The sequence below is a fragment of the Dendropsophus ebraccatus genome, chromosome 2 (genome assembly GCF_027789765.1).
Source record: "Dendropsophus ebraccatus isolate aDenEbr1 chromosome 2, aDenEbr1.pat, whole genome shotgun sequence".
Taxonomy (NCBI): domain Eukaryota; kingdom Metazoa; phylum Chordata; class Amphibia; order Anura; family Hylidae; genus Dendropsophus; species Dendropsophus ebraccatus.
The window spans coordinates 175,254,670-175,398,848 of NC_091455.1; the positions used below are offsets into that span (position 1 = coordinate 175,254,670).

General features: G+C 43.6%; 1 protein-coding gene and 1 long non-coding RNA gene across 5 annotated transcripts; one reads left to right on the top strand and one right to left on the bottom strand.

The window, feature by feature from the left end:
- Window positions 1–24,767: 24,767 nt before the first annotated feature.
- On the bottom strand, window positions 24,768–103,369 carry PALS2 (protein associated with LIN7 2, MAGUK p55 family member). Of its 4 annotated transcripts, none has more exons than XM_069958778.1 (12): window positions 103,351–103,369; window positions 74,506–74,606; window positions 59,936–60,088; window positions 58,869–59,018; window positions 52,808–53,035; window positions 52,293–52,424; window positions 49,091–49,190; window positions 45,167–45,235; window positions 41,752–41,913; window positions 39,750–39,952; window positions 36,996–37,124; window positions 24,768–29,435 (listed from the first exon to the last, which is right to left on the bottom strand). In XM_069958778.1, the coding sequence occupies exons 2-12, from the start codon at window positions 74,602–74,604 to the stop codon at window positions 29,259–29,261; spliced, it is 1,602 nt and encodes a 533-aa protein (XP_069814879.1). In that variant the 5' UTR covers window positions 74,605–74,606; window positions 103,351–103,369; the 3' UTR covers window positions 24,768–29,258. The 4 variants fall into 4 exon arrangements, with proteins under 4 accessions (XP_069814879.1, XP_069814877.1, XP_069814880.1 ...); XM_069958776.1 differs by having other exon boundaries at window positions 74,488–74,606; XM_069958779.1 differs by lacking the exon at window positions 103,351–103,369 and adding an exon at window positions 102,960–103,319 and having other exon boundaries at window positions 74,488–74,606.
- LOC138783722 (uncharacterized) lies at window positions 102,956–117,147 on the top strand. The gene is made up of 3 exons (XR_011361738.1): window positions 102,956–103,066; window positions 116,654–116,701; window positions 117,097–117,147. It is a non-coding gene; the product is annotated as an uncharacterized lncRNA (long non-coding RNA).
- Window positions 117,148–144,179: the final 27,032 nt, after the last annotated feature.

Genomic DNA, 144,179 nt, shown 5'->3' on the forward strand with positions numbered 1-144,179 from the left:
TGTATGACTCCGAGCGCTTCCTGTTGAGTACGAAGATGGCGCTCCGGTTTGCGTTCCACTGTGGTTGCGCGTCTACTTCCGGTTGCGTATGACGTCACCACGCGCTGCGTGCGCGACCGCCGGCATAAAGCCCTGTTACTTCCGGCATTCGGCGCCATTGTGTGCCTGAGGCAGCCGGATTCTGGTGTGATTAAGGTGACAGTACTCTGGGGGAGCACAGATTAGAAGGTTTGTACAAGTTACTTACACATTGTTTGTTTAATTATAGATGTCAAGCCATTCCAGCAATAAACGTAGGGGGAAATCCCGGCACAGGTTGTGCTCTGGCTGTGAACAACCCCTCCCTGATGAGCATTCAGGAGATGTCTGTGAGCCATGCATTCAGCAGCTAAGAAGATCATCTTCAGGCCGCAGTCACAGATCTGTACAAAACCCAGTAGATGTGCCTAATCTATGCATAAGTTGCCTGCAGAGGCTTCCAGCAGGCCATAACACTAATATGTGTCCTCAGTGTACACCTCAAGAAGAGCCGCAGTCCCTAATGGGAGAATTAAAGACTCTAATATCTTTGATGCGCACCCAAATGTCTGGGGCCAATCCTCTTCCTTCTACTTCTGCTGCTCCTGCTCTTCCACCTCCGTCTAAGAGAGCTAAGCATCACCATAAACATACCATATCTTCCTCAGAATCCGGTGAATGTGATGAGTCAGACTCGGATGACGAGATTTCTGAAGACTATTATCTCTTTAAAAAAGAGAATATAGAAAAACTTATTAGAGTGGTGAAAAAGAGTGTGGAATCTGAGAAGGAAGAATCAGTCGCTCAGGATAAGCAAAGTTTGTATTATTTTCCCAAAAAGAAATCTTGTGTTCTACCTGTCCATCAGATACTTACCTCCATAATGGAGAAGGAATGGAAAAGACCAGACAAACGTCTGGATTTGGGGTCTAGATTCAAGACAGTATACAGACTTGACCCATCTAAATCTGAAACGTGGGAATCACCATCTAAAGTAGATCATGCTATTGCCAAGTTGTCCAGAAAAACCTTTTATCCTGGCGATGAGACTGTCCTTCTCAAGGACCCAATGGACAAAAAAGCTGAGGCACTGCTTAAAAGGTCGTATTCTAACCTGGCTTCTCTAAATAAAGCGGCTTTATCCACAGTACCGATTGCGAGAGCTCTAAGACTTTGGCTCAGTCACTTGACAGCTGATATTGAAGATGGGGTACACCGAGAGGAACTACTGGAACAAGTGTCAACCATCAAAATGGCGGCTGACTTTATATGTGACTTCCCTGTAGATGTGGTGAGAGTGACCTCAAAGAATATGGCAGTAAATAACTCTACAAGAAGAGCTATATGGTTAAAACCATGGAAGGGTGATACTGCTTCAAAGCTGAATTTTTGTTCCATTCCTTATGAACCTGGAAGACTCATCGGTTCTGAGTTCGATAAAGCTCTAGAAGAGAACAAGAAGGATAAGTCTATGTCCATGCCTCAGACCTACGGAGGTAGATCCTACAGAACTTTTCGTTCACAAAGAGGACGAGGGAGTTTTCGTTCCCGTACAGGACAAGATAGATCAAACAGATCTTACAAGACAAGATACCAAGACAAAAATAAGAAAAAGCAAGGTGAATCCTCCAATGCAAAGTCGGAATTCTGACGCCAGGCCCTCTCTTCCGGTAGGAGCAAGACTCCTGGAATTTCTACCAGAATGGAAAAGTGTCACAGGAGACAGATGGGTCCTATCCATCATCGCCAACGGTTATGTTCTTCACTTTGCAAGACCTGCTCCAGACAGATTTATCATAAATCATGCGGAAGATTACAGAGTCAGCTTACTGGTCAGAGAATTTCTCCAAAAAGGAGCTTTAGAACCTGTACCACCGGAAGAGAGAGGCTTCGGTATATACTCAAGACTCTTTCCAGTACCCAAGCCAGAAAGAAAGTGGCGATTAATAATAGATCTCCGTTATCTAAATCAATTTCTAAAAAAAGACAAATTCAAGATGGACACCATCAAAACTGTTGTAGGTCTCATTCGCCAAGGCGACGTGATGGCATCTCTCGATTTAAAGGATGCATATCTACACATCCCAATACATATGGACTCCAGACAGTTTCTAAGAGTTGCATACAAAGTGAAGGGAGAAATTCATCACATGCAGTTCAAGGCCCTGCCATTCGGCCTTTCACCAGCCCCTCGCATATTCACCAAAGTGGCAGTTGTCTTAGTGGCCGTCCTGAGACTTCAAGGGATACGTCTGGTAGCCTACCTGGACGACTGGTTGTTGATAGCAGAATCACCAGAAATTCTGCAGAGTCATCTTCAAAAAACCATGGACTTACTTACCAAAGTGGGATTTATAATAAACCTTCAAAAATCAGATCTCTCTCCAACCACACGTATTCAGTTTCTAGGCTTCATTGTGGACTCCGTTCAGATGAAACTATTTCTACCAGAAGAGAAGATTTTGAAGCTACAGAGCGAAGTCCGTCACCTGATTCAGGTTCCCATTGTAACAATTCGTACTGCCATGAAAGTGTTGGGTCACCTGACATCGGCCATAGAGGCTGTACCATGGGCCAAAGCCCACATCAGAGCTCTCCAGTCAGACATACTCAATACCTGGAACAAGGACTTACGAACCCTGTCTTATCCTCTGAAGGTGTCACCTTACACACGCAAGAGTCTCTATTGGTGGTTGCTGAGCAAGAACTTGCGACAGGGAAAGACTTTTCGTTACCAAGAACCAGTGGTCATAGTGACAGATGCATCACAATCAGGCTGGGGAGCTCACATGGCGGAGAGATGGATTCAGGGTTCCTGGTCTTCAACCCTGAAATCAGGTTCTTCCAATCTCAAGGAACTGACAGCCATCCTGCTAGCCCTACGTCACTTCGAAGACTATCTCAGAGGGAAGCCGGTGTTAGGGCCCTATTCCACCGGACGATTATCGTTCAGATTATCGTTAAATCGTTCGAATCTAAACGATAATCGTTCGGTTGAAATGCAGTAACGATTAACGACCGAACGAGAAATCGTTGATCGCTTTATAAGACCTGGACCTATTTTTATCGTTGCTCGTTCGCAAAACGTTCGCAAATCGTTCGCATTGAATAAGACATCGTTCGGTCGTTCGCAATAGATACGAACGCAATAGCGAATAAATACGGAATCCTCTCATCCCCAGGGTTATAGCGAAGCTCAGGAAGGACAGACCACGAGCAATCCTGATAACACCATTCTGGCCCCGGAGAGCCTGGTTGCCGGGATTACTGGAGATGTCGAGGAACACGTATTGGAAGCTGCCTCCCCACCGAGATCTACTATTACAGAGGGGGTTTTACCATCTTCACCTACACAAACTACATCTGACGGTATGGTACTTGAATCCAACAGACTAAAGAATCAAGGTATCTCTGAAACTGTGATTAAAACACTTATGGCAGCAAGAAGACCATCTACAAACGCTACATATTGTAAATTGTGGAAAGTCTTCTCGAACTGGCTAAAACTGCAGCAAGACCAGACTGTTAATGTTTCTAATATTCTCCAGTTCCTTCAAAATGGCTTTGATAAAGGCCTTAAAACTAACACGTTGCGCTGCCATATGACTGCTATCAACGCCTTTACAGAAGGAAAATTTGTGAACCAACCCTTAATAACGAGATTCTTTAAAGCTCTTGGAAACCTAAGGCCTACAAGAAGGACTCCTGTCGCAACCTGGGACCTATGCCTGGTCCTTAGATCTTTAATGTCTCCACCGTTTGAGCCCTTACAAGAGACAGATGTAAAATGGCTGTCATACAAAGTCCTGTTTCTAGTGGCCATCACATCTGCTAAAAGGCTTGGTGAGCTGCAAGCTCTTTCTTCACAGGAACCTTTTCTAAAATTTGTCCCAGAAGGAGTCAGTCTAAGGACAGTACCATCCTTCCTACCGAAAATAGCTTCTGATTCCAATATCAATAGAGAGACTTTTCTTCCAGTCTTCCATCCAGATCCTGGAAATGAAGAAGAACAAAATCTACATACCTTGGATGTTAAAAGAGCACTCCTCCTCTACACTTCCAGAGTAGCTTCATTCCGTATAGATGAAAATCTGTTCCTACAGTTTTCAGGTCAAAATAAGGGAAAAAAGGCGTCGAAAGACACTCTAGCCAGATGGATAAAGATGTTAATTCTGGAGGTCTACAAGATGGAAGGGAAGTCACCTCCTTTGGGAATAAGAGCACACTCTACCCGTTCCACTGCCACTACATGGGCAGAAAGAGCTCAGGTTCCCTTGCATGAGATTTGTAATGCCGCTTCTTGGTCATCCAGATCTACATTTTCCAAGCATTACCGACTTGACATACACACTCAGAATTCAGCCTTTGGTACAGGGGTATTAAGTGCAGCTGAGCAAAATTAACCCCCACCCTGTTGTTTCTGTATGATTCTATGTAAATCCCTTCTGTGCTGCCTGAAACGATGAGGAAAGTTAAAATTTGTACCTGTAATTTTTCTTTCCTCGAGTTGAAGGCAGCACACTTACCCACCCAATAAATGTTAAATTTGCATCAGTTTAGTCTATTCATTACACAGTGCATTATGGGTTTTGGGGGATACTTATGCCTGCTAACACTAATTGCTAATTAATTGAGTGTTCTAGGTGGGCGGTCCTGGGAAGGGGACCATAGGATGGAATATCCCTTCTGTGCTGCCTTTAACTCGAGGAAAGAAAAATTACAGGTACAAATTTTAACTATCTATCTCCTATCTATCTATCTCTCTATCTCCTATCTATCTATCTCTCTCTCTATCTCCTATCTATCTCTCTATCTCCTCTCTATCTGTCTATACATACACACACACACATATAGATAGATAGATAGATAGATAGATAGATAGATAGATAGATAAAGCAAACAATATAGGCAGCACACTAAACGAACTGTGGAGGCCAGCAGTTCAATACCAAGTCAGCTAGTAAAAGAAACTCTGCAGCACTCTGATGGTAATACAAACGTGGATCTAGTCCATATAACAATGTGCAGCAAACTTCACAAGTAATATAAAATGTTTCGTCATCTCCTACGCCATTTTCAAGTGGCACTTGAAAATGGTGTAGGAGACGCCAAAACGTTGTGTATTACTTGTAAAGTTTGCTGCACATTGTTATATGTAATAAATCCACGTTTGTATTACCATCAGAAAATGGGGCTTTTAAAAGGGACGTGTCATAATTATCGTTCAATTTATCGTTACCGCGGCTACATGTACGATAAATCGCGATATTGATTTAGGCCATTAAGTGAAAGGTTCACACAAATCCTAGGTGGCTAATAAACCCAAGTTATTGGAGCAATTAGAAAATGAGGGAAACTTATGGAGTGATGCTTGTTTTGTTTGGATAATTTTTCATTGAAATTGTAAGACGGCGTGCCAGAATGTTTTATGTCTTACAGAATCTACAACTGATGAATGCTTTTCTTCATACTAAATGTGCGACTATCCCGGGTGCTTATTTTAAAGGGTATTCCTAGTTAAAAGTACTCATACACTATTCACAAGAATAGGGGCCCAATTACATCCCTTGATATTTTACGGAATATTGGAGCTCACTTGCCCCTCGTTCCCTGCTTGCTGCACAGAGCTATTACATGCACAGACAGCAAGCAGGGAGCAGTGGAAGGGGCCTTAGATTGTTTGGACGGCCCATCGAAGTCAGCGGTGGTCTTCTGACGCTGCTCCTATAACATGGAATGGGGCGCTGCAGACCATCGCTGATGTTTTAGCATGTGGAAAGACCACGATCTGCCAACCTAATGCACGTCGGCTGATCTTTGTCTTTCAACATGTGTATTACACTGAATCATTATTGTCCTGAACTGTCAGTAATCAGCCAAGTGAGGTCAATAATCATTCAGTGTAATAGGGCCTTAAAGCGAACCAATCTCTCAGATTTTCCAGATAACGCTTCTAGCGCTAGGGATGACATGATACCAGAATTTTGAGTTCGATATCGATACCATATTTTTTATTTCGATATTCAATACCATTTTGATACTTCAAGTATGAAAAAAAGCCTAAAATACTAATCTAATGACCCCCCCACACACCCAGGCCGCGGATATGATGTGCACTACAACTCCCATCATACCTCCTTGTGCACTACAACTCCCAGCATACCTCCTTGTACACAAGGAGGTATGCTGGGAGTTGTAGTGCACAATGAGGTATGCTGGGAGTTTTAGTGCACAAGGAAATATGCTGGGAGTTGCAGTTGTGCAGTAGCAGCCTCCTAACACAACTCCCAGCATACCTCCTTGTGCACTACAACTCCCAGCATACCTCCTTGTGCACTACAACTCCCAGCATACCTCCTTGTGCACTACAACTCCCAGCATACCTCCTTGTGCACTACAACTCCCAGCATACCTCCTTGTGCACTACAACTCCCAGCATAACTTCTTGTGCACTACATCTCCCAGCATACCTCCTTGTACACAGCTACCTAACTACCATGTAGAGTGGGGCTACAGTGTAGGGGAATATTGTGTGGAAAATAACACCTACCCCCCCCCCCAAATAAGCCCTAGCCTTATATAGTTTTTTCTGTTATGTGGGAGGAACATAAAAGATTAAAAAATGAAAACTTGGTATAAAAATATATATTTATTAATAAATGATTAAATTGCAAAAGTCCTCGGCTAGCGATGGTCTGCTAAACTGGGGTCTTCTCTCTGGATGAGTCTTCATGAGAGTCTCAGCTGTTAGGGCTCGTTCACACTACAGAATCAGCATGGAATCCTTCCTTCTATCTATTTGAATGGGAGGGCTCGCGCGCCTTCTGCTTTGGCTGTCCAGGCATGATGGGACTTGTAGTTTTGCAACAGCTGGAATGCCTGAGTTTGACCCCTGTGTTTATAGATGGCCTTTTCTCTGGATGAGCGTTGAGGAGCCTCAGATGTTATAGCTGGTCTCCTCTCTGTTGGAGTCTTCAGGAGCCTCAGATGTTATAGAAGTTATTGGGAAACTGCAAAGAAATTAGAGAAATAAATAAATGAGTGAGAAAATGAACATTTTGTATGTGCACAATTGTGTAACAGTCAGAGATTAGAGTGTTGTAACTGTCAGGCTCTTACCTCTAGCTGAGTCCCAATAGATGTTACTTGTAGACTGATCCTCCATCTCCACATCCGCAGCCATCAGTCTACTTCCATGTCCTCCACGGCCGAAAGTTGATGTGTCGAAGAGGAAAGCTTTCTCCTCTTCGACACATCCACCATCTCCACGTCATCTGGGAATTGGCGCCCTCCAACCTCCATTGGCTCAGAGATCCTCTTATATGCCCGCTTCAGTATGCGAACTGGTCTTGCTGGAGGGGCGGGGTGGGATGGGGCAGGGTGTGGTGGTGGGGCGGGGTGGGATGGGGCAGGGTGTGGTGGTGGGGCGGGGTGGGATGAGGCAGGGTGTGGTGGTGGGGCGGGGTGGGATGGGGCAGGGTGTGGTGGTGGGGCGGGATAGGATTGGGCGGGGTTTGGTGGTGGGGCGGGGTTTCGTGGCTGGGCCTGTCGAGATCTGTTTCTCTTCCTCGTCATCCTGAGACTCCAACACTCCTACTCCAAGAACTGCTAGCCTAGACTAACACTGATGTCAGGGTGCAGCTTGGTTTTATTGTCACAACCAGGTTCTATTGTGACATCATCCTCATACGTGTCATGATGACATCACAAGCAGTGGGTGTGGCCAGAGCACATAGAGATGAATAGTATGTGCACCTGCTTCTACAATATAACATTACAGGATTTGTTCTCTGCTTCACTTTTAGTCCCCATAGTAATTAATAGTAATAAACAGTATTCTCTGCCTGGGGCTTTATTTAGGGTGATAATTTATTTTAGAAATACACTCCCTCCCCAGGTTGGATGCAAGTTCTCCTTGTAGTTGACATTATGCTTTATGGTATATGCTGAGTGTTGTCCTAACCTGCTGGGTCCATCATGAATGAGCTCCCAATATATCTGCTAGATGGCTCCTATGTTATGGATAGTAGATGCCACTCACAACCTCCGCAGCGTATATTTACATGGAAGCTACAAAATACTGTTAAAGTCTAACTGTCATTTATAACAATAACAATGGCCGTTGTTACAGATTGCAAAAACGGCAGTTGTTTATTGCCACTGCTGCATTACATTACATTAGATTGCATGGAATCACAGCCACAGGGGGTGATTTATCAAACATAGTGTAAAGTGAAACTGGCTCAGTCGCCCCTAGCAACCAATCAGATTCCACCTTTCATTCCTCACAGACTCTTTTGGAAAATGAAAGGTGGAATCTGATTGGTTGCTAGGGGCAACTGAGCCAGTTTCACTTTACACCATGTTTGATAAATCTCCCCCTAAGTCTTTTATTCCTGTGCGCAAGACAAGCCGAGAGCCGGGAAGTAGCCATGACTAGTCACGTCCCTCTGCCGGTCAGCGTGATTGGGCGTGATTGACAGGAAAGGAGGCTTCTAACTGGCCTCTTTTGTCTAGTCTAGTTCCTGGCTCTTTGCAAGCCTTGCATGTTGGAATAAAAGACTTATGGTGGTTTTACACGGACATTGTATCGTTCGAATTTGCCTGATAACGGTCGAATTCGAACGATAATCGTACGTGTAAACGCAACGAACGATCAAGCGACGAGCGAGAAATCGTTCATTTTGATCTTTCAACAAATTCTCAAATCGTCGTTGATCGTTCGCAAAAAATTCGCAGATTGTTCAGTGTAAACATTCTTTCAACGATTTCCCCTGTGTGTGAGATATGGTGCGTTTACACAAGCAGATTTATCTGACCAATTTTGGAAGCCAAAGTCAGGAATGGACTTGAAAAGACAGGGAATCTCAGTCTTTCCTTTATGACCTGCACCCTGTTTATAGTCTGTTCCTGGCTTTGGCTTCAGAAATCTGTCAGATAAATCTCTCTGTGTAAACACACCAATAGGCTTAAGCGTTCGCGAAACGAATATTCCGTACGATGTATCGTTCCGTGTAAACGCTGATCGTTATAAAAAAAAGATCGTTCATTCAAAATCGTTAATCGTGCGATTGGGCGAATTATCGCTCCGTGTAAAACCACCATTAGGGCCCTATTCCACCGGACGATAATCGTTTGCATAATCGTTAACGATTAACTATCTCAAACGACCGCTATTGCGAAAGACCTGAAAACGTTCACTCATTTCCATGGAATGATAAGCGTTATTTATGATCGTAATTGCGATAGTTTTTTCTTCGCTATTCATTCGCTATTGCGTTCGTATCTATTGCGAACGACTGAACGATGTCTTATTCAATGCGAACGATTCGCAAACGTTTTGCGAACGAGCAACAATAAAAATAGGTCCAGGTCTTATAAAGCGATCAACGATTTCTCGTTCAGTCGTTAATCGTTAACTACGGGTAATATGTGAACATGTATCAAAACTCGCTGTGGTTTTTACCTGCAGATGTCATGCAGGGAAATCTGCAGCATATATGACATGTGTAAATATACCCTAAAAAAACTTAATTTATGTAATTTTTTATCCTAAACAGTTTTATCCCCAGCAAATATACTGATCGAATTCATGCCAAATGGACTATCTTAGTGGTTGGTAAAATCTATAGTCACACCCATACCTATTTTAAAGGAATTTTTCAATCAACTGGTGCCAGAGATTTGTAATTTACTTTTATTAAAAAAATCTCAAGTCTTCCAGTACCAGCTGCTGAATGTCCTGCAGGAAGTAATATTCTTTCCAGTCTGGAGAGCAGGGAGTTTTTTTTTTTATGGGGATTTGCTCCTGCTCTGCACAGTTCCTGACATGGACAGAGGTGGCAGCAGAGAGCACTGTGTCAGCCTGGAGAGAATACACCACTTCCTGCAGGACATACAGCAGATGATAAGTACTGGAAGATGTGAGATTTATTTAATAGAAGTAAATTACAAATCTCTGGCACTTTCGGGTACCAGTTGATTTGAAAGCATTCTTCTTTCGTGAACTACCCCTTTAATGACATATACAATGAGTTTTTCCCAGTCATGATGTGAACCTAGTCCAGAATAGAAGCTGTGTGCTTGGCTGCTTTGCAGTCTATTAAAACAACAAACAATAAATATATAGCCCACATATGCTGTAAAATGTGAGCTAAATTCTGTTCTGGTTCCTGAAACTAAAGTTGAGTTCTCTTTTCTGAAATTAAACCTACATGTTAGAATCTTATGCATACGTTACAGTATGCATCATTGTGTATGTAACAATTTTTTTTTCCAAGTACAGGTGACAAATATTATGTGCACGCCATTGAACGTTGCATTTAAAAAAAATTTTTTCCCTCTTTGGGGACCTCTGTATAAATGCTACTTATATGAGTTCCATACAGTCTACTACAGCTTGGGTTACTGCTTTTAATTTTAAATAGTGTAATGTAAAGATGTTCTGTTATTATTGTATATCCCAAATCTTACTTCCTGCCCCTATTGTTGAGATCCACTGGATAAAAAAACCCTCCTCTGTGAAGTAGTGTGGCAGTGGAACTAGGGCTGGGCGGTATACCGCAAAAATACCGATACCGTCACTGGCGTCGGTTAACCGACCTCAACTTAGCCAGGCGGGATCTGCGATATTTTTGTATTTTTTTCTGCTGCTCCTCCACCACTGACATGCCGGCGTATCTGCACACAGGGACGCAGGCATCAGAGCGGGAGGTGGAGGAGCAGCAGGGCCCAGGTGACAATGCAGCCCGCCCCGCCCCCCGCCCGTCCGAACACCCTCACCCGTCCAGTCCTAGGCCCCGTTCCGCCGCACCTGTCCATCCATGCGCCCACCCGTCAAGTCCGGTCCCGTCCGGCGTCCCTGCACACACAGCACATTGACATTGCCCTCCCCGGCACCAGTCCCGTCCGAGCCGCCCCCCCCCGGCCGGCGAGAGCTGCACATGTCAATGTGCTGTGTGTGCAGGGACGCCGGACTTGACGGGTGGGTGCATGGATGGACAGGTGCAGCGGGACGGGGCCTGGGACCGGACGGGTGGGCGCATGGATGGACAGTTGCGGCGGGACGGGGCCTGGGACCGGACGGGTGGGGAGGGTGGGGTTGAGGGCGCTCAGACGGGCACAGGGCACTCAGACGGGCGGGGGGCGGGGCGGGCCGCATTGTCACCTAGGCCCTGCTACTCCTCCACCTCCCGCTCTGATACTAGCGTCCCTGCACATGTTATTGTGCTGTGTGTGCAGTGACGCTGGCATGTCATAGCTGAAGGAGAAGCTGTACCTGTTGTCCCCTCAGTACCAGTACAGGGCTGTAACATAGGAGGAATGGATGTGCTGCAGCAGGCAGGATAAGTTATTGCTGTGTGTGGTATCCTGCCTGCTGCAGCACATCCATTCCTCCTATCTTACAGCCCTCTATTGTTACTGAGGGGACTACAGGTACCAGCATGCACCTCCCTGTGTAATACTCTCCTATCCACCTGCCATCCCTATGTGCCCCCTGTAAAGTTACACGGCCCTATTCACCCCTCCGTACAGTCATACCCCCCTATCCGCGCCCCCCCTGTTTAGTCATACACCCCTGTCCGCCCCCCTGTTTAGTCATACGCCCCTATCCGCCCCCCTATGGATAGTCATACACCCCTGTCTGCCACCCCAAGATAGTCATACACCCCTGTCAGCCCCCCCGGATAGTCATACACCCCTCTCCGCCCCCCTATGTATAGTCATACACCCCTATCTGCCCCCCCCCCTGTATAGTCATACACTCCTATCTGCCCCCCAGTATATTCATACACCCCTATCTCCCCCCCGGGGGACACAGGTATATGTGCTACAGCACCGAGTGACAGGGGCCGAGGATTCCTGTGCGAGAGAGAGAGAGCTGTGCCCGGGGGAGCAAGGAGGTGCCGACCTATACCTGACCCCCTGCAGCCACTGAGTGACTGGGGGTAGATAGATAGATAGATAGATAGATGATATGATATAGATAGATGATATAGATAGATGTTCTATCTATCTCCTATCTATCTATCTAGATGTTTTATCTATCTCCTATCTATCTATCTCCTCTCTCTATCTGTCTATGTATATCATCTATCTATCTATCTATCTATCTATCTATCTGTCTCTCTATCTCCTCTCTATCTGTCTATACATACACACACACACATATAGATAGATAGATAGATAAAGCAAACAATATAGGCAGCACACTAAACGAACTGTGGAGGCCAGCAGTTCAATACCAAGTCAGCTAGTAAAAGATACTCTGCAGCACTCTGATGGTAATACAAACGTGGATCTAGTCCATATAACAATGTGCAGCAAACTTCACAAGTAATATAAAATGTTTCGTCATCTCCTACTCCGTTTTCAAGTGGCACTTGAAAATGGTGTAGGAGACGCCAAAACGTTGTGTATTACTTGTAAAGTTTGCTGCACATTGTTATATGTAATAAATCCACGTTTGTATTACCATCAGAAAATGGGGCTTTTAAAAGGGACGTGTCATAATTATCGTTCAATTTATCGTTACCGCGGCTACATGTACGATAAATCGCGATATTGATTTAGGCCATTATCGCCCAGCCCTAGATACAGCCCATTATCTAGGCTGTATTCCTGTTTTCCAGGCAGTACTCGGGCTGTCTCCACCTTCGCCACGGAACGGGAAGGCAGCGGGAATCAAATGACGAAGGTTCAAGAAGGTTTGCGTTCGATCGAAACTGAAAATTCCCAATGTTCAATCATCTCTAATAAAGGACAGTGCAGTGTGCTCGATTTAAAAATGCAATAAGTGAATAGCATCTCCTTAGCCTACCTTGTAGATCCCAGGTCCAAAACAGCCAAATCTTGCTCTCTTATCTATTCTTGGCCTTGAGGTCATCATTGATGCAGAACATTAATGGTATTCCAATAAATGCAGTAGTGTGTTCCCCTCTTAGACGCTCTTTACAAGGCAATACTTGTTGGGATTACCAATGTAGCAGTAAGAAGAGCATACAGTGAGGTCTAGTTCTTCCTGTTCCTTCATGAAATAAATAGAATGAGTACACTGCGAGGAGATAAAATTCTGCTTAACTTAACTCTGCTATAATTCCTTGAAAAAAAAAGAAAGTTAACTTTATTTTAGAATGTTTAGTCTATTAAGTTTATACAAACTTACTTTAAAAATTAAGGAAACGTAGTTTGATACTTTTATTCTATGTTCACACATAGTAAAAATAGAACCTAAATACTGCCGTAAATTGAGTGAAAAGTGTATAAACAGGTTAAAAAAAACAGCAGTTTCTTGCAAAAGCAGGTTGTAAATAATAAAACTTCTAGTCACCTGGGGAGGAGCGACATGGTATGGCAGCAGCTTTTCTTCGTTATTAATGTGAATATGCTCATCTCTAAAGTTGAGCCCTAGGTTTCCTATTCTAGATATTGAGAATCAGTTATATAAATGCTTCCATTTATGACCCCCCCCCCCTCTCCTAGAAAATGAAAAGTTTTGATCATCTTTTAGTAGCCAGCTGGGTGTTACCACTTCAGCCATGTTCCTAGACCATCTGGTATTGTCAACATTGATTGGATAGTGTGAGACAGTGTAAGGACACGCCCCCAACTGGTTACACCCGGTTGGCTATTTAGTTGCACATATCTAGTAAGCAAAACGGGAACAGCCTAACACAAAGCTATAAGAAAAGAATATCTAGAATTTTTACTTTGTGTATTAACTAAAACAGACATGTTAGGAGAGGCCACATATTCAATATGCCCCTAACCAATCACACTTGGTGGCCCATAAACATCTCACATTTAGGGTCAGTGGGTGAAGCACCAACATTTGGTAACTATCACAGATGGAAAACTTATAATGTTGGATATAAAGAGCACTGGGATAGCACCATTTATCACTGCCATATGCATACTATTACAACCATTCTATTACATACTACATACTATTACTACCATTGCATATATCTGCAGTTGGCTTGCACTGGGGGAAAAGAAACATACACACCTAAATTCCTCTGTATTGAAAAGTATAATGCTATTTTTCATACAGCTATGGGAAATAAAGATGTGCCAAAATCCACAGCCAAACCACCACATCCTAGGTTTATTATTGAACCTAGAGTCCTGGCAAGATCCAAGATAAAAGCTACAGCAATAAAATCTGCAATATTGGAAAAATACTGCAGAAAAACAACAGAACATTTATTGTAGTATAAAGAGCTATAAATGAAAGCATCTGCACTCTCTCTGTCCTGTGTATTATAAGTAGTATAAGATTTTATATAAAGCAGTTATTACATGAATGTAAGTGACATCAGGGGAGGGATAAGAATAGAAATATTAAAGCATAAATCAACTACCAGAGTCTTTAGTGCAGGATGCTTGGGCACAGAACGTGATCTCACAAGCTTAGAACGTAATAGGATTGTGGGTTTGTACTGCGGGTTTGTACTGCTTACAGTTCTATATTGCTTCTGAATGCTTCTTAGGGCCCTATTACACAGGACGATTATCGTGCGAAAAATCGTTAGAGTTTAAACGATAATCGTTCTGTGTAATTGCAGGCAACGATCGAAAAATCGTTCGTATGTCGTTGATCGTTGATTTAGCTCTGAACCTAAAATTATCGTTAATCGTTCGCTGTAATTCCACATTCGTTCGCTCAAGTTCCGCATTTTTTCACTAGTCGTTTAGTGTAATTGCACATTGTTTTTCTGGGATCAGAAGGAGTAAACGATCATAGTAACGATTGCAGTAAAGATTGTAGTAACGATTGTAACTAACGATTATCGTTCTCTGTAATATGGTGAACGATTTCAGGTTAACGATAAAGAATCTTATTTGTGATCGTTTATCGTTAAAAATCGCTCCGTGTAATAGGACTCTTAGGGTTTGGATGTAAACTTTAAACATCACATGAACATGAAAAAGCCTCGGATGATTTCAAACATTAGAAAGTTGTATGAGCTAGTTGTAGTCAAATAGTTTGTTGTTTTTTTTTATAATAAAATCTATATGCACACTATCAAAAAGAGCATGTTTCTGACAAATGGCCCATGTAAGACTGTGTTCACACACATTGCAGTTTCATTGCAGTACTGTTTCGGTATTGCAGAGTTTTCATTGAAATGAGGCAGTACAGCGAGGAAACTGCCATGTGCGAATACTGCCGGAAAAGGCCAGTGATCAGCCTTGATGGCGGAACTGTAACAAACACGGAGTGTTCATGTGGCCCTTTATTTCATCACTGTCGGCTACATGTCCCCCTGGTTACACAGAGCAATGTGCAGCTGATAAGTGTGAGTTAAATGGCAGTACATAAGATATAAGCTAAAAAATTTGGGTTTTCTTGTTCAGGGACTGATCACTGATCCTTTTACGAGAGACAATTATCAGGAACAACGGTTTTTGCAAGCAAACTCCTGGTAGATGCAAGGTGCTGTAGAGATTTGTTGCCTCTAGATCTGAACGGCTTTATGTTATTGAAGGAACTAATCACATATTCTATACTGCACTAGAAGTATTTATGTGAGAATGCCTGGTCATTTCACTCGGTTATTGGGAGATATAGTCGGGGAGAGACTGCAGCAGCAACATGACCCCCTCCCCAGCCGCCTTCTAGCTCTGACAATGTAGCCTCAAACTTACATTGTTATAGAATTAGCTGTTACCGAGATACGGATGGGAAGTGGATCGCACTGCTGCCGCGCTCTTTTCCGGCTATATCTCCCGATCACAGAGAGAAATATGACTCTTTAAACTCAAGTATAATTCTGTAATGTCACAATGACAGATCAAAGATCCAAAAGACTCATGCCACTCTACATGAATGAAGAGGAGTGACTATAGTTTTGCACAGTAGTCCTGTCAGTGCCCTGACTATTGACCTCGAAGGAGTAAATCTACCGTTGTGTCAATTTGAATGTTAAAGTGTCACTGTCGTTATAACTTTCTAAATTTAAATCAACGGTAGATGTGATATAAAGCAAGTTTGCAATTTACATTCATTATTTTTTGTTATGCTGTAAAACAAAGCTGTACTTACCAGAAATCCAGGTCCAGTCTCCAGAAGGTAGATTTTCTGACTTGGCCTGATTGAATTGAAAAAAAAAAAAGTCTAAACACAAAGTGCTGGTCAGTGCAGAGTGTCACGGCTCAATGTGTCCATCATTCACATGACTCCCTTCTCTGTGAGCGCTCAGATGGCCTGGGAAACACATGTTTTTAGACTTTTTTTTTTTCAACCAGTCAGAACACAGGAAGTGGCGTGTTTTCCATGATAACTATAAAAAAAAAAAAAAAGTAGTAAATTGCAAACTTGCTTTATATCACATCTATTGTTGATTTAGATTTTGTAGGTTATAATGACAGTGACACTAAGTATTCATATAAAAGTACTGGAAATATTTAATTGCAGTTATTAAGCATAATGGAGCGGTTACGTTTTGCAGGGCTGTTAAACTCTGTAAACACCTCTACAGGAAACACAACTTGTCAAAACCCCTGTTCCTCCACTCTTTCTAATGATGTACGTATGCATACTATGGACCATGGTATGGACACCCCTCTTATTTACTGAGTTGGGTGTTTCTTCTTTACCCATTGAAACAGAAGTATATAAGCCAGCAAACAGCCATGCAGTGTTCTTAGATAAACATTGGTAGTATTAGTATGGGCCATATTGAAACCACTTGACTTTATATAGATTATCCAGGTTCCTCAGAATAGGCCATTATTATTAGGTTGGCTTGACTTTAGGCATCCCAGTTAATCAGTTCTTTAAACCGTATGCAGCTTCTTGACATTCATGTGAATGGGGCAGAGCTGCAGTACCCTGCACTGCTACCGACCATAGTAATGTGATGTAAAGACAACAACATATAACAAGGTTGCAAAATTTGCCAAAGCACCAAGGGCTCTTCAAAGAGCTCATTGGTATATATGGCTGATATATCAACTTACGGCCTATTTCCTGATTAAGGCACAGTATATGTGCTAGCATGCTAGATTTTTATATAATTTATACTACTTGTGTGTTGCTGGGATCAATAGAAGTTTCATAGGACTAAGTCTGTGCGCTTGTTACCTGTCAAGTGTCTTACTGACAGGAGGTAAATGTATGCGCATATACTCATCCATTTACATTTTAATCAGAAAAATAAACAATTAAATAGAAGCTCAATGTCAATTCTCATTGCTTCAATAGGTTGTCTTATTATTAGATTGTTATATATAACATTTTCAGGAATCTAAATAATTAATAAAATTTAGATAGATCCTGTATAGTAACATTTTACTCTATTCTAAAAATATTTTTTTATTTTCTCACAAGCAAATAATATTAATCCATGCAGTTACAAAGTTGCTTATACCGTACTAGACAGAACTGTTTTGTAGTTTTTTCAATTAGTTTCCTGTATCTAGAAAGTGTTGTGCTGCCCTTTACCCAGTAACTTATGTATAATATGTAAACCTCATAGCCACGCATTATACTGTAGTAGTCTACTACCACCAGCTTCTGTGTTTAAGCTACTAAAGGCTTGTATTGCATGATGGAGGTTTTAGTTTTTTGAAAAGTACGGTATTATATTCTAACCAGACACCTCTCCTCACTCCCTAGCATTTTTTTCACTCTTCGTGTCATTCCCTAGGTTCAGCCTCTCTTGCCCTCTCTGAACCTGTCAACAAAAAAACAGGAATATGAATAAGCCAATGGCTAAATAGGGCTCTTCATCATTATTCTGGGCATACCTTTATTTCCATAGTCATCTCCAGTACTGAATGATAGAAGCCTTCTTGTTGATATGTAAATTGGTCTCAAAAGCCCAGGGGGTGTTCCCCAGCATTGCACCAACCCAGGTAAGTCCAGCTGATCTCTATCTTGTAGCTGGCAGTCAAATTGGTACGGCGGGCGGGGGGGGGGGGGGTGAATAAAAGAACATGGGTTAGTTAACCCTGGCTTTAGCCATCCTGGAAAACACCCCCTGAGCTTTAGAGCCTCATTTACATATTAAGAAATAACTTCTGGACACTGGATATATCAATGCTGGAAATGTATGCCCAAATTGATGACTAGCCCTATCTATTCATGGACATGCTTACACTCCTGTTTCCCTGCTGACAGGTTCCCTGGAAAGCTAAGCATCTGTTCTGAAGGATATCCTATGATATTTACTATTTACTGGAGGAAATACTTTTTAATACTTATAGGCTCTTTCTGTGTTACAGTCTTCTTTTTGTCCTTATTGTTTATACCTTTTATTTTGCATACAAGTATTTATTTCTCCGATTTTAATTAAATGAACATAAACTTGACCATTAATCCAGACGTAACCGGGACTTGAAATTACTTTCCAATCAGTGAATTTGAAGCTGAATTGCTGTCTGTACCAGCAAGAACAAGGTCAAGTACTTGGCAATTAACTTTAGGCAAGAAAAAGAAAGTTGTTAAGAGCAACAGGAAGATAATATGTTAATTTTGGCAACAATTACAATGTACTTTTCATTGCGCAAGCATAAATTCTGTTTGTTTTGCTTCTCACATTTTATTTTTATACCTGTAATACATGCTCAGTATTATCTCTCCTCTGCGTCTTTACATTTTATTTGATAATAAGGCTTAAGTAGAGATGTGAAAATGAAGCAGATTATTCATTAGAGGAAGCTGTAAATTACTATATTTATTGGGGAATAGCCTGGGTGTGAAAGTGCTGTACACAGAAACACTGAAGGTGACAATAAAGAGGAAAATCGCGGTAGATTAAAAGGGGTTCTCCAGAATTAGAAAAAGCACAGTTGCTTTCTTGCAAAAACAGCACCACCCCTGTTGTGTGTGGTATTACAATTAAGCTTCATTCACTTCAATGGAACTGGGCTGCAAAACCCACACCCAAACTGAGGATAGGAGATCGGCTGTTTCTGAAGAAAACCATCATGGTTTTCTAAGCCTTAATAATCTTAGACAAACCCTGTTATGAAAGAGTTTTCTGCAAGACTAAAAGAATTCTACAAATAACTAGAACCTTTTAATGACAAATCAATATGGATATCTACCAAGAACCTAGAAACCTCAACTCCTGGTTGTTTAAACCCTTATATGTTACAGTCAGGGGCGTAACTACCACTGTAGCAGCCATAGCGGCTGCTATGGGGCCCACCGCATCAGGGGGCCCATCCCTGCAATACACTGGGCTTCCTGAGCTGCCATCATACTACCAAGGAAGATGCCTACAATGGGGGACACTATGTACTGGAGAGGATAGGATACTAGGGGAGATGCCTATTTTGGAGGACCCTATAAGAAATGTCCATTATTGGGGGTGCTACTGGGGGGGAGGGGAATACCAGGCATGAAAGGAGTTTCTGTGGGTCTTTCACCCCATTGGCAACCAGACAACAAGATTGCCAGGTGCTTTTGAGTTTCTATGGCAGTTGGGGGCCTAATGGAGGTCTGCCATGATAGTGTGCATACCCATCTATTCATCCAGCATGGTTGAGATGATTGCCTGTCAGGGATATGCAGACAGGTATGGTACTGTACAGATCACAGTATTAGAAATATAAAAAAAACACCACCCCAAAAAATCTTATAAATTATATTTTTTTTACATAATGATATACACACACAACATAAATTATTAACATTAAGTCACTTCCGTACCAATGCAAACTATAAAATTATGCCATGCTAATGCTGTAATAAGCAATAAAAAAATGCAAAACAAAGACCAGAATTGATTTTGTTAATCAGCCCAACAAAAAAACACAGAAGAAAGCAATCAAAAAATCATGTACAAACAATAAGCCTCATCACAGCACATCAAGAGAAAAATAAAAAAGTAATGGGTCTTGGAACATGGCAACAAATCAGACATTTAAGTGTTTGTATAGAGCCAAAGTAGAAAAACATAAAAAAAACAAACCAATGTATATACATTTGATATCTCTGTATTCGTACTGATCCAGAAAATAAAATAAAAAGCTGACTTTTGGAATGCAATGATAGAAGAATGTGGAAAATTACTTTGACGTTAAGGCCCAGAACACATGCAGGGTGAAGGGGGTTAGCTAGCTTGCTAACATATAGAAGAAGCGCAATAACACTGAAAAGGGTTGTTGTATGGTTCAGTATTAATCTACACGGTTAGATCACACACAAATATTTTTAATTGCTTTAGAAAGTACCGTATTTTCCAGCGTATAAGGGGTTTGCCTTATACGCCGGAAAATGTTTATCCCTGCCTGACCGCAGCCCCGCATCAGCGCGCCTCCCGTACCGTTCCCGGCGCAGGCATTGTGATGAACACTACCTGCTCAGTGAAGCTCGGCTGCCGGGAGAGCTTCGGGAGAATGAGAGAGGCTTCGGGAACTTCCGGCATCTCTCTCATTCTCCCAAAGCTCCCCTGGCAGCCGAACGTCTCCGAGCCTCTCCAATGAGATGTTCGGCTGCCCGGGAGAGGTTCGGTGGTCTCAGTCTTTGGCGCAGGTAGTGTACGTCACACTGCCTGTGTCGGGAACGGTACGGGAGGCGTGCTGATGCCGGGAACGGCCCCCCAGTGAGTTAACTGTTTTTTTACACTGATCGCCCAATATGGTGGTGATTTTTTAGCTCCCCCACTGTATGGGGCGACCATACCCGCCGTATAAAACGACTCACCACTTCTTAGAAGATTTTTCGGGTTAAAAAGTCATCTTATACGCCGGAAAATATGGTACTGCAACAGACTTATGGTGTTTTTATCATCACCTTCAAGAACATCTATCTTTTGTACCTAGTGCTGATGGTCATATGCTTAGCAGCTTAGTCTCATTGCCTAGATTCTCTTGTACAAAGTGTAAGATATTCCAGAAGGGGTGGGTGGCTAATAGTAAGCACCCAGTAAAGGAAAAGAATGGAAAACAACATTTAGTAGATGTGGGTTGTTAACGTTACACTTCAAGATATTAAGGAAGCTTTACGTCTATTAGTGATGTGTATCCCAAGATATACAAATATAATGTTACCTGTAAAAAAAATAATTTTTTGCTACATATGAATAGAAGATGTAAAAAAAATCCTCTAATTTAAAGGGGTATTCCCCCCAAGAGCTAAAAAAATGTAATGCTCCCAAACCTAGCTGGCCTTACTCACCAAGTCCCCCTGAGTATTTTGAGACGTCTCCCATCTTTCTAGCTGCTGCCGTTCCTGAGTTACAACTTTTTCTAAAACATGGTCTATATACAAGATAGGAAACTACATTTCCCATCATGCAATGCTTCTGCCTGATGATGGTGAAGTAGCAGAGCTGAGACAATGAAGGAGATGATGAGAGTGTAGCAGAGCTGAGTTGGCGGAGACGGTGTAGCAAAGCTGAGTTGGAAGTGACGGTGTAGTAGAGCTGAGTTGGGGATGACAGTGTAGCAGAGCTGAGTTGGAAGTGACGGTGTAGCAGAGCTGAGTTGGAAGTGACGGTGTAGTAGAGCTGAGTTGGGGATGACAGTGTAGCAGAGCTGAGTTGGAAGTGACGGTGTAGCAGAGCGGAGTTGGAAGTGACGGTGTAGCAGAGCTGAGACAATGAAGGAGATGATGAGAGTGTAGCAGAGCTGCGTTGGCGGTGACGTCGTAGCAGAGCTGAGTTGGCGGTGACGGCGGAGCAGAGCTGAGATGGGCGGACGGCGTAGCAGAGCTGAGACAACGAAGGAGATGAGAGTGTAGCAGAGCTGTGTTGGCGGTGACGTCGTAGCAGAGCTGAGTTGGCAATGACGGCGGAGCAGAGCTGAGTTGAGGGGGACGCCGGTGTAGCAGAGCTGAGTTGGCGGGGACACCGGTGTAGCAGAGCTGAGTTGGCGGGGACGCCGGTGTAGCAGAGCTGAGTTGGCGGTGATGCGGGCGATTGCGAGGGGCGGAGCTTGCCGCCGGCGCTTGCGGGGGGCGGAGCCAGTAGTGGGCGATTGGGGGGTGGAGCTTGCCGGCGGCGATTGCGGGGGGCGGAGCTTGCCGGCGGCAATTGCGGGGGCGGAGCTTGCCGGCGGCGATCGCGGGGGGGCGGAGCAGCTGGAGGTGAAAGCAGCTGGATAACAGCAAAACTGTGCAGAATCCATAATAACTGTATATTGGAAAGATGGAAAGCTACGGGTGGGCAACGTATTAATGCAAAAATAATTTGGGGGGGGAATACCCCTTTAATTTATATAATCAACACCTATAATTACACTGCAGTTTCTTGGACATTAGTGGATAGGTGCAGTGTTGTCTATGAAGCGAATCATGATATATTCTAATAAAATAAACACAATATGAAATTTGCACAGGGGAATAAAAAAAAAAAAAAACAGCCGCGCCACTTTAAATTTTCAGCTCTACTTGCTGTAACACAAATCTCTAAAAATAAGCAGTGTGGTCAATTGTAGAGACATTCCAGGGCCTTACAATACAGCCATTATACACAGCTTGTCCCTGAACAGGAATGCAATTTCAGCCTTTCCCTCTCTAAAAGGTCTCTGAAGTTTTACACATGACTGTGTGTAATAGTCTTCTTCGTAGAAATACTGTGTGCTATACAAGAATATATACTATAACTATAATACTATAACAAACTATACTGTTCCTAAGAGATTTACTAGATGTTACACATTTAAATGTACATTTTAGGAATGTTAAAAACAAAGAAGAGGAATTATATGATTACCAGAAGTGACTATTTTATGGTCATTCGCTTGTGAAAAGTTTATAGAATGTAAAATGGACGCAGAAAAATAGCACAACTTAAAGGGATTATTCCACTTATTACATAGAGAGACCCCACTCATCCCCCTGTTAGCTGTGAAGGGCTTGGTGTCACAGTAATCTGCTCATCTTTAGGGAAAAGGCATCATGGACAAATGGGCCTTATTCCATTACCAGTAACAAAGTGAGGTGTAGTGGTGCCAACGCCAAGGGGAAGATAGGTCCACCTTCTTTACAATATTTATGGACCAAAATGAGGTATACAAGACAGGTAAGAAGAGATAACAGCTCCTCTATAAATCCTGAAACCTAGCCATTTGAGACTTCGGTATGCTGTGTTTCAGTGCATTCAGTGTTGCTGTTTAGTCCCAGAGACTCTTCAGGTTTAGGATGAGATCATGTTCAGCTCAGTAATCAATCACACTGACAGCACTGTGGAGTGTTGGTGTAGCTGAGCCCAGCACAGAACAGCGAAACACAGGCCAGCAGCACTAGTGCTGCTGGTGAAGAGGTGCACAGAGGGTGGTAGTCCTACTCCCAGTGCACCAAATGGACTCATTTACATATTTTAAAAAAACAGCGCCAAGGATAAAAGGTAAGAAAATGACTTTCATCCTCAGTGGCCCGCGCAATATAGGGACATACCCTTTAAATACATTTTGGTCATTAGTCCCTAAAGGACACAGTAGATTTTGTCCTTAATGACCACACCAATTTTTATTTTTACATTTAGTTTTTTTCCTAATTTAATTCTTTTTCAAATTATTATTACACTTTTCAAGTCCCCCTAGGGGGCTTTTACATTCATTCATTACACAGCTAACACTGTTCCATGTTATGCCCTTGCATAGTACTGAGCAGTGTTATTTGCGATCTGCATATAGAGCCTGCCTGTGGGAGACTATTAGAGGATGGCAGAGCTGATTGCATGGTCAGAGACCTCTGGAAATGAAGGGAAACGATTGGGACTGACAGTTGAATACACCAATTCTGGCACTGAAGGGATTGATGGTGGACGTCCCGTCATTAATAGTGATAACCCAGCTGTTGATAGAAGCCGATCCCCACCCTCTATGAAGCGAGCACATGACATACCGGTACGTTAAAGGGTCGTTAAATAGGTTATCCAGCGCTACAAAAACATGGCTACTTTCTTTCAGAAACAGACCCACTCTTGTCTCCAACTTGGACGGAGTTTTGCTGCTCAGTTCCATTGAAGTGGATGGAGTTTAAAGGGGTAGTGCGGTGGTAAACAATTATTCACAGAATAACACACATTACAAAGTTATACAACTTTGTAATGTATGTTATGTCTGTGAATCGCCCCCTTCCCGTGTCCCACCACCCCCACACGTGTACCCGGAAGTGTGGTGCATTATACATACCTGATCCGGGTTGCGCCCGTCCGCCATCTTGTGCCAAGACGTCATCTTCGGGAGGCCGGCCGCATCACTGCAGCCGTCCCTGATGCCTGCCCCCCTCTGCCGCGTCATAACTGTGCTCAGCCGCGATTGGCTTAGCACAGTTATGCTCAGCCAATCGCGGCTGAGCATCTGATGACGCTGCAGAAGGCGGCTGGCACTAGGGACGGTTGGAGCTGTTCGGCCGTCCGTTTGAAGATGACGTCTTGGCACAAGATTGGCGGACATGCGCGACACGGATCAGGTATGTATAATGCACCACACTTCCGGGTACATGTGCGGGGGTGGTGGAACACGGGAAGGGGGCGATTCACAGACATAACATACATTACAAAGTTGCATAACTTTGTAATGTGTGTTATTCTGTGAATAATTGTTAACCGCCGCACTACCCCTTTAATTACAAACCGCACCTGAACTGAGACAACAGTTGTGTTGTCTCTCAAAGAAAGTGTTTTTTTTTTTGTAGCACTGGATAACCCCTTTAAGGGGGTAAAGTAAATAGACCCACCGATAGTGACTTCTTTCCTGTACACAGGAGAAACCTTGTTTCACAAAGCCAATGAAAACTGTAGAAGAAAAAAAAAAAAAAAAACTCGGAAGTCTCAAGTACTGAATTAGAAGTTTATTTTTATACAATGTATTCTTATTTTGAGTCATTTTGTATCAATAAAAAAAAGAAGTCACAAACGTTAAATATCTGAAAGCATACTCCAAATGCACACTTATTTATCAGCTACCAACATTTGCTCTTACGTAACCAGGTGACGTGTTCCTTTGGAGACAATATTCTTAGGAAGCTTCCTTCATTAGCATCCTGTAGTCTGCTTTGGTGTCAAAAGTCAAGACAATGAAGTATTATTTTCGGTAGAGGATAAAAAGTCTGTATAGCTAATAGAATTCGGATATTAATCACTGTATGTGATACAGCAGCACATATCTTTGTAATATTCATTAATATTCAGATGTAAACTTGTATATAAAATTGTATTTATGGACATGGGTAAAGCGGGACTTATGGGGTAATATCTTATATACATAGCATGTTCTTAATAATGTAGCTGCCTTTTTTTAATGAAATGTAATGAAAAAAAAAAAAAAAGTAAGTATCCCCTATGGGTATGGCCCATTTTTCAATTATGCAGACGTCAATGTAGAGCATATACAATTAAGTACTATTGTGGAGAGAAGCAACACCCCATAAACTGAGCACAAAAATTTTTACAGCACATTTTAGTACAATGGCAGAATTATAAAGAGTGAAACAAATGTAATAAACTGTCACAAGTTTGGTTTCATACAGACAGGATAATGAATACTGAATTAGGGTGAAAGCAAAGCTTCAGTTTATAAATGAATATGACCAAACGTACCTGTGGATGGTGAAAACAATGCGATTGGTAATAAATCTAGACATGGCTTGAAGGTTTAAGAAAAAAAAAAAACCTTGGTCCCAACCACACCAAGCTACCTGTTATCAGTAAGTGATAAAAAGTCCCCAAGACAACAGTGCAATTATTGCTTAATTCTTTTAATAAAGAACCATAATTCACTAAAGATGAATCAACTCCAAAATTTAGGGTATGGAAATCTATGATTAAAATCAAGTAATGTTTGTTACTGAAAATGGAAATTCTGATAATGAGCACCAGAAAGCTTCACACATTGTGTATACTTATGCTTCTGTATAATGGATATCAAAAATTAATTTGTGGCTTTTTTTTTTTGTCTAAGGACATACACAGAGCAGGCAAGTATTAGTACAGTTAATTGACCTTAAGGTGGCTATGGGCATGTTAAAATGAAGGTTATACTCACCAACCCTGATCCCCCACAGATGCCTTTCCAACAACACCACCTGTTCTATTCTTCTTTCTGGTTCCAAGGCAAGTTTTCCCAGCTAGGGAAAGCAACTGTTGGGGGAGGGTATAGGCAAGTATGAATGTTTAAAGGGGTTATACGGATAGGCAATACTGTATCTATATCGTTTTTATATATATATATATATATATATATATATATATATATATATATATATATATACACACACACACACACTACCGTTCAAAAGTTTGGGGTCACATTGAAATGTCCTTATTTTTGAAGGAAAAGCACTGTACTTTTCAATGAAGATAACTTTAAACTAGTCCTAACTTTAAACAAATACACTCTATACATTGCTAATGTGGTAAATGACTATTCTAGCTGCAAATGTCTGGTTTTTGGTGCAATATCTACATAGGTGTATAGAGGCCCATTTCCAGCAACTATCACTCCACTTCTTGTGCAATCATGTTCACACATCTGAAAAACAGTCTAGCTCGTTACAGAAGCTACAAAACTGACCTTCCTTTGAGCAGATTGTGTTTCTGGAGCATCACATTTGTGGGGTCAATTAAATGCTGAAAATGGCCAGAAAAAGAGAACTTTCATATGAAACGCGGCAGTCTATTCATGTTCTTAGAAATGATGGCTATTCCATGCGAGAAATTGCTAAGAAATTGAAGATTTCCTACAACGGTGTGTACTACTCCCTTCAGAGGACAGCACAAACAGGCTCTAACCAGAGTAGAAAAAGAAGTGGGAGGCCGCGTTGCACAACTAAGCAAGAAGATAAGCACATTAGAGTCTCTAGTTTGAGAAACAGACGCCTCACAGGTCCCCAACTGGCATCTTCATTAAATAGTACCCGCAAAACACCAGTGTCAACATCTACAGTGAAGAGGCGGCTGCGGGATTTTGGGCTTCAGGGCAGATTGGCAAAGGAAAAGCAGTATCTGAGACTGGCCAATAAAAGAAAAAGATTAAGATGGGCAAAAGAACACAGACATTGGACAGAGGAAGACTGGAAAAAAGTGTTGTGGACAGATGAATCCAAGTTTGAGGTGTTTGGATCACAAAGAAGAACGTTTGTGAGACGCAGAACAAATAAAAAGATGCTGGAAGAATGCCTGACGCCATCTGTTAAGCATGGTGGAGGTAATGTGATGGTCTGGGGTTGCTTTGGTCCTGGTAATGTGGGAGATTTGTACAGGGTAAAAGGGATTCTGAATAAGGAAGGCTATCACTCAATTTTGCAACGCCATGCCATACCCAGTGGACAGCGCTTGATTGGAGCCAATTTCATCCTACAACAGGACAATGACCCTAAACACACCTCCGAATTGTGCAAGAACTATTTACAGCAGAAGCAGCAGCTGGTATTCTATCATAGGTAATGGAGTGGCAAGCGCAGTCACCAGATCTGAACCCCATTGAGCTGTTGTGGGAACAGCTTAACCGTATGGTACGCCAGAAGTGCCCATCCAACCAATCCAACTTGTGGGAGCTGCTTCTAGAAGCGTGGGGTGCAATTTCTCCAGCTTACCTCAACAGATTAATAGCTAGAATGCCAAAGGTGTGCAATGCTGTAATGGCTGCAAAAGGTGGATTCCTTGACGAAAGCAAAGTTTGAGGTAAAAGCAATGTTATTTCAAATACAAATCATTATTTCTAACCTTGTCAATGTCTTGACTCTATTTTCTATTTATTTCACAACGTATGGTGGTGAATAAGTGTGACTTTTCATGGAAAACACAAAATTGTTTGGGTGACCCCAAACTTTTGAACGGTAGTGTATATACACACACACACACACACATACATATACATATATATATACACACACATATATATATATATATTATATATATATACTTACCTCTCTGCCCTCCCCTGATATCCTCTTATGTCTTAGGACTAACAGCCTGCTCAGAAAATCAATGGCCGTGGCACTGCCCTATCTCAGAGCCTGGCTGAACGCACTGTCCCACAGACTTAAGTCCATCTCTGAAGTAAAGGTGAGATCAGGGACACTAGAGAGGAGCACAGAGAGGTAAGCATAGCTTTTTTTTAATTGTTTTATATATACTTGTAATGAACTAGATACAGTTTTCCCTATCTGGATAACCCTTTTAATAACCCCTATGCCAACAACCCCTTTACAAGAAAACTTTGCAAGTCCAACAAAAAAAAAAGATGAAGCAAGTGACTGGTTTCAGTTGGGACATGATAACCCCCTATTGAAATGAACACTTTGTATATAGCAGTTATCTGTGTGTAATGCTGAGATGGCAAATACCATATGGGTTTTGAGCAATGTTAGTTAACGTTAATATTTTCTGTCATGTTGAGTCAAGAAGTCCATGTTTTACTAAATAGTATAAAAGTACCCTCTTACAGAAACCCTTTTAATACATAATACTATTCTGGCAAATGCAACAAATCAATTCTTAAGAAACAAGTAGCAACTCAAAGATGCCGGGCATCTTATGGAAACACGTGTGGCTGCATTCTCAGAAGTATTCGTTCATCTGACAATATGGCTGCCTTCACCATACGCTATGTATGGCAATAAAGGGTTATTAGGAGAGATAAAAATACCATTCTTCCCTGCAGGGTTTTGCACACACATTGCTACTAGAGATGAGCGAACTTACAGTAAGTTCGGGTTGATGTAAACCTGAACACTCAGGTTAGAGAAGATGGGTGCTTTCTTATTGTAAGTTTGCTCATCTCCAATTGCCACCCTGCATCAACATAGGGTAACTACTTCTTAGTAAAAGAATAATAGGTATTGCAGTCTGTTTGCTACAGCACATTGAAGTACCACGTTTTGACTCACATTGAGTTACGGTGCTGTTTTCTTAACAGATACAAATTTGTTTAAATCCACTTATGTATCAAACAACATTGACTTACAAAATTATTTCAAGTATCCTTTATATCACAGTGAAAATGTAAGACCAAATGTTAATGACAAACTTTTTTGGATGAAAAAGGCATATGTACCACATGAAAAAAGGAAAAAAAAAAACACAAAATGCTTCAACGCATTTCCTTCATGTATTGTGAATAGAAAGATAATCTTTAAAAAGTTATAAAAATTAAAATAAATTACATATTTAAGTACACTTTCCCTTCAAAGTGTTATATAAAAATTCAGAACAGTGTACGATCCTCGAAATCCTCACAAAGGAACAGACGACAGGCGTGTCGAAGGTCTCAGTCTTTGAGCGCTCTCTGTTTAGGGTCTTTAATATTGGTAATAAAATCTTCACTTAAGAAAACTGTCAATAAACCCAGGTAATCGGGACCCATTGTGGCTCTGCTCTTAACTTCTCCACGGCTGCTTGGAGCTTCTCAAAGGCTTTGTCCAAGTTATCATTTACAATAGTTAGATCAAAGTAATGGTTGTAAGCCCTCATAATCCGAGCACTCTCATCAACCGTCTTCTTTAGATCTGTATCCTATGTAAAGAAATGGCAAATTAGAAATTTTAAGCTACATATATCTTTCCAGAAAAACTAATGACACGATATTACCATTTTACATAAAATACTGTTTTAGGGTGCCCTCACACGTAATGGATCCGCAGCGGATTTCACGCCGGACCGGAGCCAGTAGCCTCACATACAGCCACGTCGCCGAGCAGGTAATGTATGCTCTCGGCAGCGAGCTGCGGGGGGTTAACTCACAAAATCACAGCGGGATGTCAATCCCACTACGAGTATGTGTTCTCATAGGGATGAAAGGCACTGGATCCGCAGCGGAATCTGCTGCGGATCTATTACGTGTGAAGGCGCCTTTAACAGTTAATTGCTTTATAGTTTTCAAACGTTGTTAGGGCTGTGTCTAATTGTAGCAGAATCTGAAGGCTGGAACAATCAGACTGTTACATGGAGGTAAATTATCCCATGACCGACAAATCGTCTGTCAGCGTGTAAAGTTGCCCCTTATGAATATTCATGAACATTTCAATTCAGTAAAAAAATAAAAAAATAAATAAATAGATCGGGATTACAGTTTAAGAATTCCTGGTTGGGACCCCACCATTCTCCAAAGAAAAGCTGAGAATATCCTATTAAACATAACAGAGCTTAGCTTTCCCAGAGTGGTTCGCCCATATAACAATTATGGCATGTAATACTGAATCGAAGGAGATTTCTATGAGTTCTATTCTTTTCACTGAAGGTCACTGCACACGAATAGCTAACAGATAAATGAGAATAGAGTAACCTTACTCCTGAATTCCTTTCACATTTAACATCACATGTGCACACAAGGTGACTGAAGCCAAGAACAGTGGGGGGGGGGGGGTAAGAATAAAATATGCTTAGAATGAACAAAGAGCCCTGGAAGTGATGATATGGACCCCAGTGAGCCCTGATCTCAGGCTGGGATTTACATAAAGATAATGAAGGAGCAGCCACATTCACAGATTCGGGCTGAAGGCCCTTTAACACGGGACGATTATCTGTAACTAGTGCTCATTTGGAGGATAATTGGCCCATGTAAAAGTACCAGTGATTAGCAGACAAAGCGGGAAGACGCCCCCTTGTTGGCTAATCAGATCTTTTGACTTGTGATAAAAACGATTATCGCCCACACATGCCCCTGTGTAAATATGCAATGTGCGGCTGATAAGGAACAAACTTTGGTGCAGCCCAGCCGCATGATCCATTGTGCATCGGAGTTCGGCTGCATATCAGCCAATAAAAAAGGACCCGTAGTTCTCCAAGAAGTGTGGAACAAGCTACCGGCCAAGTGCCTAGAAGAACTGACGCCATTCTGAAGGAAAAGGGGTTGTCACATTCAGTATTGATCCAATTTTGATTATATTTAGCATTTTGTCAATTGATAAAAATAAAACCATTAACACTTATTTCCATTACTGTATAATTTCCTGATTATTTGTGCTAGTCTTTCACACAAGTCACGGATCAATAAGCCATAAACACTCACATCCTGGGGAAAAATAACCTGAATAAATATTCCCCAAGGTCCAACAAAGTCTCAACTAGTTGCAGGCTACAAGGCTTCTGAAAAGGTCAATAGGTCGTCCATAGGTTAAATAATTCCATTAAAATCATAGTAAAATCAAGGGCTGAAGCATCAAGGAAACGAGTAATGGTCAAGACTTAACAGAATACATTTAGAGCAGTGAAGAGTTGGTTTATACAAATGGGATCCTAGTACATAAGAGCAAATGACATTGCCACAATGGCTCGAATCATAGCTGGCTACAGTGACTACACACTGCATGGCGTACAACACCAGATCGTGGCCTAGTACAATAGAAACATTGAAAACTAAATTCTCGGAATGTGCCCTCCATATAGATTAGGAGGATTTATGTACAGAACGGCGGTGTACACAGAAGACGGCGGCACCATGGTTCGATGACTCTGCTTAAAAAGACCCAACTGTGAAAATAAATTCAGGTGAATGAGGAAACACGTTCCAATTTTAAATGCTCCAAAAGAGACAGAAGTGACAAAAGAAAAGGCCGTACAAAACCTGCTATCAGCAGTCACCCTGCAGCACATCAATAAAACCACATGGTAGAGAATAAAAATCCGACAAGCACAGGTAAGTGTTCAGGAGAAACGCAGCAAATTACCCCACCGCCGGCTGGTCTGTCACCTGCAAACACTTACAGAGGACAGGGCAATGCTGAGGTCTACATGGACTTACTTAGCTACCTGGCAGATTCAGGAGTATTATGTATAATAAAACAGCAGATTTGGGATACAGAAAGCTATCCATGGCCATAACTAAAGAAACTAAACGTTACACTCAACAGATGTCTATAAACATAATATGGTGAAATTAAGACACAAAGGAATATTGCCAATTCTGACCAACAGCCGAAAAAAAAAAAAAAAAAGTTCTCTCAGATTGTTTTACACTACAGTGTATAGTGTAGCTTTGCTTGCCGAGTACGAAAAACCAACTATGCCAAGGACCCTTCACATTTAGGCTGCTGCACAAAGTAGTGATTTAAGGAAAAGCATTGGGAACTATTTGTGACATTTTTACTGTGTTCTAACATGCACCCATATTTGCTGCATACTTTTAAAGGAGTTACCTAGGATTAGAAAAAAAAGTGTTACCTTTTTTGCAAAAACAGCACAATCCCTTTTCTGAGGTTTCAAACACAGGCTGATCTGACAAGTTTATGACAGGCTAAATCTGACGTATCCAAAGACTGACTAGTCTACATCAACTTTTATTTAGCTTACTTCAAACCAGAATCACGTGCCATATCTAGACAGTGTTGCCTCTTACAGAAATTGTGCTACTTTTGTGGGACCTTGCATAAAAGTATCTAAATGTATGTGGGGCAAGTCAACCAACCTTCATTGCAACAAAGTACAATGAATGACATTTAACAAGTTGCGCGGGAGAACCGGGAGGCATAAGCACTAATCGTCTGATTCTGGATTCTCACATCGAGGAGGATAGGAGTTGTAATTAGTCAGTGGATAACAGGTTATGAGGGCAACCCTCTTCAGCAGATCCTTACAATATACATACACTGTGCATTTATTACTATTATCATTCATTTTTAATGCACCCTTCATTCTAAAAAGCGCTATACAAGCGAGGGGAGTTAGACAGGAACATTACAAGATCAAAAACACATTACATGAGTAAGATAAAATGGCAGAGTGGTACATGGTGAGAAAGGACCCTGCTCTATTCTCCATTTTATACACCAAACTCCAACAACGGGGACCAACAACAAAAAGGAACTGGTACGTTCCGAAATGCATTGGGTCTTTTTAATAAACAAGTTTTACATTATTCATCTGGTCACCATTAGTCGGACCTGCGCCTGGATCCCAGTTGTTGGAGTTTGGTGGTGTTTTCCTAATTATTCCCTTGGTGGAGTTCGGGAGTGGCCGCGGTTCGCAGGTTTATACTTCATGCTATTCCGAGAGTTGTGCCTCCTGTTTAGTACAACTCTATCAGCTGAGGGTTACCATATTCTATCCCTTCAGCCCTTTTAGTCCAGCTGATCCGCACCATGGAGCGATGTCCCTTGTTTTTCTATCCTATACACAGCATTGATCTGAATGGGAGATCAGTGCTGTGTATATAGACTTCTAATTAATGTGTGGGGGGAAAAAAAAAAGTGCCTTAGCGGCGGCAGCGAGTGGGGAACGAGGAATAGAGCCTTAAGAAGAATAAGTTGTGAGTTCCAGAGTGCAACAAAGAAAGGGAGAGGGGGTGGAGAAGATGTATATGGAGTTAAGAGGGGCAGCATGGCATTCTATGCACACTTTTCTGCAGTAATATGCTACGTGAACCATATGGTGTTCCCTCTCTTACTAGTAACAGTTCTATCTTGACATGTGCGTCTTTGTTTGGCACAAACTGAAAGAATTCTGGTGCACAGGCAATGGTATATCGAAGCTAAACAGCTCTCACAGCCTAAGTGTGGTTTCGAGCGAACTTGATGAACTGTTCCGGTTCAGAGAACATTGCCAAACACGAACAGTTTGGCAAGTTCACTCAACACTACTCATATTGTATGGCTTAAAGGGTTTAGCTAGCATTAGAAAACCCAAACTGTTTTCTTCCAAAAACACCACCACTGTTCTCTACAGCTGGGTGTAGTTTCGCAGCTCAATTCCACTAAAGTGAGTGGAGCCAAGTTGCAATTCCACATACAACCTGCAGACAGGTGTGGTGCTTTTTTTATTTTTATTTTTTACAAACTAGCCCTGCTTGTCTACTTCTAGATAGCTCAAAAGATGAAGAGTATCTTACTTAGGGGGAAGAAACAAACTTTTAGGAAGTACTAGACTTGGTAGTTAACCACAACCATTTTTCTGGTAGCCAACATGTGGCATAAGAGAAAAGTTTTTGAGATGTTTAGCAAGTTGCACCTTATCCAACAGCAGGCGCCACTGCGATAAATTTGGGGGCAATTTTCTCCTGTCCAGTCTAGTTTGAGCTCATCTATCTTTAGGATGGTGTTATGAAGTCTGCCCCCATATTGCTATTATAAGTGCTCTATAAAAGCCAATCATAATAAAAAATGATTTGAAGCTGTAAAATCCAATAAACCGATAATGTCCAGGCTGGCAAAGCAATGCTCAAGGCTTCCTAATTTGTGTTAAATTAGAAACCTTAATTAAGCGTTTAGTTGTTAATAAGCAGCAAATGAACAATTATAGCGGGCTGCTTGTTTAGACATCGTTGTGTGGTTTATGGTGTTTGTGCTCAATTACGATGTTTAACCATTTCCCAACAGACAATAAAATGGCCATCAGAACCAGCAAGCGGTAGAGAAGTGCGAATGGGCATTGTGAGCATCTGCACCATTTCATGGCTACTGAGCACTCACTAAAGCACATGGCTGTTTCGTATGGGGTCGTAATAAAGGTACATTGGCTCCCTAGTGTAGTTCACCAGCAAAAAATCGTATGCTCCACTGGAATGAATAGCTTATGGGGTTTAAGATTACGGTACATATGGAGTCTAACAGAGCCGGTCCATTAAATAAAGTGTACTAAAGGAGCCATCCAGGCCATACTAGTGTGCATAAGTCCTAATGGCGGCATGCCAACATTCTAATTGAGGAGACTTTCTAGTAGTGTTTCATATACGACCACTATAACAGCAGTGTGTCTGAATTCAGCACTTACTAAGATTTTAGGCTCACATGTACATTGTTTTGTTCATTTATTTTCTTTGCCATTGAAGCAGAAGAAAAAAATAATAGCCTATGTATCTGCTGTATGCTGGACACCAATGGTGCCTAACAAACCCCACCAACTTTAATGGGGTGTGTCAGGTTTCTGGTATGATGTCAGTCATTTAATCGCATAAAAAAATCCTGCATACTGCATTTGTTTGTCTGGCATCTTGGATGGACTCTGCAACAAAGCATCCAATGTGAATGTAGCCTTAGGACTGTTCACAAATTGAAGATTTGACATGGATTTCAGAGAGTCTACATAAAATCTAATGGCAGTCTCCATGCCATGCATGTCAATGGGGTATCATTGATGCTGTTAACATGTTTCAGTAACATGCTGCAAAATCTGCAGCAGGCATGAGTAGCCTATTTCTTATTTCACAATGAAACACCACAGATTGGCCGCACTGCATGACATCGGGCTAATCCTTGTATAGATCTACTGCACCTCCAAGTAGAAGGCCACATTCACACCTATGTCATTACAGCGCTGCACATATCTGTACAGTTCCCCCTGCTCCCAGCAGCATATCAGAGATGCCGTGCGGGGGACAAACTCCAGTGAATGCGGCCTATCCCCTAGATTCCATGAGCCTCCCCCCCACCTAGTCTGCAGCAGGAGCCTCCCCCCGCCTCTGCCCCTTCTGCAGCAGGACACACTGATTGTTAGACACTCCCTGAGGAGTGATGGGAACACTTAGTTACACAGGGGCTTCTGTTAAACTGCAGATATAGAAAACTGTGAAGAGATATATACTTCAGTATTAAATCATGGGGACATTACATACACCAACAGCTTCAATGTCACACTGACCGACTAATGGTGCCAAGACCTTAAACTGGTTCTAATATAAATAAATTGCTTGTGCCACTTTCCTAATTTCTGACAAATGACAGGCAAGACAGTGAGCCGGATGTCATTGTGCTCATCACAGACACACACTGCTGCGGAGATCGTTTAGCAGGAAGAACATTAGTGCTGTCTACTGTTGGCTGTATTTATGGAAGAGTCTGGCTCAGCCACTTTCTAGTATCTAATACCTGAAAAGATTCTGCCATTGAAACACCAGTTACATATAAAACATACAGATTAAGAGCAAATAAAAAACTCTCTTTGTATAGTCAAAATATACCCCCCCCCCCCCCATATATGCTATCAATTCCTTACACTTTTGAAGCTTTGCAATAACAGCTTTATTGTTACAATGGCTAAAAATCTATCCTAGTCATTTGGCTGTATGAAGGGATCCCAAAGACAACTGGGGTATGACCAATCCTGCACTCAGTAGGGTTGGTTCCCAGCCCATCACAAAGTGGCAACATAGTTTAAATCCCAAATAGGGGGGCTCTATAGAAAGAAGTCGTTGGAGTCTCGGCACCCAGACCCCTACCAATCTAAACTTCTGACATTTCAAACACTTTTTGTTTTTAAGGGAAACCAAGTAGGTTTATGCTGCTTTAAATGAAGGCAGTATAAATTAGTGACAGAAATACTAAACAGAATGGTGTACTACTTAAATTGTTGTGTTGGGCAGTGCCACTCCCTCCGCCTGCTGATTGACAGCCTATACACTGTATATTTGATGCAGTGAAATGATAGAATCAGGGATTTGATCAAATCCCGGGAAATGATGAAATGACTGCGCTGTTTCCTCATTTCCCTAGGGAATTGATCAAATCACTGACCCCTTTTCAAGGAAATGATGGAATGAACTCTATCAATCCCCCTGCGACATAGAATTTGCTTACCTCTCTGCTCCCCGTTCCGCTAGTTTCCCCTGCTACGCGCCTCCTGCTCACCCCCCCCCCCCCCGGCCTGTCCGCTCCCCATCTGCCCCTGCCTCCATACACCTGCCGGGTTGTGTGCTACTCCGCTCCCTGCCTGCCTCTGGTCCCATCTGCTCCGTGACATGCCTCTCGCTCCCCCGGCCGGTCCGCTCTGCTCCCCGTCCGCCATAGGCCTGCCGGGGAGGTGTGCCGCTCTGCTCCCCTGTCCGCCTCCAAACAGAGCTGGGCGTCATTTCCCTGAAAGGGGTCAGGCATTTGATCAAATCCCTAGGGAAATGATGGAATGTCCATTCAATCATTTCCCAGGATTTGATAAAATCCCTGGATTCTATCATTTCACAGCAACATATATACATACAGTATAGTCAACTGTCAACCAATGGGCAGAGGAAGCTGGTGCTCATGAATATCGAGGACTACTGAGCACATGCTCATAAAGGAGAGTACTATTGTGTGGCGCTCAGAGTCTTTATAATTCAGGAGGATATCACAATCAACTAATCATCAAAGTACTGATCAAAACACTTACAGTCAGAAGCTTTGTTGTAATTCCAGCATCTACAACAGCTTTATGCATGGCACGCAGTGTATCTAGCTCTGGAGCAGCAATGAATACTACATATGGCATGAACTCAGATGTCCGTAGCACTTTTAAAGCCTGTAAGAAAACAAAAGCCACGAAGATAAACATAATGCCACCACAGAACATGCAAATATTAAATAAACTGAACGCTGGTAAGTGCAGGATGCGGGGCAAAAAAACATGACATTTGGCAGATATACAGTGATCAGCCGTAACATTGTAGTCACAGACAGTGGCGACATGAATGTCAGCAGAGCAGGTGGGCGAAATTAGGCAGCAAGTGAGGGTAAAAGGAGCTTCTTCTAGTAAAACTAACAGGTCTGTGAAAGCCAGAATTCTTACTGATTGGGAGGTGAAATACTTTCATGCAATACAATTCAAATAAATAATTTTTCTGCAATACAATGTGATTTTATGGAATGTTTTATAAAGTCTGGCTCTTACAGTTGAAGTGTACCAATGTTGAAAATTACAGACCTCAATTTTTTTTAGGTGGAAAAACATGCAAATTGTAAATCAAATTTACCCACTGTAAATACTGTAGACTTCAGAAGAGAACCAGTAGAGAAAAGTGCTCGAGTCCGATCGTTCAGCATTTGAATACTGGTGGCTAAAGTTGGATGCAGCTTATAAATGTAACCATGTTTTCCAGGGAGCCCTAGGGCTGCATCCAAGTTATTCAGTCACTGGTATTCAAATGCAGAGACTTCAGAGTTCCGACTCACTCAAACATATTAGAGTTGCGCAAATCTCTAATACCTACAGTAGTTCTTTGAGTTTAAAGGGGTTGGTTATCCAGTGTTACAAAAAACATGGCCACTGTCTTCCAGAGACATCTCCACTCTAGTCTCCAGTTTGGGTGTAGGTTTTGCAACTTAGTTCCATTGAAGTGCATGGATCCTAATTGCAAACCACACCTGAACTGAAAGAGTGGGGCTGTCTCTGGAAGAAAGTGGCCATGTTTTTGTCGCGCTGCATAACCCCTTTAAGTCAATGGAATCATAAAAGAATACTTCCTAATAAGCCAAGCACTAGTGCTGGGGACTGGTATTGGCACAAGTACTGGTAAAACACAAAGCAGTCATTGTATGAGCTGCACTCACTGATTCTAGTGCTAGCTTTGCATATGAAGTAATTCACACTAAGGGTATATTCACACGGGCGGGCTCGCAGCGAGATTCTCGCTGCGAGCCCGGCAGGTCCTGTCAGTTCCCATAAACTACATACTTGCTGCGGTCTAAACGACTGCAGCGAGTATGTAATTATACCGCGCTTAACCCCTTCTACTCCCGCCGGCTGTAAGCAGCATACATTACCTGTCCTTGCTGCACTGGTCCGGCGTCCTGCTCTCCCGTCCGGCCAATTAGTGTGTTGCCCAGCCGCAGCCACTGATTGGCCGGGCGGAAGAGCAGGACGCCGGACCCGTGCAGCAAGGACAGGTAATGTATGCTGCTTACAGCCGGCGGGAGTAGAAGGGGTTAAGCGCGGTATAATTACACACTCGCTGCGGTCGTTTAGACCGCAGCAAGTATGTAGTTTATGGGAACTGACAGGACCTGCCGGGCTCGCAGCGAGAATCTCGCTGCGAGCCCGCCCGTGTGAATATACCCTAAAGGGGATTTGGATGCCTGATGATTAGCACAAATAGCATTAGAACAGTTATTCACTCGGATCACATTAAATCGGTACATTACAGAACTGTCAGACGAAAAGTACGTGTCACGTTTACCTAGAACGCGCCTGTATAGCGCGATATGCATAAATAATAACAAGTCCTTGACTTTAATTGCTTCTCTGAACACTTTGAACCGTTAGGAAGCTAAATGAGGCCCTTTGGCAGTGAAGTAAATTCAATTAACTGAAAGTCAATTTCCCGATATCACTTAGAATTAAAATAGGATGTACGGAAAACAGTAAAGAACTTCCATATTAAAATAAAATGCTTCCCGGGATCAGGAAAGTGACTAGGATTAACCCGCTCTGCCCACTCCATGTAAATGAAGACAGTTAATAGAGTTTCATGGACGTGCACACAGTATCATCAGCAATATTGAGGGCCGATCCTGTACTGGGACAAAAAAAGAAATCTCACCTCAGCTCTCATGCTAATGTGTTGGAGAATGGAGATGCTCTACATCTATCATTTGGCTGCTAGAAAACGTGGCAAGTCCGTACTGATGTCAGACGGGGCAGCTTAGAGGCTGGTAAGACGCAGTCTACATTTTCTCTGTGTGTCCATCTATACACATCATTGGTAAAAATCTAATAGAATGTTACTAGAAGTTAGCACAACTCGAGCGTGCTCAAGTCCGACCGTTTAGCATTTGAGTGCCTGTAGCTGAAGAAGTTGGATACAGCCCTAGGGAGTCGTGAAAAACGACTAGGGAGCCTATGGCTGTATCCATGTTTTCCTGGACTTCCTAGGGCTGCATCCAACATTGTCAGCCAACGGACCTGAGCATACTCGAGTTGGGCTCATCTCTAGCTGTTGCCATTGCATTACTATTATCACTAGTCTGTATAGACACAGCAGAAATCACAGACTATGCATTTTCTGCTAACCTGTTTAAAAAAAAAAATAAACGCAACACAACACCACCACCCACAAAATGGTGCAATATCTGGTCCAGCATTCAATCCAAAACCAAAAGTAGAATTACTACAATAGTAACACACTGGAAACATGAAATAAATTAATACCTGAGGATTTACATCTAGTATACAAGTCCGTCCGGCCATTACAACTTCATGAATAGAATCTATCTTGGTGCCGTACAGATTGCCTTCGTACTCTCCATGTTCCAAGTATCTGCCAGCTTTTATATCAGCCTCCATTTCGGATCGCAATACAAATCTGTATGCATGGCCGTCTTTTTCATCCTCTCTTGGCTTGCGTGAAGTGACTGTACATTATTAACACCCAAAAGAAAAAATATATACATTATTTAGATTTTCGAGATTCCAAAAACAATAAAAGGAAAATGAAATCCATAGAATTTAAGAATTTAATACTGGAAATTTTAATGAGGCAGAGTGCACAAATGCCCCCATACCCTGAAACTTCATTCAACCATACATCCCCAATGGCTCCGATGCTGCCATTGCTCTGGTGTTCCCCAGCAGACCTAGCAGTCAGATTGATGTGCAGCACAAGCACCAAGGTCAGTGATTGGCTACAGTGTCATGTGAACAATGTATGCGATGTCATTGCTGCCATTGAGTTTAAGAGCACAGCATACATATGCACATGCAGGTTCTAGGGTACTAAGAAACAAGGAGAGGAGACGGCCTAAGTAGTTTTACAACTAATCCCAACTGAAATTTAATTTTCTTTCCAACTTTCCTACAAATAAAATGTGAGAGGATACAGCCCGAACTGTATATCCAGTTATGTGAAATGTGAGGGGCGTAAAGGCCAGCATGTGGACCTCATCATTGAATCCACATATATTAAGTGGGGGTTGATGGTACATGGTGGGCTTATTTCTCAGAACACTTTCCACTATTTCATAAAGAAAGTGAGCAGCAAATATAGCTGAGAAATCTGCTTTTTGTGGAGTCATACAAGGGAGTCAATTACTGGTAGGTGGGTGAACATTAGGTATTTCTAAAACCAATAGAGTGTAAGCTGTAAAAATGTAGATGTGCTCTGGGTGTTGTATACTTAAGAATGCAGCTTTGGATCATGACAGGTTGGATTTTCTGACCCTTCCTATTTCCAGTGTATCTGTCAAAGCAAAAACCTCACCCAGATGGAAAGCAAAACACAACTGTACTTGCACTACCACCAATGGAGCCTAGTCTTTATATTGTATCCATCCATTTATAAGATCTGGCAAGCAGCCCTGTCAAAATACTGAATTTTATCAGGTTTATATTGGTGTAATTTTTATTTTCTCAAGCACATAACATTTTCCTATCCTTCTATTGACCTCGGACAAGACAACAATAACATATTACAACATTAGGCTATGTACCCACACGGTATTTGTGCTCAGTATTTTGCAACCAAAACCAGAAGTGGATTAAAAACACAGAAAGGCTATGTTCACACACTGCTGAAATTGAGTGGATTGCCATCAACTAATGGCAAATAATTACTGTTCTTTTAAAAACAACAACCGCTGCACTCCTACACCTCTTGCAGAAGGCTGATGGACTGCTGGTAGTATGAAGTGTATTCAGGGATGTTGATGGTTTATTGGGGGTGAACCAAGCTCTGAGCATAGTGAGATCCTCCCTCCAGAGGTGGCCAGCATGTCTCCTGTGCAGCTGATCACGCCGGCTGTCTGGAGAGGGAAGGCATCACTGTGCAGGAGCTAAGGGTCACCATAAGCCGAGGGCACGCAGAAATGCCCGGTGGGGAGTGCCTCTCTGGCTGCCACCCACCCGTTTAAAGCGGATGGGTCCACACACCTAAATGACCTGAATCTTCCCTGATTTTGTTCGGATACCAAACAAAACTTCAAGGGGAATTGTGGTTTAAACACTGAGGTGAAACTGAGGTATTATTGTACTTTGTGTTCAATAGCTATAATGAACGCCATATACTTTGTATAGATCACCCAAAGATGTATTTCATCCATTCATCCAAGGTTATATGATGAAAACAGAGAAAAGACAATGTACACAGATTAATAGAGTGGAAAGCCGGCTAGTAATGTGGCATTCACAGCTGTTACAGCAACGCATGATAACTTACAGGGAACAGTGGTGCCAAACTGGGTGGGATTCATGACAATCAATCGGTTTTTCAAACTTCTCCGGCCCACTCCTTGTGCTCCGATTAAGACAAGAGTCTTCCTCTGGAATGGGGGCATTCGGGCTACCTCTTCATATATCTGAATCTCATGTCGATCAAATTCTGTAAGGAGCGAAGAGTTACAAAGTTTCAAAACACAAATCTTCTGAATGTAGCAATCCTTTTCTTTTCCTACACTGTGGGAAGTGATACAGACACTGGCACCACCAGCATATAATTTATACAAAATCTTTGGGATTCAAGAAATGTAATGGAGCAGGCTGAAGAAGCCATGAAGATGGCGCACTAACAAGCAAAGAGTTGTTAAATGTTAAAAAAAAAAAAAAAAAAAAAAAAATGGGGGCACTCAACATCGTAGCTTGTGTAGCTACATAGGAGCTTGTGAGTGCCACAGCTTTTCAATATTTTTTTTCACCTCCAATGTCCCAGACTGATTGTGAATTTTCCCAATAAGCTTCAATTGGAAAGTCTGCAGGGTATCTGCCAAGTGAGAACATGCCCCAATAGAATGATTCTACTGGAAGAGAGAAACTCTAAATGGTGTTTGGCCATAATGCATATTCAACTTGAGCTGTACCATCCAAGTACTCTATATAACGGTTTTTCCTTTTTTTCTCCAAAATGGTGAACCCCTAACAATTAGGAGCCAGCCCAGCATATAGAAGTTTCCAAGTATAAATGCAGCATCAAGACTAAGCAGCAGAAATTTAGTTTACACATATTTTATCCCCCAGCTGACACCATACAGTTTCCAGGAATACTTTACATAACTTTAGGAAACACCTGCTTTAACCTATTGTGCAAATCCTTTGTTGAGCCAAAGGCAAGTACTACTGGCCATACATACTTATAACAACCGCAACATGGAACAACTAGAATTTGCTCAGGGGAACTCTCAGCCTTTCGACAGAAAATGTTATTTATGGAGTCAACATGATCATTATGTGCGAAGAAGATGTCTGCCAACAGCCCTTATCTGCTTGTAGGGATTTGCTTTCCAACCACACTAAACTGCTGCGATGAAGCCAGACGGAAATCAGATGCTTTACAGAACTACACGGCCAGGCAAATACGGCCAAAGGAAAACCTACTTAGCTGAAAGGGGATATCCCAAGATGACATCTTATCACCTATTCACAGGATAGGTGATAAGTGTCTGATTGGAGGGGGTCCGACTTCTGGGATACCCAACAGTCACAAGAATAGGAGTCCCGAGGGTCAATGTTTAAATGGAACAGGTGTCAAGCTCCATGGTACTGACAAAGATAGCCAAGTGCAGAGAACTGAATAGGGTGGCACAGAGTATACTTCACTGCCAATTCACTAAAACAGGAGAATGCAGGAAACTCCATCCTGTAATCCGTAGGGGGGAATAAATCACTCAAGAGGTTATCCTGAATTAGAAAGACATAACTGCTTTCAACAACAAATAGTGCCACACCTCTTCTCAGGTTGTTTGCAGTATTACGGCTTTGCTCTAGTCACTTTAAATTGTCACTGTGGTTTAAAAAAAATTTTTTTTTCTTTTTTTGGCAGAAATCAATAGTACAGGCGATTTTAAGAAACTTTGTAATTGGGTTTATTAGCGGAAAAAAAGGCATTTTTATCATGAAAAAGCAGTTTGAAGCTCTCCCCCTGTCTACATGGTTCTCTTATAGAGAGGGGAGGGGTTGAGGGAGATGAGGCACCAAAACAGGACAAAAAAAAAAAAAGTTAATTTACAATTACATCACCGGCTATCTCCTCTGAAGTCAGCACTGACCTCTCTGACCTTTGAATGCCAGCTTTCACACAGGTCCCGCTGTGTAATCCTTTGTTCTCTGTTGGCGACTAATCTCCCTCTCCATAGGCTACACCGGGCTCGACTGATGTAAAAAAGAGTGGGGGGCCCATGGACACCCAAAAAGACATACTTTCAGTTGTGTTCTGTCTCCTGGCTACAGTTTTGCCATGATTTACAAAAAAAAAATGCTGCTTTTTTTACTGCAATTTTGTACAAAATCAGAGCATCATGGCATTATTTATAATGTACTATGAACACCATGCTAGTGCTGCCATAGTTACAGCAGGGTGTGGGGGCCCAGGCTTGGTGAACAGCCCGGGGCCTATGGTAAAGTTAATCCGCCCCCGCTGATAATGAACAGTGAATGAGAGAGAGAGAGAGAGAGAGAGAGAGAGAGAGAGAGGAAGGAGGGGGAAGGGGGACCGGGGAAAGTCTTTTTGAATGCAAGTAATGGCATATTTGCCTAATAAACCTAACTACAAAGTTTCTTAAAATTGCCTGGACTATTGATTTCAGGGGGAAAAAAATTATATTATATATATATAAATAAAAATAACAGACACTTTAGGGGAACTAAGCTGCAATACCAGACACAAACTGAGTGGCGCTGTTTTTCTAATCTTGGATAACTTTTAGCGTTACCATAGGTGAACATTCACTTTCAAATTGCTGCTTTCCACAAGGTAATAGAAACAGAAAAGAACCCAACTTCAATTTTCTCTCTCTGTGCAGGATGTTTAATGGAAAGTGCCTATCAGATTTCTTTGTGAGACAATGAAGTTCCTTCTGCCCCCACACTACTCCCTCTGAGCTTTGAATAAAGACAAAGAGCGGCCCTTCTCTTTCTGTAGCAAGACACGATTGTGGGCATTTTTCATAGCACACTAAAATAATAAGGACAGAAAGGTCACACCGACATCTTAGCAGTGGACGGTTTACTTGTTTTTTTATTCTTGATCAGGGACATCAATGACGATCACACAGTGCAAGCAAATGCAGCAAACCCATTGCGCCCCCCCAATCCTCCTGCTCTGTAGTACCAATACATAAAATGCTGCAGTCACCAGTCATTGAGGTTAGTGAGTGCTATGCCTTTCCATCACATCGGTCTGTATCCCATTCTGACTGGCTATACATGTCACACAATGAATAAACATAATGGGAACCTGGCCTTAGTACTTGATACGACTATCACTTCTGTTGTACTTTTTTTTTTTTTTATTCCATAGTTTTTCCTTCTTTCCTCCTTTCATTATAAATCCCTTTGCTAAAAATTACAGCTAAAAAGAGAATATTGTAGTCAGTGCTGCTGGCAGCCAAAGAGAAAAGCGGTCATTATAATTTTTTATGATATTCCCAAGGCCTCATCTCACAGAAGAATTAAAATGACTATACAATCTAGATTACAAAGATGTATAGAGTAGAAAACTGTATTGCCAAGTACAATCATAACCACCCTAATGAGTATATTGTGCAAAACACAATGAGTCAGAAACTGCAGTAAAATATAATCTCTCCCTAATCTATACCCTAGCCACACTGTATGTGTGAAAACTGTACCAAAAACCCTACCTGCGTTTTTTGTAGTCAGGTACATCATCTTTTTCTTCTTCTTGCTTGTGATTGTACCACAGAATGGCCCTGGGGTGAAGGAGACAGAATAACATTAGCACAGCTTGTCCAGTTTAGTAAACCAATTGTCATATATGAAATGATCAAATTCTGAGCTAGCATCTCTCTTTGGAGGACCCGACCTAACCTGTCCTGCATTACACTGTTTCCCCTGTGGAGGTGCTGCAGGGAAACTGAAGAGTTACTGCCAGGTTTCCACACAGATTACCACTGATGGCTGGGGACCTAGCAGGAGGACTTTGCAATCAAAGGATATTTCCTTCACACATGGATTGTCCAAAGAGGCTGACCTATTCAAATCCCTTCCAGTCTAATGGTGCGTTTACACAGGCAGATTTGAAAGATTTTGGAAACCAAAGCCAGGAATGGACTCGAAAAGGGAAGAAATTTCAGTCTTTTACCTGTTCTCTGTTTATAGTCTGTCCCTGGCTTTGGCCTCAAAAATCTGCCAGATAAATCTCTGTGTAAACGCACCATAAGGGCCCTTTTACACAAACCGATAATCAGCAACGAGTTTTCCTAGAAACATTCCTTTAACCAATAATTGCCCTGTGTAAGTGTGTCAGCAATCAGCCAAAGAGCGGGAAAACAGCGGATCCTCGGCTGTGTAAACAGGAGCTGTGCAGCCGATAGCAATAGATTAAAATGGCCGATAACAAAATGGATAATAAATAAAAAAAAATTAAAAAAAAAAAAGTAAAAAATGTATTTAAGCAGCACATACTTCACTATTACTTTAAGCTTCTTGTATGTATGGCCTTGCTACAAATTATATTTCCCATGACAGCCAAAGTTATACTCTTAAATTGTAAAAAAAAGTAAAAAAAAAAAAAGAAAAGCTTGCACCTACCCTGGTATCCTAGCCATAACCATGGGGCCCAATAGTTTTTTTTGTTGTTGTTGTTGTTGTCTTTTTACAATTAGGAAAAACTTTTGTATAGCACTTACAGATTACTGTATTGTGTAATATAAGAGTCTGTTTTGTCCACTTCACTAGATAAAACAGCAACAACTGTCAGCATAGAAGCATCTGACCTTGTCCCCAGTGGGGCTCACCATATAGTTTCCCTATTTCAGAAACACACTAAAGTCAATTATATAGGAAGCTAATTAAAGGGGCATTACAGAGGGGAAAAAGTACTTACTAGCTGTTTTTAGCCTCAAAAGAAGCAGTGTAGTTTGTAGTCTGACACAGTGCTCTCTGCTGCCACTTCTGTCCATGTCAGGAAATGTCCAGAACAAGAGCCAACTCCCAGAGCAAACGCCTTTTACCCTGGATAGTTGCTGACATGGACAGAGGTGGCAGCAGAGAGCACTGTGTCAGAGCAGAAACACTAAACTGCTTCTTTCAGGACGTAAAACAGCTGGCGTTGATTTTTAAATAGAGGTAATTTGTAGAGTTGTACTTGAAATCAGGACCCCAGGATTACAAGTAAGCAGCACTAACCATGAAGCCTCCATATGGAGGGAGCACAGTACATGGACTACTGTATACAGCAGTGCTTCTCAACTCCAGTCTTCAGGTGATATAATTATTCTCAGTGCAGCAGGTATTATCGCAAGTGTTCTTTGTATGGGATCTCCTCCAAACATGACCTGTTGGTGGACCATGAGGAGTGGAATAGAGAAGAACTGGTATACAGTGCGAGATCAACAAAAGGTACTGTCCATATTGCTTATGTCCATGGGAGGACATAAGCAATAACCTGCTTTGGCTCCTCTACTTCACTGTGTGCGCAGAACGCAACACTGACACAGAGCCATTTACCCTCTGCATTTTAAGGTGGAGAGGACCAAAGAGTATATTACTATTACAATATTGTTGTTGTGAAAGGTAACCGGTTATCTTTTCGGGCCATAAATCACAATCATGTTGTTATACTATACAGTAATATACTTATGATGTCCCTTTGTTGCATAATAGGGAACCTGCATTTATAATACGTGTGCTGGATGTACAATGCTGCTTAAAAGGGGTTATCCACAGTATAAGAGGTCTTTATATATTGCTGCACTCTTGATAAACATAATAAACCTTTTATGCTGACTGCAGCTCAACTACTACTGAGCCAAAACTTGTTTCGGGAGTGACAGCCAGCTCAGCCAATCACTGGCTAAGACGGGACAACCCCACAGCTAGTGAATGGCTGAGTGGGCTGTCACTCCTAAGACGTGCAGATTATTTATATATATATATATATATATATATATATTACACACACCAACAAAACACAACAATCACTGAGTTAGACTTTGACTCACAGGGGCCACCCTGGTGTTTCCCTATTTAGGTCCTAAAGCTCGCAACAGAGTGAGGACCTGAGGGACTACGTATCAGGGTGGTTTGGTGCTCTCCCCACTAGGAGGCACCCCTTGGCAATGGGCTTCCTTCTCTGGAGAGAGGATATCTGGCTATTCCCGTGTTTTGAGACTCGTAACTGAGGCTCCACGGACCCCTTTTTTGCATATTTAAATTTTGTATGGGACAATCAATGGAGACTCGTAAATGAGTACTCCATTGGAATTTTTCACTGTTCTCCCTGAGTTCAGTGATTGTTGTGTTTTGTTGGTCTATTTATATATATATATATATATATATATATATATTTACATATAGTTACATAGTTAATACGGTTGAAAAAAGACACATGTCCATCAAGTTCAACCAAGGAGGGGATGGATACAGGGAAGGGGGAGGGGTGATAGGTTCTATACATATGCATTTATATTATTTTGCTCTAAGAACTTGTCTAGCCCTGTTTTGAAGCCATCTACTGTTGTTGCTGTGACCAGATCCTGGGGTAGACTGTTCCACAGATTCACAGTTCTCATGGTAAAGAAGGCTTGTCGCCTCCGGAGATTGAACCTTTTTTTCTCCAGGCGGAGGCAGTGCCCCCTTGTCCTTTGAGGGGGTTTTACCTGGAACATCTTTTCCCCATATTTCTTGTAGGGGCCATTTATATATTTAAATAAATTAATCATATCTCCCCTTAAACGTCTCTTCTCCAGACTAAACAAATGTAATTCTTTTCATCTCTCCTCATAACTAAGATGCTCCATTCCCCTTATTAGTTTAGTTGCCTGTCTTTGTACCCTCTCCAGCTCTAGAAAATCCTTTTTATGAATCGGGTTTCAAAACTGGACAGCATACTCCAGATGGGGCCGCACCAAAGCTTTATAAAGCGGTAATATTATATCCCTGTCCAGAGGGTCCATGGCTGTTTTAATGCATGACAATATCCTGCTGGCCTTAGAAGCAGCTGACTGACATTGTGTGCTGTTCTGTAGCATACATACATACACACACACACACACACACACACACACAGGATAACCCCTTTAGAAAGTTTTCCGGTTGTAACACAATGCTGATGAGTACTGTGCCTAGACACCTTCTTGGCTTGACTGATGTCACAAGGTTGGCTATCAATGATGTACCTCTCAATCAAGAAAAAAATTTAAATATCGGAGCATGGACACTTATGTTATACCAGACCTTTTATTAACTAGTATGACAAGGAAAGCTCAACAGTCCAGCAAGCTACTATGTAATTGAAATCTCAGCAAGGGCTGAATAGGGGCAGGGGGCTGAGTTAATTCTGTAATAATTAACTATACAGATAATGCCAGAAAAGTAAGTCGGATTTTCTTTTAGAAGGGAGTGACCTTTCATATTTAACTGCACACAGTATGAGCTTCCTTCCTGGCAGGCGCCCGCTACAAATTATACACCTTGACAGGGGTTGGCATTTTCATAATAGATGACATATAAACCCTGTGACACTATTATGTTTCATGTATAATAGCAGTATCTGCAATTTATTATGCGAATGTGCCTATTCCATTATTACAGTACACTGGTACCTGTTCCATCCCAGTCTCTCCTCACAAATGCTTTCCGCTTTTCTTCTAGAAATTGGCTGGGAATAAGTCCTGCGCTGCCGCCTTCTTTTACATGACTTGCCTGTAATAGAAAAAGTCAATAAAATATGAAGTGTCCAACACGTACAATACACCACCAATCAATACTCCGTCCTTTAGGGAGGGCAGGAATGAATAACAAAGGTTAAACCTTGTGCGAGTTCTAGATAAGGCCTATTCTCACATTATGGGAATACAGAAATCTGCAGGCGCGCCCTTCTTACAAAGTATTTATGTAACTAGCCATGCCATAGAAATCTAACAGAAGAAAAATCACTAAACCTTCTGCTCAATAAGGCTTATTTACTCTAATAAGAATGTCAGTATCACCGCTCTTCTTGTACTCGTAAAAAAAATTATGTGACCAGACTCCAAACTGGTATGGCACCTAGACCAACTCTGAATATTGTGCAGCTTCCTTTACCTAAAGCTTATCTGTCGCCAGGTTTATTCCGCCTTAAATGAGGGCAGCATAATCTTGTGCCAGAAATGCTGAACAGATTGGTGTATTACTTCCATCATTTTGTTCAGCTGTTCTCCTAATATGCAGGAGAACAGGATTCTTGCTACATCCCTACCTTTGCCCTCCAGCCACTGATTGACAGTTGACTGCGTAAAGACATCATGTATAGATAACTGCCAATCAGCAGCTGGAGGGTGGAGTTTTCTGCTTCTCATGAATATCAAGTACTGCTGGGCTCATGCACATAATGGAGAGGGCTACTTATTGTCCATGTTATTCAGGAGGATTTCTCTGGATCAGCTGCATAGAACAATGTAAGTGATACATTATTCTGTTCAGCTTTTGTTATATACAAGAGAACAATTCCATCCCGTTAAGCGCTCCAACACCTTGTCGCTGAAATTTGCATACATGTTGGGTGATTTGTACTTCAATCATTTTTTTTTATTTTTTAGTAATTGGTTATTATTAGTCACTTTAAGATCCTGTTTTTAGCCAAAAATTTGCCTCATTATTATTCGTGGTATTAACGATACCAAGCTGAGCTGCAGCAACTTACTCCATACCCTGCACACTGGCTAACCAGAACTATACAACTGTATACAATGACAGACGCCTTATGTACAAAGGCGACAACCTCTGCGGGCACTTATGGCATCACAAAGCTTCTTGCTAGGCTTTCTCCGAAACAAAGAAAAAAAAAGGAAATTTTGAACAGAACTTGACGTATTTCTTCTCTTCTACTCACAGGTGAAATGTAGAATTTAGCTGGAAAAGCTTATTATCTAAACATGTTTAATGATCGGGAAAATAATAGTAATGTGCAAAGTTACTGAAATATATAACCTGCTCTTCTAGTGTGCGAATTGTTTTTTTTTTGGGCATGACTGGAGACTTAATAAGAGCATTGTGTATTCCTGACAAGTGACATAGCACAACAGGAAGAAACAATGTGAAAACAACAGGATGAAGGGGGGAAAAAAAGTAAGTATTGACAAGAGGCAGGAGGTTGGGAAATCGCTGATAAGTGAAAAGCACATCTGCCGCTAGAAGAGCTAAGGTAACATCTTTCTTGCAAAGAGCTGTAATTGTTGTATTGATCAGAGAGGGGGAAAAAAATATCATGGCCTGTTTTGTAGAACACATGAAAGGAAACATAAGATTATAGCTAAACTTCCACTATGAATGTGTGAGGAATCATTAACCCTCAGACTTACTGCCGATAACACGTGACTCTTTACTAGAAGAGCTAGACATCATAACTATCAGACCCATAAGCGCTCTGTCATTTATAGAGACAATGGAAAATTACCTGTTTATGTGCCCGACAGGCAATTGGCCCCTGTGTAATAAGGCCAGCTGTAAAGCATTTGCCTCTTTGACGGCTGATCAATGATGTATTTTAAACCCGTGAGAGATATGTGTCGACAGCACATTGCAGCATAGATTGACGCTTGTTTAAAGGGGTATTCTGGCCATGAAATTCCTAATCTTATCTAATTCACCTTTCTAATCCCAGTCTGCAATGTACATGTATTTTCTCTATAGTGCCATTTCCTTGGTTTTGGTGCAGACTCGCCCCTCCTAGATGTGAAAAATCCTCTGGAGTCCATTCCAGAGTCTCACTGCTGATCACTCTCCCCCTCCCCTCTGAGACGAAGGATACATGACCTCTATCTCTGTCAGCCGGCTCAGCTATGCTGGCCAACAGATGACATTTGACAGATCGCGTGACCACCGTCTTTGTGGGCAAGGTTGGCAAGGTTAGCAAAAACTTTGTATAGCTAAGCCAGCCTACACAAATGAGGTCACGTTTTTTCCATCTTGAAGCAGACAGTGATCAGCAGCTATACAAAGCGTGTTGAGAAATGTAGTTTCCTGGGCGGTGCCATCTTGGAAAGGGAGCAGGATCTATAAGTTTGCAATGGACAATCGGAGCAGAGCAGCGGTAAGTGAACACAAAAGGATTTTGGAGATTTTTATTTATTTATTTTTTTGGGGGGGCGGGGGGGGGGGGGGGGGGGGGGTAGGCGAATTGCCAGAATACCTTAGAGGAGCCTATTATATAGCTCAACCATTGCGCAAAATAGGGCTGCATGACTGGTTTGTGTGTCCATTGCCTGCCACATATGCTATATTACATGAAAAGATGTGAGGTAAACAATGTTTTTTGTTTTTTTAAGCTAGCTTAAAAGATCATTCCCTGGGTGATTGATGGACCTATCACAAAAGGTTAAAAGGGCAATATTGGCCTGTTTGGCCAATAATGGCTCTCCACATAATACACCAGTGATTATCACTGTACAGTGAGGCTGCTCGGCCCCTGCAGGATACCTTGGAAATTAGGATGGATTGAATACAACATACATGATGCATGTTGAAGTACCTTCCTGCCTATAAAGCCTTAGGCCACATTTACTCAGGTGTAGTACAGACAAGCATTTGCATTCATATTACAGAGGCAAGCCCTGACCGGACAACAGATCTAATTAACTAAAATGAATAGTAATCTATGACGCGGTCAATGAGTCTCTAGACCGATGCTCTGGCCAGGGCAGGTAGGCATAATGCAGACACAAAAAAGTGTCTATGTAAGAACGATCCCTATAAGCACAAGCTAGTTCTCATCTGAAGCATACATTAATGACTATGTTATCTTTCTGTAATGTTTATGGCGCTCACCTGCCACCAGTTCGGGTCCTCCCGGTTCACAATATGCAGAATTTCTCCTTTGGAAAATTTTAATCCGGCTTCTTTGCAGGGTATCAAATTATCATTAAATGGGTTGTAATCAAAATGACACTTCACATAAACCTAAAGGAAAAACAATACATTAAAATAGAAGAAATCCATGTGACAAACAATTTATTTACTAATATTACTGAATACAAATCCAAAACTTGTCAGCAGTGCAGGGACTTCTAAAAAGGCAATGCAATGCCAGAAACGAGTGCTGATCTTGTCGATCGGTGCTCTTTTTTGGGCCTTTTATATGGCTCTGTGTCGTTCACGTATCATCTTACACATGGAAATGTGTGGCCAAACAGTTATGTTTTTAGAGCCTCTCGATCTCAGCTCATCTCGAGATCAGACACTGGACAATAAATTGGCCTGTCCGGCTGATAACTGCCCCATGTTAAAGGCTCTCTACATCTAAAACAGATCCAACATACAAGTGGGCAGCGGAGGACACCCACCTGTTGAGGTGTTACTGCATCTTTATAACTGGGAAGTATCTTTAAGGTAACACTACCACTAATACTCTTCAGTAACTCTTGAAGTTCCTTTGGGTTGTTTCCCACTTCATGACCATTCACTTCCTTAATGATGTCGCCCACATGGAGAAGACCTTGTCGATCGATCATACCACCATGGAGAATTCGAGCAATAACTAGGTTATTATTTTCTACTTTAAACGTTACACCCTGTGAAAATCAAACACAAAAACAATGGTGTATTGTAGTAGTAATAATAATAATAATAATAATAATAATAATAATAATAATAATAATAATAATAATAATAATAATAATAATAATAATAATAACGGCTTTAATACATTAAGTTTTTTTTTTTTAAATTATAAAGCTCTTGCCAACAGTGGTCACATTTTGAAGGCATTTACTATTCTACGATTGAACAATTTTATCTCCAGACCTTAGGCCCTATTCACACATCCTGTTCCTGTCCGCAATTGCGGATCCGCAATAATATAGGACCAATGTATTTCAATGGACCTATACACACATCCGTGTTGTGTACTGGGCTGCAATCCGTTCCGCAAAAAAAAAAAGGACAGACCCTAGTACGGACAGTAACTGACACATCCAATACAACTCTATGGGGTCTGTATTTTACTGAAGCAATACGAATGCAATACGGATGCAATACGGACTGAATTTGCGGATTGTATACTGACTGAAATTTGCGGATTGGAAAAATATACTGACGTGTGAATAGACCCTAAGTCTAATGGTGCTTGATCATCCATAGATCTTGCATATCTCATTTTTGTATAACAGGGATGGGGAACCTTTTGGCTCTCCAGCTGTTGCAAAACTACAATTCCCATCAAGTCTGGATAGACAAAGCTTTGGCTGTACAGGCATGATGGGAATTGTAGTTTTGCAACAGTTGGAGGGCCAAAAGGTTCCCCATCCCTGTTATACAAAAATGAGATATGCAAGATCTACAGATGATCAAGCACCATTAGACTAAGATCGATTTCACCTTCTGTGAGAATCGTCAGGGACAATTTTCTATCGCGTAGGTCTCCGCCAACGATTAGATACTGTCTCAGGTGAGTAAACATTTTGTAGCGTCACCTCTTTCTTCTGATCAGTGATGTAAGTCCATAGTGTGTTCGCTGTTGCTGCGTACGGCTGTGGCACACCCGACATACAATAGCATCTATAATCGTTACATCTATTTAACAAATATAAAGACCACTAAGGTTACCATGCAGACGCCCTGTCCGCAGCTGCACACCCTCCTCTTCCTTTAAAAGGATTTTATTTTACGCTTACCAAACTGTAACTGTACTATATCAGAGATGAATAGTAAAACAGAGAAAACAAGGACCACTTTATATACTAAAAAGCCATACTGTCAGAACGGTTCTGCACATGTATACACTAGATAGATGGATGAATAAGCCTAATTTTCCCTCAGGGCATAAGTGCATGGATGCAATCAGCTTCAATGAATAAATACAGCATTATGGGTAATTGTTCAAAGCCCCCCAACAAAAGCAGCCTGGAGCCCTTTAATAGGATCTTAGACGAAGCTCTAGCTTAAGGAGCATCCCTCAAGCAAGCCAGAAGATCAGTGCTGTAAGGGTCTTTCATTGCGTCAGGGTTGGGACATCCAAGGCTCTTTGACCCCCACAGAATGGGCTTATGGTAATATTTGTACTGCATAAGCTAAAACAAACAAAGATGTAGATTGTCCCATATGGGCTTACTGATTTGGTGAAACTGACCCTTAGGCTGGAGTCTAACAGTGTAGTTAAGAAAATGGCCACTGCTGTTTTTCAGCGAAAGCCAAGAGTGGACATGCAGGTAGGAGACATGCAAGTCCTTCCTATCCCCCCCCCCTTTAAATTCACTTCTGGTTGCAGGTATTTAAAAAACTGCATTGTGTGACACCAACCTTAAAAAGGGATTACCACAAGTACTTTCTTGCAAAAACAGCACCACTGTTCGAAAGAACTGAGCTGCAAAACCATAGCCAACATAAGGACAAGAGCGTTGATGTTTTTGGAAAAAAGCAGACTTTTTTAAGGGTACATTCCTAAGTACCGAGTTAACAGTGGATTTCGCTCTGAAATCTGCTGCGATACGCTGTACTGTCTATGGCTATACATTCTTCTTAATTTTCATTCCACTGCAAGAATGTAGCCAATGCCCACTCAACCGCCTGCTTAAAGGGGTATTCCAGGGAAAATCAATAATTTAGCAATGGAAAGGGTTAACCAAGGTTAACCCTTTCCTAATATACTTACCTGTCCGTTTTTGGCCCCCCAAGGAGATCTCCGGTCCGGTCACGTGAGCCTCCAGCCTGCCACTCCCGGATCCTCTGTCCTTCCGGTTCGGTGACGTCACCACCCGGCCGGCGTCCGCTGTCTTTCTTATTAGCAGCAGAGCACTGAACCCTGACTGGCTTGGTAGCGTGCAGCCAATCAGGGTTCAGTGCTCTGCGTCTCCTGCTGTAAGTTGTCAGGGTTTGGGGGGGGCTCAGTGTCGGTGTCAGAACTACATTAGGGCAGTGTGAGGGGTCCCTGCGGCATTACTTCCCCTCCCGGGACTCAGGGTCAGTATCGCTGACACCCAGGGGGGAAGTCCTGTAAAGTAATGCTGATCGGCTGCTGCTGATCCCCCCGGCCCCCCTCCCTGTGTCCCCGTCAGATCTCTCACGCCCAGAGCGCGCTGCCGCACTGGCCCGATCTCTGCACCTCTGATCGATTGCATCAAGCAGCCGGCGGTACACAGCTGACAGGCGCTGTGTACGGAGCAAGGAAGAGATCTCTCCTGCCTCCTGTCACACAGCGCCTGTCAGCTGAGTACAGGTGCAGAGATCAGTGCCGAGATCGGGGCCAGCGCGCTCCGGGGGTGGGGGTGAGAGATCTCTGACAGGGACAGAGGGCGGGGGGGGGGGGGGGGGGGGGGGGGGGGGGATCAGCAGCCGATACACATTACTTTGCAGGACTCCCCCCTCCCTGTGTCCCTGTCAGAGATCTCTCACCCCCACCCCCGGAGCGCGCTGGCCCCGATCTCTGCACTGATCTCTGCACCTGTACTCAGCTGACAGGCGCTGTGTGACTGAGGCAGGAGAGATCTCTTTCTTGCTCCGTACACAGCGCCTGTCAATCACCCCGATAAAACTAAGCTGACAGGCGCTGTGTACGGAGCAAGGAAGAGATCTCTCCTGCCTCAGTCACACAGCGCCTGTCAGCTGTGTACCACCGGCTGCTTGATGCAGGCGATCAGAGGTGCAGAGATCGGGCCACTGCGGCAGCGCGCTCTGGGGGTGAGAGATCTGACGGGGACACAGGGAGGGGGGCTGGGGGGATCAGCAGCAGCCGATCAGCATTACTTTACAGGACTTCCCCCCTGGGTGTCAGCGATACTGACCCCGAGTCCCGGGAGGGGAAGTAATGCCGCAGGGACCCCTCACACTGCCCTAATGTAGTTCTGACACAGACACTGAGCCCCCCCCCCCAAACCCTGACAACTTACAGCAGGAGACGCAGAGCACTGAACCCTGATTGGCTGCACGCTACCAAGCCAGTCAGGGTTCAGTGCTCTGCTGCTAATAAGAAAGACAGCAGACGCCGGCCGGGTGGTGACGTCACCGAACCGGAAGGACAGAGGATCCGGGAGTGGCTGGCTGGAGGCTCACGTGACCGGACCGGAGATCTCCTTGGGGGGCCAAAAACGGACAGGTAAGTATATTAGGAAAGGGTTAACCTTGGTTAACCCTTTCCATTGCTAAATTATTGATTTTCCCTGGAATACCCCTTTAACCCACCAGCTACCAGGCTAATACATTACCTGCCCGCACTCTCGCCTGATTCTCCGGCTCCCAGGTCCCTGACATTCCGCTCAACCAATTAGTGGCTACGTCAGGGACCCGGGAGACGGAGAATCAGGCGAGAGTGCGGGCAGGTAATGTATTAGCCCGGCAGCTGGTGGGCTAAGTGGGCAGTGGCTACACTCTTGCAGTAGAATGAATGAATAGAGCCACAGGCAAAGACTGTACAGAGAATCGCAGTGGATTTCGATGCGTAACTTGCAGCTTAAAATCTGCTGCGAACTCTGTATGTGTGAGCGTACCCTAATCCTGTATAACCACTTTAAAAAGTTAGGCTGCATTCACACATTCAGTGTCCGGAATGCTACTTATTTCAGCTACTTATATTGGTTAATTTTGCATCAAATCTGCAGCAAATTAAGAATGTGCAAACGGACCCTTACAAATCATTACCACCCCATTAGCCAGAGTAGATACATTTACAGTCCTGTCACACTTTTCATACTAGCCAGGTCCTTTGGCCAGGGTGTTTATGGTCAGGTGTCACAGGAAGGTTTCACTGTACTTTATTATGCGCAGGTAAAGTAATAAAGTACAAAATTATTTGTGGATACATCTCTCTATATATTTTTAAACAGGTCATTGCTGCACTTTTTGACAGTGAGCTTTAAATCCCCAGCATAGCCACAAATGATAAAAGTCTGGTTTCCTGCAATCACCTCTAGGGAAAGCTTATAGGTTTATTGTATATAAACCCCTTAGCGACCCATGACGTATCTGATACGTCATGGTGCCGCGGGGGGTGTTCAGAGCGGGGTCCCGCCGGGACCCCGCTCTGAACGGCGCTGATCCCGGCTGACACGTGCAGCCGGGCAGTGCCTCTGTTAGCCGGCGCGGGTCCCGTTGCCGCGCCGGCTAATTAAGCACTTCAATGCAGCTGTCAAACCTGACAGCTGCATTGAAGTGCTTTATGCACACTATCCCTGGTGTCTAGTGGGACGGATCTCCCCCCCGCGATGCGATCGAGGGGGGGGGGAGATCCTTTCTTCTGCCCGTGCCGGGCCTCAGCGTCGGAATGACGCTGATCCCGGCTCGGCAATAGATTGCTATGGCCTGCAGCAGGCCATAGCAATCTATGACCAATCTAATCGATCTTTGCTGTGTATATACACAGCATTGATCTCTATGAGAGATCAGTGCTATGTATATACAAGCCCCCCAGGGGGGCTTCTAGTCCATGTAAAAAAAAAAAAAGTAAAAAAGTGTTTTTATTAATAAAAATTCCCCTCCCCTAATAAAAGTCCAAATCACCCCCCTTTTCCCATTTTATAAATATAAATTAATAAATAAACAAATAAATAAACATATTTAGTATCGCCGCACACGTAATCGCCCGAACTATTAATTAATCACATTCCTGATCTCGCACGGTAAACGGAGTCAGCGCAAAAAAATTCCAAAGTGCAAAATTGCGCATTTTTGGTCGCATCAAATCCAGAAAAAAATGTAATAAAAAGTGATCAAAAAGTCGTATATGCGCAATCAAGGTACCGATAGAAAGAACACATCATGGCGCAAAAAAATGACACCTGACACAGCCCCATAGACCAAAGGATAAAAGCGCTATAAGCCTGGGAATGGAGCGATTTTAAGGAACGTGTATTTGTTAACAATGTTTTGATTTTTTTAAAAGCCATCAGATACAATAATAGTTATACATGTTATATATCATAGTAATCGTAACGACTTGAGGAACATGCATAACAAGTCAGTTTTACCATAGGGCGAACGGCGTAAATGCAAAACTCCCCGAAATCAAAACAAATTCGTTTTTGTTTTCAATTTGACAGCGCAAATTATTTTTTTCCGGTTTCGCAGCATATTTTATGGAAAAATAATGTCGGTCATTGCAAAGTACAATTGGTTTCGCAAAAAATAAGCGCTCATATAAGTCTCTCGGTGAAAAAATGCAAGCGCTATGGACTTTTAAACATAAAATGGAAAAAGCAAAAGCGCAAAAACGAAAATTGGCTTTGACCTTAAGGGGTTAAACTCCCTCTAGAGGTGGCTCCAAGCGGCCCGAACGTTATAGTTTCCGTTTAGTGCTAGGCAGAAAATTCGTAGCTCTAAATACTATAAAGATATACTACATTATTAACATGAATCAGCCCCGAGCATTGGGCCTACATTTAATTTAGCAGCAGGTATAATAAACAGATGGCTTACCAAAGGTTCTCCAGCTCTTTTGTGGATGCCAACCATGCGGATGGCATCAACTGGTGCAATCTGATTATTGATTGCAGAATTCATTTCAGGACTTGAAGGAGGAGAGTCGTAGCATTTTGATGCAACTATGTCATGGGCTTCCAGAAGACTCTGAGAGAAGAGAGAGGTTGCAAGCAATGTAAATGTTATTGTAAGGCCTTAACTAATCAGGTTTAGAGAACACTGCTGGACCCGAACAGTTTGGCATCTCCGCTCAACACTACTGGTTAGTCCCCCGACCTGCATTAACACTTTCATCCCCCATTAAATAATTCTGGATATTTTATATTTGCAGTGTTTTTTTGCCAGACTACTTGTGAATGAATTGGTAGTACCAATCTTTATGTTAAAGGGGAATGTCCTTACACAGCCAGAATTTATCAGCTCTTATTGTCACATGTAAAACACCCATTAATTGGCTAACAATAAGCGTTCATTCACTGGCTTATCGTATCTTTTGTCCATTCCCAAAAATCTTGTGCGGATGACAATGGAAGGGAACGTAACAAAAATGATCCATTGTTTGTGCGGCCCCTCATTTCTCAATACATAGGCCATGTGATTAAATTGTACAGTTTCAGGCAGCTAAACCAAAATTAAGACTATAACTAGCAACTCATTTTTGCAGCTCAGCATCTTAGGCTAGGGCTAAACTGCCTTTCTGCTGTCTGTTTACTGTATCCGTTTAAAAAAAAACAAAAAAAAAAAAACAGATGCAGTTGTATGCCTTTCTGAAGCATCACTTTTCCATTGACTTACATTATAATTATATATATATATATATATATATATATATATATATATATATATAAAAAAGCTTGAAATGGATTAGCTTAAAAAAAAAAAAGTAAGCATAAACTAAGACATGGTTGACCACGTTTTTCTGTACATTAAAATAAAATGTACTAAAATGAAGACATTGAAACTGATGCAAAGAACACTGTGTGAACCAAGCCTTATTCAGACAATAAATAAAGAGATGGAACGTTTCTGTCCATGGAACTTACATGGCTCTTGTGCGAACATACCTGAAAATGGGGTTCTTTAAGTATGCCAACAAGTTCTTCCACATTTTTATCCTGATTTGCTAATGGACTAATGTCTTCAAGAATTTCGTGCAAGAGCTCGACATTGTTGTCACTAACTGCTTCTAGCTTTGTGTCTTCTAGACGTTCGTGCGCCTGCAGCAAACGGAAAGGAAATTAATCTGACATGTTAAAAGACTAGACAGAGTACACAGTAAGGTAACAGAATATTAAGCATATATATCTAAGAATGGAATGTATCAGAATGTACCAACTACAGCGGACCAGAATGCATGGGTATAAATACTAGATATTGGAAGGTTTTTGCTACTGTGGTAAACTATAGTAACTAAAAAAAGGCATACCCCTTTAACAACTATGAAAGGTAAAAAAAATAATTTTTTTTTATAATATATATATATATATATATATATATATATATATATATATATATATATATATACACATACATACATACATACATACATACATACATACACACACATACACTGAAAGATCCAGTACAGAAGGAACTAGGGCTGAGAGAGTAACTGAATTAATCTAATGAAATTGGGTTTTCAAAACGCAAAAATCTGATAGATCAGGGCAAGAAGTAGGCAGACTAAGGGCTCCATTACACGGCACGATATTAAAGGAGTAAGCAAGCACCGACCTGTCAGGTCAATGCTATTACATACACCGACAGTGAGTGGGGAGGAATGTTGGGGAAAAGGGGGGGCTGCCCGGACGATCCGGGATATCGGTGGTCTCTACAGTCAACATTTTCTTTCATCACATTGAAAGACAACAATCAGCCGACATCATTTATGTCGACTGATCGTTTCCTTTTAACACTACCTATTATTCCAAGCACTTAATTGCTTTTTGCAATAGGGCCTTAAAACTGTGATCTGGTGCTGTTCTGGATAATGATTTGGCATATGAACTGGCAGAGATGCAAAGTGGTTCAGCTACACCACCTACTCCAATGTCAGGAAGAAGAAGCAAGTTACTGTGTCTGTACTCAGTACATAAAGATGAGTCACTGGTATAGGTATTAGGTCACACACACACTATGCCCATCACCCACAGTCTGCATTGTAGGCCATTGGTTTCCTTTCTTTGGTGAAGGCTCTTAGAACACAATATAATGACTGAGTACTGGTTACAAGCAATTACAGTCACTTATGTTCTACGATGTTACAAGAATCTTTGCCAGTAGTGGACATTATTCGGCATCCCCGTTGTAAAGTTGGCCATACGCATGAATGATCAGTGTGGCCGAACATTCACATGTTACAGGGATAAGCTGCAGAAAGACCGCGCTGGTGCCAGCTTAGCCCTCTAAGAACAAATAGGTCAAATGGCACAAATACGGCACGCCCAAACCTTCTCTCCACTGACATCTGTCGGTGGAGAGTCGGGAGCCACAATACATATACACATATTTACTTATATTGTCAGTGTCAAGTTTGGCTGACGACAGTATAATGTATATGACTACCTTCAATCATACATTTATTGTTTAATACATACAGAGTATCACAACAGTTGAAAAAAAAAAAAAATCAATGTAATTTTTTTGCTTGAGGAACAAAACACTCAAACATCTAAAAATGCACTGAAACCAATTCAGCCTCAATAAACTGAAGAGTCCTTATGTTGTGTATTCTGAGATGAAAGCCACTTTCGTGAACCTTATCTTTGGAGAATTCATTGGAAGTAGTGAATTGGAAGTTACCCTTAAGTCACAGTATTTACCGGTTTCTTCTTTGTACGTTGAACGTCTTCTGTTGCAAAGATTTATGATAAACTGTCTCATTGCAATTGTATGAAATTATTCATCCTAGGAGGGTGATAATACAAAACTTCATTCAACGAGATAGGTTTACATGCAGCAGGTGGTCTATAAAACTCAATGGCGTAGCTTTAGAGAAATTCCTCTCCGGAATGGAAGTATTGATGTTTCGGCTTATACGAGCCGCATTTTATATTTGAAGTTCTACGCAGTTAAATGTTTCACTGTATTCTGCTGTTTAGATTCCCAGCTGCAATGGCACAGCCAGTCACCACAGTACCACTCGCTCGCTATATGTTCTTTCTGTCTAAATGAACATTCACAGATATGAGATTATGCCGGTTAAATTTTTTGGCACAGATTCTGTTTCTTCATTCTTTATCTATATTACAATACAAATTTTCACACTATTAAAGCGTAACAGTCATTTTTTTTTGGGGGGGGGGGGGGGGGTTGCAAAAATCAGTAGTATAAGCGATTTTAAGAAACTCTAATAGAGGCTTTTTTGCCTAATAAAACCTTTCTGTACACAAAAAGAAATTTCCAAGCCTCTTCCCCTCACTTCTTATCTGTGCATTATCAGGCAAAACAGTCTTCATTACAGAGAAGCGAGTGAAGACAGGTTCTGCTGTGTCCATTATATCCTATGGGGGGGGGAGGGGCCGAGGGAGATGAGTGAGCAGGAAGAGGAGACATGAAGGTCAGCTGTTTGGAGACTGTCTGACCACCTAAAACGCTAAGGGTCAGAAAGGTCAGTGCTTATGTAGGAACCTCTCCATAGCCACATAATGGACACAGAAATCCTGCTTCTTCTGAAGTGAGGGGGGGAGCTAGGAAGACAGTTTTTTCAGAACATAAGGAAACTCTTTTGGTATATAAAACCTATTACAGAGTTTCTTAAAATCACTTTTACTATAATAAATTTATTGTTTAAAAAAAAAAAAAAAGGATGACCATGAAACGGTGAATTATACTCACCGATATTTCTCTTTCTACGAAGTCTCCACGACAGCACACCTGAGATTGCCTCCTCCTGATCAGGGACAGGAAAAACACCAGAGAGGTTAAAAACCCCACCCCTTCCTCCAAACACCAGTGTATTTTAAAGAAGAACACTGAGAAGGAAGACGTGAATTATAATATTAAATGAAAACCGTAACCAAGTAATAGGGTGGGATGTTAGGGTTCTGTCGTAGAGACTTCGTAGAAAGAGAATTATCGGTGAGTATAATTCACCGTTTCCCCCCTCGTCTCCACGACAGCACACCTGAGAACTAACAGAGAAGCACCTAGGGTGGGACAACAGCACTAAGGACTTAACGTCCAAAAGCCGTGTCATCAGCAGAAGAGACATCTAGACGATAATGCATAGAGAAAGTGTGCAAATTCGTCCAGGTAGCTGCCCTACAAATTTGTTCAACTGAGGCTGGAGCCTTTTCTGCCCAAGAAGTGGACATTGCACAGGTAGAGTGGGCCCTGACTGAAACAGGGGGAGTCTGTTTCATGACACTATAGGCTTCAGATATAGCGAGGCAAATCCATCGGGAGATGGAGCTCTTAGTTGCTTTTTTCCCTTTGTTCACCCCCGCAAACTGGACAAAGATTTTTATCTACCCTCCAAGACTTGGTAGCATCTATGTACTGTAGTACTGCCCTTCTAACATCCAAGTTATGAAAGGACCTTTCTTTTTCATTTTTTGGGTTAGGGCAGAAGGAGGGGACCACAATATCTTGGGACCTGTGAAATGATGTCACTACTTTAGGTAAAAAGTTAGGATCTAATTTAAAAGACTAGTTTGTCATCCAGAATACTTAGGAAGGGTTCTTGAATACTGAGGGCCTGGAGTTCACATACTCTACGTGCCGACGTAATAGCTACCAGAAATATAGTTTTTAAGGTAAGTTGTCTGAGTGAAATGGAAACTATTGGTTCGAAAGGGGGGCTAGATAGGCCAGACAGAACCGTATTAAGATTCCATGGGGGATGAAGATTCCTGATTCTGGGTCTGATGCGTTCAGCTGCCCTCAGAAATCTAGTTACCCAGGAGATGTCACACAGCTTAGAATCGTATAGGGCGCTTAGAGCAGATACTTGCACCTTCAGAGTACTTGGGGCAAGACCGAGATCCAAGCCTGATTGGAGAAAGTCCAGAATGAGTGGGATATCTGGAGAGTCAAGGGGCAATTTTGGACCACACCAGGAAGAATAATTTTTTCCAGATTTTTAAATAAATTTTCTTGGTAGAGTCCTTGCGGCTGAGGAGAAGGGTATCAATAATCTTCTGTGAGAATCCCTTCCTTTTTAGTATTGATTTTTCAGTATCCATGCAGATAGGTGCATCCTCTGGACTGATGGATGATGTACTGGGCCTTGCATGAGAAGGTCTTGTTTTGCTGGAAATAATATGGGATCCTCTATTGCCAGGCTTTTTAGAAGAGGATACCACACTCTTTTTGGCCAAGCTGGTACTACTAGTATTAGCGTGGTCTTTTGAGTCCTGAACTTTGCTAGTACTCGGGACATTGGTGGAATCGGAGGGAATGCATATAGAAGTCCCTGCGGCCACTGTTGATTTAACGCATCTATCCCTGCTGGAGAGTCCCTTGGATTGAGGGAGTAGAACAGTTTTACCTTTGCATTTTTCTTTGTTGCAAACAGGTAGAGTATCGGAAATCCCCATTTTACCCTTATGTCGAAGGCCCAAGGGGCTAGGGACCACTCTCCTGGGTCTATGGTCTGACGACTTAAGAAGTCCGCCTCTAGGTTCCAAGACCCTTTTAGGTGAACCGCTTTGAGGGATATTATGTTTTGTTCTGCCCAATCGAATATTTTGTGTGCTAGATCCTTGAGTGGACTGTGGCGAGCCTCTCCTTGATGTTGAATGAATGCCACTGTCGTCATATTGTCGGAATGTATCAGAACATGATGATTTTTTGTGAGATGTTCTGATGCTTTTAGTGCCTTCCATACTGCCATTAGCTCCCTGAAGTTTGAGGATCTTTCTTGAATCGACTGGCTCCATGTTCCTTGCAGCGACAGACCTGGTAGATGAGCTCCCCATCCTGTCGCACTTGCGTCGGTCGTTATCTCGACTAGGTCGGGTTGATGCCAGTGTACTCCCTTCTCTAGATTTTTCTTTAGAAGCCACCAACGCAGAGACAACCTTGTGTCTTTTGGAAGACAAATTGTCTTGTCGAGGGACGTTTGTTTCTTTTCCCACTTGGACAGGATTAACTTCTGGAGTGGCCTTGAGTGGAACTGGGCCCATGCCACCGACTGGATACAGGATGTCAGGTGACCCAGAACTGACATGGCTAGACGTATCGGGCAAGTTTTTTGGAATACAAACTTTCTTATGAGACTTTGAAGGTTTGATTGCTTCTCTGCTGGCAGGAAGGACATCTGGAGACGGGAGTTTAGCAGGGTCCCCAGGAAGACTTTTTCGTGACTGGGAGTTAGATTTGACTTCTTCAATCTCTGGGGTGGATCCTGAATATGGAGAAGTTGTAGGGTTCTCTGGAGGTGGGTCTCTAGGATAGACTCCGAGTCGGCAATCACCAGTATGTCGTCTAGGTATGGGATGATTACAATAGCTTCCTCTCTGAGAATCGCCATCACTTCTATCATGACTTTGAGAAGATTCTGGGAGCAGAGGAGAGACCAAATGGTAGACATACAAACTGGTAATGAACAATCTGTTTGTTGACCTTTATTGCAAACCTGAGATACTGCTGGGATGTCGGATGTATGGGCAGATGGTAGTAGGCATCCTTTAGATCTATCGTTGCCATGACAGCAACTTTTTTTATTAATTGTGATGCTGTTTTCACCGTTTCCATTTTGAATTTTCTGTAGGTCATAAATCTGTTCAGTGGCTTTAGATTGATGATCGTGCGTGATTTTCTATTTGGTTTTTGGACTGAGAACAGACGGGAGTAATGACCCTGACCTATCTGATTTTTTGGAACGGGACAAATTGCGCCTAGTTGAATAAGCTCTTGAACACCTTTCAGTATCTGACTCTGAGTCTGATGGCCCTGAGTTGTTACCACAAAACGAGAGGGGGGGGGGGGGGGGGGGGGGGGAGAGTTGAACTCTATTATATAACCTTGGTTGATTATTTGGGTTATCCATGTGTTTGGGATTAGAGCACTCCATGTAGGGCCAAAATGACGAAGTCTCCCCCCACCTGTATGGCGTCATTGTTTGGTAGCGGACTTATCTTGGTTGGGGTTAAAGATAAAGTTTTTTCCTTTACCCCCCTTATTGTAAGACCAGCGACCTGTTTTACCCTTATTACTTCTCTGGGACTGGTCTGATCGTGATTGGCCACGAAAGGAAGATTTAGTAGATTTAGGCTTATCTGTAGAAAGAACTTTCTTTCTGTCCCCTGCCTTTTCCAGAATCTTGTCCAAGTCTGGACCAAAGACAAACTGACCGTGGAAAGGGAGGGAACACAACTTATTTTTAGAAGCCATGTCCCCAGTCCAGGATTTTAGCCATACAACCCTTCTAGCAGAGTTAGCAAGGGCCGAAGCTCTGGCCGACATCTTAACTACTTCTGCTGAAGCATCAGCCAGAAAGCTAGTAGCCATTTTAAGGACTGGTAGAGACTCTAATATTTTAGCTCTAGGAGTTTTGCCTTGGAGATGTATTTCTAGCTGATCCAGCCATACAATCAGGGTTCTGGCTACGCAAGTAGATGCAACATTCGGCCTTAACATAGTTGTTACTACTTCCCAAGTCTTTTTTAGGAGACTCTCAGCTTTACGATCCATGGGATCCCGCAGCTGGGTAGCATCCTCGAATGGAATAGAGGTGTTTTTAGCAACCTTAGCCACTGGAATATCAATCATTGGAACTGTATCCCAGTCTGTACTGTCCTTTTCTTCAAAGGGGTAACGTCTTTTTAGCCCTTTGGGAAGGACGGAGCTTTTTTCTGGCTTAGCCCACTCGGATTTAATCATAGCATGAATATTTTCGTGTACTGGGAAGGCAATAGGTTTACTGGAAGCAAGACCCCCAAATATTTGATCTTGAATAGTTTTAGGCTTTTCCTCTTCTGTAATATTGAGGGTAGCTCTAATTGCTTTGATTAATTCCTGAGTGTCCTCTGGACTAAATAGATATTTCCTGGGGACACCAGGTTCCTCCTCAACACACTCCCTTTCTTCCACATCGGACGTAGGATTGTCACGGTCAGAATTATACACATCTATAGCAAGATTATTATCTTCATCATCAGAATCAGAAATAACAGGTTTTACACGTTTCCTTTTAGGAGGAGTGGAATGTTTTGTGGTAGATGGACCCGGTTTAGAAGCCAGTGCTGAACGAATCTCATTGCGAATCAAGCTCTTTATATCTTGCATTAAACTTGGAGATTCATTTTTTATAACTGAGGCAGAGCATCTGCTACACAGAGGATTATTGCCCACAGGATCCAAGTCTGTACCACATACTGCACATCTCCTTGAGGAAACAATAGGCTTTTGTGCATTTGAATCCTTGTCATCCTATAAAATAGGAGGAGAAGGATGAGCATATTTAACACCATATATCAGCAGTAAGGCTTGCTGAGGCCATACTCACGATCCGGACTGGTGATTCCCTGTCAGAAGCTGAAGTGGCAGGAGAACTCATCTTGCTGCTGCAGGAAGGAGACCCGACACTCACAGTGTATAGGAGCTCCCTTAGTGCTGTAAAATGGACTGCTTCTGGTCCTTTGCTTGGACAGGAGCAGTGTCCATTCACTCAGCACACTCGCTGTTTGAATCTTGGCGCCAAATAAGCGCCCACGTGACCTGGTGCCGATCCAGAAGTGAAATCGGCGTCTCCTCTGCGCTCCGGTCCTCCTGCCGAACTTCCGGTTTTCGGCCGCGCAACGGAAGTGACGTTCCGCGCAGCGTGGACATCACCAGACCTCGGATGGTAGGCCTTAGCCCGGCGGTAGTCGGACCGGGTGAAGCTGGCCTATGCGGGCGTCCCCTGGATTCAGCCTGAGACCGTCTGCAGGAGACGCTGAAAAATTAGGCTGGGAAGCTGTAATTCAGCTCCCGAGCGAGCGGTGGGCCAGCCAGAGGAAGGGGAATGATTTGAATCTCGCCCGATCCTCTCCACCGTGAGTAAAAATACCTGCCAGGACCACACAGAGCCCTAGCACCTCTCGGCTCCTGCTCCTGAAAGGGACAGGAAAAACACTGGTGTTTGGAGGAAGGGGTGGGGTTTTTAACCTCTCTGGTGTTTTTCCTGTCCCTGATCAGGAGGAGGCAATATCAGGTGTGCTGTCGTGGAGACGAGGGGGGAAATGACAGTTACGCTTTAAGCCCTGTGCACACTGGTGACTGTGTGGTGTTGTGAAGTTTTGATGAAAATTTGTCTGTAAATAATTCTGCACAATAGCATCTTTGGACCACGATCGCAGTGTAATTCGGTGCATACCTTGTAAAAAGGTACAGTGCACTTTCAATGGTTTTAAATAAGAATACATGCTGAACTTGATACGGTGAGCTGTGGGGCATATTATTTGGTGCACATTTCAAATATGTCGGAATACGTGTATGCTCTTGTGGGAAGCACTTTGGTAATGCAGGGCGTGGAGAAGTCCCAATGAATTGGGCTAATCTGCATCCAAAATGGTTAAAATGTGGCAGAAATCTGAGAATACCCTACAAAAATAAAAAACATGCACTAAACACGTTAATGCAAAGTTAAAAGGACAACTATGGCTAGACCTTAAAAAAACAAAAAAAAAAAAACAAATAAAAAACAGACACATACACAAACAGACCGCTTATTTACACACATTTAATGGAAACATAACACCACTTTTTGGTGTAATTCTTGCCTTGAAGTTGCATTGGATCCCTGCTTCAAGTAATTTAGAATTATTATAGTCAATGAAGAGTTAGCCCCACCCCTTTTCTAAATATACCAATTTCAGCAATGTCGTCATTCTGGTGCATGCTGCAGATACCAGCGAGCCGAAGAGCTGCACATACTGTAGCCTACTATAACATGCGGACCTATCCTCAGCTTCTTCTACTACTATAGCAAGACCCTTATTCTTCCCGTCTGATTGAGTAATTTCATACTCATCAAGGGCACAGAAACAGTATGTCGTGACTGTCCCACTTTCCGAGGGCTGGATACAGATGCTACATGTACACCGCTTTCACGCACTAATCCCCTGTATCTGATATAATTTAATGGCTGCGTGACCAATAGAATTTCTCTCAAACGAGAAGTTTTGCTGATATAATGACTGCTAAACAACACAGATTTCTATCAGAGAATCCATGCTCAGACGTAATGAATAAAGCAACGGTACAAATAACTGCGCTATCCAGACTTCCAATGTCATTTACGCATTCTGTAACATCGGTAATTACTAGTCATAAAGTCGCTTTGATGTTCTAACATGTAGGAATTACTCCTAAAGGAAAATCTAAATGAGCTTGTAAATTGGGTTTTTAGATGCTTTAAAGTTGCACAAGCAGAACCCTTTGAAAGCATAGCTGTACTATAATGTTTGCAGCTATCCAAGGTGTAGTGAAGTGCAAACACCACACAGCAATAGGAAACAGGAGCTCTGGTCACAGCGTGGTGTGCAATAAAGCAGACCATGGGCACATACACTGTAAATAGAGGTAAGTCGCTTCTCAAACGCCTATAAAACCTGTAAAGTGCCGCATGAAGCTCAATAGCCGCTTCTGCTGCCAAGTGAAATCAGGAGATGAATAAAACTCAATTATAGTTGCTGGAAAATTGATGCCCTGTAAAATGAAATCAAACACTATTGTGTATACTTTTGTCCTAAAACATCAGATTAATCCTGGGTCATAACCACACTTCAGGCTGCTGGTACAATACAATATACTATAGGGATAAAACTAGTGGGATGCCTACACACTACACCTACAGGAGCTGATCTCATTCTAAATCCATAGACAATTATACGGAGTTTCATCCCCTATGCAGGTATGACAGCTTCCGCTCTTCTGGGAAGACTTTCTTTGATATCCTGGAGGGGTCTGAGGGACATTTTGCCATTTATCCAGGGGAGCTCATCCAGACACTGATGTTGGATGAAAGGGCCTGGCCTGCAGTCTCCATTCCAGTCCATCCCAAAGGTGTTTAACCCCTTAGCGACCCATGACGTATCTAATACGTCATGGCGCCGCGGGGAGTGTTCAGAGCGGGGTCCCGGCTGACACGTGCAGCCGGGCAGTGCCTCTGTTAGCCGGCGCGGGTCCCGTTGCCGCGCCGGCTAATTAAGCACTTCAATGCAGCTGTCAAACCTGACAGCTGCATTGTAGGGCTTTAGACATCACATCCCTGGTGTCTAGTGGGTCGGATCTCCCCCCCACGATGCGATCGCGGGGGGGGGGGGAAATCCGTTTTTCTGGCCGTGCCGGGCCTCAGCGTCGGAATGACGCTGATCCCGGCTCGGCAATAGATTGCTATGGCCTGCAGCAGGCCATAGCAATCTATGACCGATCTCATGGATCTTTGCTGTGTATATACACAGCATTGATCTCTATGAGAGATCATTGCTGTGTATATACAAGCCCCCCAGGGGGGCTTCTAGTCCATGTAAAAAAAAAAAGTAAAAAAGTGTTTTTATTAATAAAAAATCCCCTCCCCTAATAAAAGTCCAAATCCCCCCCCTTTTCCCATTTTATAAATATAAATTAATAAATAAATAAACATATATTTAGTATCGCCGCGCGCGTAATCGCCCGAACTATTAATTAATCACATTCCTGATCTCGCACGGTAAACGGCGTAAGCGCAAAAAAATTCCAAAGTGCAAAATTGTGCATTTTTGGTCGCATCAAATCCAGAAAAAATGTAATAAAAAGCGATCAAAAAGTCGTATATGCGCAATCAAGGTACCGGTAGAAAGAACGCATCATGGCGCAAAAACTGACACCTCACACAGCCCCATAGACCAAAGGATAAAAGCGCTATAAGCCTGGGAATGGAGCGATTTTAAGTGACATATATTTGTTAACAATGGTTTGAATTTTTTACAGGCCATCCGATACAATATAAGTTATACATGTTATATATCATAGTAATCGTAACGACTTGAGGAACATGCATAACAAGTCAGTTTTACCATAGGGCAAACGGCGTAAATGCAAATCTTCCCGAAATCAAAACAAATTCGTTTTTTTTTAAATTTGACAGCGCAAATGATTTTTTTCCGGTTTCACAACATATTTTATGGAAAAATTATGCCTGTAATTGCAAAGTACAATTGGTTTCGCAAAAAATAAGCGCTCATATACGGCTCTAGGTGAAAAAATGCAAGCGCTATGGACTTTTAAACATAAAATGGAAAAAGCAAAAGCGCAAAAACGAAAATTGGCTTGGACCTTAAGGGGTTAATGGATTTGCGGTCAGGACTATGGTATATAGTCAGTCAAATTCTTCCACCCCAGGCTCCCCTAACCATGTCTTTATGGGCCTTGCTTTGTGCTCTGGGTTGCAGTCATGCTGGGAAAGAAGAGGCCAAACCTAAACTTCTCCCAGTTGAAATGTCTTGGTATGCTGAAACATTAAAAGGGCACTCCAGAGAAAAAGAATGGTTTTCAAATTAACTGGTGCCAGAAAGTTATACAGATTTGTGAAAAAAACTTAGTGTGTCACTTTTTTTTTTTTTTTTGTCTTTGCAGAAATCAATAGTCCAGGCGATTTTAAGAAACTTTGTAATTGGGTTTATTAGGCAAATAAGCCATTATCTGCATTCAAGAAGACTTTCTTAGGTCCCCCCTCCCTCCTCTCTCTCATTCACTGCTCATTATCAGGAAATCTCGACTGTTTTCCTCAGTCGGATCCTGTCTGTTTTTATGAAGAGGGGAGGGGGGAGAAGGGAGATTAGTCACCAGCAGAGAACAAAGGATTACACAGTGTGACCCATCTGAAAGCTGGTATTCAGATGTCAGAGAGGCCAGTGCTGACTTCAGAGGAGATAGCCCGGTGATGTAGCTGTAAATTAACTCTTTGTTGTCCTGTTTTGGTGCCTCATCTCCCTCTACCCCTCTTCTCTCCATAAGAGAACCATGAAGACAGGGGGGGGGGGGGTTGGAGCTTCAAACTGCTTTTTCATGATAAATAAACCCAATTACAAAGTTTCTTAAAATCGCCTGCACTATTGATTTTTGCAAAAAAAATGACACTTTAAGCCTTCCAGTAGTTATCAGCTAATGTTTGCCCTACAGGAAAAGGGTGATAAGTACTGGAAGGATTAAGTAATTAAGAAGAGTTCCCTTCAGTGGAACTAAAGGGCCTAGTCCAAGGTCCAAGCCATAAAAAAGGACTACATAGCATTACCAAGCTTTACCACTTTTCGAAAAATTTGGTTCCGGGCCAAACCAAAAACTTTTTGGAAAGTCTCAGAACAAGTTCATAAAGATGGCAGCTGCAAGATTTAATGCACAAAAAAAACCCAAATTCTCACCTGTCCGCATTACCCTGGTATCCCCCTGCCGATTGTACCGCTTACAGCCTGCTCAGCCAGTCAATGACCAATATAGGACAGTGCGATGGCCAGTGTTTGGTTTAGCGGACTGTCACTCCCGAGACAAAAGCAACAGCCCACTCAGCTAATCCCTAGCCGCAATGCTGTCCTGTGTCAGTCATTGATTGACTAAGTGGGTTTTGGGCAGCTACAGGGGACATTGGAGATGGAAAACACCAGGAGAGTTTGGACAGGTAAGTATTTATATTAATGAGCAAACTTTGCGAACAGCACTAAAACAGTGATACGCCGGCACTTGTTTAGCGGTTTTAGTATGGTTCGTTTAAGGTTCCATTTGGATGAACCGTACTTTGCTTTAAAGTTTGTAGAACTTCTGAACTGAACTTTTGAGAAATTGGGTCATTTCTTTTGTTCATCACTCTACAGAACACATTTCAGCGGTGGTGTGCAGTAGCAGATTGTTTTACGCCACTTTAGCTGACACTTGGCATTGCGCATGGGGAAGGGGGTGGGTGTTATACAGGCCTAAAAAAATATGGCTACTTTTTTATTTTTTTTTATTTTTAAAGAGCACCATTCTTGTTCTCAGTTTGGGTGTGGTTTGTACCTTAGTTTCACTGATGTGAAAAGAGCTGAATTGCAATACTGCACACAACCTAAGGACAGGGGTAATGCTCCTTTTGCTAGTTCATTTTGAATTCTGGATAACCCCTTTAATGCCAGATGGTTTTTGGAATTTCAGCATTATTGAGCCAAGCTCCAGAAGTAGAAATGTCAAGAAGGCTCCTATTAGGAGACCACCTTCTTCCTTGGCTCATCTGTCCGATTTTACTCTACACATGAGCACTATACACAGAAAGAGGCAATGCCCAGTGTGTTCTGACATAATAAAGTCAGCAATAATATATACAGCAGTGTGCACTATAGAAACTCTTCTGTTGGATCGTGTGAACCAAATGCCAAAGAATGTTGGCCACAATTAAGCTCCAAGAATTCATCAGTTCATCACACACTTTGTCAGCTATTGAAGTACTCGGGTGAATAAATGGTTTTGGTTTTTCTTTAATATTTCTTTAAGTTATATGATTTTGTAATATAACTACAAAAATGTACAAGCATATATTTACACACACACACACACACACACACCTCAGTTCTCAAACTGCTCGGAACTCAACCAGTATTTTGAAGGAAAGTTTACTTTGGTTCAAACAAAACTTTACCTGGAAGTTTGCTCGGTATCTGAACATTTTTGCGAGTATGGATGGTGGGTTGTACCTGGTGAGTTTAGCACTGTTGAGGCTTCACATACAGTACAGTATTGTATAAGACTGCTGGAGTGCATATACCGTACAGTCAGTACAGTAGTACAGTCAGTGCAACACCATCTCCCATCCGTTACAGTGCTGGGATGGGGGGCTCGATACAGTAAAGGATGAGTGAGGAGTAAGTGACTACTGTACTATAATTGCTGGCTTTGTTGAATGCATCTCTTTTAAAATGTCCTGTACAGTATATAGTGCTGCTCTGTAATGTCCTGTACAGTATATAGTGCTGCTCTGTAATGTCCTGTACAGTATATAGTGCTGTTCTGTAAGGTCCTGTACAGTATATAGTACTGTTCTGTAATGTACTGTACAGTATATAGTACTGTTCTGTACTGTCTTGTATTTCAAACGCCTCCTCTTCAGCCAATCAGTGCTCCTCTTCAGCACTGATTGGCTGAAGAGGAGCTGTTTGAAATTCCCGGCTCCCCTCTTAAGCCAATCAGTGCACTGAAGAGCAGAGCCGGGGATGTCGGAAGACCTGCTGCGCGGAGCAGGTAACGTATGCTCGCGGGCCGGCGGGGGCGTGGCGATTTGACGACATGTTGAAAGATCAAAACAAACGATTTCTCGTTTGATCGTTTGCTGCGTTTACACGTACGATTATCGTCGCAAATTCGCACGATAATCGTTACGTGTAAACGCAGCATTAAAGAGAGCAATCAGTTGACGAGTGACCATATGACCATTTGTTGGCTGATCAATGGCTCACTTAGACTGGGAGATATCTATCAGATTTGGCCTTAAACATTTTTCTATAATTTATCCAGAAGATTATTTAATGCATGGTTCCAAGAGTACATCATTTATTCTGTCCTGTATCATCACACAGTTTATCACACCCTGTATTGTCACACATGTATAATACATTTTTTAGCAAGGTGTGAGTAATACCATGGCAGATTTGTGGTACCTTGATAACATTCCAAACCATAAAAATACCTTAGCAAGAGATCTTACAATAGGGTTTTCCATAATCCCTTTCAAGAAAATAATATCGATTTCTTCTGCCCCTGTTGAAGAGGGTAGATCCGTCAACTTTTCCAAGACTTGCTGCATTGCTGTAAAAGGAGAAAAAAAAAATTATTCATTTTAGAAGCCATTGTATTTTGTTTAGCACAAGATAGATATATTGAATGTATTTTGTGTAGTCCTGTATGCTTCTGAATGTAACCAAATTAAAGGGGATATTCAGAATCCCGAAAACTACACAGCATTGAGTTGTCTAATAGAGAACATCCCCCATTCTGCTGATGGGATTTTCTACAGTTCCTTGCTGTGCCGTGATGTATCGACAACACTGTCACTGGGGGCTGCATCGGCATGTCCTCCATCATGAGACAGCAAGGGGGTTGTACAAAGTTTGCCAGCCCCTTACCATCATGTGATGTTGATAAGAATACAGCTGATTGAGGAAAAGAGGATTAGGGAAAGCAAATCTTACTAAGAATTGGTTAAAAATGACACACAATAGAAATCTGAACAATGAATTTTCATTGTATTTGCATTCATTGTTGCTGGGCACAAAGCCGATTTGCCAATGAGTGCATTAGTAGACATCCAGCTCCGCTTTACCCTCTATAAATGACCCTGTCACAGTCATCATCCAGATACAGCTCAGCAAAATATCCTAGCACTGATGAATAAAATATAGCAACAAGCGGCAAAAGCTGAATACAAGTGGCGTTCCTCCCCACTCAATGGAAGGCAAGAGGATGGCTTAGTTATACGGAGAACTAGTGCCCCTTGGGTCAAAGGTCTTGGGAATGGAATATACTGTACAGTGAATACCAGGGAAAGAATACTGGGAGATTAAGGTTTATTGAGGCCTGTGCTTACACACCAACACCTGCCTCATGGGGGATAGTTAAAAATAACACTGCACATTTGTGCTAATGTTTTTAACAGTATTCAATAAAATCAATGGATGAACCTTGTATGCTATTGTTTTTCAGGTGGAAGAGTTTGATTCATTATTGAAATGCAATGCATTCAGAAAGCCCTCAGAGCTTTTCAATTTTTCAAAGGTTGCGGCCTTGAGCTAAAATTAAAAAAAAAAAAAAAAAAAAAGAAGATGATCAAGTCTGCAGTCAATACCCCATAATAATACCTGCTCCACACCATCCATACAGTGAAGCATGGTGGTGGCAGCATCAGGCTGTGCGGGTATTTTGTAGCAGCTGGGCCAGAAAGACTGGTCAAGGCTGAAGGAAAGCTGAATGGAAGAAAAGCACAGAGTTTTTTTTTTTTTTAATGAAAACCTGACCCAGTGTCCTCTGGACCTTAGGCTACATTCACACATCCTTTGTTCTGTGCGCAATTGCAGACAGAACATAGGACAAATGGTATTCAATGGCCCCATTAACACGTCCGTACGTGTGTACGGAGCTGCGATCAGTGCGGCAAAAAAAAGGACATGCTGTAATGCGGTATGCATTTTGCTGCCTGGATCGCTATAGTAATGAAGTGGGAATGTAGTGCTCCATGAAGCACGGAGCACTAGAGATGCACATTTGTAGCGCGGGCCGCACTACAGGTGTGTAAATATAGCCTCAGGCTGAACTGAAGGTTCAGACAAGACTCTTAAGGACACAGCCAAGACAACACAGGAGTGTTTTAGGTACAACTCTGTGAGTGTCGATTAGTGGCCCAGCCAGAGCCCTGATTTGATAATCCAATAGACATCTCTGGAGGCACTCGTTTCCATTGCCTTTACCAGGTACAAAAAAAAAGAAAAAGGGGGGGGGGAGTAAGATATGTATATATCTGTGCTGTCCGTTTCCAGATCACAAGCAGCAGTGCATACTTACCATCCAGTCTCCTCCACATGCCAGGTCACAAGCAGCACGAATGGTAAGTATACACTACTGCTTGTGATCTGGAAAGTGATCACAGGGATATATACATATCTGTGCTGTCTGTTTCCTTTTATTGTTAGCGGCTACACATAACCCTGTTTACACAGAGATGTGGCGCAGACAAATTTTAAAGACTGCTCAAAACAAGGATCGGGTATTTCCCACTCCTCAGGTAATCAGTGTCCCTTTTACACGGGCCGATTATCGACCACAGGAGCGTTTCTAGCAACACTCCTGGCCGATATTCAACCCAAGTAAAAGGCTCTTTAAGCGACTCTGTACCCACAATCTGACCCACCCAAACCACTTGTACCTTCGGATAGCTGCTTTTAATCCAAGATCTGTCCTGGGGTCCATTCAGCAGGGGATGCAGTTATTGTCATAAAAACAACTTTTAATCTTGCAGCACTGTGTCTAATGGCCGGAGCTTACATTTGTATATGCATTAGGCTGGCACCACCTCTCTGTCCTTCCTCCCCACCCTCCTCAGCATTAGGAATGATCCAGGAACATTTACTGCTGGTTAAGCATTGCACAGGTGTATTAACGATCCAGCCCATGTTCATTATGCACGCAGCTGAGGAATAGGAAGCAATCTGCCTGGATCATTCCTAATGCTCAGGAGGGTGGGGAGGAGGGACAGAGAGGGTGTGCCAGCCTAATGCATAAACAAACGTAAAGGTGCGTTTACACAAAACGATAATTGGCCCGATCGTACGACTAACGATGTCGAAGTAACAATTTTTTTTCATAACGATCAGCGTTTAGACTGTACGATATATCGTACGGAAAATTCACTTTGCGATCGCTTAAGCCTATCTCACAAATTGGTTAAATCGGCGAATGACTGTTTACACAGAACGATCTGTGAATTCTTTGTAAACGACGATTTGAGAACATGTTGAAAGATTAAAATGAACGGTTTCTCGTTCGGCGTTTGATCGTTCGCTGCATTTACACGTATGATTATCGTTCGAATTCGATCGTTATCGCACAAATTCGCACGATAATTGTTACGTGTAAACGCACCTTAATCCCCGGCCGTTAGACACAGCGCTGCAAGATTAAAAGTTGTTTTTATGACAATAACTGCATCCCCTGCTGAACAGACCCCAGGATCCCAGGACAGATCTTGGATCAAAAGCAGCTATCCGAAGGTACAAGTGGTTTGGGGGGTCAGATTGTGGGTACAGAGTCGCTTTAAACCTCATAGCATCATAGCCAAAAAGACAGGAGGCTGGAATCACTTCTAAAAGATGCTGCAACTAAGTTCTAAGCGAAGGGTCTGAATATCTAGGTCAATGTAACTATTTAAAGGATTCCTTCTCTTTGCAGGCATACCATACATTTTCCTCACTAGTATAGCATTTTTTTTCTAGTAACGTTTATTGAAAACAAGTGCATTTACACCACTATTTACAGTGGAGAAAACCCTCCCAGGAGCTGGGAAATTACAAAAGTAAAACAAAGTACTAGAAACAATCCCACACGCTGGTAGGGAACAGTAAATTAGCATTCATACACAAAGAAAAAACTAAATTGTTTCTTAGGTATAAGCTTACAACATAAACTAAAAGGATAAATGCAGTACAGACAGCTCAGATGTAAGTTTATGTGATGGCAAAGTGGCGTTCACCAAACCTAACCACCCCTGTAAAGTAGATTTCTTATTTTTTGCCAATTTAAAAGAATTTTTTTTTTTTTTAAACTGAGAAATCGCATTAGGTATTTCACTGCTACAGATGGTACCAAGTCATCCGATAACAAAAGCAGGCAAATCTTGGGATTTGCTAACCGCAGCAGGCCCAACATTTGTCCTATTATTCAAGGACCTCAGACCAGAGGAGATGACTGGGTAAGACCAGACCATATGCAAGAAGACTCTCTCCGCCTCTAGGGCAGGTGGAAGAATTAACTTTATGCATTTTATACAGCCTGGTGAAAATAAAAAATTATTCTGATGGAAAAAATATAAGCTGGATAAGCCAGTGCCTAGTTGAGATAAGACAACTGTGAACGGCCTATAGCATTTCCTCTATCATTAGGAGTCAATAATTGTATTACTCCAACCACCTATGGCTCTAGTTAACTTATCTGAGGCTACAAGGCAGAGGGCCATAAAATGTAGAAGGTGCTTTACCAAGAGCACAAGGACACCCCTTCCTTCAACTGCAAGGTACACATTCTAGAGACATGTCAAAAGTTTGGGGTCTGAATGTTCAGACCCATATTGATCGGGAAAGCGAGCTGGGAGACGACTGCACCAAGCGTGATCCTCTCCTGGCTTTGTATGACATATCAGCCGGGGTCCATAGACTTATATAGGCAATCAGCTGTAGCCCGACTGATCACGTGACACAGAGCGGGGAGCGGACCCAATCTGCGGCTCGTTCTCCCACTCTGTTTGAGTTTGAACACTCAGACCCGGACCAAAACTTTTGACATATCTCTATGACGTGTGAAAAGTTTTCACAAACAAAAGAGACACTTTAATGATTAAAGTATACACATGAGCAGTTTCTAACCAAATACAAAAAATGGTAAATATGGAAGGCAAAAATAGCCCTTTTTTGAGCTGTAAAATAGTCATTTTATGGCCCCCAAAAAAACCATAGTGGAAACATAGTTTTAATAGTGTTTTTAGGTGGAATTACTTAGTTGTATTCAAACTCAAGAATGCCATATCAAGATTTTTATGCATTCACATGAATAGAAGAAAAAAAAAATGCAAAAAATATTTAAAAAATCAGAACTTTAAAAAGAAAAAAAAAATTACCAGTGTCTTCTAGGACGGGTGTGATTTTAAGTCCATTATGTTTAAGTTGCATTTCAGTCTTCACACCTGGCTATCAGTCGCAAAGAGTGCAAGAATACCTCTGCCATAGAAAGGCACGCCAGTGACCACTGGGGTTTTTCTACTAAGACCCAAACATCTGCAGAGACAGGACAGCATATAAGTGATGGGGCTGTCTCATCATGAACCCATACGAGTAATAGAACAATAGACATTTTACAGCCACAGTAAGATTTTCCGTTTGGGACCACCTGGACCCTTACCTATTTCATGATCTGATGGCAACTCAAAAGGAAAACCATCACATGATTAAGTGGATGGGAATAAGTGTTAGAAATTCCCTGATATGTACTGTGGAGGGAATATATTCACAGTTTTAGCCGGCAGCTAAGTGTTAAAAGCGACAGAGTTTAAAGTCAATGATCACCAATTCTAAATACGCAAGTACGTAGTCCAAATGCATGGCATTAAAAAAAACATTATCCTCATAAGTCCAGCATTTGAAATCCGCTCAAAAGCTTAACCATGTCAATCACCTGCTGCTTTCATACTGCCCTCTAGATATTGTTTATCCCTCATTGTAACATTACTACATGAGGTCTATGGCAACTGGTTTAAATAAAACTAAGACGCACATAACACCAACACTTCAGTACAACATACCTGAAATGTTCAGATCTCCTTTAACCCCTTCCAGCGGCAGCCATTTCTGCCAGCATTTACTTTTCTTTCCCTTTTGCCTTTTAAGAGCTATAATTTTTTAATTTTTTCCATTGACAAAGCTGTTTGAAAGCTTATGCAGAGTGTAAAGTGTCCGTGACAGCTAGAGGATTAATCGCTGGGATCGGAATACACAACTAGCACCTGCCATGTACAGAGGAGGCTTGGTTGGCGAGCCGGTTCCATATAACCTTCTTAAAATCATGACCTAATGGCACATCAAGCGTTGGGAAGAAATTAAAGGGGTATTCCATCCTATGGTATATTCATAGCTACATCTATTGAAGGTATGGAAACAAAATAACACTGGGAATTTGGCTGTTTTTATAACCCTGGTCGCGTTTCTACAGTCTCCAACTGTATGTGGCAGCCAGAGGCCACCTCGCCAGGCAGGGCCCAGGTCAGGGGACACCACATATGGAGATAACAATGGGTCCTAAAGGTAGGCCACTAATTTCTATGATGGAAATAAACCTTTGAGGGATATATGCCCATTTGCATCCCTCTTATGTTACTTCTTTTCATTCTTATGTTACCCCAATATGAAGGGAAGAATGGCATGACCAACAAGGCTGCAGGTGGTCTGAATACTGCCAAAATGATCCCAATAGGGTAAATGGACATTATGGTAGGGCGTTCTTATTTGGTGGTGATAAGAGTCTTGCTATTGAGAATAATTATGCTTCATTTGTATTTCATTTATAAAATATACATATGCAATAATTTAATGGTTGAACTTGCCTATGACTTTAGATAAACCCCATATCTTTATTATATTACATTCTGTGCTTTAGAAGTTAGATGTAGCTTTAGTTCCAGTTAGACAACGGAGATATAAGTCTATAATTAACAAAGCAACGACTATATCCAGAGATGTACTGTCCTTCATCCGCCAGCCTGTTCTGTGTTGAAAAGTCTGTTAAAACTTGCAAAAGATTCAGACTTGAGACATGAAGCTGCACGTCTTATATCGTGTGATGCGCCTATAATAAAATATAGCAAACATGAGCGAGTAGAATGAGCTCCACCCCCCCACCCCCCCGACTGTGATTGAGTCTACTCAAATTCCACCAATACTGAAACTGTCCCAAGAAAAAGAAACTCCTTTGTATAGTCTACAAATTTTACAGTTTTTCTCAAATATTGCCAGAGGTCAGGGAGAATAGAGGAAACAAAAACACATGAGGGTGGGTGGAGTTAATTTATCAGTTCCCCCCTCTAAGGACATCTGTAGATGGAGTATCAAAAGTCTGGAGATCTGGTTAATGTATCTTTCTCAGTACTATTAGATAGCTGGGAATACCTATTATTTACTCATGAGTAGTACTGTCAGACAATACCAGGTCCAGGAGGAGTAACTGTATGTCCCCTTCAGCCCTATCGGAGGCCATTCATCAGGTTTTGCATGGTTGAGGACAAGACTATCCCACCACACAACTGATCCAGCAGGATGATGACCTTCTCATGTGTACTGACACTTGTAGGAATGTCTGCAGGAGTCTGTCTCTCTCGTAGGAAATTCTCTCCGAAGTGAGATGTAAGGCTTCAAAGGGCAACTTACACCTGATACAGACTAGAGTGGAGTATCTGGCACATTATATATCCTACTAAGGAAAACACCCGACGTCAGGCTATAAAGCAGGTGCCTTTACCGTCAACACTTTAATAACTCAGAGAATTTTGGGGGCTAGCAGGGTACTACAGGGAACTGACCCCAAATGCCTCTCCAAAACTGCAGGTACTACATGAGGCCTCTGAGACCGGGGCAACAGGGAGCCTAGCTTTTAAGAAACTAAAACCAGACATTTAGTCAGCTCTATCGTTAGTACTGCCAGACTACACAAAACCCTTTACCCTTTCGTCATAAGGCATAGGGACATGCCCAGAGATTTCTTACACAATTTCTTGGGAATAAGCAGAGACCCATCCACCATGTGCCCAGGAAGCAGAACTTGCTTTAACATGTACAATGGCAGAGAGTCAGAAGTAAAACCTTAAAAAAAAAAAAAAAACACCTCGCAGAACGCACTTGTGTTTTGCTCCAAACTTTGCAACTCCTAAAACAGTTTGGTATCGAGGTCCATGGCCATACTAAGAAAAAAAACTAAGGCTAAAAGGAAATGCTATGTACTATGGAGTACAAGGCAGCCAGGGCTACTAGAATAGGAGTCGATGGAACTGTGGGTGATACAGAACCTGCAAAGGCAAGAACACAGCTGAGGGAGAAAAGAGGAAATAAGTGGGCAGTATGAAAGAATGGAGTCGAAAATATGAAACACTGCCTTCCCAGAATTCTCTTTTATGATGATCCACCCACTACCCTAAGGAAGCAATGGTGGCGATGGTTGAGAAACACTGAATAGCACCAGGATTTAATCAGTAAGCATGTTCTTTAGTCGAAGCCTGTATAGCGAGTGCCTCCATTATCCAGTAATACCAGTTAAAATTCCCAGAAATAATAGCTCTTACATTTCCTTATGGTAAGATTCCCCAACATATGTTGTAAGACAGAGGGATAGAGAGGCTGGCAGGCTTGTTTCATAGTATCACCGAGTGTTGATGCCATAAACATGACATTTTTTCTTACTGCACAGTCGAGAGTGGTTACTAACCAACACAATGTAGATTCAGATTATTTACCAGCACGATCAGCGTATTGTAACTACGTCGATCCTTCTGGTGTGATGAAAGTGAAACATGATCATGACCAAGTAAAGAATGCTACAGAAGAATTCAAGATGACTGGAACTTAGAATGGCCAAGCTGGGTGAATCATGATAACTGGTTTAGGGGAGTCCCCCATAGTAGGCTATTGATGTCAGTAGCAGTTTTTTAGCTTTTATTCCAATTAAGATTTTGCCGAGGTAGAAATTTTCAAATGTCCCTACAATCAGAGTTGATCGTGAATGTTGAAGAACACCACAGCCACAGGTTGGCTGAACGGGATGTGAAGACGCCGGGAGTCCCCAAGGCAAGCCGGAGCAGGGGGAGGTAAAGTATGCTCCGGCCAGCAGGGCGTTAATGCTGCTGTCACGTAATACTCTCAGCGGGATGTAAATCCCGCTGCGAGTATGTATCCTTATTGAAAGTAATCAGCATAAGAGCCGTCCATATGAATTTACCCTATGACGGATACTTAGACTTGAGATATAAATTGCATGCGACACGCACAAAAACTACATCTAAGTTGAGTGAGCAGTAGTTATCTATCGCACCCCTGGCTCTTCTCGACCACTTTGCAACCTGGCTCCCTCATTTCTTATCCACAGAAGTTCCTACACTAATCCTGGGCGACTTCAAGATCCCCGTTGATATTCCCATTTCCTCAGCTTCTCTCTCTAACCTCCTCTTTTAGCCTCTCACAGCTATCTCACTCTCCTACACACAAGGGTGGGAATTCTCTGGACCTGATTGTCTTTCACCACTGTTCAGTCTCCAACTTCACAAATGATCCATCAGTTATCCAACCACAGCCTTCTCTCTTTCGCAATTACTAACAACTGTCCTCACTCCTGTGCATCAAGCTAGATGTCTGGGGGTCATGCTAGACTCTGATCTATCCTTGATCTATCCTTCACTCTCTATATTCAAGCTCTTGCACGCTCCTGTCATCTTCATCTCAAAAACATCTCTAGAATCCGCCCATTTCTCACCACTGACACCGCTCAGACTCTGACTGTCGCACTGATCCACTCCCGTCTTGACTATTGTAACTCCCTACTAATCTGTCCTCCTTTCTCTAAGCTCTCCCCTCCAGTCTATCCTGTACGCAGCAGCCAGACTACTCTTCCTCTTCAGCTGTTATACCGATGTCTTTCCCCTGTGCCAGTCCCTGGACTGGTTACCCATTAAATACAGAATACAGTTCAAACTCCTCACCCTCACCCATAAAGCTCTCCACAACTCTGCCCCTCCATACATCTCCTCCCTCATCTCCACCTATCATCCTTCCTGAGCTCTGCGTCCTGCGAATGATCTTACACTAACCTCTTCCATAATCAAAACCTCCCACTCCCGCCTCCAAGACTTCTCTCGTGCTGCACCAGTTCTCTGGAATGCCCTACCCAAAGACCTCAGACTTATTTCCAACACCCACAGTTTCAAGGGTGCCCTGAAGACTCATCTCTTCAGGTGCGCTTATAACATTCCCTAATCTCATCCCCCTCTCTGCTATCCCTTCTCCATCCTCTTTATAACCTCTTCGGTGCCATCTACATTGTACTTGCCATCTATATTGTACCTGAACTCAGAAAATGGCGTGTGACTGGCTCGCCCAATCACCTATAGGCAATTTGAGACTTTATGTATAATGACTGGAACATTGGCAAATAAAGCACTTGTTGCCTCTCGTGTCACCCCCAGTCCTCCTAGTCTGTACGCTCTCAGGAGCAGGTCTCTAATTCTGTATCGCTTTATTTTAATTTATTGTATAATTTAATATAAATATAACCTGTATTGCACTCATATTTAAGAAAAGCCCTTTACAAATAAATAATAATAATAATAATAATAATAATAATCATCATTATATCATCAGATGTGCCGAGAGTGAACTGTTCATCCACACCGTGTCCGATTCACATAAAATTTGGCCAAATACTATTGACAATGAACCTGTCCTGAGAAAGAGTGGTCACTGTAAGAGATCAGTCAGTTGCCATGTGTTGCAAGTAGTGCTTGGGCTTAGTGATAATTCTGTACCTGTCTGGTGACTAGCAATATTTACTACAGTGTTTCCCCAAAACTAAGACAGTGCCTTATTTTCGGGGAAACACAGTATACTGTGCAATTCTCTGGAACTGGGGAAAACAGCAAATAGAAATGTATCCAATTATCCAACCAATAAAAATCGATTTTATTCATTTTGATTTTACAAACAGGATTATTTCATTATAAAATAAAAAGGTGAACAAAAATTACTAAAAAATAAATAAAAACAGTTTAACAAACAATAGATCATTCTCTGATGACACATTCTCTGCCACAGGGCATGTAATAAGACGTGGACACTACTTTTACACGACTGTGCCTCCTCAGACTGTCACTAGTTAAATGATTTTGTCCACAGAAAGCTGCACGGTAAAGATCAGTTTCATTTAAAATCCACACACTCTTAGAGGCATACATAAAGTAGACTAAGGTGCGCCAGGCTTGAAGAGATGCCAATTGGACCAGTGCATCTGCCTTTTAAGAGGATCTTGGAGGGGTTCAGTATAATCCTCACACGGAATGCAGCTGCAAATCCCTCCTCGAGCATTTTATTACATAATCCACATAAAAGGAAAAATAGATTTTTTTCTGGTTATTAAAAAAAAAATAAAACCGTAGTTAAAAGTTAAAGACACCACACCAATTTATTTAAGACAGGTCAAGGACCAAATAATGGCATCTATACACACACACAGGCATGTCCCGATTCGTAAGAACTACAATACTGATACATATGGTGGTAAACAGCAAACAAAATATAGTTACTGTATATAAAATGGAAAGAAGCATCTAACCTGCTGATCTGTCCCTAAAGCACACAGGGTGCTGAGGATGAAGGTACTTTCATTACCTTGATCTTCAGCACAGTTTTGAGGAACTTTATTAGATATGTAAATGAGGCGGTTTGGGGCACTGGGGATGGGACTACCACCCTTAGTGTCCCAATCCACCCCCTGCCGGCCAGCCCCTTCTAATAAACATTTATCCAGCGATCTGCAGTGATGAGCTTTGCTTCCTGCCCCATTCACTGTGTAGTGTGGACACCAGCCAGCTGATTGGCAGAGGGGCCAGGTGTTAGCACCCTCCAATGTTTTGCCATGTGACCATGCTACTTTTCAGCCCAGATAATGCAGTGAAAAAGTAATGTATTAGAAGTTTGCAGTCTACTTTCACATGTTCCTGAATTTTTCAAGACCATATTTTATGTCTGCAATCTGCAAAAAATACATTCGCAATGCATCCATAATCCGTATTTTTTTGTGGATCCATAAAACTGGGAAGTCAATTGTTTTGATGTCTGCTGGGAGAAGCTACACCTGCAACACCAGTTTTATGGATTATGTTTTGCAGACGTTAGGGACAATACTTCCGCAACGTCCGCAGATTACAGACGCTCCCATAGACTTCTATGGGACAATCCACGCCACAATTACACTCCAGGCTACTCACTGATCCATAAAATTACTGCAATATGAAATCCCCAAAGGAATGAATCGGTTAATCATTCCACAATTCCAATATGGAACGAGTGAATGTAGCCTTACACTACAGTTTAGGTCTGAAAATACCCTCCAAAAATTTATTTTAGGGAATGTATCAATGCCATCACTTCTTACACTGGTCTTGATCGAAATTTTTTATCATCTACATAAACAATTTAGATCAGCAGACTAACCCACCAAGAATGCACTGCACCTTTTAAGGCGGCATAACTGTGTAAAGTACCCTGCTGTATAACATGGTAGACATACCGAGGAGAGCCTAAAGACCCTATTACACGGACGGAGAGGAGTAAATGAGCGCCGTTAGCGTTCGCTTGCTCCTCGTTCCCCGCTGGCGCTATTACACACTTCAGGTGCAAGCGGGTGAGTACGGGGGGGGGGGGTTTGGGGTGATGGGACGGGGTGGTGCAGGGAGCTGCCTGGGTAAGCGCTAGATCAGCGGGGCAGCCCATAGCAGATAGCAGCGGTCTGATGCCTCCGCTCCTGTTCCACAGAGTGACAGCAGCAGATCATTGCTATATTAGTCATTTGTCTTTCAACATGTTTAAAGACAAACGACTGCAACGATCAGTCAACATCATTCATGTCGGCTGATCATTGTCTTCTATTACACAAGACGATTATCGGCAGTAACAGTCGATATCTGCTGAATACGGCCGATAATTGTTTCGTGTAATAGGGCCTTAACAGCAGGTATCCGGAGGGCATTCTGCTCGTCAGTACACCGGTGTTATCTGTGTTCTATATGACAGAATGATTTGTAAGATATAACATTTCTTATGTATAATCAATACAGTGGCATAAGTGTACAGTATAGCAGCACTGTCTAAGCAGGCCCGCTTCTGCCATGAGGCGGAATGAGCCTTCCGCCTCAGGCGGCAGATTTTGCGGTCCGGCAGGGGGCGGCATTATGTCCCCCCTGCTGTCATTTTTGTTAAGTATCACTTAACAAAAATGACAGCGGCCGCTCACCTGTCCCGTCACCCGCGCTCTCCACATCCCGTCAGGTCCCGCGATGTCACCCTGCAGCTGTCACGGACCTCCAGGCTGTGATGAGTGCCCGGGGTCGTGGGGGACGCGCTGGGGTGATCTGGCCGGCCATCACTCGGGGCGGCCGCCTGAGGCGAAACCCCAGAATCGGCCCTGTGTCTAAGTACACTGTCTGGCAACATTATTTTCTATTGAGGGTGCCGCCTGTGTCTACCCAAGTGTGTACCACATATCAATAACCATACCCGTGATCGCATACTGACAGAATCCAGCATTCTTTACTGGTTTTCTCTCTAGGACTTTGCTCATTTGTCACGTCCGGTCGTATTTCTCTTTTATCCATCCTGTTATTTTATCAGATATATTTTTACTATGTTGTGTTTCCACAGCTGTTGGTTTCTGCTTTTATTCATGCATAAAAATTGTAACTGTTCTTTAGATGTGGTTGGTGCAGGAACTAAAAAGGGAAAGAGAGCGATGCGTGATAACACTGTCAAATAGCTGCCCGCATCTCCGCATCCTGGACCAACATGTGAGCGGGTCACAGCTTATCAGCAATCCTCCGCCAACCCCGCACAACATACCAAGGCCGTACTGCACCTCTATGGACATGAACATGTGGCCAGTGTTAATTATTAATCTTATTACCTCACGCCTGAAAAATATGTTGCAAAATCTTTCAAATGAAATTCTTAGAAACTAGGCTTTCTGCCCTACTGTTCTGTTCAATGCCAAGCGCAGGCTGGCGTGATGCAATAACGTCATCTCGCCAGTGTGCTTAGGGTGCCAGGATCCAAACGACAAAAGTAAAAGTAGAACATAGTACAGCATCTCTTACATAAAGTGATACGGCGTGCATCAGGCCACAGAGGCAGAAGAGCACCCGATTCATATACTACTGTCTGGAGTTTGGCTCTATTATGAGGCGGTACTTATTTTTGGTTACTTTAGACATTCATAGTGCAGCACTATTATTACTGAATTTATGTGCAGCACTGTTTTGCTTTATGGCTTTATTTTTTTCCAGGTACACTATAGTTATGGCACTATCGGGGAGCATTATAGTTCTGGCAGTATAGTATTTGAAGGTGTTGGGCAGCACTGTTGCAGTGAAAGGAGCACCTGGATACAAAAGTGGACGGGGGGGGGGGGAGGGAATTGTAAAAGAGGTTATCGAGCGCTACAAAAAATTGACCACTTTCTTCCAGAGACAGCACTGTCTTGTCTCCAGTTTGGGTAGAGTTTGTGACTCTGTTACATTGAAGTGAATAGAGTTTAACTGCAAACCACACCTGAACTGAAGACAAGAGTGGTGCTGTCTCTGGGAGAAAGTGGCCATGTTTTTGTAGCGCTGGATAACCACTTTAAAGCAGCAAATCAGCAGGTTCGGGCCAGTGAGCTCTTAACCTCCGGATTTCAGGGCTGTAAGTAATATTTCTGTGCGATCCGGTAACAGGCTGTTCTCCGCTAATTGCTAATTAGTGTGCTCTGAGCATTTGGGGCGTTCCCCATGCTCCCGAAGCACCAGCACGGCCGCCCTATATATATGCATAGCTAGGCCGCTTGTTACGGCGCATGTGCAGGGAGCAGCCCATTACAAGTGGCCTAGCTGTGCATATATCAATATGCACATTGGGGCGGGCCGGCAGGAGGCAGGCTAGGGCGGCCGTGCTAGTGCTCCGGGAGCACGGGGAATGGCCCAAATGCTCTGAACCGCTAATTACCATTTAGCATACTGTATTAGCAATAAACGGAGAACAACCTTTTACCGGACTGCACAGAAATATTACTTAAAGCCCTGGAATCCGGAGGTAAATGGCAGCTGCCTCATATCAGCAGGTTCTCTGGCCCGAACCTGCTTATAGTACCGCTTTAAAAGAGATCGAGTCTATCATTTATGTTTTGCATGGCTCCCAAGCATTGGGACACAGAAGAGGAGTAGCCAGAGCATTGACAGATTAGAGTCCTATTACGTGCACCGACCTATTACACGAGGAGATGTGCGGCCATCAAAGTATAATCATTTAGCAGGTTAGAAGGAAGTGATGAGCCAAGGAAAAGCGTTTGCTTGTCCACTAGCCGGTTGCTGGCTTTAGTACACATAAGGACATAGGCCTATTTGGCTGCTTCTACAGCTCCCACGGAGAAAAACTGGAGCAGTGACATGCATCCCGCTGCTTCATTCTAATAGGAGACGGAAAATAGTCTAGCCCAAATCAGGAAAAAAACCCTTACCATTATCAATCCTCCACCAAAATATATAGCAGACACTATACATCTCGATGGGGAACCTGCAGCCCTCCAGCTGTAGCAAAACTACAATTCCCATCCAACCTTCAGTCCTCCCACTTTGCTTTGGCTGACCAGGCATGATGGAAATTGTAGTTTTGCAACAGTTGGTAGGCAAAAAGGTTCCCTATCCCTGCGATATGTTATAGGCCATGGATTAGCCAAACCAAGATTTGCCCATCAGATTGCCAGACAGTAAAATGTGAATCACTCCACAAGTGTCGAGAGTCTAGACTGCATATCACTACCACTAAAGCATAAAAGTTGTAATTTTTAGGCTTGTATAAAAACCCCATCACTCTCTGGGAAGTTGGAACCTGTAATGAGTTATGGTGTTTACACCCCATGTGCCTGAGAACTTGGTGGTCCCGCTCCCCGAGTTGGTGTAATCTCTCACTCAGGGGCTGAAATGTCAATTTTTTAAACAGTCACTCAGTTCCCGCCATCTGCACCAGATGGTAGAAACTAGGTGGTGGTTTGAAAAATGGACTACACCACCAGGATTTATGCGTCGCCACCAACCAGGTTATATGTATATTTATTTTATTATGCGAAGTGATATGTTCACTTTAACCCCTTCGTGCTGCAGCTAGTTTGAGCCTTAATGACCAGGCTAATTTTTCAAAATCTGACCTGTCTCACTTTATGCTCTTATAGCTCAGTGATGCTTTAACGTATGCTAGCGATTCTGAGATTGTTTTTTTTGTCACATATGGCACTTTATGTTAGTGGCAAAATTTGGTCACTACTTTGTGTGTTTTTTGTGAAAAACATCAAAATATCATGAAAATTTTAAAAAATTAGCATTTTATGAACTTTGAAATTCTCTGCTTCTAAAAAAAGAAAGTCGTATCACATAAATTAGTTACTAAGTCACATTACCAATATGTCTTCTTTATTCTGGCATAATTTGGTAAACATATTTTACTTTTTTAGGGTGTTACGGGGCTTAGAAATTCATCAGCAAATTATCACATTTTCGTGAAAGTTTACAAAACTGATTTTTTTAGGGACCAGTTCTTTTTTTAAATGGATTTAGAAGTCTGGTATCCTGAAAACCCCCATAGGTGACCCCATTTTGGAAACTACACACCTTAAAGAATAATCTAGGGGTATAATGAGCATTTTAACCCTACAGGGGCTGGAGGAAAGTATTCACAATTAGGCAGTAAAAAAATGGAAAATTAAAAATTTCCAATAATATATACGTTTAGATTAAAGTTTCTAATTTTCAAAAGGAAAATGAGAAAAAGCACCCCAAAATTTGTAACGCAGGTTCTCTTGAGTACAACGGTACCCCATATGTGGGTGTAAACCACTGTATGGGCACACAGCAGGGCTCAGAAGGAAGGGAGCGCCAATTAACTTTTCCAATGCAGATTTTGCTGCAGAAGTTTCCGAGCGCCAGGTGCGTTTGCAGCGCCACTGTAGTGCCATCAAAGTAAAATCTCGCCATAAGTCACCCCATTTTGGAAAGTGCACCCCTCAAAGAATTCATTTTGGGGTATGGTAAGCATTTTGACCCCATAGGTATTAGAGGAAAGTATTCAAAATTAGACAGTAAAAATGAAAAACTTAAATTTTTTCCAATATTATGTTCTTTTAGTTTGAAATTTCTCAATTTTATGAGGAACAAGAGAAAAAAAGTACCCCAAAATTTGTAACGCAGGTTCTCCTGAGTGAAAAGGTACCTCATATGTGGGCATAAACCACTGCATGGGCACACAGGAGGGCTCAGAAGGAAAGGAGCGCCAATTAGCTTTTTCAATGCAGATTTTGCTGAAGAAGTTTCTGAGCGCCAGGTCCGTTTGCAGCGCGCCCCTGTAGTGCCAGCAAAGTAAAATCTCCCAATAAGTCACTCCATTTTGGAAAGTACACCCCTCAGAGAATTCATTTTGGGGTGTGGTGACCATTTTTACCCCACAAGTATTAGAGGAAAGTATTCAAAATTGGCCAGTAAAAATGAAAAACTCGAATTTTTCCAATACTATGTTGGTTTAGTTTGAAATTTCTCAATTTGATGAGGAACAGGAGAGAAAACGTACCCCAAAATCTGTAACTCAGGTTCTCCTGAGTAAAATGGTACCCCATATGTGGGCATAAATTACTGTATGGGCACACAGCAGGGCTCAGAAGGGAAGGAGCACCAATTTGCTGGAGCAAAACCGCAGCTAGTAATGGTTATTAGAATAGCGCAGTTACTAAAATAAAATAAAAAAATGTGGTCAGGGGCAACCTGCGGTGGTCACGGGCAACCTGCGGTGGTCACGGGCAATCTGGGGTAGGGTTAGGGGTAATTTGGGAGTAAACTGCAATTATTACTATAATAAAAAGTGTGTGTTTTATTTTTTTGTATGTTTGTCACTTTTTGTACTTTACACATTCATTTTCACTGTATTACTATGATTACTGTGATATTTTGTATCACAGTAATCATAGTTCAGTGACCGAGATCAAATTGGTCTCTGTCACTTTAAATTTTCCAGAGTTGGCTGGTTGTGAAGCGCATGCGCACTTTATAACCAGCCAGGACGTCGAGGAGGACAGAGCTCCAGGATCAGGTGAGTATATGGGGAAGGGGGGGGGGGGGTGACTGGGGGACGGGGGTGACAGGGGGGGTGGGGGGGCGACTTGAGGGGTGGGGGGACATCACTTTTTATCCCCTGTCACCAATCATTTATGGTGACAGGGGATAAAAAGTGCTGGCGGCACATGGTACAAGCGATCAGCGGTATATAGTATATACCACTGATCGCTTGTACCGGGACCCCACAGGGGGGTCCCTGATGACTGCCCCATGCTCTCCGCTACCTCCGGTGGCGGAGAGCATGGGGCTTTCATTCATTTAAACTTTTCCATCCCTGCGGACAAACATCGTTTGTTCGCAGGGATGGCGGCGGCCATCTTGGAAATGATGGCCGCCGGGGGAGGGGGGTTAGTTATCGGGGCACTAGGGGGGTCTGATCTGGGGTCTGATATACACTTATTTCATCTCCCCCCGCCGTGGATTCACGGCGGGGGGAGATGAAAGGCGGCGGCGGCACCGGTAATCCCCTTTACCGATGGCCGCCGCTATAACGTTAATAGCGGTGATAGTCGGTAAGGGGGGGGGGGCGGGACGGACCCCACACACTGCCCCAACCCCTCAGCTACCTCCGGTAGCTGGGGGGATGGGGTGGGGGCCGTCCCGGCCCCGCAGCCTTATTCTCTGCCATCGCCGTAAAAAGCTGATGGCAGCAGAATAAGGACAAAATAGTAAAAAAGTATTTTGTGGGCAAAATACTTATGGTGTTTAACCCCTTAGTGACCGCCGTAAAAAGCCGTATCGCCGGTCACTAAGGGGTTAAACACCATAAGTATTTTGCCCACACTTTTACACCAAGGTTCCCAGTTTGCTGCAGTGGCGCAGTAAGTGTGTCAAGAACTGCACATGAAAACTTCATGAGTTTACTGCACTTAGGTCAGTACAGATGATGCCCATGAACTTTTCAAGTACTTGCTGTAAACCTCAGCACTTTACAATCAAGCACATGCACACCACAACTGCAATGGGTAAACCCAACTATAGAATGCATACACAGGTTTTTAGAAAGATAATGAAAAACATATTCTGGGGACAATGCGCCTATACTTCCCAATACAAGCATCTGCAGAAAGACTAAGGGTACAAACACAAACGGCATATACGCTGCATATTTACTGCTGCGATACGCAGCAAATACGCAGCAGATATGTAGCAGATAAGATCTAAATAACTGAACACAGCATCAAATCTGCTGCGTATCTGCTGCGTATATGCTGTGTGTGTTTGTACCCTAAGGGTACAAACACACACGGCTTATACGCTGCGTATTTACTGCTGCGATACGCAGCAGATACACAGCAGATTAGATCTAAATAACTGAACACAGCATCAAATCTGCTGCGTATCTGCTGTGTGTGTTTGTACCCTGAAGGGCCTTTTACACAGGCAGATTATCAACCGAAGGATCATTTCTAATTGGCCCATGTAAAAGTGATAAGGATCAGCTGATGGATGGGAAAACACTTGATCCTTGGCTGATCTTTTGGCATGCTTAAAAATGTATCACTATCGGACGCAAATCTTGTATCAGGAGATGTCCGGCCAATAGCAAAGGGAAACAGATTCCATATCACAAGCAGTACATACATACATACATACTTTATGGTTTAGCGCTTTTAGGGTGCGATCACTCTCCGCTCACACTTTTACTGCCCGGAGGAAATTCTCCCCAGGCACTTCTCCTTTGCGACAATATGGGATCCCGTATAAATGGGGAAAAACAGACGTGACTCAAGTTCCATCTTTATCTCGGATGTCAACGCAGGCCTCCAATTTCTGAAAGACTGCAACATTGCTGAGCACTATGACGACGGCATGACCGTACCCCGTAGTGAAGTCACGACGTTCTAAGGCCCCCTCGTAAATAAGACTATGTATGATCCGACCTACTGTGCAGGACCTATCCCGGCGGATTTCAGCTTTATCAGCATCATATTCTCTCCAACTTGAACTGGACTAATACCCCTCCTTGGATTCAGCTGCGATGAATATTCCATCGATCTTTCCGCAGCTTCTGATTTTTACATGTTATTTGCCTAAAGTTATTTCTGAGTGTTTGCGTTGATTTATCTCCAAGTTATATTAAGCTATGTATAGTCAGAATAGGATAATCTCACGGTATATCCTTTCAGCAACTCCTAGTTTGCGTTTATAACTGATATCAGTGCACTGCGGCTGGGCAGAGTACTGATTGGCTGAGCAGGACGTGCCAGGAACCCCCTAAATGAGCCAGAACGTGGACAAGGTAATGTAAATGCTCTGGTGGCGGGGGGGGGGGGGGTTAACAAGGTGGGCGGCAGACATATTCACAGCGGGATGTCAATCCCGCTGAGAGTTTGTCTTCCCATAGTGTGTACAGGGCAGGGATCCACAGCGGATCTCCATGCGAATTCTCAGCAAGAAATCCGCTGCGGATCCGTTACGTGTGAACGCACCCTTAAAGTAAATCACTGGTCGAAAGTTTCTTTGTGGTCTAAAGTAATTCATTCATATTCCTAGAAAAAATGGCAGCAGTCCCGAGGAAATCTTTGTGCTGCCACCAGTTGGCCAGTCACATGGCAGCTTGAGCTAATAACCGGGCTCCTGCTGGAATCGGGCTCTCCGGCTGCAAACAAATATGTTGTGATAATTGCTTTTCAAACAAAAAAATGAATCAGCAGCCGACGTCTGAAGACTGTATGACCATTAATACCCGTGCCAGCGATTCATACTGCTCGAGCTACAGGGTATTAATTACTACACAATCACAACAATCCGCTTAATCACCAAACTCATATGCTCGACTTGGATGACTCCACAAGTACATTTAGGAAACTTCCCAAATTCTATTGCAGGGCACGAGGCATAGACGAGCATAAATAAAGCACAATTTGGCTTATTTACTGGCAGGGAATTAGGATGCTTCAAGAAGCACACAGAAATGACATTCCCTCTAAGGTCCTGTTCACATATGTTCTATCAATGCACAGACTATTACACAACATCTGTCAGTTCCTAAGTTAGATTTATCATTTGTTTCGCTCTAGAGTATTGCATTTAATTAGGCTTCTTACAAATTAGCATTTCCTTGTGGCATTTCTTTAGTAAACTTTAATTAGGTGCGGACAAGTGTAAAGGGTGGAGTATGTCCAGACAGATTTTACCAGCTAATGGCGACCATCTACTGAATATTGGCACATAGTTTTCTTTAATTGCTTTAAAAGAATCTAAAATTTTCTAAATTAAAACAGTTTAATAAAGCTGCATACTTTCAGTCCCTGCTGCCATCACTGTCAGGTCATTCGGTCTCCACTGCAGCAGCATTTTTTTCAGCAGCAGCGGAGACCGGAAGACCAGACAGTGGTGGCAGTGGGGACTGTGCAACTATATTACTGTAGGGGCTCATTCACACGATCTGTGCCGCGATCCGGATGAGGATCACGGCATGGATCCCCTAGCCGGAGGCCCCACCGCCGCCCGGCACGGCTCCCCCAACTCCTCCTCCAGGAGAAGGCAGCGTAATCCAGGCCACCTCTGGTGAACATGTACGCTGGTCAGAACGGGGGAGCAGGTGAGTAGTAGATGAGATGACAGGAGAGCACATCATCCTCTCCTGTCATCTCTGCAGCTGGGAGGAAGGGGAGGTAATTCGTGCCGCGATCAAATCAGCTGCAGATCTGAAGCAGAATATCTACTGCAATACTGTGAGTGTGAAGCCACCCTAACACTAGAATCACAAAGCTTTTTGCCTGGCTTGGAAACTACTCATGTACCCTACTCCAATATAAAGATGTAAAACTCCTACTAACCATATGCCAGGAAAAACGCACCATTGGTTACATTTCAGTCAGTGCACAAACCATAAATAAATTAATAAAATGCATTGATATCAATGGGAGTACCAAGAACGCTCCTTTTTCACATGAATAAAATAAAGTTCAAAAAAAGCTTGGAAAAAAACCCAAAAATACTTACATATGAAAAAGTTGCCTCCAAAGTACTCAAGTAAAACACTAGTGATGAGCGAATATGATTCGAGTAGGTATTCGATCGAATATAGCGCTATTCGAAAGATTCGAATTCAATCAAGTAGTGAGGCGAATACGCGGGAAACATTCGAAAGCCCTCCCATCGCAGTTGTCACTTTTTTTAATCCAATCACCATGCAGGGAGGCCGTGAGGGACCCTGGGAGTTTGCATGCAGTGCGAAAAGGCATTTACTCTCATTGGATAGCTGAACCACATGACCTGGAATCTTAAACATTTTGCTCCCGCCTCTCGACCGCAGATGCGCTTTCAACCTAACCAGGGAAAGATCTTACAGCAGGGAGAGAGGTTTTAGTAGCGTTTTGGTTAGATGATATAACAGCATCAGCAGGTGTATTCATTCCAGTACAAGTGACTTATAGTGTCCCTGTTTAACACCACTAAGAGCACGTTATACATATTGTTCCAGTAGCCCACTAAGAGTACCTGATTATATACTGTTTCAGTAGCCCAGTAAAAGGCACATGATACATATTGTTCCAGTAGCCCAGAAAAAGGCACATCATACATACTGTTCCAGTAACGTTCGTACAGCATTATGCGCGATACGCGCTAATAACATGACACTCTGCAGACGCACATTGGAATCATGCATGTAACACTGCGCAAGAAATACGAACGAAACGTGTGAACATTGCCATAAATGTTCGTAAAGCGTTCGCCTTTTTTTGAACGGCTAGCCAATACCCGAGCACCGGCTAGCCAGCTCCCGAGCACCGCCCCCAGTATGATGATCTCCCCTCTGCGACGAGGCTGTATTGAAACTAAAGGAGCTGTGTCACAGAAGGGAGGGGCTTTTGAAACTCCCAGCAGGCCTGCCCCCAGTGCTTCATGCCCGGCTGGTGCTCAGAAACAGACTAGCGCCATGCACGGAAATCAGGTGGTGGTTCAAAAAAATAGACTGTGGCACTAACGCCAGTCTGTTCATGTAAAAAGCCCATAGCGATGTACCTAGTGGTACATTCACTTTAAACAACGAAATGCAGCAATTAGCAGAGTCGTGTTTTTGCGTGTACCTATACTTTCTGACAAATTCTTAGAGACATGTCGGTAATGCATCGAGGTCTCAGCCAGACTCCAACCAATCACAACTTCTGAAATTTCAAAAGGGATCGTGTTACGCGCACCTAAATATCCTACCATTTTGTATATAGAGCTTCTATTCAGAGATGTGTATTCCGTGGTTACAGGTGTCTCCTTGACCTAACAGCTATCTAACAGTGTCAGCAGTTTGGAATTTGTCAATAAGGGGTTTTCTGGGTAACAAGTAAAAATGAGGCTGCAGGCAGGGGGGGGGGGGGGGGGGGGGGGGGGGGGCTAAAGAACAAAGATGCTTTACTTACCTCTCCCAGTGACCATGCAGGGCTGCATCGATGGAACCAGGATCCCCGCCATCGCGACCCGGTGAAAAATACTGGATCTGGCTTATGGGTCGCCCGCTTAGCCAATCAGCGTCCCACCCCGGTAACTGATTGGCTGAGTAGATAATCCATCAGACTGGTCATGACGTCGCGGCAGCAGAAGATCCCCGGAGACAGCACTGTGCAGGTATGGGGACGGGTAAGTAAAGCATCTTTATTATATGTGTGTGCGTGTGTGTGTGTGGTTCCCCTCCCCCCCCCTGCAGCTAAACTTACTTTTTGTTACAGAATACCCCTTTAACCTTTCAACAAACTTTGCATAAATAAATAGTACAGGTAAATACATTTTTTTTTTATACATCCAGGATTGTTTGCGCGTCCCAGCCACTCGATTATAGTGCTATGTAAAGGCACTGCCATAGAGTTCTGGTCTCACTGATCGACGCTCATTTGCATCCTTGCTCGGCCCCATGTTTGGATGTGTAAAAGATCCCCAAGCATGTTTTACAAGTTCATGGCAAAACCCATATCAGGGTTATCATGTGATTTGCCTGTTGCAGTGAACTTATAAAGGTATACTAAGACTAAACAGTATCAGATTATGAGACAATGCGAGTGTACTAAGAATAACACTTCTTAGAAAGCGAAAGTGTTTCCTAAAGGTAACCTGTTACCACAGTCACTGGTTTGTATGTAGCGGCTTTGGGCCAATGAAGCCATGAGCTGTCTGGCATCGGCTTACCACTCCCCATAGAGAAAACGTGAATGATGAGCTGTGCAAACTGTTATCGGACGTGTATGGCTGCACTAACACTGTGAGAACAAACTTCATTACAAGGACTGCATAAAGACACACTGGTAGTGTCCCAAAACACAGCGACAGGTCCCCTTTAAATTTTTATGAAACAGCTGGGAGACCTCCTTAGGGCTATGTGCACACAACGATTTTTCCATTCTGTTTATTATGTTTTAAAATGGCATCAGTCAAGTCACGTTTTGGACACCAGTCATTGCAATAGCGGTCACTGGAATATCCGTTGTTTGCAAAATAATTGTCATGATCATTAGAAAAAACAACGTCCGGATCGCACCGCCCCCTTCTCCCGTCCCGCTTCCTGCTCTGAACCGCGGCTTGAGACATAACGTCTCAAGGCAGCTCAGCCATTCAGCGGCCGGGACAGGACTCCGCTACGACCGCTGAATGGCTGAGCTTCCTTGAGACGTCACGTGTCAAGCCGCAGCTCAGACCAGGAAGCCGCGACCAGACGGGAGAACGGGGCTGCTCGATCCGGGACCAGCGCTGGAACCGGGGAGGTAAGTGACCGGCGGCCTCTATATCCGACCAATCCCCGGCCACACAATAAAAATAACCCCAACCGGAGTACCTCTTTAAAATGCGGTAATAGATGTCATTTTAAAAAAGAAAAAGCAGACCTTTTTTGTGTGTGTGTGTGTGTGTGTGTGTGTGTGTGTGTGTGAACATAGCCTAGATGTGGAAGTGCAGTTTCAGTATTTGACCTTTTACTGCTTGGAGTCTTCAAGGTGAGGTGGAGCACAGACCCACGGTGAAGGTACAGAGAAGCTGCCTCCTCCGCTACACTTATGTCACAGAATAGGATAGAGGCAGATTCGCTTTTGAGAAAATACAAAGAAACAGGAGGCAGCACTTGAGAACTCAAAGTAAATGTCAGAAACAAGACCGCACCGGGAAAGCATGCTGCATAATAAGGTATATTGGTGCTACATATATACACGCTGACTGCATCTCCTATAGCAGTTGTCTTTAACCTGTGACTTGCCAGCTGTTGCAAAACTACAACTCCCAGCAAGCCCGGAAAGTGTAGTTTTGCGACAGCTGCAGAGCCTGGAGTTGGAAACCACTATAAAGCAGACCGTGCATAGTGCATAAAGCATTGACAGTAGTAGTAAAGACAAGGAGGATTCCAGGAAGCAGCAGCAACAATCAGCCCAACAAGCTGCTGCACAGTAAGAGATAAGACAGGACAATGGAGTAACGTGTCAGACGGTGTTCATATCCGCCAGCTGCAATAGTGGTGGAGCGCCTCACCTCATACACCGTGCACCAGTCATACACCCAGAACATCTGCTTCACTGAACCACATTCACTCTGGGAAGAAACAGGAGACACAGGACTGGCCATTTACATGCTGGAGCTGTCAGACCTGGGATTGCCCCTCTGCAATCTCCCATGATAGCTGCCATAAAGGTAAACAGACATATAGGAGACGCTGAATTTTACAAAGGCTTCCTCGCCCCTATCCATAATTCATGCTCATGCTAAATCAGGGACGCAACAGCTCCAGGCCACTCTTCCCACTTCATGTAGACAACAGCGTCTACGGCTACAGCTCAGAGGCTTCAACCTTGAAGAGCGCTGCCTGTACCCCTGCGGAGTGCTGTATATCTAGTCACATTACATATGCAGCTGTGAGGTAAAACCACTCTATCAACGGGGAAATAGAAAGAAAGAGCTGGAAAAACAAAATTATCCCACACAAACATTGGAATGAATGAGAAGCGCACGGCTGCAATTGTTTCAGGAGATTATGAGTTCTGAGATCACTGCTTATCACAAAGAATTATAAACTATTCAGAGGCTGAGATATTGCACATGTACTTTATATTCTGCAATGTTATCACTGACCAGTCATAGTCCTATCAGGGTGTGGGAGGAAACCAGAACAACAATGATAGAGAGAATGTAGCAGCAATATACAGGTGTTGTCCCAGGTCATCTTTATAGTAAGATCCAGAGAATTAAAGGGACTTTGATACAGAACCAATTGATGTTTTGGGATTAATAAAATCCTACCTCTCCGATTTATTATCCTCTCAGCCAATGATCTTCCCCATCCATGAAATGAGAGCTTCACCTCAGATGACTCTTCCCTGGCTACAGGGGGCAGCATACTGATGGATACATAATCCATCCCTGAACATTGATTAAAAAAAAAAAAAAAAAAAGGCAATAGGACGGGGGGGGGGGGGGGGGGGGGGGGCAGGGAGGAAGCTTCTCACTTTTTGCTTCAGGCGGCAGACAAACTAGAAGCAGTTCTATTCCCGACATAAGATGTCAGGAGAACTCCTATAGATCATGACCGGGTTACTTTCATCTAATTCTAAGGTTAAAGTAGAAGGTTTCCATGAGACAATGGTGCATTAACCCTTCCTACCTGTAAGCCATAGACTCTTTTTTTAGTGTCTAGCCAACCCTCTATGGAAATTACTACCGAGGTCTTTATTAAAGTGCCAGATGTCATCATAAAACAGGAGCAATTTAAATAAAGACATCGATAATATGCTCATTATTAAGTAAATAGGCTACCACCCTAATGTTTAGGCTACTGTTTGCCACGCCCACTGCTCATGTTCTTAAAGTGTTTCTAATTGGGTACGATCTGCTGTCAGACTGGAGCCACACAGCTACCTGTTCTGTAGCAGCTCTATACTCCAGTGCTTTCTGAATTCTCTATTGTAGCATTCCCTTACGGTGCCTTTACACGGAGAGATTTATAGGGCAGATTTTTAAAGCCAAAGCCAGGAATGGATCTGAGAAGAGGAGAAATCTCAGTCTTTCATTTATGACCTGTTCTCTCTTTATAGTCTGTTCCTGGCTTTGGCTTAAGAAATCTGTCAGATAAATCTGTCTGTGTGAAGGCACCCTAACCTGTTGCTCTCCAGCTGTTGCAGACTGCAGGGCATGATGGGAGTTGTAGTTTTACCACAGAGCCTACAGTAAGTTGGGGTACACTTCTCTATTTCATATAATGAACTGATAGTAGTGACAATGAGTATAGGGCTTTTATGCAGCCCCAGTGACATCCCCCACACATTCAGCCTTAGCCCTTGACCCTGGGAAGGCCTCCGCTTCTAGAAAATCCTCATAAGAGAGTTCCTAGGCTGGCACACTGGCATTTAGGCTACGATCCACTTCAATAGCCCTTCTGCTACCTATGTTCTAAAGGGGAACCCGTGATTACTGTTATGCTGCCCCTGATGGTTTCTGCCTGTCCTGATTCATAGATCTTTCCCTATAACCAGACACAGAGATTATTCTATCACGGCTGGAGGGGGCAGAAAGGAACCACTGGTAAACCCCCCCCCCCCCCCCTCCCCAAATGCAAAATGGTTAGAGCCGCACGCTGCAAGTGATGACAGGCTCCCAAAAGCGGTTCTAACTGGATGACATGCCCCGTCATATGGGTCTCTAGTACTGAAACACCACCTGTCCTTCTCACTGGCCCCCCTACAGTACTACCAGGCTCTGCCATCTCTGTTTCCGGGTTCCCCCAACCTGCGGCTCTCCAGCTGTGGCAGAACTACTGCTCCCAGCATGCCCTGAAAAGCATCCCATAGACTGGAGAACACTACTTTACATCAGGTATTCCACCCAACTCGTGTCTATCCAGCAAAACCACAACTCCCATCATGCTCTGGTACAAGTGGTAGATTAGCCACCAGATGGGGAGCACTGGTCTATTTTTATAATAGACGATAAATAGTGACAATGTGTATAGAGATGTAGTTACTATTCCCATTCAGTGCTCCATTCCATGCAGGACCATGTACCTGCCTGCTGCTCTGCCTATAGCTCCACATACTGTGTGTGTATATATATATATATATATATATATATATATATATATATATATATATATATATATATATATATACATACACACACACAGTATATATATTTATGATTCTACACACAATTATGTAATGTTACAGTATGACTGTCCTGCTGCTCTGCCTATAGCTCCACATACTGTGTGTATATAATTCTACACAAATATTACGTATTGTTACAGTATCACTGCAGCCACTGCTCCAGCAGGACCATGTACCTGCCTGCTGCTCTGCCTATAGCTCCACATACTGTGTGTGTATATATATATATATATACACATACATACATATACACACACAGTATATATATTTATAATTCTACACACAATTATGTAATGTTACAGTATGACTGTCCTGCTGCTCTGCCTATAGCTCCACATACTGTATATATATATATATATATATATATATATATATATAATTCTACACAAATATTACGTATTGTTACAGTATCACTGCAGCCACTGCTCCAGCAGGACCATGTACCTGGCTGCTGCTCTGCCTATAGCTCCACATACTGTAATTTTATATATATATATTAATAATTCTACACACAAATATTATGTAATGTTACAGTAAGTATGGCTGCAGCCACTGCTCCAGCAGGGACTGCTCATTCATAGATCTCCTCACACCGGCAGCAGGGCGCCCCCTCTGTCCTCACAGCAGCAGCAGGGCGCCCCCTCTGTCCTCACACCGGCAGCAGGGCGCCCCCTCTGTCCTCACACCGGCTTCCCCCGGCAGGTCCCGGGCTGAGGACCCTGACATGTGATGCAGGACACCGTCCACACATGACACACGTTACCGCCACATGTCACGTATGAAGCGCAGCCGTCCCCACACACACAAGTCCGGTGACACAAGGTAACGGGGCTGCCGCTCCTCACCGGCCACAAATCACAGCGCCACTGACCGGTGACAGCCACTCACCTCTCCCGGGCGCGCTGCTGTCTGTCACAAGAGACGGGGATAACGCAGGAAATCCGTGATCAGAGCTCCGGTGCAGCCGCGGTCACTGGATGACGGGCAGACACAAGGTAAGAGCCGCGCACATGTGACCCGCGATCCTGCTTTTTTTTTTCCTCCCGAACTCTCTCCGTGAGCACAAGCCGGCGTCAGCGCTAACCGTGAACGAGCAGCTGCGCGCCTCCGCACGAGCGGGGAAGAGCTTTACGCGGGGGGCGCGCGCATCGGAGAGATCGGCTGACGTCACGTTCGGGCGCCCGTACGCGGCAGCAGCGGCTAAGATACGTCGTTTAGCATTCAATGAGCGGAGTGCTTCTCCCGGCCCCTCCCCAGCTTGTGATTGACAGCTCATTACCGGGGACGTGTGTCTGGCGGTGCCGGCCGGGGGCGCTGCGCTTCATAGAAACGGACATATAATCTGAGAGTATTGGTGCTGCACGGATCAGCCGCTCAGATAGGGAAATGCACAGGGAAATACGGTGATTGGTGGAGATAGAGCCGTAATTACTGTAATACGGCACTACAGAGGAAGCAATACTACCGGCCCGTGTCACTCTCTCTAGGTCGTCAATTCACTTGGCAAAGCGATTCCCAGCACCGTCACAGCGGATCACCCAGCAGCCCCAGTAACATCCCCACCTCCTCATGTCTTCCTATGGGCTAGGCAGCATTGTAATTATTGTTATAAAGGGGCACTCCAACTAAAGGGGCACGCCAACCAAAGGGGCACACCAACCAAAGAGGCACACCAACTAAAGGGGTACTCCAACTAAAGGGGCACACCAACTAAAGGGGCACGCCAACCAAAGGGGCACGCCAACCAAAGGGGCACACCAACTAAAGAGGCACACCAACTAAAGGGGTACTCCAACTAAAGGGGCACGCCAACCAAAGGGGCACACCAACTAAAGAGGCACACCAACTAAAGGGGTACTCCAACTAAAGGGGCACACCAACTAAAGGGGCACGCCAACCAAAGGGGCACGCCAACCAAAGGGGCACACCAACCAAAGAGGCACACCAACTAAAGGGGTACTCCAACTAAAGGGGCACACCAACTAAAGGGGCACGCCAACCAAAGGGGCACACCAACTAAAGAGGCACACCAACTAAAGGGGTACTCCAACTAAAGAGGCACACCAACTAAAGGGGCACGCCAACCAAAGGGGTACTCCAACTAAAGGGGCACACCAACTAAAGAGGCACACCAACTAAAGGGGTACTCCAACTAAAGGGGCACACCAACTAAAGGGGCACTCCAACTAAAGGGATACTCCAACTAAGGGGCACTCCACCTAAAGGAGTACTCCAACTAAAGGGGCATTCCAATTAAAGGGGTACTCCAACTAAGGGGGGCACTCCACCTAAAGGGGTACTCCAACTAAAGGGGCACTCCAACTAAAATTGTTCTCCCAGTACTTACCAGCCGCTGTATGCCCTGGTGTATTCTCTCCAATCTGACACTCTGCTCCCTGCTGCCACCTCTGCCAGTGACAGGAACTGCCCAGAGGAGTAGCAAATCCCCATAGAAAAATTCTTCTGCTCTCTACAGTCATGGCCAAAAGTTTTGAGAATGGCACAAATATTATACTTTCACATGATCTGCCGCCCTCTGGTTTTTATGTGTGTTTGTCAGATGTTTTTATCACATACAGAAATATAATTGCAATCATATTATGAGTAACAAAAGTTTATATTGACAGATAGAGTGAGTTAATGCAGCAAGTCAGTATTTGCAGTGTTGACCCTTCTTCTCCAGGACCTCTGCAATTCTCCCTGGCATGCCCTCAATCACCGTCTGGACCAAATCCCTACTGATAGCAGTCCATTCTTGCACAATCAATGCTTGCATTTTGTCAGAATTTGTTGGTTTTTGTTTGTCCACCCGTCTCTTGATGATTGACCACAAGTTCTCTGGGGAGTTTTCAGGCCATGGACCTAAAATCTCTATGTTTTGTTCCCTGAGCCATTTAGTTATCACCTTTGCTTTATGGCAAGGTGCTCCATCATGCTGGAAAAGGCATTGTTGATCGCCAAACTGCTCGGTTGGGAGAAGTTGCTCTTGGAGGACATTCTGGTACCATTCTTTATTTATGTCTGTGTTTTTAGGCAAGACTGTGAGAGAGCCGATTCCCTTGGCTGAGAAGCAACCCCACACATGAATGGTTTCAGGATGCTTTACAGTTGGCATTAGACAAGACTGGTGGTAGGGCTCACCTCGTCTTCTCCGAATAAGCTGTTTTCCAGATGCCCCAAACAATCGGAAAGGGGATTCATCAGAGAAAATGACTTTACCCCAGTCCTCAGCAGTCCACTCCCTGTACCTTTTGCAGAATATCAGTCTGTCCCTGATGTTTTTTCTGGAGAGAAGTGGCTTCTTTGCTGCCCTCCTTGAGACCAGGCCTTGCTCCAAGAGTCTCCGTCTCACAGTGCGTGCAGATGCACTCATACCTGCCTGCTGCCAGGATATACAGCAGCTGATAAGTACCGGAAGACTTAAAAATTTTTTTAATAGAAGTAAAATTACATATCTCTGGCACCAGTTGATTTGAAAGAATTATTATTAATTTTTTTTTTTGCTGAACTACCCCTTCAAGGAAACGAATAGAAGAAATAGCAGACTGAAGGGTGCCAGGAAGTGCCCTAGAGATATTTGCCATAAATTCCTATATGAGAATACCCTATGAAGCCCCTTCTTCATAGTGCCCACCACATGTCCTGGACAGACTTCTCTCTACTATATATATATATATATATATATATATATATATATATGTGTGCATGGTGGTCCAAAAGTAGGTGGACAGTATGTGTAATTGGGTTATGAAGGGGGAGATTTATCAAACATGGTGTAAAGTGAAACTGGCTCAGTTGCCCCTAGCAACCAATCAGATTCCACCTTTCATTCCTCACAGACTCTTTGGAAAATGAAAGGTGGAATCTGATTGGTTGCTAGGGGCAACTGAGCCAGTCTCACTTTACACCATGTTTGATAAATCTCCCCCTTCATAACCCTATTACACATAGGGTGGCATTTATTAAGTCCGGCGTTTTTTACGCCGGAATTATAAATGCCCCCGCAGCTCCGGCGCTACGGAGATTTCTGTAGAGGCGGACTGCCTCTACATAAATCCCGTGCGCGCCGATGCGCACCGCCGAAAACCTACGCCAGCTGAGGACTGGAGTAGGTTTTCGGCGTACATTTGGGCGGAACGGATGGTAAATCGCGCGGACTCCGAGTCCGCGCTCTCCATTCCGCCCACTACATGCCCCCTTTCCGCCCCCCTGGCGTACTCGGCGGAAAGTGTCGATTTGCAAATATTTTATTCGCAAATCGGCCATTTGCGAATAAAAAAATACGCAAATCAGCACTTTCCGCCGAAAATCATCCGTTCACCGGATGATACATGTGGCCCATACTGTCCACCTACTTTTGGACCACCATGTGTGTATATATATATATATATATATATATATATATATATATATATATAGTGACATTTCGTACTGAATATTGACAAGCAGAGTTCTTATTAATAAAAAAGGAAATGGCGCAGGAGGCGTATAGTAAATTGCAAAGCTTTTATTATAGAAACTTTATCAGCTAAGACAATAATTCCCCTCTGAACATGTATGTTAACCAGGGAGTGAGCGGTGGTAACTGGTATACAAATGATTATGTCTGCTCAGTGTGGACGTATAGTTATAAAGCAGCTGGAGGTGTAATAGGTAACAAACCTTGCTGTAGATGCCCCTATTATCCCGCTGCTATTAATTCCCTCTATTTATAATGGAATGCAATGAATTACCAACATACCCCGCTGATGAAGATGGAAAAAGAATAGAAATAGTTTTGCAGGTGTAGTGTAAAGTGTAAGTGATGTATGATTCTTTGTTCGCTCTCTTCCCCATAGAGCCCGCTGCCTCAGGCACATGCAGATAAAGCCACTTTGCTATAAAGCTGACAAAGTCATCAGCCCAGAGTTTTCCTCTTTGCTTCAGAACGGGTGTCATTATTGGTAGACTGCACCATTGCTTCTGGCTCTCACAGCAGCTACAGAAGTCCGGCCCCTGTGGGAGAAAACTGACGAGAAAACATGGGATTATTGATTAACACTGTCTGGCTGATGGGCATGCCTATAGATCTGTACCGAGGAGCCCCTAATGTCTTATTTTTCATCGGATGGATTTTTAAGATCTATGTTTTATATTTCTATTTTATATCATCAGATATTTTGGTCAATGATATGACGTACCTTTTTATGTTAAAAGTTTTCTTTTGAGAACTATAATAAAGAGGAGCTATGTTGTCATAGGGTTCTACAAAAAACAGCCCCACCTCTGTCCACAGGCTGTGCATGGTCAGTGGCAGACTGGGGTATCTGGAGCCCACCAATGAAGAACCAGTGAGAAACAACATGTCAGTCAGTGTTTGTGCAGGTTCTATAGCTGGGGGCCTACCGGAGTATCCCCTAGTCCTCTGGTGGCCAGTTGGACACTGTGCATGGTGTTGTAACTCAACCTTATTCACTTCAGTTGCATTCACATCAAATAGCAAAGACAACCCATGAACAGGTGTGGGGTTGCTTTTAGTAAAAAAAGCAGCCATGTTCTTTTAAACCTTTGTTACTCTTTTAGGGTGCCTTCACACGTACCGCATCTGCAGCGGATTTCACGCTGCGAGTTTGCAGCAAAATCCACTGCAGATCCTGGTATAGTGAAGGTCTATGGGGTCAAATACCCGCAGCGGAATTTTCATTCCGCTACGGATATGTGACCCAGCCCCTTTAACATCCCGGCAGCACTGATTGGCTGTTGGGAAGCGAGGGGAGCCGGGAGCCTCACGCACAACTACGGCGCCGAGCAGGTAATGTATGCCCCGGGAGGCTGGATGCGGGGGGTTAAAGGGGGTCACATATCCGTAGCGGAATGAAAATGCAAACTCGCAGCATGAAATCCGCTGCAGATCCGGTATGTGAAAAATCGTTATTGCGATAGTTTTCAAGATCGCTTAAGCCCATCTTTTACATAGTGTAAAACGGTGAAAGACTGTTTACACAAAGCGATCTGCGAATTTTCAACGAACGACGATTTGAGAACATGTTGAAAGATCAAAATGAACGATTTTTCGCTCGTCGTTTAAGCGTTTGCTGTGTTAACACAGAAAGATTATTGCTCAAATGTGATCGTTATTGCGAAAATTCCGTTCCGTGTAAACGCAGCTTAAAGTGTCACTGTCGTGAATTTTTTTTTTGCAGAAATCAATAGTCCAGGCGATTTTAAGAAACTTTGTAATTGGGTGTAAGGAACTTACCTTGTCCGGCTCCAGCGGCGTCTCCTTCCAGCTCGGCTCCGGCTGTCGGCTCGGGAGCGCGCCGCTGCTCCGCCCGCCGGAGCCGAGTGACGTCACGGAGACCCGGCGGCGTCCCTAGCAACCGGGGACGCCGTGGGGTCACGTGACCGTCAGCTGGCCGGCCGGCACGCAGCTGATGTGTTTTGCACTCAGGCTGAGTGACAGGTCGCCCGGCCGCTCAGCCTGCAGTGCAACAGCTGCAGTGAGGCTGGACTCAGGAGGCCGGACCAATCAGCCTTTGGTCCGGGCTCCTGGTCCAGTATAAAGTTTCAGTGTAGCCAGCAGGTTATCGCTGGCTATTAGTTGTCCTGATCCCAGCTCCCCAGTCCCTTGTATTCTGTCCTATCCTTCTCCATTTTGTCTTGCCTGGATTCTGACCTTTTGCCTGTCCCCTGACTCTCCGCTCGGTTCTGATTTTGTACTGCGTTGCTCGTTTGGTTCCTGACTCGGCTAGTTGACTCTCCGCATTTTGTTTGTCTGTCTGTCTGCGTTTTATGTTCTGCACGTATCCAGTATAGGGATTGTCTTCGTGGTTGTCCGCGACCGCCTAGGGTCGACTGAGGCAAGTAGGCAGGTGACAGTGGGTGGGGTCAGATTTAGGGCCCACTGTCTTGTGTCTTATCTTCCCCCAGCCACTCGTGACAGAATAGCCAGCCCTAAAATTTTGTGTGACGTGTGCCAACGATTTGTTATCATGGATCCTATGAAGGCACTAGTGGAACAGATGCAGAATCTGAACACATTGGTTCAGAATCTCGCTGAACGGGTTCAGGAGCAGGAGGCTGCTCCTCGACAGGTTACGATGACCACGCCCTCTCCCCCTGAACCGCCTGTACAACTCCCGGAAAAATTTAAGGGGGATAGAAAGAGTTTTCGAACCTTCAGAGAAGGGTGTCGGTTGTTTTTTCGACTGCGTCCCCGTTCGTCAGGAGATGAGGCCCAAAGAGTGGGAATAATCATGTCCCTCCTGCAGGGTCCCCCACAAGAGTGGGCATTCTCTCTCCCTCCTAACGCCATAGAACTAACTTCTGTGGACTTTTTCTTTTCGGCATTGGGACTATTGTACGATGACCCTGACAGGACTGCAGTGGCCGAGCGACAATTGACGTCCCTAAAACAGGGGAAAAGACCAGTGGAAGATTATTGCGCAGAGTTCCGCCAGTGGTGTATCCCATCTGGTTGGAACGACTCCGCTCTGCGCTACCAGTTCCGGGTGGGTCTCTCTGACCAGTTGAAGGACCTGTTAATAGCTTATCCTCCCCCTGAAACGTTAGAAGAGACAATGACGTTAGCCATTAGGGTAGACCGCCGGATGCGTGACAGACGAAGGGAGAAGTGCACCTCTGAACCCTGTAGTACCTCTTTCTCTCCTGTGTCTTTTCCTAAAAACCCCTCCTCCCTGCTGCCACCACCGGAGGAACCTATGCAAATTGGCGCCACCGATGCAAGAACTAGACGAGCCCATCGGATGCAGCATAATCTTTGCTTATACTGCGGCAAAGCTGGACACCGGGTTCGGGAATGTACCTCCAGGCCTGGAACATCGTCGGAAAACTCCAGCGCCTGAGTGACTATCGAGGGGGTCACTCAGGCGCACAGGTACCACTCGATAAGAATAAATTGATGGTTCCCATCTCGCTATGCTTGGGCGAGAGATGTATCTCGGGGTTTGCCCATGTTGACTCAGGGGCATCCGCTAATTTTGTTAATTCCGGGTTTTGGTCCGGTCTGGGGGTATGCCCGCTTCAGCTTAAATGCCCGCTGAGTATCACGGGGGCGGATTTTACCCCATTGGCCCAAGGAAGGGTGAAATATATTACTCCTCCTCTCGAAGTGAAAGTGGGGTCGATCCATTCTGAGTGTCTAGATTTTTTGGTTATGGACAATTTGTCCTCTGATGTTATTTTAGGTTTACCGTGGTTGACCCAGCATAACCCTGTGTTTGATTGGGTAAACAGAGAACTTGTCCAATGGGGACCAGGTTGTGCCGCCCATTGTATTTCTTTGAATTTAACCGAATGTTCTTCGTTAGAAGGAGAGCTCCCTGAATTTCTATCTGATTTTCTTGATGTCTTTGATGAAAAATCGGTGGACGAGCTACCTCCTCATCGTCCATACGATTGTGCTATTGATCTAGTTCCTGAATCCAAGTACCCGAAAGGACGCATTTTTAACTTGTCTAAACCAGAGAGAGAGGCTATGCGTGATTATGTTAAAGAGAGTTTACATAAGGGTCACATCCGTCCTTCCTGTTCTCCCCTTGGTGCTGGGTTTTTCTTTGTGGGCAAAAAGGATGGTAGCTTACGCCCTTGCATTGACTATCGGGAATTAAATAAAATCACGATTAAAAATCAACATCCTCTCCCTCTGATTCCTAATTTGTTTGATCAGATTGTAGGGGCCCGGTGGTTCTCCAAAATTGACCTCCGGGGGGCCTATAATTTGATTCGTATAAAGGAGGGCGATGAATGGAAAACTGCCTTCAATACCCCCGAAGGACACTTCGAATACCTTGTCATGCCCTTCGGGTTGTGTAATGCACCTGCAGTTTTTCAACGTTTTGTTAACGATGTGTTTCGCGACTACCTGGGACGTTTTTTAGTGGTATACCTGGATGATATCCTGATTTTCTCTCCAGATTGGTCTTCGCATGTTGGTCATGTTCGTAAGGTTATGGAACTCCTAAGACTTAACCATTTGTTTGCTAAATTGTCAAAGTGCCAGTTTGGTGTTCAGGAGGTCTCTTTTTTGGGATATAAAATCACCCCTAGTTCTTTTGGGATGGATCCCCTTAAGGTGACGGCCATTACCAAGTGGGAGCGCCCAAGGAATCTTAAAGCTTTACAGAGATTTTTGGGATTTGCTAACTATTACAGAAAATTTATTAAGGGGTTTTCAGTGATTGCTAAGCCCTTAACAGATCTTACCAGAAAGGGAGCTGATGTGGATAACTGGACTCCTGAAGCCATTCTGGCATTTGACAAACTTAAAAGATGTTTTTCTGTAGCTCCGGTGTTGATTCAACCTGACTTTGAGCAACCTTTTATTGTCGAGGTGGATGCCTCAGAGGTAGGGGTGGGGGCTGTTCTTTCACAGGGTCCTGAAACTCTCACCAATCTCCGACCCATTGCCTATTTCTCTAGAAAGTTCTCCAAAGCAGAATGCAACTATGATATAGGCAATAGGGAACTCCTTGCCATTAAGTGGGCGTTCGATGAATGGAGGCACTTTCTAGAGGGGGCTAAACACAAAGTTAAGGTTTTAACCGACCACAAAAACCTTGTTTATTTAGATAAAGCTAAGCGTCTTACTCCACGACAGGCCAGATGGGCACTCTTTTTCACACGGTTTAACTTTGAAATCACCTTCAGACCGGGTTCCAAAAATGTAAGGGCAGATGCTTTATCTCGTAGTTTCGACGTCAATGAAGTCCCCATAAAGGAGTCTGAAACCATCTTATCTCCGGGGGTGGTGGTGGCTATACTGCAGCCCGATCTGGCTGCCCAAGTCGTCCAGTCTCAATCTATGGCGCCTAGAAATACCCCGGAGAACAAACTGTTTGTTCCCCCAAATCTTCGTTTGAGAGTCCTGGAAGAAACACATTGTTCAGTTTTGGCAGGTCATCCAGGTATTGCTGGTACTAAGTATTTATTATCTCGTCATTATTGGTGGCCATCTTGGGTCAGAGATACTAAGCTGTTTGTAGAGGCTTGTGAGATTTGCGCCAGGTCCAAGGTTCCTCGCAGATTACCCGAGGGACTTCTCCAACCCCTACCGGTACCTGCTAGACCGTGGACCCACATCTCAATGGACTTCATAACTGATTTACCACCCTCTAAGGGTAAAACTGTGATTTGGGTGGTGGTTGATAGGTTCTCTAAGATGTGCCATTTAATTCCTCTCAGCAAGCTTCCTAATGCTCGTACCTTGGCTTCTCTTTTTATTAATCATATCTTACGTTTACATGGTGTACCAGAGAATATTGTTTCTGACAGGGGAGTACAATTTGTGTCTAAATTCTGGAGGGAGTTTTGTGGTCGCCTGGGCATATCCTTGTCCTTTTCTTCAGCTTTCCATCCGCAGTCCAATGGTCAGACGGAAAGGGTTAACCAGTCACTGGAACAGTTCTTGAGATGTTTTGTTGCAGGGTCACAGGAGAAATGGAGAGAATACCTGTCTTTGGCAGAGTTTGCCCTGAATAATCGTGAAAGTCAGTCTCTCAAAATGTCACCATTTTTTTTGTAATTTTGGGTTTAATCCTCGTTGTTCTTCTGTACATGCGGCCGAGTCCATTAATCCATCCGCCGAAAAAATCTACAGAAAACTGTGCACAGTTTGGGCCCAGGCTCTTCAGAACCTGGTTAAAGCCCAAGAAAATTGTAAAAAACAATCAGACAAAAGACGTATATCTGGCCCTGAGTACAGGGTAGGTGACAAGGTATGGCTCTCTACTAAAAACTTGAGATTGAAAACACCATCTGGTAAACTTTCTCCTAAATATATTGGTCCTTATGCCATAGTAAAAGTTGTCAACTCAGTTTCGTTTAAGTTACTGTTGCCTAAGAGTCTAAAAATTCACGATGTCTTCCATAAGTCTCTGTTAAAAAAATATATTAATCCCGTGTTACCGTCTGCTCCTCCTGCTCCTTTGATTATTCAGGGTGAACTTGAATATGAGGTAGAGAGGATTCTGGATTCTCGCCGAGTTCAGAGTTCTTTACAGTATCTGGTTCATTGGAGAGGATTTGGCCCAGAGGAGCGCACTTGGGTAGCAAGTAGGGATATGCATGCACCTCGTCTCATTCGGCAATATCATTTGCACAACCCGTCTAAACCAGGTCCTGTTACTAAGGGTCCTGAGGCCCCTCATAAGGGAGGGGGTAATGTAAGGAACTTACCTTGTCCGGCTCCAGCGGCGTCTCCTTCCAGCTCAGCTCCGGCTGTCGGCTCGGGAGCGCGCCGCTGCTCCGCCCGCCGGAGCCGAGTGACGTCACGGAGACCCGGCGGCGTCCCTAGCAACCGGGGACGCCGTGGGGTCACGTGACCGTCAGCTGGCCGGCCGGCACGCAGCTGATGTGTTTTGCACTCAGGCTGAGTGACAGGTCGCCCGGCCGCTCAGCCTGCAGTGCAACAGCTGCAGTGAGGCTGGACTCAGGAGGCCGGACCAATCAGCCTTTGGTCCGGGCTCCTGGTCCAGTATAAAGTTTCAGTGTAGCCAGCAGGTTATCGCTGGCTATTAGTTGTCCTGATCCCAGCTCCCCAGTCCCTTGTATTCTGTCCTATCCTTCTCCATTTTGTCTTGCCTGGATTCTGACCTTTTGCCTGTCCCCTGACTCTCCGCTCGGTTCTGATTTTGTACTGCGTTGCTCGTTTGGTTCCTGACTCGGCTAGTTGACTCTCCGCATTTTGTTTGTCTGTCTGTCTGCGTTTTATGTTCTGCACGTATCCAGTATAGGGATTGTCTTCGTGGTTGTCCGCGACCGCCTAGGGTCGACTGAGGCAAGTAGGCAGGTGACAGTGGGTGGGGTCAGATTTAGGGCCCACTGTCTTGTGTCTTATCTTCCCCCAGCCACTCGTGACATTGGGTTTATTATCCGAAAAATGCATTTTTATCATGAAAAAGCAGTTTGAAGCTCTCCCCCCTGTCTTCATTGTTCTCCTATGGAGAGAGCTAAAGAGAAGACCAAAACAGGACAACAAAGAGTTAATCTACAAATCCCTCACGGGATATCTCTTGTGACAGTCACCAGTGACCTGTCTGAGCTCAGATTACAGCTGTCACCCAGCTCCGTGCCTGTAATCCTCTGTTATCTGCTTTCTGCTGCCGGCTAACTCCCTCCTTCCTCCTCCCCCTCCCCTCTCCCTAGAACAGACAGGGTACGACTCCTGCAACAAGTCACAATTTTCAGATTTTTCAGAGTGGATGAAAAAGAGGAAGGAGGGGGGGACCTGGGAAAAGGCTTTTTACATGCAGATAATGGCAGATTTGGCTAATAAACCCAATTACAAAGTTTCTTAAAATCGCCTGGACTATTGATTTCTGCAAAAAAAAAAAATACGACAGTGACTCTTTAAGTCCTGACACCTGTACAAATGCTGCATGCAGTGCCTACAATACTTGGCCTTCTTTGATGTCTATTCTAAAGCATGTTAACATTAGAATGGACGTCAGACTTAGGGAAGCAGCCTGTGTGAGTAGCACTACATCCACAGCGCACTGTCGGAGAGCAAGCGGGGATAACTCATGCACTGTTCCCTCTATTAAAGGCTGCCATATCTGCAGCACTCCTGGCACAGCCAGCTTCCCCAAGTCTAATGTATATTCGTATGCCAATATGCATTAATGCATTAGAATAGACATCATGGGAGGCTTAGAGCTCTAAACTTATTCCCACGACCTTTATTCTACAGACACTACAGACAGGGAAGCCTGTAGTGGATTCTTTCCCCACTCAGTATGCCGCACTTCGCAGCACTGTAATAAAGCAGCTGTGCGGCTGTGTCATGAACATTCAGTTTCCCCGCTTCCAGAATCAAATTGATACATCATGCCGAGTGGGGAAAGAATACACAGGGCTTTCCCATCCATAAGCCCTTAGTGTGGGATATGTAACTGTGTCAGGACCAGGGCTAACACAGCCATTGGTGGCAGCAGAGGGGCCGTGTCGCCTCTTAGTACTGCCGCTCAATGTAAAATTATAAATAAATAAATATATATATATATACATATATATATATATATATATATATATACATATATACTGTATATACATATACAGTATATATTACATTTACATTTTCTTTCATTTTCTTTTATTAAAGAAATATTTAAAAAAAAAAAAAAAAAAACGCTGGAAGGACAAGGCCACTTTTCCCCAAATGTTCTTGAAAAAACCTTTGACAAACACATCAAAATTAAGGAGATGGTGTTTCTGTAGATATTAATATTCCCTTCTATTTTTTATGTTATACAGTTGTTACTTTGCCGGCACTGCTTATGTCTTGACACTTGATAAATTAACTTGATATTTTTCCTCTCTCTCTTTCTATATATATAGTAAGCCATGTTGTTGTTGCTACATATAAATGGTGCCAGCATATTGCAGTATATGCACGTTGTAACTTTTTTTCTGGATTATAAGTTTACAGTAGAGATGAGCGAATCACTTATCTAAACAAAACAAACTGCTTCATTTGATCAGCGCTCTGCTCATTAAGTCGGCTGCCTGTCAGTGCTTATCCGCTTCCTGTTGCTCCACCCCGGGTACCCGGGAAAAGCTGGATCCAAGCCTGAGAAACTAGGAACTAGGAGAGATTTTCCAGGATTGGATCCAGCTTTTGGGTGGAGTGGCAGGGAGCGGAGCAGCACTGACAAGCAGCTGACTTGATGAGCGGAGCGCTGATCAAATGAAGCATTTTGCTTTGTTTAGATGAGCAATTCGCTCATCTCTGGTTTACAGCCTCAGTGTCCCTTAATTTTTCTTCTCTCTGTGGTTCCTTTTAAAGAGCAACTCTGGCGTTTTTTTTTTAGATTATTTAACACACATAACAAAGTTATATAACTTTGTAATGTGTCTTAATAACCTATCTGGGTCCGATTCCCCCATTTCCAACCCCCAACCCCCCTCCCCGAAGTTAAATAAAGTATACATACCCGATTACGGTCAACCCCGTCCTCTTCTCCCTGGCGCCATTTTGTGACAATGACGTCACAGCAGGGGGCGGGCCTGGTCTTCATCCTCTTCGGCGTCTTCTGCTGAAGTGAATGGGACATGAAAAGGCTGCTGGTGCACTTGCGCACCAGCAGCCTTTTCATTGGCTGGACCGCATCTTATGGCTCCCAGCTTGCTCAGCCCTGATTGGCTGAGCTTGCTGGAAGCCATGTGATGCGCTCCAGCCAATGAAAAGGCTGCCGGTGCGCATGCGCATCGGCAGCCCTTTCTCTCCCAATCATTTCACACAGACCCAGAAGTGAGGGAGTTCTGAAGACCAGGGCCGTAGGTGACGGAGTCACGGGCGGCGAGGGATTCATGTGTCGATCGTCACCGGAGGTATGGTGAGTATGATCTGTGTGTGTGTCTGTGTGTTTTTTTTTTTTCCCCTACCGCCGGAGTTGTCCTTTAATGTTTTATGATATAATTTCATGCATACCAATGAAGTTTGTATTTTAATGGATATATTGAATGCTCTTGCTTTGTATATATTTTTGGATGTCTGTTTTATGCTAATTAGAGATGAACACAACTTAGTATGCTCGAGTCCGATTTTCTCCTCATGTGTAACATTTCCTTTATGTACTATACAGGAATCCTGCTATTTCCTCTTCTCCTGTGTGCATCAGAGCAGATTAGTGGTATGTAACACACTGGGCCTAAAGGAATCATCATTGTCTTTAAAGTGAATCTGTCATTTGCAATTCACATTCCAAACTGTCAAGGAGACACATGATACCTTTCATATATCGAATTAGGCTTCCGTAATGTTGAAATATGCTCTCCTGTCCAAAGCGCCAACAAGGTTTTCCTGAGCTCTTGTAGTACTAAGTACTAAAATATCTCCTTGCTCCCCCTCCAGCTGACTGTCAATCAGAGATAGGGAGGGGAGAAGCAGCAAGGAGGAATTAGGCTTGCAGCAATTCATGGCCTTGGGAAAGCACAGACAGATATATGAAAGGTACCATGTGTCATAACAGTTATCTAACAATGTCAGCAGTTTGGAACACAACCTTTTTGCTTAAATTTTTTTTAGATTTCAAGTAACAGAAGTCTCACACCTGTGTCAGAGGGTTTTCAACGTGCCATGTAGCGTAAGTATTGGTTTAGATCACAAATATGAGCAATTAGAGATTATTTTGCTTGGATCCTCTTTAGGGGTACCTTCACACGTACCGGATTCACAGCGGATTTCACGCTGCGAGTTTGCAGTGAAATCCGCTGCGAATCTATGTAGTGTAAAGGTCTATCGGGTTACAATTTTCATTCCCCCCGCCGCCTGCACTGCCGTGCACTGATTAGCTGATGGGGACCGACGGGAGTCAGGAGCCTCACTGTAACCACAGCGCCATGCAGCTGATGTATGCTCTGGGCCAGGGGCTGCAGGCGGCGGGGGGGGGGGGGGGGGGGGTCGGCGGGGGTGTTGTTAAAGGAGCCAGGTGACATATCTGCAGTGGAATGAAAATTCCGCTGTGGATATGTAACCCCATAGACCTTCACACTTCATGGATTCGCAGCGGATTTCGCTGCAAACTTGCAGCGTTAAATCCGCTGCGAATCCAGTACGGTACATCGCTTTTGTGATTTTGCATGGATAGTCGGGGGTGGAGCACTGGAGGCGGGCACGTCCGCCCCCAGTGCATCAACCCTGGCTGGTGCCTGGTAATAGACCAGGAAACCAGGCTGAGGTTCAAAAAAAGGACCGCGTTACCGGCATCCCCATGCCAGTACCGGTCTATCTTGTAAAAATCACAAAAGCAATGTACCGGTGGTACATTCACTTTAAGATTATGTACCTGCTTCATATTTATCGAAGATAGACTGTTCCTTAGCATAGTAGCATGCACAAACTCAGTTTGGCCCCAAAGATCCCTATTATGAATCTGTAAATACTCCATGATGTTCTACTATATGATGCCACTATGGGGCGCTGTCCTCCTGTAACAAAGCTTTTATGTGATAACACTTCTGCATGCCACTTTTTTTTCCCTCTGGCATTCTCACCTCTATATAAGTATAGGCCCCCTGCCTTATTACAGATCCATTTATAACCATGTGCATAGACAGTGAGATGAAAAGGCACACCAGCTATTTGCTGTAGGTTTCTGTGAGACACAATCAACATATTTCCATTTTTCAGCATCAAAAATTCATCAGAATGAAACACTTTATGTGCCTTTTGGAGCCAAATTTCCTTTTCTGTTCTCCTATTCAGAGCTATTTATTGTTAGTCCTATATTAGTCTTCAGTTAATTTATGACTTTACATGATTTATAGAATTCTGTGGAACATGGATGGAATTCCCGGGGGTAACAGCTGTTTTCTCATGTAGCGGACAGATCCCACAGGACTCATCTTTTTTACACTGAAATGGAAGCGTGTCAATCTGTGGGGATGTAAAGGTTGTGCTGTGCTGTTACACATCAAACTCTGGTCACATTCCCTTTATACTATACTATACTTTATACTATATACTACACTGCTTTGAATTTTTTTTTTTTTTTTTTTTTTTTAGTTTTTTTTGTGAGTTGCAGCTACCAGTTCCTCAAGTGGCAATTGCCACAAAGTGCTTACAAGGGTTGTGCCTATTTGCACATAAATACCGGAGCATTGTTTCAGCATCCCTTATAATTGTAGTGACTGAAAATACTACATCTGAAGATTTCTCTTTGCTGGTTTTATTTCCAAAGATAATCTATGAGCCTCCTCTGGCTCCTCGGTTACTTTCTAGCCATGCTGGAAATATATATATATATTCAGTAAATAGCTGCCTGCAGTGATATAGAGCTGGCACAAATCAATTTAATAGGTATCATTCAACCTGTTCGCAACACCTAATTCTGAGTTATTTTCTAAGTTACAGGCACTTCTTGTTTAAAGAGATGGAAGTTTAAAATACTTTGTGTTAAAAGAAAATCCTCTGTCAGTCGTGCTCCGTAGACTTACATTAGGAGCCCGACTCATCACACGACAGAGCCTCCTCTGGACCTGGGAAAGGACTTTCAAAGGACAGTGACACTTTAACTTTAACCTCTGCCTTACACATCAGTTAGCATTTTTTGCACTCACTTTTTTCACTGGAATACTGTACTTCCACTATGAAAATGGTTAGGCATAGTTAACGACTGTCAAGCAGTTTTCTTCAAGTTTCAAGCAATTTCTGCAGTTTTCTCTGCCTAGCTTGGTACGGTAAAAAAGAAGGTGAGGTTTACATCGCAATTTTCCTGCCTGTGTCAAACTGGCGTGGCCTAGAGTGTCTGTGCATTAGGCTGGCACAACCTCTCTGTCCCTCCTCCCCACCCTCCTCATCATTAGGAATGCCCCAGGCAGGTATTCTCCTATTCATCAGCTGTGTGAGTATGGCACATGGTCTAATTCGTTAAGGCACCTGTGCAGTGTTCACTGCAGAGGAATAGGAAAAATCCTGCCAGTGGCATTCCTAATGATGAAGAGGGTGGGGAGGAGGGACGGAGCGGTGGTGCAAAATTAGGGCACAGATACTCTAGGCCATGGCATTTTGGCACAGGGCGGCAAGTTTAAAAGTTGTTTTTTAGAACAATAACTGCATCACCTGCCGAACGGACCCCAGGACAGATCTTGGATTAAAAGCAGCTATCTGAAGGTACAAGTGGTTTGGTAGGGTCAAATTGTGGGTACAGAGAGTCGCTTTAAGGAGCAAGAAAATCTATCCTGGCTGCCTAGTCACCAGACCTGAATTCTATCGAGAGTATGTGGGACATTTCGAGGTTAGGAGACGATTCCCACTGCCTGCTTCTGACAAGAGATTAGCATCTTTTTTAGTTTAAAGTTGTCTATGATTTATAGTTGTCTATACTGCGACACATTTCAACTGTAATATGTGCAAAAGGGAAGCCTACCCCTTATTAATAAAAAAAAAACACGTGCGATCTGTAGTTGGTGTTTTTGTTATTTTGATGCTGGTATAGAAGGGTACATACCGTATCCTGACAGAACCAACAATAGGGGGAGGTTCCCTCCTCTCCATACATTACACTTACAGCAGATATAGCTGTTCATTCAGTAAAATTACAGGTTATACAAATAATATATCCAGAACATGTGGAGTTAAACAAGTACAACTCTCCATCCTGTATGTGCGGATGATATAGTGGTAATCACTGGTAAATCTTGCTCTGTATTCAGATATTCATTTATACCTCTGCTGTAGGCTTTAAAGCTCTCCTAATCAATAGATTATATATGTTCTTTTTATTGGTATACACATAAAAGGCTCGGGTGAAATGCGCTGACAGATTAGTTACTTGAAAATGAAATTTGACAATCAAAGGCCTGATAGTTGTGGATGCTGAATGATGTTCAGGAAATGTCTGTATTTCTCTACATTATACATTTCTAGATGACTAAAATCCATCTTTTTGTTATTTCTGTCCTCTGAATGAATGCCAAGCATTGCAGCCTGATGCCGGGATGCTATTCTGGCTCTAGGTGACTGTGCTAAATTAAGTGTTTCAGGGTGGTTTTTTTCTTACTTACATTCTAGGACAGCATTAGCATAAAATAAGTGGTTGAAATCCCGGCCATAAATGTGTTTTTCTCGGCTTCAATTACCAGGGTAAGTATCCCTGATAACCCAGTAACATGTATGCACCTTGTTTGTTTCTGTGTTGGCAAATGGTTATTGTTTTATGTTGCTTATGTATGTTTTTTAAATATGGTAAAACTAATACATGTGCCTCTCAAGATGGTCACCATTGATATAACCTTCATATTGATTTTGAGTGTTGTTATAGAAGACAACACTATGGTTTCTAGTATTAGTGTTTGTATGACATTAAATATTGTAGTTCTTTATTAAATCCCATTTACTCCAAGTATAACCTCTACAGAACCAAAGGGAACGGCTAGTTCTACAATACCGCCATCATTATACTAGAGGGTGCTAGGCTGAATAATATTAGATCAAACATAAAATAGAATGGTATATAGAGAGTGGTTCCTGAGGAAGGTGCCATGTACAGCCATATACACTCTATTAATCCATGCTTTCTAGCTATGTTTCTGGTTATGCTTTTTGTACTTTGTGCACAGCCCTGTATGTTTTGAGCTCAGGAACATAGAAGAAAAAAATAGGAACTCTAATGGGCACAACCGCTGTCTGATCCAAAGTCCTCTGATACTTCTTACATATGGTAAAGGCAGTTTGTTTCCAAACCATTAGACGTGCCATAGCAACATGTCAGAGGTTTGTATCGTACGGAGTCTGGGGGCTGAGAACCCCTGATCGTTAGAATGAAGGGGCAGACGCGCTTAGCACGCTCTCCCTCTTTATTTCCATCTCATTGGTAAAGTAGTGGTGGACAGAATCATAATGGAGCCCTATGGAACTTCTAGTAATCGCTAAACCGGAAGTTCCATTATAATTCTGTCCACTACTACTTTAGCAGTGAGATGGAGAGGAAAAGGCAGAGTGCGCTGCTGAGCACATCTGCCCCTTCATTCTAATGAACGGCGGGGTCTCAGCACTCGGTCCCCGACCGATACAAACCTCATACATGTCACTATGACATGTCAGAAGTTTTTTAAATGATAGGTTCCCTTTAAACACATAAAAAGATTTTTTGCAATATATGCCTCGACTTTTCCTGCCTCCTCCCCCATTCCTAAACTCATAAATCATTTTGAAACATGAGTCTGTTGTGAAGGAAGAGCATGACTATCAGCTCACTGAAGGATCAGGTTACATGCAGCCCATAGTAGTCTATGTAGAGATGAAAACGAGAGGGAGTAATACTCAGGAAGATTGATGCTTACACTGCTCAAAACTGCTCAATAATTTTCTTGAGTGTACTGTACACACACCTGAAAGAGAAGACAATTTTCCCACAAAGCCAGAGAAGTTTTCTTCAAAGTTGGAGTGCTCTTTCAATCTTCTTCCTCTGGTATATAATATCCTCTGGTATTTAACATCCCCTATATTCAATGAGGTGCAAGCATAAAAATGTTTTTACCTTAAAAGTATGGTATATCAAGGTACAGTACGTCGGTATTATTGAACATACTGGCACTTGTATAGTAGTAGCACACACTAGAACAAATTCGGCAGCACTCCTATGCCTCTGTTCACACTGTAGGTTGCACGCTGTATGTGGCTGAAGTATAGACAAAAAAAAAAAAAAAAAGTGCAACAGCAACCTACAGGTGCAAGTTCTTACCGTACATACTCCCCCCGGTATACACACAATAAAAACCTGCTCTATAGATATTTAAAAATGAGGATCTTAGCAAACCATTTAATTAGAGTGTCTCTTGGGCTAACATCAAGCCTACAACTGAGCAGATAAGATCCAAATAGGTTATTGCTAGTGTGAAAATGCTAGCGTAGGGCCATGTCTCTGAGGACACCACGTGGTGACATGGTACACATGTTCGATCAAATGGTTTGCTTAGATCTATAGAGCAGGTTTTTATTGTGTGTTCACTGGGGGATGTATGTACGGTAAGTACTTGCACCTGTAGGTTGCTTTTGCACTTTTTTTTTGTTGTACACGTGCACATGACTGAAAAAGTAAATGCAAAAGTGAATCCAAAGTCCAGCCGGGGGTCGAGGGGTCTAAACAATCTTTCTGAGCATCTAATAGGATGATCCTTCTTATATCACCACCATCTCAATACAGTGGATCTTTGACTTACTTAGATTTTAGTAAGTAGACGAATAGATAGATAGGTAGCTAAATAAATAAAGATTTAAAAAAAAAGAATCTTAAATTGAGTCCATACCAAAATAATAAAATAGTGGAGATCAGAGCTCATTTTTATTCGTGGAACAGTACCATGCCTCTGTTCTTTTTAATACATGGCAGCTCTGAGAATGCTACTTAGAAAATAATTCTTTATTCTCTACTGACATTTAAGTAAAAGTCAAGTTCGTGTTGAAGAGAAAAGATTTGTTTACAATGAACTTATTGATTTTCATTTGACTTTTGAGCTATTATTTAGCACCTCTGCATACGCTATAAATAATGAACATAATAACATTATTCAGTCAGAGGAATACCTAGAATCTTATTGCACGCATGTTCTGTAATCATTGTGTTTCTTCAGGAACCAGAGGAGGAAGGAGATTGTTCCAGAAGTGGCAGTGTGTTGTATGTAACACTAAGGCTATATTCACACAATGCTTGTTTTCGGTTGTATTTTTTGACCATATTTTGATAATTATGGCCGTATTTTCACCTCATAGCCAAAGCCTTATTCACACGTCCCGTAATCTACGGATCCGTATTTCTGTATTCGAGTTAGTGCACATTGTTGGGTATGTATAACTTTTATATTATGTGATGGCTTTTAAAAAATTCAAACCATTGTTAACAAATATATGTTCCTTAAAATCGCTCCATTCCCAGGCTTATAGTACTTTTATCCTTTGGTCTATGGGGCTGTGTGAGGTGTCATTGTTTGCGACATGATCTGTACTTGCTATCGGTACCTTAATTGCTCATATGCGACTTTTTGATCGCTTTTTATTACAATTTTTCTGGATCTGATGCGACCAAAAATGTGCAATTTTGCACTTTGGGACTTTTTTGCACTTACGCCGTTTACCTTGCGAGATCGGGAATGTAATTAATTAATAGTTCGGGCGATTACGCACGCGGCGATACAAAACATGTTTATTTATTTATTTTTTTTATAACATGGGAAAAGGGGGGTGATTTCACACATTTATTAGGGGAGGGGGCTTTTTATTAATAAAAACACTTTTTATTTTTTTTACACTTATACTAGGAGCCTCTCTGGGGCGCAGACCCCGGCAGGTACCAGACACAGGGATCTCCCCTCCGCTATGGCGTCGCGGGGGGGCAATCCCCCCACTTGACACCAGGGAACAGGCAGCATATAGTAATCAGATGCAGCTGTCAACTTTGACAGCTGCATCTAATTACTTAATTAGCGGGCACGGCAACCGGACCGTGCTCGCTAATAGCCGCAGTCCCGGGCTACATGCAGCACCCAGAACCGCGGCGGTTCAGAGCGTGGCCGGCGTGCGGCCCCGCTCTGAACACCCCTAGGCGGCCCAGGACGTACGGGTATGCCCAGGGTCGTCTAGGAGTTAATAAAACAAACAGTGTTTTCCATTTGGAAAAATGGACAGACTCAAATAGAATAGATGCAACAAACTCTAGAATTACTGTATCAAGATGTAGGTAAGATGCTAGAATTTGCTCAATAAGGGTATGTTCACACTGAGTAAAATCGGCGGAATTCAGTGGCGGAGCTCGCTGCTGTGAAATCCTGCTGCCTGTGTATCACAGTGTCTGTATGGGAGAGCTTGCGTGCCTCCGCTTCCGCTGCTCTCCGCGCAAAGAATTAACATGTCAATTCTTTGAGCGGAGAGCAAAAGAAGCCCTCCCATACAGTCACACTGAGGCAGGCGGGATTCCACGGCAGAGAGCTCCGCCACGGAATTCCGCCAATTTTATTCCGTGTGAACTTACCCTTACAGTGGGATTCTCAGGTTTATTAAGCTGCCCCCTACCTACCTTCTCTAGAATCTACATAACACACGCTCCTGGGTTAGGCTATGTTGGCAAATTGGCAGAATAGTATGTTGTTGTGTAGAGCAGTGTATCTACATGGGATTCATTGATTTCAATTGTGCATAGCCTACTAGTGGCCATTTCCAGGTTGAAATAGTACACGAGTCTCTTAAAGGGTTATTCTTAAATAATCAAGTGATGGCTTATCACTATGAGGATTGGCTTTTGGACCCCACCAGTTTTGAGAATGATGTGGACTTAGAGCTGATTCAGTGTTGCATCCCCATGCTGTACGTGGGCGTCTAGAACCCCTTTCACTGGAGTGGGACTATGTTGCATTTCCATGCACGGTGGGTTGCCAACAGTAAAGATATTGAAGCTGCGGCACCTTCATTCTCTAAAACAGTGGGGGGGGGGGGGTATGTGAGGTCTGATCATGCAGTGATTGCATAGCCTAGTGATATACACTTTTAGGCTATGTTCACACTACGTAAAATAACGGCCGTTGTTCTCACCGGCCAGATTTTTGCTACCAAATCTACGGCCGTAGAATTACAATCGTACGGGCTAGTCGTGAAACTACGGCCGTTGTTTCATTTTTATTCCTAGCATGTTTATAAGTGGGATGAAACAGGTCATTTACTGCAAATACCACGCCCAGCCAGAGAAACCAATTTTTTACATCAAAATCAAGTTTAATTCGGCAGATATAAGTTTTACGTCTGCGGCCGGATTGAAATCCACGGCCGTTGTTGCAGTATTACTGGCCGGAAATAATTGACATGTTCATTTTTCACTGAGACATATAAACAACGTCCGTTATCTGATACGTAGTATACATTCAACGGCCATAGTTACATTGCATTGCAGTCATATTAGGGAACCTCAAAACAACGTCCGTAGTTTTGCGGCACGGACAACGGCCGTTATTTTACATAGTGTGAACATAGCCTTATATTATATAAGAATAACCCTTTAAGCTTATCCTATAAACATCAGCTTTAGGCTATGTTCACACAGCATCTTTGTTAGGTATGAAAACTGCCATTTTTTAATATTGACGGCCATTAATAATGATCATGATTATTTTTTATGGCCATCAGTATAAAATAACCGCCGGTATTTCACCTAAAAAGATGTTGTGGGAACATAGCCATATACTGCACATACATTGATTTAGATTTTTTAAACTTCCATTCCTATTTAATCCTTCCTAGAAAGCAAATGTGTTTATGGCTCAATGTATTTTAGGAAAACAACACCTACATTGTTTATACAGGATATTTCTGAACATTGTATCTAAGCAACCATTCAAATTTCCCTATTAGTACTGTCGCTTTAGGTTCATGATTCACGCGTTTGTCTTTTTTAGATACAGGCAGCGCATCTACCAGTTATCTGGCACTAGGCCCATTTCCTACAAATTGTCCAGAAATGCATCTCTTTCCCTTTTACATCTCAGTCTCCATCAGTTTTGGGTTTATTCTCTTTACATTTATTTTCCAGTGAGACTCATCCTTGTGATTAAATGCTGAAAACTTACATATACACGTATACACAGAATAAAGGTGTCCTATTATATAACATGCATAGAGCATGGCATAAATTAAAAACCTAAAGAACTCCAATAGATTTTACTTTTTCCACTTCCCCACACCGAAAAATGTAAAAATGATCCTGTACACGTTTATATACCCCAGATTGGTATACAGATAGATACAATTTAGTTAACTTAAAGGACAACTACCACGAAATTTTTTTTAGCTTATTTAACACACATTACAAAGTTATAGAACTTTGTAATGTGGTTAAATACCCGGTCTGGCCCCCTTCCCCCACTTTCGGACCCCGTCCCCCCGCCCGGAAGTTAAAGAATATATACATTACCTATTACGATCGTCACGGTCCTCTTCTCCCGGGCGTCATCTGGTGACGACGACGTCAGAGCCGGGGGGCGGTCCGGGTCTTCTTCCTCCTCGGCGTCTTCATAGAGAGTGAATGGGACGGAAAAGGCTGCTGGTGCACATGCGCACCAGCAGCCTTTTCATTGGCTGGAGCGCATCACATGGCTTCCAGCTTCGTCAGCCCTGATTGGCTGAGGTTGCTGGAAGCCATGTGATGCGCTCCAGCCAATGAAAAGGCTGCCAGTGCGCAAGCGCACTGGCAGCCTTTTCCATCCCCAGGACCCGGAAATCAGAGACATCGCTGGACGGCGGTGACGGTGAGGCGGACGGCGGACGAATGGAGTGGCGATCATCACCGGAGGGATGGTGAGTATGGTGTCTGTGTGTGTCTGTGTTTTTTTTTTTGGGGGGGGGGTCCCGCGGGAGTTGTCCTTTAACATGTCAGTGGTTACCATTGGTTAAAGGGGTTGGCCATTTTCTAGTAAAATTGTTCATAGTACAGTATCAGTAAGTGTAGCATATATAAGTATTAGTGTTGTTTCAGAACCCACCAGGTACATCCTCTTTTATCTGAACCCACGGATCGAACGGCACCGTCACGGGGAAGCCGGTGCCACAATCCGAAAAACGGTTCCCGTGCATGGCGCCGTTCTATGCACCGGAACTGGCTGGTTTTAAAGCACTGGCGGTAGGCCGGCCCGCCCCCAGTGGGAGGGAGTTCCCTTCCCTGTATGACGCGGCTCCATTAATTCTAAGCAAGTCGCGTCATACAGGGGAGGGAATTCCCTCCCACTGGGGGCGGGCCGTCCTACCTCCAGTGCTTGAGCACCGTCCGGTTCCGGTGCATAGAACGACGCCGTGCACGGAAACCGGGCCGTGGTCCGAAAAACGGAATGCGGCACCGTCTTCTGCATGACGGCGCTATTCGATGCGTGGGTTCAGATAAAAGAGGATGTACCTGATGGTACATCCTCTTTAAAGGGTCATTCAGATCTGTTACACTATTAGGCTAGGTTCACACTATGTATCTGTGTGGCTGTATTGCGGGCGGTAAATCATCGGCCGGATTTTTACGGTTAATGCGTACGCTGGAAAGTATACGATATACGGCTGCACAGTGCACACTATGTATGAACCTACGGCCCTATCGTAAACGGACGCGTAAAAAATGAACAAGATCATTGTTTTCGGCTGGAACTGTGCAAATTCATGGCCGTGGATTGACAGGCGGTCCGTACGGAGTACTTCAAAAATAGCCGGCAATAATGCCGAATGCCGATGCCTCTCATGGTTAATATATTTAAATAATAAAACACATTTTCGTTGTAATAAAGTCCCTTTCGTTGTTCAATAATTTAATTTAAACGAATCCATCATTTTGCAATTAAATATACTGTTTAAATAAATGTATATTTATATATATATTTATTTTTTGACAGTATATTTAATTGCACAATAATGGATGCGTTTAAATTAAATAATTGAACAACGAAACTGATTTTATTACAACGAAAATGTGTTTTATTAATTAAATATTAATTAGTACAGGAAGCCCCATTAAGCCGTTAATTCATATTGCCGGCAATAGAGCATTCTGTACTAATCATCACTTTATTTTAGTGAAAACATCAAATGTTTCTTCTAATTATGTTATCACAATAGCATTATTAGAAGAAACATTTTGAATTATATGTGCGCTCAGCTGATTGGTGATCGGCTCAGCGCACATATAAAGAGCCGGTCCGCAGCACAGTGACTTCATTGTGCTGCGGACCAGGGAAGAGGACACATCGGGGTGAGTATACAGATCTCGCCACCCCCTCCCCTGCACTACACCCCTCCCAGCAAGGAAGGGGGGTCACTTATCCCCTTCCTTGCTGGGATGGGTGCAGTCTGACATCAGTCTGGCCCCTAAGGGGTTAAGGGGGATGCAATACATCCTCCCTTAACCCCTTGGGGGCCAGACTGTAAGCAGCGATCTGTAAAGATGCTGCATACTGTAAGGTGCACAACAACGCTCACAATGATGGGTGTTGTGCTCCTGTTTGTGTGTTTTTTGTGTGCTTCTCCCTTTTTGTTTTTCAGATATCGGTATCCTGTGGATTACGTCGGATTTGGTGGACTACGTCGATGACCAGCGTTTGTTTGGTGTTTTTTTTTTATAAAATGGTCAATGAGGGGTGTGGGGGTGTTTTTATTTGAATAAAAAATTTTTTTCACTTGTGTGTCTAATAGACGGAATCCATTACTAAGTTGGGGCCTAGTGTTAGCCGGTATAAAATGGCTAACACTAACCGCCTATTATTACCCCAGTACCCAATGCCACCAGGGGTACTGGGAAGAGCCGGGTGCCAGTGGTCCCGGAGCGTCAAAATTGGCGCTCCTGGACCGGGCGGCAGCAGGCTGGTAATATTTAGGCTGGGGAGGGCCTAAAACAATGGCTCTTCCCACCCTGGTGTTACCAGGCTGCTGTCGTTTGGTTTTTAACCCGGCTGGTTATAAAAATAGGGGGGACCCTATGCGGGTTTTTTTTTAAATAAATAAATAATTAAAAAAAAACACTGCATGTCTATTTTTTCCCACGGCCGTAGTTTCAGCCGCACATTTCCAGCCGCATAAAAAATACAGCCGCACAGATACATAGTGTGAACATAGCCTTAGGCTATGTTCCCAAGCAGTATTTTTGCTCACTATTTGGTCAGTATTTTTCAACCAAAACTAGAAATAGGTTGAAAAAACAGAAAGGCTATGTTCACACATTGTTGAAATTGAGTGGATGGCCGCCATTTAGTGGCAAATAATTGCCGTTATTTTTAACCCCTAGACGACCTAGGATGTACTGGTACGTCCTGAGCTACATCAACTCCTTAAACGCTGCGGCGTTTAAGTGTAAGTGACAGGGGGAGTCCCCTGTCACTTACCGATCGGGACCCCTGCAGTGTGACTGCGGGGGTCCTGATCGTTAAAACGGACCGCCAGAAGTCTCTCACCTGCCTCCGTGTGGTCCGATCGGCGCTCTGGTCACTGAGCCTCAACAGGCAGGCTCAGTGAGCAGAGTGCCGAAAACACTGATCAATGCTATGCCTATGGCATAGCAATGATCAGTGTATAAAAAGAAAGTAATGTATGTACAAGTCCCCCAGAGGGACTTAAAATGTATAGAAAAAAAAAGTTAAAATCACTAACACACTGCCCCAAAGCCCCTCCCCAATAAAAGTCTAAATCACCCCCATTTCCCATTATATAAATAAAACATATAAAAATAAAGAAATAAACATATAATATACCGTAGCATGCGTAATTGTCCGATCTATTAAAATATAACAAGCGTCATTGCGAGCGGTGAACGGCGTACACGAAAAGAGGGAAAAAAGTGCGCAGATTACCGATTTTATGTTACATTATATATAAAAAAAAATTAATAAAAAGTGATCAAAACGTCCAAGCTACACAAATATGGTATTAATAAAAACTAGAGATCATGGCGGAAAAAATGACATCTCATACAGCCCCATAGGTGAAAAAATAAAACCGTTATAAGCGTCACAATAGTCCCATTTTATTAATATTTAATTGCCAATAAAAAGGATTTCATTAAAAGAATATATATAACAAGAGAGAATCTGTGTAACCTACATATGGTTGTGTTCGGGCTGACCTATAGAGTAATAGTATCATGTCGCTTTTACCATACAGTGCATTACGTAGACACAGGAACCCCCCAAACTTTACCATATTGCATTCTTTTTTACGATTTCACCTATTTATATCTTCATAAATAATATATTTGGGATTCCGTAATACATGTTATGGTAAAATGAAAGCCGCCATTACAAATACAACTATTCCTGTAGCAAATAAGCCATTACATGGCCTTGTAGAAAGAAAACTGAAAGTGCTGGAGCTCTTAGAAGGGGGGGGGGGGGGGGGGAGGAAAAAACGAAAGCGCAAAGATCAAAATTTGTGCGGTCCACTGGGTCATTTTGGGCCTGGACCTCAAAGGGTTAAACAACCACCATTGTTTTGAAATAACGGACGTTATTTCTATTTGCTATTAAAATTTCCATTCACTCCATTTCAACAGTGTGTGAACATAGACTTTCTGTGTTACTGACCAAAATACTGAGCAATAATATTGAGGCTATGTTACCAAAACAGCTTTATTTGTCCATTTGAAGCCAAATAACAGTCATCTTCATAAAATAACAGCTGTTATTTGGCATCACATAGACAAAACATAGCCTCAAGGAGTTCTCCAGGTTTTTCAGTTGAGGGTCTTTCCATAAGACTGAATTCACAAGTAGTATTTTGGAGCTTATTCTGGTCAGTATTTTTTTTTATAAAAACAAGAATGGTTCCTAATTATAGGCCAACAGCTGAAAATTTTGGAATAAATTAATATCCAAAAAGAAAAAAAAAATCTAATCTTGCAGCCTTTAATTTGTGCATATTTCTAGGTCAATGAATTAATTGCAGTTAAATATCTCACCCTAGGGCTGAGTGCACACTTTGCATTCTTTCATTGAAAAAATATTCTATTTAATACATGGCAGGGATCCAAGGCATACCCTCACATTTCAGTCATGTATTTCATTCTTGTGCTGCGGTTTTGGCCCTGGCCACCCCATGCCTTTTCCTCAATGAATATGCACAGAATAAGTGTTATGTCATTTGAATTTTCAATGCATGCCACAGTTCACAGTGTAAACTACGACACATATTCCTATTAAAAACAATGGGTTGTGTATTAAAGTGTTATTTCATTAGCAGAAACTTTTGACATTTAAAAAGTTACTGATTGCAGCGGGTCTCACTCCTGAGACCGCTGCCCTCCACTCTCCGGGCTGCAGAACATCTGACTTGTTCACTCCATAGATTTTAGGAAACGAACAATTGAATTGGATTTGATTGGCAGCCAGGGAGAGATGTGCGCTGCCGTGCACTCCTCCCTGTATCTTGGGATTGCAGTGGGTCTCGGAGTGTCAAAGGTTGTTGCATATGATACAAATGCTTTACACATGTTTTTTCTACATATGCCAGAACACACTTTGTGAATTTACCATTACAAAAGTTCAGTTGTGTTTTTTTTTCTTTTTAGCTGAATCTATGCGTAAACTTGGACCAGGGGTGGATTAACTCTACCATAGGCCCCGGGCTGTTCACCAAGCCTGGGCCCCCCAACCTCACCATAACTATGGCAACACTAGCGTGGTGTTCATAGTACAGGATAGTCTTTTTGGGTGGCCATGGGCCCCCCAGATGCTCAGGGCCCCTGGCTATTGACCGAAAAAGGACCTATTATAACCTGCTACTGGCTTGGACGGGCTCTTTTAGCTGTTGTCGTATGAATGGGTTAAATAAGATTATTATTAAGACTTTTAGCACCAAGCACATTTACACTGTTTTATGTGTGGAGATCATTACTCTCTGTTGGTTTTACTTCTGCCATTGTCAATTACTGAGCTGTGAAATTACTGCTCCATAATGACTAGCACTAATATTCATTATAGGGAAGGAACAATCTTTCACTTACAATTACTTCTAGGGAGCATTGGTGTTGTGGTTGCACACTTCTGCAGCCAGCACAGAGACTAGTGAATTAATCTTATAAAGCGAGGAGAATTGCAGACATTTGTAACTGTAGTGATGGCACACGTTTCAGATAAAACGCTCCTTGTGTTTCTCTCTATATATTGTTGTCACTGGGTATATTGGTGTCTTGAGCAGTTCTGTCCAATGAATGAAGTTGTCTTTTCTATTGTGTATAACAATAACAGGGTGCGTTCACACCTACAAGATCTGCAGCAGATCTGCAGCAGATTTGATGGTGCAGATTATATGCTGTGTTCAGTTATTTAAATGAAATCTGCTGCGGATCTGCTGTGGATCCGCAGCAGAAAATCTGCTGTAGATCCGGTAACTGTGAACGTACCCTAAAACCACTGACAGGTGATGAGAATAACATTAAGTATCTCATTTGAGCTGAGTAATAGAGTCAATAAGCAAGCGCTGATCTAGCAGGTCGGTGCTTACTAAGGGCCCTATTACACGGGACGATTATCGTTCGAAAAATCGTTAGATTTTTGGGATTTGAACTATAATCGTTCAGTGTAATAGCAGGCAACGATTAAACGACCAACAAAAAATCGTTAGTCGTTTGATAGAATTTGGACCTGTTTTTACCGCTTATTATTTGCAAATCATTTGCATGGAATAAGACGTCGGTCAGTCATTCGCAGTAGTGACGAACTCAATAGTGACGAGAAGACGACCACAAGAACGATCATAAGTAACTATCATCGTTCTGTGTAATTGGGCGAATGATTTCAGGTCGTTCGCTATAGTGGACATTTGAGATCGTTTATCGTTGATCGTCGAAAAATCGCTTCATGTAATAGTACCTTACACTAGGCATTGGGCTGTGTATTACGGCCTTAAGTAATACGGACCACAGCTCTCTGTGTGTCTAACTTTAAACTGCATACAGAAGATGAATAGGCCTCCAGCTAATGCAAATTGCGCTCACTGTGCCGGACCACTAGATGGCGACTAGGCCATCGCCTACCCCTGCCAGAGGAGAGATTTCCCCACGATGTGTTCCATCATGATCTGTTGGGAAACATTGGGTCCTGGCATTAATGTAGATGTTACTTTGATATGCACCACCATTAGAGATGAGCGCAACTTGAGCATGCTCGAGTCTAATGGTCCGCCATTTCTATACCAGTGGCTGGAGCCCTAAGGCTGTCCAGAAAACAAGGATACAGCCATAGGCTATAGGCTGTATCCATGTTTTCCCAGACTTCCTAGGGCGGCATCCAACTTCTTCAGCCACTGGTATTCAAATGGCAAAAGATCGGGCTTGAGTTGTGCTGATTTCTAACCACCATCTAAACATTACTAAAAACCAAGTACTCCTCCTCTTGGCGGTGTAACTTCCTACACAATATTAGGCAAAAGGTATTAGACTTATGGCTGACCATTGTATGACCATTGTAGACTGTAATGCAGTTTATTTCATCTCCTGCTGCTTAAAGGGAATCCATCATCTGTAATTCACATTCAAAACTGATGATAGATAGTTGTTAAGTCAAGGAGACACACAGTACTTTGTATATAGCCATCTGTGTGCTTTTCTTCTCCTGGGCAAAGTGTCAGAGGCTTTCCTAAGCTCCTGATCTGCTGCAAGCTGCAACTCCTCATCAGTCCCCCTCCTATCCATATCGCTGACAGTCCCAAGCATAGTCAGGTATGGGAGGGGGAGTGAGGAGGCATTCCAGAATAAAAACATATTTCTACATTACGGAAACACAGATGGATATATGAAAGGTACTATGTGTCTCCTTGACCTAACATCTATCTATCAGTGTCAGCAGTTTGGAATGTGAATTGCAACTGGATTCCTTTTAAGGTGGCCATCCATGAATGTTTGACTGATAAGTATTCCTTCTGCACTTCCCCCATACACAATAAGGGAAGGGGAATAAGCCACTGCCAGATATCTCTGACACCTTCTGTAAGAACAAAGGATCCAACATGCCTGATACCAGTCCACCAGTGTTAATCTTAAAGGGGTAGTTCACCAAAAAAATGTTTTCTTTCAAATCAACTAGTGCCAGAGATTTGTAATTTACTTCTATTAAAAATTCTCAAGTCTTCCAGTACTTATCAGCTGCTGGATGTCCTGCAGGTAGTGGTGCATTCTCTCCAGTCTGACACAGTGCTCTCTGCTGCCACCTCTGCCCATGTCAGGAACTGTCCAGAGCAGTAGCAAATCCCTATAGAAAACCTCTCCTGCTTTCCAGACCTGGAAAAAATACACCACTTCCTGCAGGACATACAGCAGCTGATAACTACTAGAAGACTTTAAAAAAAAATTATGGACGTAAATTACAAATCTCTGGCACTTTCTGGTGCCAATTGATTTAAAAAAAGTTTTGGGGGGTGAACTACCACTTTGGCTGAGTCCACTATGTTTTTGCAATCTGTTTTTTGATGAAAAACAGATGGAAAAAACGGAGGCAGTTGTGTGCATCCGTTTTGATCCGTTTTTCCTTTGACTTCCATTATAAAAAAAATGGATCAAAACGTATCCGTTTTTTTTTTAATGTATACAAAAATGTGGCTGACCTTACTTTTGTGTACGTCAAAAAAATTGATGCGTTTTGAGCAGTTTTTTTTTTTATAATGGAAGTCAATGGAAAAAAGGATCACAATGGATGCACACTTATGACGCACACACAAAAACCTAGTGTGAACCCAGCCTAAGCTCTGTTCATTTTTCCAATTACATTAGAAGTATATGTCAATAAGACTTTCTGACGTATATTGTTGCTTACTGGCGGTGTGCCCCTTGAGATTAAAGGGAATCTATCAGCTTTATTAGCCCTCAGTATTTTATACATGTTGTAAAGTCATGACTTTTCAAAAATTACTTTAATCGTTGCTTGCACCCTATGCTATTTAGGTCTTTTCAGTCCCAGAGGACAGACAGGCCATGGATAATGTTCCCTGCACTCAGGTCCGAGCTGAGCTGGAAGGGAGGAGGCCGCAGCCATCATGACTGGAAATACTATAACTTCATATTGAACAAACTACTCCTTTGGATCTTTGCATGGATACATGGAGCGTGTTGCTATCTATATAGTAATATAAATATAAATTACTATGAATCATTACCCATTTATATAACATCTCCACGTTGATGAGGTAAACGGTAGCAGTCCCTCACTCCACTAACTTGTAGTAACAGCGGCACTGTGTAACTTGGTGGAGACAGATAACCGAACCTGCGTCTGATAAGAAAGAGCTTGTAAGCAAGGTTCCAAAATAGGAGAGCTAAAAAACTTGGCTGCTTCCCGCACATTGGGAATATGGAACTATGGAAACACAAGAAAGGAGCTCACAAGGGAAGAAAATTCAGCAACGCTTCAATAGAGGATGTAAATGTAGCCGCCATAGCTTTGGCTCTTAGCATATTGAAGATTATGTTTGTGTGCTGAATCTCATTGTAATTTCTCTTGTATCGCTCTGCGTGATTCTTTGGCAGGCATCGCTGGATTATGCCTCTGGCTCTTAAATCAATTTGAATGTATGTTGTCTTACTTACTGCCTCCCAATGCACTTTGGGGCTATGTTCACACTACGTATATTTGAGGCTGTATAGCAACCAAAACAAGGAGTGGATTGAAAACACAGAAAGGCTCTGTTCACATAATGTTGTAATTGAGTGGATGGCCGTCATTTAATGGCAAATATTTGCTGTTATTTTAGAACAACGGCTGTTGTATTGAAATAATGGAAGTTATTTACCGTTATATGACGGCCATCCACTCACTTACAACATAATGTGAACAGAGCCTTTCTTTGTTTTCAATCCACTCCTGGTTTTGGTTGCTATGAGGACCTGACATGAGGACCAAATACAGCCTCAAATATACATAGTGTGAACCCAGCCTTAGAGGATCTCCACCTCAACCATAAAACTACATTATAGTGAATATTCACATTTTTTGTTTTTGTTACTTACTTGTTACATTGTCGTATTTCAAGGTAGTTATTGAGGTCAGTTTTGCAAAATGACAAAAAAAAAGGTCTGTCGGTTGTCACTTCAATTAGCTCGGCAGAGAATGCGACAACCTGTAACCGTCTGATCATGTACTGTTAATAACTATGTCACAGTTTGTCGCAAGTTGCTGAGAATCTTATTCAAAGGTGACAATCAATATGGCAGCAAACAGAAAACGCCAGTATCTCAATAACATAATGAATGGACGTTGACTATTACTCTGATGTATGGTTTATTAACTCGTGGCCATTTATAAGTTTAGGGTGGAAATACTCTGTAACTGTTTAATAATCTGTGATAGATATATCTGTCACAGGTCAGAGCTACCTACTGTGATGTGACGGATATATCCGCCAAATCATCTTATGGCTATGTTCCCACAACACTAATATTTTGGTGTTTTTTTATTTTAGCGTTGAGAGATGGCCGTTTATCGCTAATGACGGCCGCAATGACGGCGCTAAAATGACAGCTGTCACGAAAAACGGATGTCAAGTTAATGTTGTAGAAAAGTAGCCCATAGGTGCTGCTGCTGTGACGGAATCAGTGGAGGAGCATGGATGATTTTTCCCAGGGTCCATTGTTGTCCTCCAATGTGATCACGGGGTGTCAATGGGTTACCAAGGCTTCCAGTGGCCCCCAAGTCTGAAGTAAGCCCCTGCTTAGCCGCATAGATTGACTGTCAGCGTGACACTGACTGGCTTCGGAATACTCTGTATGGCTATGTTCACACAACTTCAAAAATAAAGAAAAGGTGGCCGTTTTTGATATTTAAAAAAAGTCTGCGATTTAGCTGACTGCAATGGCAATACATTGTAGTCAATGGGAAGACGGACGTCCAATGCACACAATGCATTGAATAACGGACATTTTTACCGTTTACGTCCAAATAATGAACATGATCATTATTTTCGGACGTCTTTTGCAAACAGCAGCCGTTTTTTTAGTAGTTCACACACAGTTTTTCTTTTGTCACCGTTCTTTCTCCATATTTACTATTAAAGGGAAACAATCATGCCGAAAATCCATCTTAAGATAAGGAAACGTGCTGGCACATCACCCAAACATCCCCCTGTAATCCCCTCCATCAGTCAGTAATCTTACTTTGAAGAAGTCCCGCGCTGTATGTAAATTTCTGGCAAGTAGTCACGGTAGGCGGATTTAGTCAAGGTGGGCAGAATCAGTCACAGGTCCTGGGCGTCTGTAATGGCAGTGATCACGGCCAGAGGGGCGTGCTTGAGGTCTGCCTTCCATCCACGTGGCCCGGCGGCTTGCGTTTCACGTCGGCGGCGCGCTGACATCATCCGCACGCAGCGCAGACATCTTCTGTAGTCCGCGCATGCGCAGTACGACGGGAGGTGGCGCCGACGTACTGCGCATGCGCGGACTCCGGAAGACGACGGCGACGACGACGACTCTGGAGGGGGGCACGGAGGTTACAGGGGGATGTTTAGGAAACGTGCTGGGTGATGTGCCAGCACGTTTCCTTATCTTAAGATGGATTTTCGGCGTGATTGGTTCCCTTTAAATTCAATGGACTTTTTAATTAAGTCACACCCAAAGGCCAATTAGGTAACCCAAAATAAAATAATGTACCAACACTGGTCATTGCACGGGGAGGCCAGACAGCTAAATGATGTCCGTTATTTTAGACTCAGAATAACTGAAGTAATTAACGGAGCTGAAAAAACGTTGTGTGCAGTGGCGTAGCTATAGGGGTCGCCATGGCGACCGGGCCCCTACGCTAGGGGGGCCCGCACGGCCCCCCTTGCCACTTCCTCCTGTGCTCCCCCAATCCGGGGGGCCGTGGCAGGGGTGGGCTGGGCCGGGGGGCATATGCCCCCCAGCCCGGTCCCCCCCGTGCAGTTAAATGGCCGCGGCCGCCGGACCTCTTTAAAGCGTAACTGTCATGTTTTTTTTTATTGCAGTATTCAGTACTATAAGCAATTTTAAGAAACTCTGTAATAGGTTTCATCAGCCAAAAAAGCCTCCTTCTGTACTCAAGAAGCAATCTCCCTGCCTCCCCCCCTGACTTCTTATCTGTGCATTATCAGGCAAACACGTCTTCATTACAGAGAAGCCAGTGAAGAAGGGCTCTGCTCTCTCCATTGTAAGCCTATGAAGGGGGGAGGGGCCGAGGGAGATGAGGGAGCAGGAAGAGGTGACATGAAGGTCGGCTGTTTGTAGACTCTCTGGGCACCTAAAACGCTATATTCAGGTGTCAGAAAGGTCAGTGCTTATCTATGAACTTACTGAGAGAAGATTGCAGGGTGTTGTGCTGTGCAGGAATGCTCCGTGCTCAGTCACTCCTAACAGCCCCTCCCCTCTCCATAGCCACATAATGGAGACAGAAATCCTGCTTCATTTGATGTGAGGGGGGAGGCTGGGAGATTGCTTTTTCACTACAGAAGGAAACTCTTTTAGTACATAAAACCTATTACAGAGTTTCTTAAAATCGCTTGTACTGTTGATATTTAATGTTTTCAGAAAAATGGCCCTGAAATGACAGTTACGCTTTAAGTTCAGTGAGCTTCCGGGTTGCCGGCCCTGGCCGGAAGCTCACTGATGCAGGACCGCGGCGCCGGGACTTCTCCTCCTCCTCGGCAGCTGACATGTGACATCATCACGTCACATGTCAGCCGCCGTGCAGTAGAGAGGAGAAATCCGGGCGCCGCAGTCCTGCACCAGTGAGCTTCCGGCCAGGGCCGGCAACCCGGAAGCTCACTGAACTGAAGAGAAGCTGGCAGGGAGATCAAGGATCCAGGTGAGGTGAGTTTATTTATTTATTTATTTTTTTTCCTTTTTTACATAAATGTTGCGATGTGGGGGGCTGCACAAGGGGTCTATACTGGGGGGGGCTGCACAAGGGGTCTATACTGGGGGGCTGCACAAGGGGTCTATACTGGGGGGGCTGCACAAGGGGTCTATACTGGGGGGGCTGCACAAGGGGTCTATACTATGGGAGGGGGGCTACACAGGGGGTCTATACTATGAGAGGGTTATACGGGGGATCTGTACTGTGGGGGATCTAAACAGGGGGTCTATACTGTGGGGGGGCTACACAGGGGGTCTATACTGTGGGGGGGCTACACAGGGGGTCTATACTATGGGGGGCTACACAGGGGTCTATATTCACATTATCTGTACCTGTACTAGAGATATCACTGTGTTGTCTGTGGCGTTACATAGGACTGCAGGTGACTGCTACATTATCTGTACTCAGAGATATCACAGTGTTATCTGTGCTGTTACATAGGACTGCAGGTGACTACTACATTATCTGTACTCAGAGATATCACTGTTATCTGTGGTGTTACATAGGACTGCAGGTGACATCTACTGCATTATCTGTACTCAGAGATATCACTGTGTTATCTGTGCTGTTACATAGGACTGCAGGTGACAGCTACTACATTATCTGTACTCAGAGATATCACTGTGTTGTCTGTGGTGTTACATAGGACTGCAGGTGACTACTACATTATCTGTACTCAGAGATATCACTGTGTTATCTGTGCTGTTACATAGGACTGCAGGTGACTACTACATTATCTGTACTCAGAGATATCACTGTGTTATCTGTGGTGTTACATAGGACTGCAGGTGACATCTACTGCATTATCTGTACTCAGAGATATCACTGTGTTATCTGTGGTATTACATAGGACTGCAGGTGACAGCTACTACATTATCTGTACTCAGAGATATCACTGTTATCTGTGGTGTTACATCAGGGCCGTATTTGCCACTAGGCACCCGTGGTCCGGTGCCTAGGGCGGCGCCCGCAGGACACATTTCTTTTTTTATTTAATTTTTTTTTTTTTTTAACCCCCTAGTCGCCCCGCCGCTGACATCCGCGCCCGGGTGGTGCGGCGGGGGGGGGGGGGGGTCTTGTGATCAGTCGGCCGGGGGATCAGTCGGGCGGCAGGAACAGAGGCAGGCTGGGAAGGAAGGTCCCCCTATGCAGGGCCGGCGTGAGCTTCCGGCACAGACTGTCACACAGGCCGGAAGCTCACAGTGCAGCCCCGCGATGCCCGAACTTCCCTGCTCAGCAGCGTGCGTGATTACGTCACACGCACGCTGCTGAGCAGGGAAGTTTGGGCATCGCGGGGCTGCACTGTGAGCTTCCGGCCTGTGTGACAGTCTGTGCCGGAAGCTCACGCCGGCCCTGCATAGGGGGACCTTCCTTCCCAGCCTGCCTTTGTCCCTGCCGGCCGGCTAATCCACCCCCCCCCCCCCCGCTGGTCCCTCTGCCCCCCTCCAGCTGGTCCCTCTGCCATCCCCCCCCCCCCGCTGGTCCCTCTGCATCCCCCCCCGCTGGTCCCTCTGCCACCCCCCCCCCCCCCCCAGCTGGTCCCTCTGCCATCCCCCCCCCCCCCAGCTGGTCCCTCTGCCATCCCCCCCCCCCCGCTGGTCCCTCTGCCATCTCCCCCCCCCCCCCAGCTGGTCCCTCTGCCATCCCCCCCCCCCCCGCTGGTCCCTCTGCCCCCCTCCAGCTGGTCCCTCTGCCATCCCCCCCCCCCCCCCCGCTGGTCCCTCTGCATCCCCCCCAGCTGGTCCCTCTGCCATCCCCCCCCCCCAGCTGGTCCCTCTGCCATCCCCCCCCCCGCTGGTCCCTCTGCCCCCCTCCAGCTGGTCCCTCTGCCCCCCCGGCTGCTCCCCTGCCACCCCAGCTGCCCTCCCATCTTCTCCCCCTGCTCCCCCTCCCCCTGTCGCCCCAGCTGCTCCCCCTGTTACCCAGCTTCTCCCCCTTTCCCTGCCACCCCTAGTTGCTCCCCCTCCCTGTCACCCCAGCTGCTCCCCCTGTTACCCAGCTTCTCCACCTTTCCCTGCCACCCCTAGCTGCTCCCTGTCGCCCCAGCTTCTCCCCCTGTTCCCCAGCTTCTCCCCTCCCTGTTAACCCGACTGCCCCCCTGTCGCCCCAGCTGCTCCCCCTGTTCCCCAGCTTCTCCCCATTCCCCAGCTTCTCCCCCTGTCGCCCCAAGTTCTCCCCCTGTCGCCCCAGCTTCTCCCCCTGCCACCCCAGCTGCCCTCCCATCTTCTCCCCCTGCCACCCCTAGCTGCTCCCCCTCCCCCTGTCGCCCCAGCTGCTCCCCCTGTTCCCCAGCTTCTCCCCCTCCCCCTGTCACCCCAGCCTATCCCCCTCCCCCTGCCACCCCATCTGCCACCCCATCTTCTCCCCCTGTCGCCCCAGCTTCTCCCCATTGCCCCAGCTGCCTTCATCGCCCCAGCTGCTCCCCCTGTTCCCCAGCTTCTCCTGCTCCCCCTGTCACTCCAGCTACTCCACAGCTTCTCCCCCTCCCCCTATCACCCCAGCTGTTCCTCCTGCCATCCCCAGCTGCCTCCTTTCCCCAGTTACCCCCAGCTGCCTCCCTTCCCCAGTCACCCTGCTCTGCCCGCCTGCAGACCAGTTGTGGTCGGAGAAGTCTTCATGATGCTGCACCAGATGGAGAAGAAATAAAAAAGTGAGCAATGGCAATCGGAGAAGACGTCACCTGTGAGTCATTAGTAACTGCACTGTAATCACTTCTATAGTGTGCAGAGCCTGTGTACCATTGGGGTCTAAATGGGTCAGTGTATGGTTTGCGGTAGTGTACTGACACAGCCCCGCGGTCACTACAGTACACTAGCACAAACTTTTAAACTAGAATAGGTACTAAAACTCCCAGCATATCCTGAGGGCTGCAGACTTTCAGTACATGGCTGGGAGTTGTAGTGCCTGCAGCTGTTGTAGTTGGGTCCTATACACTAGGTGCTTTGTGGGAGATCAGAATACATAGATTTGTGGGGGCTCAGTGCAGGGAAGTGACCCCAGAACATCACTAATGGGGGATAGAACAAAAACATCTCCCCCTATCCCCTATTAGTGATGTTCTGGGGTCACGTCCCTGCACTGAGCCCCCACAGATCTATGTATTCTGATCTCCCACAAAGCATCCAGTGTATGATGCACCTAGGACCCAACTACAACAGCTGCAGGCACTACAACTCCCAGCATGTACTGAGTCTGCAGCCCTCGGGATATGCTGGGAGTTGTAGTGCCTGCAGCTGTTCTAGTTGGGTCCTAGGTGCATTATACGACATATAGGAATACATAGATCTGTGGGGGCTCAGTGCAGGGAAGTGACCCCAGAACATCACTAATAGGGGATAGGAGTAGATGTTGTTGTTCTATCCCCTATTAGTGATGTTCTGGGGTCACTTCCCTGCACTGAGCCCCCACAGATCTATGTATTCTGATCTTCCACCAAGCCTCCTAGGACCTAACAGCTGCATGCACTACAACTCCCAGCATGTACTGACAGTCTGCAGCCCTCAGGATATGCTGGGAGTTGTAGTACAGCATAGACAGATGTATTGCTGGACCTTCAGGGCTGATGGTTGTCACCCACAGATTGCAGCCACCAGGAGACTCTGCACACAGTGATTTATTAAAGGGTTGTCCTCTCAGAGACTACAAATCCCAGCATACCCTGAGAGCTGTATAAATGGAGGGGGTTCTGAGATTTGTCACAGATACAGATAAATCCAGGAAAGGAGCGGGTCAGCATGTCACGTTTCACTGGTTCTATATTGGTGGGCCCCAGTCCGACACTGGACAGAAGCTGTCCCCAAATTAAGTCCCCGCCCTCCTTCCTTCCTCCATCACGTCTGATGATGGGAAGAGCGGGCATCAAGCAAAAGGGCACCCCAGTACTACTGACAGTCGGGGGGTGCCGCTCAGTAGTACTGGGTGCTGGAGTGCCGGCCTGCCAGCTGTGCCAGGGTATACACCATGCATGTAACCTGCCAGTGCCGAGGGGAAGGGGGCACTAGTTCGCCGGGGGGGGGGGGGGGGGGGGGGGGGGGGGGGGGGGGCGCCTCGGCATGCAAAGTGCCTAGGGCAGCATGAACTCTAAATACAGGCCTGTGTTACATAGGACTGCAGGTGACAGCTACTACATTATCTGTACTCAGATATATCACTGTGTTATCTGTGGTGTTACATAAGACTGCAGGTGACATCTACTGCATTATCTGTACTCAGAGATATCACTGTGTTATCTGTGGTGTTACATAGGACTGCAGGTGACATCTACTACATTATCTGTACTCAGAGGGATATCACTGTGTTATCTGTGGTGTTACATAGGACTGCAGGTGACTACTACATTATCTGTACTCAGAGATATTGCTGTGTTATCTGTGGTGTTACATAGGACTGCAGGTGACTACTACATTATCTGTACTGAGAGGGATATCACTGTTATCTGTGGTGTTACATAGGACTGCAGGTGACTACTACATTATCTGTACTCAGAGATATTGCTGTGTTATCTGTGGTGTTACATAGAACTGCAGGTGACTACTACATTATCTGTACTGAGAGGGATATCACTGTTATCTGTGGTGTTACATAGGACTGCAGGTGACTACTACATTATCTGTACTCAGAGATATTGCTGTGTTATCTGTGGTGTTACATAGGACTGCAGGTGAAATCTACTACATTATCTGTACTCAGAGATACCACTGTGTTATGTGGTGTTACATAGGACTGCAGGTGATATCAGGTGACTTCTCCAGGTTGCAGAAGTTCAAACTTCATCGTGCCCTGCTGATAGTTTATTATGGGAGTTTTGCAGCATTTGTCTCTTCAGTTTGCAGCACTACAACCCCCATCGTTTCCAACTGGCAGTTCATGATGAGAGTTGTAGTTTTTCAGCTGAAGAGTCAAAGATTGGAATACAATGATTAGACAATGACACAGTACAGTCTATTAACCCCTTAGCGACCCATGACGTATCTGATACGTCATGGTGCCGCTCGGGGTGTTCAGAGCGGGGTCCCGCGGGCAGTGCCTCTATTAGCCGGCGCGGGTCCCGTTGCCGCGCCTGCTAATTAAGCCTCTAAGTGCAGCTGTCAAACCTGACAGCTGCACTTAGAGGCTTCAGACCTCACGTCCCTGATGCGATCGCGGGGGGGAGATCCGTTCTTCTGCCAGTGCCGGGCCTCAGCGTCGGAATGACGCTGATCCCAGCTCGGCAATAGATTGCTATGGCCTGCAGCAGGCCATAGTAATCTATGACCGATCTAATCGATCTTTGCTGTGTATATACACAGCATTGATCTCTATGAGAGATCAGTG

Excerpts from the sequence above, each read along its gene's own strand:
- PALS2 (XM_069958777.1), bottom strand. Across the intron at positions 45,236-49,090 it reads GAGAGACTGGGATGGAACAG|GGCCATTCTGTGGTACAATC; the intron begins GTACCAGTGTAC and ends CCTTCACCCCAG. Across the intron at positions 29,436-36,995 it reads TTACAACAAAGCTTCTGACT|GATACAGATCTAAAGAAGAC; the intron begins GTAAGTGTTTTG and ends TTCTTTACATAG.